The sequence below is a fragment of the Vitis riparia genome, chromosome 5, assembly GCF_004353265.1.
Source record: "Vitis riparia cultivar Riparia Gloire de Montpellier isolate 1030 chromosome 5, EGFV_Vit.rip_1.0, whole genome shotgun sequence".
In the NCBI taxonomy this organism is placed as follows: Eukaryota; Viridiplantae; Streptophyta; class Magnoliopsida; order Vitales; family Vitaceae; genus Vitis; species Vitis riparia.
In genome coordinates, this window is record NC_048435.1 from 10,640,936 (window position 1) to 10,785,114 (window position 144,179).

The following is a 144,179-nucleotide window of genomic DNA, read 5'->3' on the forward strand; positions in this document are numbered from 1 at the left end:
GTTCTCCAAATAACAACTTGGGTTTGAGCTGAATTAATTGAAAGAGAAATCAATTATTGTTGAATGGTGGGGATTATAATTTAAAAGAAGACCTCTCAGAAACACAAGCATGCTTACCCAAAGTTTTATTTAATTCCAATGGTGAAGATCTCATTCTGAAGGCTAACACTCAGCTTACAAGTGAGCCACATATGTCGCATGACAATCAGAGCACAGGGTTTTCAAATTCCAGTGCATTCTTTCTGGTTCGGGATAGATCATGGGCAAGGAAGAGGCAATCATTTTATGGACGCTCTGCCTGTTTTGCTTGGCCTAGATCCTTCTATTTCCGCATTGCCGAGGGGCTTCCTCACACACCCATCCGAATGATTTTCCAATTGCCAATCTTTAAGCACAGTAGTTTCAAAGCCTTGCATGCATTCACCAAGAGGTTCCGGGTCTCCATATCCATGGCCAAGAGCTCGATGTGCAGGCCCTGTCAGTGGTGAAGTTCTGATGATTATGAGTCAAGTAACCCTTGCTTAGAATCAGTCACATGGAAGTCATACTCTTATGACTGCACATCAGCAAACAAGCATGATCACAACTGATTGAAGGGAGAATCAATCAAAATTTTTGTCTTAACGGATGCTCAGTTTTTGAGGAAAGGCTAAAGGTGTCAAAAGATGAACTATTGATTTCTGGAAGAAATGATCATTCCGGTGATGATAGTGAATCTCCTGATAGCCAGATGGATGTGCAATATGCAGAAATAGATGGCAGGAGAAATTAATGGCTTTTGACAATTCCATGAGGGTCTTTCTTTGATACAATGGAATTAACCTGGCTATGCATAGTGAAGAAGAGAGGCTCAACTGATTCAAATAGACTTATAACAAATAGACTAATTAGAGTATTATTTTTTAAAGCTTTATCACACAGCTTTCTATATAACAAAAAATGAAGTATTTTGAAAACTTGCTACAAAGTCTCCATCCTCATAATTCAATTTGGAAGGTTTATTGAATTAAACTCTCCCTAAAGCGTTTCGAGTGTGCCCACAATTTCTGACGATCAGGAAGATTTTCTTTGATCACTGGAACCTGCTTAAAATTCTGAATCCATGCATGCAATCGAGGGAACGTGGTGGAATTCAGCAGTTTTGTGCCTACGGCTTCTTCTATGCCCTCAAACCAGTAAGCCAGCCAACCAAATGCTATGTCCACCAGTCCTATAGCTTCCCCTCCGAAAAACTTCTTATCCCCAAGGCTTTGCTCTTCTATGATTTTCAGTATTTCCACTGTTTCTTTTATGGCCTTCTCTTGCTCTTCCCCAGCAGCGGATTTAATTAATTGAAAAAAAGTGGCATTCTAGAAGCAATTAAGCAACAAGTACATTTAGAATGAACTGTTGAAAAACAAGAGTAAGGTGATCTCAAATATCAATAAAAATTGAAGTTTTTAAATTAATTAAAAAGAGGGAAAAAAAAAAATTTAATCGGAGATTTCAATTTAATTCATCTTTTCCCTCCAAATTCCTTACTGCAAAACCTATTTTGTCTGATAGAGTTAAAGAATACTTAAAAAGTATCATGGCTTATTTTGTCTGATCACTTAAATAAAATTCTACATATAGCGTAGGAATTTATTAGTGAGTACTTTCACAAATGACTGAAAACAAGAAATGGGTTATGAAAGCTAGATGGAGAGCTTTCAAATATTTCAGGTTTGTAAAAGATTCGGAAATTAAATCATAGGAATTGAGAATAAAAGCAAGATTAGTGAGTTAAACCTACCTTTGATTCTCCAAAATTGATCCAAAACCGAGCCATGGCTCTCTCATAAGCATCTGTCGGCAGCAGTGGATTCTCCGGCCATGTTTCTTCAATGTATTCGAGGATTACAAGGGACTCGGCTACTGCTTTGTCACCATGAAGAAGCACCGGAACCTTCTTGTGAACTGGATTGTGGTGTAACAACAACTGGCTCTTGTTACGAAGGTCTTCCTTAATATACTCATAATTTATGCCCTTGAGTTTTAGGGTCCATATCACCCTGTAAGCAAAAGAGCTTGCCCAAAACCCTAATAGCTTCACTCCTGCCATTGTTTTCTAGTATGCCAGCTCAATTTGCTTGAGGATGAGTTTCAAATCTTTAAACTTGGAGGAAGATGTGATCCTTTCTCTTCAACCAAGGATTTTCAGCCTGTGTAAGGAGGATTATTCATTTAATTAGATTTGTAATAATATTTATGTGTGAAGGGATATTTTCAAATTAAGAAATCTTCACAATGCCCTTAGCTAAGACTATATTAATTGTTATTATTTTCTATTAATATGAAAAAGAAAAAAGATATATTGACTAGTGACTCTTAAAGGTCAATGAGTTAGGTAGATTTTTATTTCTACCACTAATATAACATTGCAGGTAGGTCCATTCATGGTTATAAATATCCAATTAGAAGAAGCTCTACCTTTTTCATGGAAACGACAAAAAGGAAGATTGAAAAATCAAAGAAGTAACGTCAAGTGTTTATAAAGCATCATTCATGCATTTTACTTGGACAAGATGTCAATTGCCTGAGTTAGTAAATAGGAGATAAGATCTAGGATGAAGACCCCAAATAAGAAAGAAAAGCTGTGAGAAAATTTATGTAACAAACACATCATGTCCATTATTTCGAATTCTAAATTTTATTCCTGATTATGTGAAGCACGTTTAGCAATGAAATAACTCCCTTATAACCATCAATACATACATACATATATATATATATATATATATATATATATATATATTGATGGTTCGGGTGGTACATTAGGTTAGAGTACTCACCAGCTCACATCACCCAAGTCAATGAAATCCAATACCTCAATCTTAGTTCAACTAAATATACCTTCATGACTCGCTTAAGTACGAGTAGCATATTGTTATAAACTTTAATGTATATTCCTTTATTATCTCCTAAAGGTTAGGATTAGATAATTCTTTTAATCTCCTCTCATTTATTTCCTTTGTATATATGTAACTACTCTTCAAATGAATAAGATGGGTCATTATTCCATACTTTATTATATGTCATTAGAGCTCTTTCTACTCTTATTGAGTTTCTCAATTTGCCATGGCTAACGTTCCTATCACTAATACTTCAAACTCATCTAATTTAGATTTGTTAGCTTTTGTACCCAATGTTTCAACTTCCATTTTTAGCTCCTCAACTAGTTTCATTTCCATCAATGTCAATGCCAAACTTCTTTAAAATTAACTTTTCATAATTATTCTTCGTGGCATGTCTAGTTTTATGCAATTCTCTTTTGCTATAACATTTTTTGGATATGTAGATGACTCTCTATTGTGTCTAACTATTTTTTAGGCTTCTACTCATATTTTTAGGCTATGCTAAGATCAACTCATTTTTCATGCCATTTTGCCTCTCTTTCAAAATCTATCATGCCACTCATTGCCTCAACCAAAACTTCATAAACCATGGTTAAAATTGACCAAACTTTATGCTGACTTTATCATCAACTCGTAGATCATGAAGAGTTTATGCAACAAGACTCTTTTAGCTCTGAATTTGTTCCTATGTCTACAAACCTAACTTGCTATCATAAACAATCTCATACTAGAAACTTCTATTCTCCTTTGTTTCGCCTTATTGAAAAACCTAATTCATATCCGTCTTATCTCACCAACCAACCATCAAAATGAAAGCAATCCAACCTAAATCCTAATATATGCCAATATTGTGAAAACTGAGCTTAGATTGCCAAGAATTGTTTGAAGCTCTTCCCTAATCAACATCTTTTCCATGCCACTACCAACTACAGTATCCCATACCTCATGAATACCTTACTTATCTTATTGATTCAGACACTTCGCACCATGTTATTATTGATTTAAGTAATTTGGCCTTGCATTTTGAAAGTGAGAGTTATGATGATATAGTCCTTAGTGATGGTAAAGATCTCGATGACACACACCGTTATGCTAATCTCTCCATTCTTTCTTCTACCAAAACCTTCCCTTTACAAATGATCTTTGTATCACATCAATGCAATTGTTTCCAAATTTTGTTGATCTCAAAATTCTACCATTGAAAATTTTTCCTTCATATTTTTAGGTTAAGTATCTTCAAACAATAGCACCACTATTGCAAGGGTTGGGATAAAGATGTTGTTTAAGAATGCCACGACTTACATATGCTCTTAGAAATTGCATTCATACTCTTGGCACACTCAAGGCACCTTCTTACGTTTGGCATTAATAACTAGGTCATCTGTAGAGGCTCTTTAGAAGATGACAAGACGAATTAAAACCTTAACCCCTAACAGGGGTATTTATAGGGCTTCTTATGAGCTAAAGTGATTTTAGCTCAAAATGGGCTTAGGTCCTAATTAATTAATTAACTCTAATGAGCTCTAATTAATTAACTAGCCCATACCAGAAAGACAATTCATAAGATCTAGTGCAACCTTACATTTTTACTAAAATACCCTTATGCACACTTATGAATCAAAACTCAAATCCCTTAAAATAAACATATACCTTTATAAAATAGAAGCTCAAACGGGGACCATTGAGACCCATAGAAAAATATTTGTTTGTTTATAATTTAATTCTAAAGTTGATTCAATACTCCACTAAAGAGAATCAATTGCACTCTAATATTATAATAGCATAGCTCGGGTTCGTGCCCTACCATCCATAGCATGTAGACTCCCTATGACTTGGTGTCTATAATCTAACAAGGTATTCCTATCATCTTTCAAGATTACCTCTCCAATCCTTGTGTTACAGATCCCACTTATTATGTGATCAATTAACATACTTTAACTCTAAGGAACATATGTTAAATTTCTACCGAAGGAAATGATATGACCATAGGCTTCTAGATCATATGTTCTTTGGATCACCTAAGAAGAGACACTATCTCAATTCAATGAGAAATTATGGTGTCTCTATTGAGAATATCTATTGCTACTAGGCTTCATTAATAGTAACCCAATTTGTAAGGATATATGGCCACTTTAAGATCTCACTCATAGGTCAATGTCTCCTATTGATTTTGGCACAGGCTCAACACCTTCTCAAAGTTGAATAATAACTTAGTGAATTGTGACAATTGATAGCCTTATATCATGATTCACTATAGGTCATGTCCAATGTGCATCACATACACTAGTGCACTCACTATGGGAAAATCATCCGAATGACCAAGATAAGTCATTCCTCCAATTACGAGGTAGTGCATTACAGTCTCAGATGAATTGCCTAAATTTATGAACCAACTGTGAATTACTCATCACTCTGCAAGGAATCCATAACTTGGATCTTCTATATAACTCGTAATGCGCCTAAGTCATGTGCAATGCAAGTAATGTGGGTATGTATGCTTAGATAACCAATTAATGTTCATGTAACCAAGAAACATAGATAAATAATTTTATAAATGAATCCAATTTGTTACATCATTTCATGTTTTCTAAGGCTTAATCCTAGCAATATATTCCTTACGAATTTGGTCACTATTGATGGAGGTTGGTTGTAAGAGATATCTTCAATAAAGGCACCATGATATCTCATGGTATTGAGACAATGGGTCTTCTTAAAACTAAAGTTGTAGTAATTTCTTAAGTGGAATTTGACATATATTCTTTGAGTTAAAGTATGTCAATTGATCACATAATAGGAAGATCTGTAACTCAAGAATTGAAAAGGTAATCTTGAGAGGTTGATAGTACATATCTCCTTAGATTACAAATACCAATTCACACATAGTCTACGTGTAGTGGATAGTAGGTTAAAGTCCCAAGCTTTATCTCATTATAATATCATTGGATACTAGAGTGTAGTTGACTCTCTTTAGTAGAGTGTTGAGTCATTTTAGAATTAGATTATGAGGGAACCAATATTTTCTTATGGGTCCCAATGGTCCCTGTTTGAGCTCTTGATTCATGGTGGCATGTTTGTTTGAGAGAATTATAGTTTTTTAATTCCTAAGTGTGCATAGGGCATTTTGATAAAAACATAAGGTTGCACTAGATCTTATAAATGATCTTTCTGGATTTGGCTAATTAATTAATTGAAGTCTAATTGAGTGAATTAATTAATTAGGAACACGATGGACTGGATTAAGTGACCTAAGCCTAATTTGGGGTAAAGTCACTTAAGCCCACATGGAACCCTATATAAATCCCCTTAAAGGTTTAGGATTTCATTTTTTGCATCCTCGTCTTTCAAACTTTGGAAAAAAAATACCATGCCTCCCTCTAGAGAAGTCCACGTTATCTTGTGCCCGAGATATGTGAAATGAGTGATTAGTAGAAAATCTTCGGGTCTACAAGATTTATGATGCCATCACGATTTATTTCATTGGATTAGATTTGATCTAAGAACATTTAGATGTAGGTATGACATCTAATCTCTAGATCTATGATCATTATAGTTTTGCTTCAATATTTTTCTACTCAGTTAGATCTAGAAAAGCCTAGGAATAGTTGCATGCACCCTACGAGATTCAAGGTCATGGAACAAAGTAATTTAGGGTTTCCATTAACTAGTATAAGAGCCTTAGGTTAGGTTTTTTCATGCTAGATCTATTCTAGGATGCACTAACTCTATTTTACAAGGTTATTTTATTTAACTCATAGCCCTAAGGATGAACGAATGTTTATTTAGACTTGTTATTGATGGGTTACATTGCAAAAATTTTACTTTCTTGTTCTTATAGATGGGTTATACAAGAGGTATAAGATTTTTATATGAATGTAAAAATCCAAGTTTTATTTTATTAGATGAGATGCAAAGTTTGGTTTGAATGAGTATAGGATCTTTTACTTTCTATTGTAAAAGTTTAATTTTTAGCTCATATATGTAACCCTTGAGAAGATTGGAAGCATTTTGAACCATTATAGTATCTTCTTGGTGGAGTTTCCAATAGAAAAGGGAAAGATTTTTTATAAAGAGGCAATTGAAGAGGAGATGAAATAGCTCTTGGATTTATAGCCATGATGACAACATTCAAGCACTTGGATATGCGCTCAAGTGGTCACTTCTAATGCTCAAGTGCTTGAGTGTTCACTTCTAGTGTTCATGTGCTGCAACTGGTAGAGATGAGCAATAGGGGTAGAATTGGCATTTTGGTGATTTTGTAATAAATTAGGGTTTAATTTTTTTCATTAACCCTAATTTTTTGTTGTAGGGTTATTTTGGTAATTTGGATAAATTTGATATTTTAATTCTAGATTTTATTACCAAATAATTCAATAGGATCCCTAAGGCCATGAGAAATAATTTATATTATTTTCTTTATTATTTTATGACATAAAATGGATATATTGGTATTCTTAATAAAGAAATAATTTTTCTTGTATTTTTTCAAAATAGGAAACTTATTTAAATTGGAATATGAAAAGTTAATAGATTTTATGGGAAAAAAAAATGTTAAGAGCATCTTTTCCTTTTTAAAATTTGATTCTTAGATATTTTAATTTATTTAAAATCTTCTCAAAATTTTGAGATCTTTAAGAAGAAATTTTTTGTTTTAGAAAAGAGGCCTCATTTTTTTAAATCTTTATAAATAATTTTTTCCATTATTTGCACAAGATTCCAATTTAGGATAATAAGTGTATATGTTTGGAAAATTTACGATAGTCAATTTATAATCAAGAAGGCTGCCAAAATAGTTTTTTTCTTAAATTATAGTAATAAATGAGAATAAAATATTTTAAAACTATATTCCAAAATCGAGTGTTTATTTAAATTGGAAATAACATATAGAAAAGGAGAATTTTTATTTGAAAATTTGAAGAGTTTATCTTAAAAAATAAGGTGCTCTCATAGAGAACTTTAATTTTTCAAAATCCTCTTCTCCTTTTACATTAAGGTTCCAATATTTAGGAAATAAACATTTTTAGGGGAATTTTAATGGAGAATATTTTATCTATGAAGGAATTACTATTTTTAATAAAAGTTCTTATTCCAAAAGATTAAGTGGAAAGGACCTTAACAAAGCCTACAACCTCCATTATCAAGCACATCTTGATTTGGGTTCATCACCACCTCAACAATGGGTTGTGCTCAAGGAATTAAGGGATATGAACTTTCCATATGGACAAGACTATATATATCTACAGTGGAAGCAACCCACCCAATACTGGGGTTCTTTACTTGGTGGCATTGATGTAAAAGATAATGGTTACACACTTAAAGGAATTACTATTTTTCACAAAAGTTATTATTCCAAAAGATTAAGTGGAGAGGACTTTAACAAAGCCTACAACCTCCGTTATCAAGCGCATTTTGATTGGGGTTCATCACCACCTCAATGATGGGTTGTGCCCAAGGAATCAAGGGATATGGACTTTCCATATGGACAAGACTATATATGTCTACAATGGGAGCAACGATCCCAACAGTGGGGTTCTTTACTTGGTGGCATTGATGTAAAAGATAATGGTTACACACTTAACTTGGATTTGAAGTGTTTGAATCACCCACCATGGTCCCACTTGCCTGGTTTAAGGGCTAAATAGATAAGGTATGTTGATATTGCCTTGAGGTTTATTAAGATGGAAAGATTAATTAGAGAGGGTCTCTAACTATTAATAAGATAATGAATTGCCCAATGTAGGCTTGATTGTTATGATACTAAGATACCTTGCCAAAGGATATGTAGTCCTAAGAGTTCTACATTTTTTCTAAATTTATTTATAATTGTTTTATGGTGAATACTCAATTTATTAATGCATGGTTTAATTTTCTATCACAAAAATCATGTCATATAGTCCAATCAACCTCATTATTACTACTAATAAGTTTATTGCACCAAACTATGTGGATTGGAAAAAAAAAATTGGATATAGTTCTTACATCAAAGAAGTCAAAATAGGTAACTCATGATTTTAGTCCCAGTACCCCTACATTCCACATAGGAAGAGAGAGATACATATCATAGTTGGCAAAATGCAAATCAAAAGGACAAGTGTATCATACTTGAATCTTTGGATAACATGCTGCGAAAGCAATATGTCTTTATTTCCATGACTTGTGATATTCTCTTTAGTCTACAAGAGATGTTTGATGATAAGGGTAGCTCAATTAGATAGGTTATTCTTAAGACTCTTTTGAATATCAGGATACCAGAAGGAACTTCCATTAGATATCATAATCTTAGGGACCTTGTTGGATTCCTTCAGGTAGTTCAAGTTCAACTATACTATGAATAAATTGGTGATGAGGTTACCCAAAATTATAAGGGAACTCAGATGACTGAGAGGATTCTCAAGGACTAAGAAGGTATTAATATGACAATCAAGGGTTTTTCAAGTTCTTCTAAAAAGAAGAAGAAGAAGAACAATTCAAAGAACATCAAACAAAAGCAAAAGTTTAAGAAAATGAGTAAAAGGAACAAGGGAAGGGCAAGTGTTTTCTTTTTGAAAAGAAAAGCCACTAGAAAAAAGAAAGCCTTGAACTCTTAAAGAAAAAGTTAGGTTTACATTATTCACTTTTAGTTGTATCATGTTTAGTGGTGGATCACTAAGTCTTAATGGATGGATCTAGGTTTATTGACCATATTTGTAATTATTTATAAGGGTTTTAGCGAAGCACAAGTCTGAATGATGTAGGGACATATACCTAACTCTAACTTCTGATATGGAGATAGTTGGAAGCGTTACCCTTATCTTATAAAACTCAAAAATTGTTTTTATGGTTCTAAGTTTAGAAAGAATTTGATTCTAGTTTCTAGTTACGTAAATCGAATTGTTCAATGTTTTTTAATAAACAAGTTATTATTAAAATGAATAATTCATTTATATGCTCAGAACTAGTGATTAATAATCTTTATCGTGTGACTGCATTATCATTATTGTTAAGTAATGAGAATAATCATATGTCACTTAAAAGAAAGGAACCTATCACTAATTAAAAGCACTTTTTGGCATTTAAACTTATGTTATACTAATCTAAATAGGATCCAAAGGCTACTTAAAGTCTAGAATATTGCACTCTTTCATCCCAAAGGATCTTTTAGTCTGCAAATCCTATATGGAAGGTAAAATAACTAAGAGGCCCTTTACTACTATAGGATACAAATTCAAAGAATGTTTGGAGTTAGTGTATATTGATATGTTTAGGCTTTTGAATGCAAATGCATGTTGAGGGTATGAGTACTCCATCACCTTTACAAATGATTACTCTATATATTTACCTAATGCATAGAAAATCCAATGCCTTAGATAAAATTCATTAGATTTAAGGTGGAATCGAAAAACTAGTTAGGTAAACATATCAAGGCACTTCAATCTAATTGAGGTGGTGAGTATACGTCACCCGGTTCAATTATTTCCTTAAGGAGCATGTGATTATATTTCAATTGAGTGTAACTAGAACTCTATAGTAGAATGGAGTAGCGGAAAGAAGAAATCGAACTTTGATGGACATAGTGAGATTTGTGATGAATTTCTCATCACTTCTTGTATTCTTGTGGGGATATGCCTTATTTTCCTGTGGGTACTAGCCCATTCAAGCTCTTGATTCATTGTGGCATGTTTGTTTAAGGGAATTATGAGTTTGTAATTCATAAGTGTGCATAATGACATTTTGGTAAAAACACAAGGTTATTTCGGATCTTACGAATGGTCTTTTTGGATTAGTCTAGTTAATTAATTGGAGCATAGTAGGACTAATTAATTAATTAGGATCCAAATGAGCTATATTAAGTGGCTTAAGCCCAATTTGGACTCAAGTCACTTAAGTCCACAAGGAAGCCTGGCGTCCTTAGACTCAATAGGGCTTTAGTTTTTGCATCATTGTCTTCTAGTTTCCAAAAAAGAAACTCCTAGCATCCCTTTAGAGAATCCACCCTTCTCTTGTGGTAGAGATCCATGAAAGTAGTGATTCAATGGAAGATCCATAGGTTTACGACATCTATGATACCATCACAGTTTATTTCATTGGATTAGATTTGTTCTAGGAACATCTAGATCATAGTATGATATCTAATCATATATCTATGATCATTATGGTTTTTTTTTACCATATTTCTTCATTGAGTTAGATTTAGAGAAGGCTAGGAATAGTCATGCACCCTACAAGATTCAGGGCTAGAGAATAGAGTAATTTAGGGTTCCTAACATCCTTTTATTTCAAGAATTTAATATATAGATATTCAGTACAAGAAATGTTAGGATAAAACCCTTAAGAACATGATATCATGTAACAAAAAAGGATTCATTAATATATTTATTTTATAATTTTAGTTTCCACTTTTCTATCCATGATTTTATTATTACTTATGGGAGTATTTAGGCTTGCATCACTTGGATTGTAGATGAATTGAGTGCATTAGAAGATTGGTAGAAGATTTAAGTCATGGATTCCTTACAAGTTGATGAGTTGTTCACAACCAATTCATGGACTTAGGCAATCAATTAGAGATAGTACTGTGCTACCTCTTAATTGAAGGTATGACTTATCTTGATCATCAACATAGGTTTCCCATGATGAGTGCAATAATATGTATGATTACACATTGGATAAAACCTATAACGAATCATGACATGGGATATCGTATGGTTATGACTTCACCAAGTTACAATGTTGCAAGGACTATCAACCTTGAGAGAATATTGAACTTGCGTTGAGCTCTACGATGACTTAAACTTATGAGTGAGACTCTAAGGTTGTCATATATTGTCTAAGAATTGAGTCCCTAATGTTTAAGGCGAGTGGTAATAGGTGTACTCAAGGTAGACATCGTGATATCTCATGGGATTGAGATAGTGTCCGTTGGGGTGATCCTAGGGACTTGTGATCATGAAATCTATGGTCACAACAATTCCTCAAGTGGGATTTAACATATGTCCTTTGTGTATTAGAACATGTTAATTGATCACAAAATATGAGGATTTGAAATTCAAGAATTATATAGATAATCTTGATATGTTGATAGCTACTATCTCATTAGATTATGCACACTAGTCCATAAGAAACCTATATGCAGTGGATTTAATAAATGTTATCTCAATGTAATATCATAGGGTATTTGAGTGAAATTAACTCTTTTAAGTGGAATATTGAGTTAACTTTATAATTGGATTCTAAAATAGTTAGTTTTTTCCAATGTTCTTAAAATTGAACCGGACTGACCAATTTGACTGATCAAACCATAGACGAAACCTGGTTTGGTTCGTTCCAACCTATCGCCCATAGTACATACTGAACCATGCTTAAACTGAATGGACTGATGGTTGGACCATTAAACTAGTGACCTGATCGTTTAGTTCTAGGTTGACCTTTTTTTTTCCTCGCTAAAGGGTGGTTAGGAGCCCAACCCACTCCATCCTACTTCAGCCTACCACATAAGGCTAGTGGGCCAAGGACCACATAAAGCTACAATACAGTACATGGGACAAAGAACTTAAAGGAATGCTCATCCTCCTTTACTTCCACAACTCCCAATGTGGGATGAGATATAAAATCCATACAATCTTCCACAACTTCTCATATGGGATGAGATAAAATATATAAACTATAATGCAAGTGGCAACTAACAACCAGATGATTTGAACCAGTTTGTAACTAATAATTGATATTTAAAAATTTTAAACTAAAAAACCAATAACATAATTATTTTAAAATTGTTTCGATAATTAAAAAAATATAAGTAAAATAATGTAATATAGGTAAAATAAATTATAAATAAAAGATTTTTCTTCTATTATAACACATATTTTATTTATTAAATTTAAAATATTAATATACAATATATATATATATATATATATATATATATATATATATATATATATATATGCTTTAAAATTTTAAAATTTATTTTTAATTTTAATAATAAATAAATTATATATTTATGACATCATCGTTCGATTGCAGTTTGACCATCGGTCCGACCATTGAATCATGAACTGGTAACTTTTTTGGTTTAATGACTGATCCAATTATGAAAACATTGGTTTTTTCTTATAAGCCTTAGTTGGCCTTGCTTGAACTCGTAATCTTTGTTAGAACAAAGATTTGAGGGAAATTGGGTTTAATTAATCATATGTGTGCATAAGAGCGTTTTGATAAAAATGCAAGGTTGCACAAAAACTTATAATTATTATTTCAAGTTTCCTAAATTAAGCTAATTAATTAATTGGAGTCCATCAGGGCTAATTAATTAATTAAGATCCAATGGTCTAGATTAAATGATTGAACCTCCGATGGGCCTAAGTTACTTAAGCCCACAAGAGTGACTATATAAACCTTCTTAGGGTTTAGGGTAAGCCAACAAAGAAATCCATCTACTCATTCTTTGCTCTTCTAAAGAAAACCTTATTCATTTTTTCTCTCTCAAGGTTGTGTAGCCACTTTAGACACATGACAAGGATCAAAGACAAGTCTATTGAGTGGAAGACACCTAGTTTTTTAGATCCCTACATTAACTTGAATTTCATCTAGGAAAATCCATGTTGAATTGTATGTCTTTTAGCACCTAAATTTAAGTGTAGACCCTTCCTTTTACCCCCTTAGCACATGCCTTATTAAGTGTTCTTTCAATATTTCACAGAAGTTCTCTAGTTGCCCATTGCTACTCATACAACTTTCATTTTTTAGCCACCTTGGAGACTCTGAATGAGGGATTTATCTAGCCCCTCATTGTGACCCTTGTCAACCCTGAGTTAGATCTAAGACTTTTTTTCTTCTTTTTAGGATAACTCATTTAGGTACACTTTCACTTAGACACATCCTAGGTCACCTAGCCACTTTTCTTATCACCCTAGGTCACTTAGGCACTTTTCTAATCATCCTAGGTCACTTAGGCCTTTTTTTAAATCACCTTGAGTCACTTAGACACTTTTTTTTTTATCACCTAGGCTCACTTAGGTTCATTTAGGCCCACCTTAGACCCATCTAGGCCCACTTGGGCTACTTAGGTTCAATCAAGCCTATTTAGGGCCATTAGATCCACATTAGGCCCATTAGGCACACTAGGCCCACTTAAGTTCACCTTGGACCCATCTAGGCCTAATTGGCCCACTTAGGTTTAATTAGGCCCATTTAGGCACATCTAGGCCCACTTGGGTTCTCATTTAGCCCATCTAAGCATACCTAAGCCCATTTAGGTCATTTAGGTCCATCTAGGATCACCTTAGCCCATTTAGGTAACTTAGGCCCATCTTGGTACACCTTAGGCCCATTTAGACACACCTAAACCCATTTAGGTCAATTAGGCCCACTTAGGCATGCCTTGACCCATTTAGGTCACTTAGGCCCATTTAGGCACCTCAACCTATTTAAGCACACCTAGGCCCATTTAGGAACACCTAATCCATTTAGGAATACCTTGGCCCATTTAGGAACAACTTGGCCTATTTAGGCACATCTGACCCGTTTAGGCACACCTTGACCCATTTAGGCATGCTTGGCCCATTTAGGTACACTTGACCCATTTAGGAATGCCTTGACCTATTCTAACCAAGGATGAAAGTATCGGTAATTACAGATATATCAATACTCCCGTTTATGGATATATCGGAGATATATTAGCGAATATTTTGACATAAAATATCAATGAACCCAAAATTGATCAGAAATTATAAAAATGTAAGAAAAAACTCTTAAAAATAAAATTAGAAGTATAATAGATATTTTAAAGTTGTTTTGTTCAAGAAATTGATATATGTATAATATAATTTATCATATTTGATAATAATATTATATGTGCTAATAAAAAAAAATATGAATTTCATAAGTATACACTTATTATTAAATTATATCAAATATTATTCGATAATAATATTGTGATATTTGATTATAATATGTCTAATTTAAAAATATATTTAATATTAAAATTATAATTCATTTAATTCAATTATATTAAATGATATAAAATAAATGATGATATATGTATAATTTATAATACTTAATTAATATATTAATGATATTAAAAACATTATAAAGAAAATTATCACGATAATTTTAATATTTTTAGTTTTCAAATAGATGAATTTTTTTTCATTTAATTATAATTAATTTGTTCTTCTAAACATTTTTAAAAAAATTATGTTTATATAATGAATTTGAGTTTATATATATTTGGTGCAACTTATATAACAAGGGACAAACTTGGCCTAATGGTTGGCTCAACGCACAGTAACCCTTTTGGCTGGGGTTAAAATTCAAGTTCTAGCTCACATTAGCTCATTTAGTCTCACTTAGATCACTTATGTTCACTTTAAGTACACTTAAGCTTAGTTCATCTAGTTCATTTTAAGAAGCTTTCTCTAGGTCACACTTTAGAATAATTATTTTAGAGGCATATTTAGTGCATTTTAGTTTAGGTACACTTTAGGATAGTTCTCTTAGATGTATATTTAGTTCACCTTAGTTTATATGCACTTTATGATAGTTCATTTTAGTTGCACATTAGTTCATGCCATTTAGGAACACTCGAAGTTAGTTCATCCATTTCTTATTTAGGTATATTATCTAGTTACATTTTTTTAGAATTCGTTTTATATACATTTTAAAAAGGAGCGTGATACCTTTTTTAAGGAATATGAGAACTTATATATATATATATATATATATATATATATATATATATAAAAGGAAGATATGAGAATTTTTGAAGATGGCATCCATTTTTATTTTTTTTAAAAAGAGAGTGAGAATTTTTTTTAAGGAAAATGAGATTCTTTAAAAAAAAAAAACAGATATGAAAATTATTTTGAAGATGACATCAATTTTTTTTTTTAAAGGAGAAGGAAAATAATTAAAAGGAATAGAAGATAAGCGTTTTTTTTTTTTTTTAAGATGGTACCAATTTTTTATTTTTTTATTTTTAAAGAAGAGGATATATATATATATATATATATATATATATATATATATATATATATATATATATATTTAAAAAAAAAGATAGAAGATATGATTTTTTTTTTTTTAAAAGGAGAAGGAGAATTTTTTTTTTAAAAAAAGGAATATGAGTACTTTGGAAGAGGATATCATAATTCTTTTATAGAGGATATTTGAGTTTAGAAAAGAAGGGCACATATAAGGATTCATGGACTAGAGGAGCCGGCCATATTGAGAAGAATAGAGATTCATGCATTTTAGAGAAGGCTACTCACCATCTTGGCTTAGGAAAAATGAGGTGGTTGCCATTGACTTGCCAAAACGGATTTCAAGCATGCATTTGAGGAAAAGATTTGGGGGGCATCATTAAGGAAGAGAAAGACCTAGACACGAATGGAGATTGATTTTTTATTTTTTATTTTTTGAGAAAGGAAGAGGGATTTTGGGAAAAAACATGATGCACAGTCGATGAAAGGAAGGGGATGTTTGGGAAGAGGAAGAGACCACCTTCTTTTGAGAGAAAAATGAGACATTTTGAGGGATTTAGAGGGGTTTTGAGGGAATTTTTTTTTTTATAGCAATTTGGAGAGGGTAAATAGCCTTTCGTGGGGGTTTTCAGACTTTATCTTCATATCATAATTTGAAGAAGAAGGTGAGTAAGTTTAGAAAATGTTAGGATTTATTTTTTCTGGTTGTTATGTATTATTCTAGGTTTTGTATATAGTTTTATGTTATTGAGTGCTTAGAAAATTGTTAGCACTTATTTTTCTAGTTGTTATGTATTATCCCTGATTTTGTATATTGTCTTATGTTATTTAAGTTTTGATTTCTATTGAATGCTTAGAAAGGTTTTAGGATTTAGTTTTTCTTTGGTTGTCATGTATTGTTTTTTGGATTTTGATTCCTGTATTTTAGCATGTTGTACTATTTATCTAATTTTATTAAAAATCAAAATTTGAAAAGTTTTGGTTTAATTTAATTTTCTGGATACTATTCATTTCATTAGAAGTTTATTAAAAATCAAATTTTGAAAAGTTTAGTTTGAGTTTTAATTTTCTGGATACTATTCATTTCATTAGAGTTTTATTAAAAATCAAATTTTGAAAAATTTTGGTTTAATTTAATTTTCTGGATACTATTTATTTCATTAAAATTTTATTAAAAATCAAAATTTGAAAAGTTTTGGTTTAATTTATTTTTCTCAATACTATTCATCTAATTAGAATTTTATTAAAAATCAAAATTTGATAAGTTTAGTTTGAGTTGTAATTTTCTGGTACTATTTATTTCATTAAAATTTTATTAAAAATCAAATGAAAGGTAGCATTTTGGATCCAAGTTCACCTTTTTCTTTTTTTTTTCTTTTTTTTTAAATACCTCTAAGAAAGAAATAAAAAATCCTTATTTTGTCTATATTGATTGAAATTTACTAATTCGCTTGGTTTCTTTTTGTTTGCCTTAAAATCATTTTTCAAAAGAATTTAAATCATCAAAAGGCTTTGAAAAAATTATCCATTCAAGGTTTAAGCAAAGAACATATTTTCTTTTAAAATCATGCAATTCATTTCATCTAAGTTGCATTCTTTACTTTTTGGTTTTTTTGAAACTTTGTTTTCATTCCCATAGGTTGAAACTTGTACTCCCAAGCTAATGAGAATACCAGGTTAAACTTATGAATATTCAATGGGGACTTGATAGAACCTTACACCAAAGATTTTTATAACTCATGTTTGCTATCAATTTCAACTCAGCCACTGACCCTTTAGAAAAAAAAAATTGTTCTTGATTGCTTGGAGTATTTTTATTTTATTTTAAAATTTTTTTTCCAAGAATAGTATGATGTTCCTTATTCTTTGTAGTTGATTTTGGAAGAATGTTTCAATCAACAAGCTTTTCTCAAAGTTGAGTTATGATATTTTCTTTCCACACATTATATTTTAGCTTGATACTATACACACAGTGCATGCTAGGATTTAGAATTTTACTATTTGCCATTGTTTTTTACTTTAACCTCCTTTATCTTATGGAAGCACTTTGTAAATTACTTTTGCTATTCAAGTACGTCTCCTCACCATTGATCTCTTAATTTAACAGTTGTGTATGATTCATGTGTGAACGTCCCTTGCTAACTCTACTTTATGTTTGTGATTAACAAAGCTTGCATGTTTGTTCAATATATTATTATAATTTAGGTTAACACCTTAGTCTTTCCTGGTGTCCTCAGTCAATCAACTAATTGTCATACTTTCCTCAATTTAGCAAGTAGAGACCTTTTTAGGGCCTAGAAGGGTGCTACCATATAAGGTACCTTCCCAATAGGTAAATAGATTCTTGAACCTAGACTTGGATTTGTCAAAGAGATGTTTTTCCAAAACTTAAGGAGTCGTTTTTTAAGGGTTATATTTTCTTATTTTATTTCCTTTTTTTTTCCAATAAACAAAAAACAAGTGACAACTCCAATTTTCATAAAAATAATAGTTTTTTACAAAAAAAAAAAAAAAAACGAGTGTTGTCGATGAGTAGGGACACACATGAGAAATGTAGGTCCACAATAAGACTTTTTTTCCCTTGAAAATTGTATTTACTTCATCTTATGCTTAGATTTTGTTGAAATTTGGCATTCAAAGTTAGGGTTTTAATTTAGGAAAGTATTTTAGGAATAAAAAATAAGAGATCATTTAGGATGATTCAGTTTCCTAATTTTAGGAGAGAATCAAGCTAGATTGATATTTTCTTATTCAATCATTTGTGTATATATATGTGTATGGTGTGTACCTAAAAAATCAATAAAGGAATTCAGAAATTCTTCATGGTATCAGAGCCAGTTTTCTGAAACCCTAATCCCTTCTGGCCACCTCTTATTCAGGCCATCATTCATTCCAGCCAAATCTCTCTGGCCATCTCTCATTCCGGTCATCAGTCGCTATTCTCAGAGCCAAGGGAGAAAACGTTTTCCGGTCGGTCGAATCGTCGTTAGAAAACATTCATCGCCGGCGACTTTCCCGACGAAATTTTCCGGCGACAGTTTTTTTTTCACACCGCAAGGAGCACCTAGAGGAGATCTCCAACTTTTCCCAAAGCACCGGAGCCAGAAAACCATCCACGCGCCGCCCATGCGCGTTTTTCCGGTCGGTGACTACATCTCACGCACCGACGCGTGAGGGCGCGTGAGCCACTTTCTGGCGACGCGCTTCCTACTCTAGGCTCGCCTGACGCTGACCAGCCACCCTTCGTACCTGTTTCTGCCATCCGACCCCTGCACGTGCCTCTTTTGGGGTTCTTTTGCCTCCGCGGGCCCTTCGATCAGTTTTTCCGACGTCCTCCTGCTATTTTTTCTCAACTCCAATCCCTGCACGTGCCTTGGGAAGTGTTCTTCTACCTTTCCGGTCCATGACAAAATACGGAATGGCATCATCACAAGTATCCAGCGTCACGTCACCAAAATTAGGGGGCAGATCTGAAATTCCAAACCTTGGTGGCAGTGATTCTTCTCCTATTCTCATCACAGGTCACAAATTAAATGGCCATAACTATTTACAGTGGTCACAATCTGTGTTGCTGTTCATTTGCGGTAAAGGAAAGGATGAGTACCTCACTGGAGAAGCAGCCATGCCAGAAACTACAGAACCGGGTTTCAGGAAGTGGAAAATTGAAAACAGCATGATCATGTCATGGCTTATCAATTCCATGAACAATGACATAGGTGAAAATTTCTTGCTGTTTAGGACTGCAAAGGACATATGGGATGCAGCCAAAGAAACTTACTCAAGTTCTGAAAATACTTCAGAACTTTTTCAGGTTGAATCAGCCCTACATGACGTCCACCAAGGAGAGCAGACAGTTACTCAGTATTACAACACACTCACAAGGTATTGGCAGCACCTTGACTTATTCGAGACTCACTCATGGAAATGTTCTGATGATGCAGCAACATACAGGAAAATTGTGGAACAAAAGAGACTGTTCAAGTTTTTCCTAGGACTAAACAGGGAATTGGATGATGTTAGAGGTCGAATCATGGGCATTAAACCCCTACCAAGTCTCAGGGAGGCTTTTTTAGAGGTTAGGCGTGAAGAAAGTAGAAAGAAAGTGATGATGGGATCCAAAGAGCAACCTGCCCCAACATTGGATGCCTCTGCCCTTACTGCTCGGTCATTTAATAGTAGTGGTGGAGATCGTCAGAAATGGGATAGGCCTTGGTGTGATTATTGTAAGAAACCAGGCCATTATAAGGAGACTTGCTGGAAGCTTCATGGCAAACCGGCTGATTGGAAACCAAAGCCACGGTTTGACAGAGATGGCAGAGCACACGTGGCTGCCAACTCTGAGAGCACATCTGTTCCCAAGCCGAGTCCATTCAACAAAGAGCAGATGGAGATGCTACAAAAACTATTAAGCCAAGTTGGTAGTGGCAGTACTACCGGTGTAGCCTTCACTGCTAATCGAGGAGGAATGAAGCCGTGGATAGTGGACACAGGTGCTTCTGATCACATGACAGGAGATGCTGCCATTCTTCAAAATTACAAGCCAAGTAATAGTCATTCATCCATCCATATTGCTGATGGTTCAAAGTCAAAAATTGTCGGGACAGGTTCTATAAAACTTACTAAAGACTTATATCTTGACTCTGTCCTCCATGTTCCAAACTTGGATTGTAATCTTTTGTCCATTAGCAAATTGGCTCGTGATCTCCAATGTGTTACTAAATTTTATCCAAACTCGTGTGTTTTTCAGGACTTGAAATCGGGGAAGATGATTGGCAGTGCTGAACTGTGTTCCGAGCTCTACCTCCTCTCATGTGGCCAATTCTCAAACCAAGTCTCTCAAGCAAGTTGCGTACAGTCTCAGAGTATGTTAGAGTCTTTTAATTCTGTGTCAAATTCTAAGGTCAATAAAGATAGTGAGATTATAATGTTACACTATCGCCTTGGTCATCCTAGCTTTGTTTACCTTGCAAAATTGTTTCCCAAATTATTTATCAATAAAAATCCAACATCTTATCACTGTGAAATTTGTCAGTTTGCAAAGCATACTCGAACAGTATATCCTCAAATCCCATACAAACCTTCGACTGTTTTCTCTCTAGTACATAGTGATATGTGGGGTCCCTCCCGGATAAAAAATATTTCTGGCACTCGATGGTTTGTGACATTCGTTGATGATTATACACGGGTAACATGGGTTTTCCTTATGAAAGAAAAGTCAGAGGTCGGGCACATTTTTCAAACCTTCAATCTTATGGTTCAAAATCAATTCAATTCCAAAATTCAAGTCCTCAAGTCAGATAATGCAAAGGAATACTTTACTAGTAGTCTCAGTACTTATCTTCAAAATCACGGCATTATCCACATAAGTTATTGCGTTGACACCCCACAACAAAATGGGGTGGCTGAACGCAAGAATAGACATCTCTTGGAGGTTGCTCGATGCCTTATGTTTTCTTCTAATGTTCCAAACTATTTCTGGGGGGAAGCTATTCTCACAGCTACCTATTTGATTAACCGTATGCCATCCAGAGTGCTTACCTTTCAATCCCCACGTCAACTTTTCTTAAAACAATTTCCTCACACCTGTGCAGCCTCTTCTGATTTACCACTCAAAGTATTTGGTTGCATGGCATTCGTTCATGTGTATCCTCAAAATTGTAGCAAATTTGCTCCTCGAGCCAATAAGTGCATTTTCCTAGGGTATTCTCCAACCCAAAAAGGGTACAAATGCTATTCTCCAACCAACAAAAGATTTTACACCACCATGGATGTCTCTTTCTTTGAACATGTCTTCTTCTATCCCAAATCTCATGTTCAAGGGGAGAGCATGAATGAACATCAAGTTTGGGAGTCTCTTCTTGAGGGTGTACCTTCTTTTCACTCAGAGTCACCAAATCCTTTCCAATTCGCGCCCACTGAGTTGTCCACACCCATGCCGTCATCAGTCCAACCAGCCCAGCACACAAATGTTCCTTCTCCTGTGACCATCCAGTCTCCCATGCCTATTCAACCTATAGCCCCACAACTTGCTAATGAGAACTTACAAGTTTACATCAGGAGGAGGAAAAGATAGGAATTAAAGCACGGATCACAGTCAACATGTGGCCAATATATTGACTCCAATTCAAGTCTTCCTGAAGAGAACATAGGTGAGGATAAGGCTGGAGAGGTGTTAATTCCCAGCATTGATGATTCTACTCTGCCGATTGCATTGAGGAAGGGTGTTAGGAGATGTACAGATCATCCAATTGGGAATTATGTTACATATGAAGGGCTATCACCATCTTACAGAGCATTTGCTACTTCTCTTGATGATACTCAGGTTCCCAACACAATACAAGAGGCATTCAAAATTTCAGAATGGAAGAAGGCAGTACAAAATGAGATTGATGCACTTGAGAAGAATGGGACGTGGACTATCACAGATTTGCCAGTTGGGAAGAGGCCCGTGGGGTGCAGGTGGATTTTCACCATAAAATACAAAGCAGATGGATCAGTCGAGAGATTCAAGGCTCGTTTGGTAGCTAGAGGGTTTACACAATCCTATGGGATAGACTATCAGGAGACTTTTGCTCTTGTTGCAAAACTGAACACTATCAGGATTCTTCTCTCATTGGCTGTCAATCAAGATTGGTGCTTGCAACAACTGGACATAAAAAATGCGTTTCTAAATGGTGACCTAGAAGAGGAAGTCTACATGGAAATACCACCTGGTTTCGAAGGAAGTATGGCAAAGAATCAGGTTTGCAAACTCCAAAAATCCTTGTACGGCCTTAAACAATCTTCCCGAGTCTGGTTTGATAGATTCACAAAAGCAGTCCTGAAGCTGGGCTACAAACAAGGTCAGGCTGATCATACTCTATTTGTCAAGAAGTCTCATGCCGGGAAAATGGCCATATTGATAGTCTATGTTGATGATATTATTCTATCTGGGAATGATATGGAGGAATTACAGAATTTGAAGAAGTATCTGTCAGAAGAGTTTGAAGTTAAAGACCTTGGAAATTTGAAATATTTCCTTGGTATGGAAGTGGCTAGATCAAGGAAGGGAATTGTAGTCTCTCAAAGAAAATACATACTCGATCTTCTTAAGGAGATCGGTATGCTTGGATGCAAACCAATTGATACTCCTATGGATAGTCAGAAGAAACTTGGTATCGAGAAAGAAAGTACACCAGTAGACAGGGGGAGATATCAGCGGCTCGTCGGGCGCTTGATTTATCTCTCACACACTCGGCCAGATATTGGCTTTGCAGTGAGTGCTATAAGTCAATTCATGCACAGCCCCACTGAGGAACACATGGAAGCAGTCTACAGGATTCTTAGATATTTAAAAATGACACCAGGGAAAGGTCTATTCTTCAGAAAGACAGAGAACCGTGACACTGAAGTATACTCGGATGCGGATTGGGCAAGAAACATCATTGACAGGCGGCCCACTTCTGGATATTGTTCTTTTGTCTGGGGAAATCTTGTTACCTGGAGGAGTAAGAAGCAATCAATTGTAGCCAGAAGTAGTGCAGAAGCTGAGTACAGAGCTCTTGCACAGGGAATCTGTGAAGGGATTTGGATAAAAAGGGTTCTTAGTGAACTGGGACAAACGAGTTCATCTCCAATTCTGATGATGTGTGATAATCAGGCAGCTATAAGCATAGCAAAGAACCCCGTGCATCATGACAGGACCAAGCACGTTGAGATTGACAGACACTTCATCACAGAGAAGGTGACTAGTGAGACGGTTAAATTGAACTATGTTCCTACCAAGCACCAAACCGCGACATCCTCACCAAAGCTTTACCTAGGCCTAACTTCGAAGACTTAACTTGCAAGCTGGGATTATATGACATATATTCTCCAGCTTGAGGGGGAGTGTTGAAATTTGGCATTCAAAGTTAGGGTTTTAATTTAGGAAAGTATTTTAGGAATAAAAAAGGAGAGATCATTTAGGATGATTCAGTTTCCTAATTTTAGGAGAGAATCAAGCTAGATTGATATTTTCTTATTCAATCATTTGTGTATATATATGTGTATGGTGTGTACCTAAAAAATCAATAAAGGAATTCAGAAATTCTTCAGATTTTATAGCCATAAGGTCTTAGATGCATGCACCCATGATCCCATCCTAACAAGTGGTGTCAGAGCACTAGGATAGGATAGACCTACCTGTTGGGATTGAGCCTCTAAAAGCAAGACATGGTATGACAAAATTAGACTTAACCATCCCCTTGTTATCCCTTTGGTGTATTAACATTGATTTGAGCATTCAACTTATGTCTCTTACATTGTACATAACTTAGGTACATTAGGAGTTGCATAGAAGGTACAAGTCGTGGGTTCCTGGTAAGTGGATAAGTTGTTCACAGTTGGTTCATAGATTTAAGCAATTTAGTAGAGATTGTAGTGCACCACCTTCTAATCAAGGGGTGACTTATCTTGACCGTCGGAATGGGTTTCCCATGGTGAATGCACTAGTGTATGTGATGCACACTAGATAGGACCTACAATGAATCATGATACAAGGTTATCAAATGTCATGATTCACCAAACTACTATACTGCATGAACTCTCAACCTTGAGAGGATATTGAGCATGTGCTGAAATCAATAAGAGGCTATGACCTATGGGTGAGACCCGAAAGTGGTCATATATCCTTATGAATTGGGTCACCATTGATAGAGGTTGGTGGCAATAGGTATCTCAATAGAGACACCATAATATCTCATGGGATTGAGACAATGTATCCCCTTAGGTGATCTAAATGACATATGATCATGAAATTGATGACCATAGTAATCTCTTTAATGGAATTTGACATATGCTAGCTCCTTGGAGCTAGAGTATGTCAGTTGATCACATAATAAGTGAGATATGTAACTCAAGGATTTGAGAGATAATGTTGATAGGTGATAGGACTACTTTGTTAGATTATGGACACTAGTTCATGAAGAGTCTTCATGTAGTAGATAGTAGGTCACGGACCCAAGCTTCGTTTCATTGTTATTTACGTTGGGTACTAGAGTGCAGTTGATTCTATTTAGTGGAATGTTGAATCAACTTCAAAATTGGATTCTAAGGGATCTAGTACTCCTATAGGTCCCAGCGGTCCCTATTTTGAGCTCATATACCATGATGATATGGTTTATGAGGGTTAGATTGACTCTAGGTTCATTTTTGTGTATAAAGGCATTTTGATAATTATGTCAAGTTGCATAGGAGATAGTGAACAAGGTTTTTGGTTTAGGTTAATTGATTAATTAGATGGCTCTATGTGGTTAATTAATCAATTAAGACCCGTTTTGGCCTAGATAAAGTGGCCCAAGCCTTGATGGACTTAAGTCACTTAAGCCCAATGGGCAACACTATAAATACCTCTTTATAGGTTAGGATTTCCTAATGACTTGTGGTGAGAGTTATCTTCCACCCCTAGGAAGAGAGAACCATAACCTCCTTCCTTCTAAAGCCCATACTTTGGAATGCCAAGATCGTGGTTCAAGTCATCAAGCAGGAGATCTTGGGTGTACAAAACCTCCTTGGATGAAGGGCTACAACACTTGGACGTGCATAGGCCATGTGCACGAGAAGTGCATGGGACACACACAGACTGTATGCATGAGAATCGCATGGGACTCGCACATGGGGAGCAACATGAGGAAAGAGACTCTTTGGTTTTTTAGACATGTTTTTCACCTCAACAATTTGATCTAGGAACATCTAAATCTAGGTATGAGCATTTTTTTCTCTAGATCTTTATCGTAATATGGTTTTTATAGTCATATGTTTCTACTACAATAGATTTAGAGAAGCCTAGGATAGTTTACATGCATCCTACAAAATTTAGGGTATGGAAAAAGAGTAATTCAGGGTTCCCAACACTACAAAGTTTGTTTATAGGAGTGTTGATTTATCCCATGGACCATAAGGGTGAATACATGGACATTTATTTTTAATATGAATGAATTGATGCATGTTGATTTTTTTTTTCTCTCTCTTGGGTTGTAAACTTTATAAGGAGAATAGAATTTTAGATTTCTCTATTAAATCTTTTTCTTTTAATGGATGGGTTGTAAGCTCCATTTTGAGAGCATAATAGTTGGTATTCTTTGTAAAAATTTTAACTTTGGTCCATTTATAGTAACCCAAAAGAAATTATCAAAGCTTGTGATTCATTTAGGGGGATTCATATAGAAAAAACCAGTCAAGAAAGGCGAGTTTTTCGGGGACAAAAATGAAAAGAAATTGAGAATCAAGCTCTCAGCATAGTAGTCCAAGTGGTAACACTCAAGCGCTACAAGCCACAGCTTAAGCACTTCAGTGCTCCTTAAGGTGGCTCGAGCACTCGTATTATGGTAGCTACAATTTCTCCAACATGGGTTTTTTTTAAGGTTTTTCTATAATTTTAGGTTTTTTTTTTTTTTTTGTTTTTGTAACTTCATTTTGGTTGCATGGGTATTTAGGTAAATTTTTGAATAAATTAAATTTTAAATATTTTGCTACCAAAATTTGTGACAAGATCCCTATGGTGGGGGAAAATTATTTTAATTTTCCTTTTTATATTATTAAGCTATATATATATATATATATGGCATGTTGTGCATGAAAATTGGATTTTTAGTAATTTTGATAGAAATAAATTTCCTAGTAAATTAGATTTCAAAAGGATATTTTTATTAAATTGGAAAAGTGGTGACTAAAGAAAGAACTTTTTATGAAAAAAAAATTTAAATTAAAGAGAGCAAATTTTCATTTTATAAAATTATTTTGAAGGATTTAAAATTTATTGACTTAAATTTATTTTATGAGAATTCCTGAAAAATATAAGTTTTCTTTCTAGATAAGGTGCTCTCTATATTTTAAATTTTTTCACTTTTAGAAATTTTCTTATTTTGAGAATTTTCAATTAGAATAATAAATAATTTTGGAAAATTTCAAAATAGGCAATAATAAGATATTACTAAAAAGTTTTGGAAATTTAGTAATTTAATGGGAAATAAATTTCTATGAAAATATTAATTTCAAGATAAGACATTTATTAAATTGGAGTCGTGTATGAGAAGAGAGAATTTTATATAAAGTGATTTTAAAATTTGAGAGCAATTTTGCTATCAAATTAATTTAGGATAAAATTATCTTATGAAATTTTTATAATTTTCAAAGTTCTCTTATCTCCTTATGTTTCTAATTAGGAAATTGATAATTTTGAAATTTTTTATAGAAGATAATTATTTATCAAGGGAATTACCAAAGAATTTAAAAGCTCCAATTAACTCAAAAGATAAAGTGGGCAAGGCCTTAGCAAAGCCCACAACCTTCATTATCAAGTCCATCTTCATTTTGTGTCATTGTCACCCCAACGGTGAGTTGGCTAAGAAATCAAAGGAGATGGACTTTCCAATTGGCAAGACTAGATATGTTAGTAGAGCAACCACCTCAACAATGGTTTTTTTTTTTTTTTTTTTTTTTTTTTACTTAGTAACATTAATATTAAAGACAATATTCATATACTTAACTTAGAAGTTAAGTGATTGAGTCATCCAATGTGGTCCCACTTGCATAATTAAGGGTTAAATAAAAGGATATGTTAATCTTGCCTTAGAGTTTTAAGATAGGAAGATTAATATGAGAAGGTCTCTACCTAGTAATAAGATCATGCCCAACCTAAGGTGGGATTGATACTTATGATTCTATGATACCAAGAAAAGGCTATGTAGTCATAAGAGCTCTACATTTTACTAAATTTATTATCATGCATTATGATTAATGCTCAATATTTAATGCATGTTGTTTATTTTTGTTACATTAATCATGTCTTTTAATCCAATTACTCCCATTCTCACAACAAACAAATTAATTAAACATAATTATGTGGATTAGAAGAGAAACTTGGATATAGTGCTTACATCAAAGGATTTGAATGGGTACTCAAGAATTTGCTCTAAATAATCCTAATAAGTAGCCCTCAAAAGAACATGGAGAGGCATAGAATAGATGGCATAAGGTGGGCTGAGAATGCCAATTGTCTTATACTTAGGTCTTTGGATAATTTGTTGCAAAAACAACACATGTCTCATGCAACGAGTTATGCTATTCTCTTTAGCTATGAAGAGATGTTTGGTAATAAGAAAAGTTATGATAGACAAGCTACCCTAAGGACTATCATGAACACCAAAATGATAAAGTGATTTCCCATAAGAGATTATATGCTACGTATAATTACACTCTTATAGAATGGAGATTTTTGGATCTAGCATTGTCGAGGAAACCAAGGTTAATATGATCTTAGAGACCTTATTAGATTCCCTTAGGTAGTTCAAACTCAACTATTTTATGAATAAGATGTAGATGAACTTGTCGGAATCTATGAGGGAACTCTAATTGACTAAGGAAATTCTGAAGGATTAAAAGGGTATTCATATGGCAATCAATCAAAGGTTTTTCAGGTTCTTCTACCAAGAAGAAGAAGAACAAGAGTAGAAGTACCAAATAGAAGGGAAAGTTCAAGGCTAGGGAAAAGAAGAGCAAAGGAAAGTGCACATGATTTGTTTGTGGAAAAAAATATCCATTGAAAAAAGGAGGGTCCTAAATAATAGAAGAAAAAACAAGGTACACATCATATTCTCAATTGAATCATGTTAAGTGAATTTCACCAATTTTTGGTAAGATTTTGAGGCTAATGACTATATTTGTAATTCTTTATAAGGGTTTCACATAAGGAAAAGGTTGAATGATGGGAACATATATCTGACTCTAGCTTCTAATGTAAGAATAGTTGTGCAAGTAGTGAAAGATGTTACCCTTCTTTTAAAGAAGAAATGTGTTTTATACTCAAAGATTGTCTTTATATTCCTAACTGTAGAAATAATTTAATTTCACTTTCTAGTTTAAATAAATGTGACTTTTTGGTTTCTTTTAATAAAGATGTTATTATTAGAAAGAATATTGTATTGTAAATATTGACACTTACATGAGAAGAAATAGTGCATCATCAACATTAGCACCATATTACAATTGAGATCATGTACAACAAAAAGTTCATTACAACTTAAAAAAAATCCTATAATTAAATTTGTTTTATTATTATTATTATTATTATTATTATTATTATTATTATTATTGATCATGAGAATGAACATGAGGACATTTTTAAGATGGCTAGATTTTAACATACAAGAAATTCTAGATGTGGATGAATCCATGATTTTACTTGGTTGGCTAATAAAACTTTACGGGTCCTCCACAAATTAAAAGAATTTAATTTTTATTTATGCCTTATTTTTCACGAATGCATTCCTAATTGTTTAGATAAGGGTTTAAATTTCATTACTTTTATTTGAATATTATGAACACACTAGTTAATTTATTGGTTGTTTCTAGAATAGCATAATTTACCTGATGAGCATAGAAAAGAAGTTATAATATATGTATTATGTGAATATCAATAGTCATATTTTGGTGGTTCACCTATGATCCCTTCTTTTCTCTACTTGTAAGTTGAGACTAATATATAAGAATAGCTCATCTAATGTGTTTCTAAATACTCACACTCAAATGTGAAATCAAGATGTTCTCCTTTTGAATTTGATTGCTTGTTCTTAATTTGACATTCTCTTTCCCTTTGAGATTAAAAAAACAAAAGAATAAATGGAGTAGCAAATTGAAAAGAGTGTCAATTCAACTAGATAAGAGTTTAATCAAAATTGGAAATTTCCTTGTAGCGTCTAACTAGCCTAAATGAATAAGGATGTATGGGTCGATCAATTGAGTTTTGGGCCTTTGAATAATCATATCAAATTTTCACTTTCAATTGCTTGAGATATTTCACTTGGATATCAATCAAGCTTGGGGTTAAGACATTAAATTATGTAATTTTCTATAATAAGCTAGTTTCACAAAATGTTTAATGCTTCAAAAGTAATAACTTATGAACTAAAGAATCACTCCCAACATCAGCTTTAGTTAACAAATGCAATGCCCTAATTTTATATTTTTGCTCATTTGAAATACATAGGAACAAATACCAACAAGCATCTTAAAGTATTCCAAAACAAAATACTTGAAATTGAATTGTTCTTTCCCACCTAATTTGATTGCTCGTAGCTTGGAGATTCTATATTTTAAGGCCAAGAATTATGGATGGTACAAAAGTGTGAGTTCAAATTGGCATGACTTTAATCAAAATTTAGTAATTGGTTTGAAGTATTTGACCTGCCTTGATTAATACGGATAACCATGGTTTAACCGATGGAGGTTGGGCATTTGACATAATGTATTTAGCAGCTTGGAATATCCCATCAAAACTTGATGTGCACTAACTTATCCAACAAAATGTTTGATCTTCAAAAAAAATTAACAATGCAATCAAGCTTATCCTACAAATGCGCGCCCTAAAATAGGTTCCAATAAAAATGGTTTTTGAATACCTCTTGAAATCACCGAGGAATATATAATAGAAAATAAGAAGAGAAAAGTAAGGTGGCTTACCAAAAAGTTGAGATAAATGTTTGGTCAACATCAACAATTCTCTTACTTGAAATTAGTGTCTTGTACAGCATATCCAATGAACAAATTTGCAAAGAAGCTCCAGCCACCTGTGCATATGGTCCATTTCATGGTCTTGGGCATCAACACCATTACCATCAATATTCTTCATTGCGCCATCACAGCTTCTCTGGGCATCAGTATTAGTATCTTCTACTGCTGATCTGGTGTCACAGCTTCTCTGGGAATGACTACTATTGGTATCTTGTACAGCTGATCTAAGACCACCCAAATCCCCATGAGAACTGCTGCCTTGTACCATTGTGAGACTGTTGTGTTCATAATCATGGGCATACAGAAAGTGGAAGCCACACCTCTCCACTTTCCCTGGTTTATTACTGGAGTGGCAATAAAATGAAGCTTTCAAGGTTCTCCATTCATTTGAGTGATATTTCTTCGGAATATTTGACTTAGAATAATATATCAACCACCCCTGATTTGATTCATCTTCATCATAGCAGCATTCACAAGATTGTTTAAACCGGATAACATCCAACAGAAAAGATGCACTGTCATGATCGAAATTCAATTTACAGTTGAAACTCCTATGTTTTGTGGTGTCAGTATCAAGTGGAACATGAAGAGAGCACAGAACAAAGCCCAAGAAGTCATCATTTTCATACCAACTCCAAGGAAGTTCCTTCGTTATTTGGAACCCGCTTTTCTGATGGCTTATCCACTCGGGAATCCCATTACTTTCAGGAATAAAAGTTTGGACAATGGCTCTAACTTCAACCCCCTGCACGAAAATTACCCTCTAAATTTTGTGTCTCCATGACAAGAAATGTTAAATGCTATAAGAAAATCATACCTGAATTTGGGATTTAAAACATTTGAATAAAGTAGACTTGATTGACTGGATAAATTTTCCAGGGATGTGCAGTGATGGGCATCTAGATACGTTAAACCTGATGGAAGTTCTGGAATATGTTTTAGGTTGTAAAGTTGACTGATCCCATCAGGTATGCGACTAAAGTGGTTCCCCATCAGATATAATGTTACTAGTGATGATAGGTAATAAATTTCACTAGGAATTTCCCTTAGATTGCAGGCTTGAAGCATTAATATCCTCAAGGAGCATAAACCGGACAAAGACGGCAATTGAAAATTCATTGAATCTAAATACCCAACAAAAAGATGCTCTAAAGATTGCAGTCTCCCCAAGTTGTCTGGCAATTTGTTGAAGTTTGGACAGCGACTGACAACGAGAGTTTTAAAAGATGTCAAATTACAAATACTCTCAGGAAGATTCACAAGATTTTTGCATTGTGACAGAAACAAAGATTGAAGCCCTCTTAGACGTTGAATTGATGATGGTATCTCTCTTATGGCGGTTCCATCTAAATAAAGCTTTCTCAAGCTCTCCATATCTTGCACGATTTCTGGAAAGCTCTCTAGTTGTGAACAGCCAGAGCAGGAGAGAGCTGCAAGGGATTTGAAACCGAAAATGCTACTGGGCAGACTCGTAAGATTTTTGCAATCCCGCAGACATAAACTATCAAGTTCCAAGGGATTCTCCATAATGGGTACTTCATTCATATCACTTCCCTTAAAACACCGCTTCCGTTGGCATGTCACATCCTGTTGGCATTCACTGCATATTCTAACATCTGCATCCTCTGTCTGTATCGTTAGTGGATGGCTTTGTTGAAGGTCTTGGGAGTATATAAGGCGGACTCCGCACTCCTTTACTTTCAAGGCTTTCTCAGAATTATTGTAAAAGTCCTGAAATGAAGTCCCAATGAGAGTCCATTGATCAGAGCGAAACCACTCCTGAATAGCCGCCTTGGAATAGCAAACCACCCACATTTGACCTGATACACTCTCATTGTCTTCGTCCTTGCCTTCTTTATAGCAAAAACAATTGGATTCAAACAGGGAAAGATCTATCATTCCAACTCCATCACCATGGACACTCAAAAGAACACTTCAGGCTACAAGAATGCGTATGTTCATATTCATTCTTACTAAAAGATCCAGCCACAGATTTATCATCTGTTTCATTCTCCCATGTATGAGCAGATTCATCCTCAGATTTATCGTCTGATTCACTCTCGGACCCATGTGCAGATTCCTTTCCGGGTATGTCCTCAGATTCATCATGAAGTGGAACATGAACACAGTATATAGCAAATCCCAAAACTCATTATTTTGGTACCAATTAGCTCTGTTGTCACCAAATATCCATCTCTACGATACATCATCCATTCTGGAATTCCATCACTTCTGGGAAGAACAATACAAATTCCCTTCCCATGGTAGGAAGAATCGCTAAAACTAGTGCATTCCCAATCCTGCACCAAAACACCATGTAAATATAGAGTCTGCATAAAACAAGTCTGTGACATGAAAATTATACCTTTGCCCAACTGAAGCAATTGACCAGAGAATGCAATGGCAAAAACGGGGCTCTTGATGAAGTGCAATTTGAACCATGGGCATCTAAAAGCCGTAGACTTGATGGAAGCTCTGGAATTTGTTCAAGATTGTTGCAGTGACTTAAGTTAAGGGCTTTCAGCCTTGAAAGCTGATTGATGGTAGCAGGTATGCAACTGAAATGGCCCCCTTCCAGAATTAGTTTCTGTAATGATGATAAATGGCAAATATCACTAGGAATTCCTCCTTCCATTATGTTGCAGTTTCCTAGGTCCAATACTTCCAATGATGATAAGTGGCAAATATGAATAGGGATTTTGTGGAGCTTTGAACAGTCTTCAAGTAGGAGAGTTTGAAGACCATTTAGATGTGAAATTGATGATGGTAAGTCCATTATAGCTGTTCCACTCAAATCAAGCACCCTTAGCTTTCCCATATTGCCTTTGATTTTGGGAAATCTCTCTAGCTTTGAACAGCCATTGCAAGACAAAGTTTGAAGGTGTTTCAACTTGTAAATGCCTCTTGGAAGAAGCTCCAGGTTTACACACCCTGCCAGATTCAAGGGAAAAAGAAAAACCAAGTTAGTTTTAGTAATTATAATACTGCTGCACCAAACTTTTAAGTACCGTTGTACAACCTTCTAGAGTTAGAATCTCCAAGTTTGGCACACTTGAGAAGTCTGGGATTTTGATGAGATGAACAGAGTAACTGAGATCAATAACCTTCAACTTCTTATGAAGCTAGAACAAAATATTTTTTTTTCAATAGATAAGTTTACATAAACAATGAAAATTAATATAAAAAAAGTGTAACTAAATAATAATAATAATACCTTATTCCCTCTCCAAAGTTGCTTTATATTGTTGTTCCTTAGTAAGAGTTCAACAAGGTTCTTTGCATGAAAATTCATTGGCAAATACTCTAAAGGGTATCCATCCCAATAAAGATATGTTAACTCATAAGAAGAAAATTCAAAATCTCTTGGAAGATGGTCTTTAAGAAATAGCTTTCTATGAAGGCTACTGTAGACCGTCCATTTTGTCCTCCTAGCATATGTCTTATTAGGTATTTGTTCGATACTTTATAGCAATTCCTTGGTGACCCATTATTACTCGCATAGCCTATCTTTTCTAAGCCACATCAGGGACTTTGGTTGAGGGGTTCATTTAACCCTATTATGACTCTTGGCAGCCCTAATTTAGACTTAGGCTCACTTAGCCACCTTTGGCCCATTAGGCACCACCTTAGACACCTTAAACCCACTTAGGCACCTTAAGTCCACCCAGGCACCACCCTAGGCCCATTAGATACACCCAAGGTCCATTAGACATTCTTTGCATGGCTTGAGTTGCTCACATGATTGCATGGTTGCATAGATTGCATGACATTTTACTATTATTATTATTATTATCATTATTTACTTAATTATTTTGTTAATTTAATTTGTTTATTTATTTTATAATTTTCTAAAACACCTTTGGATTCATTCATTAAGTCTAATTTTCTTTATGTTTTTGTAGAAAAACTCGCCAAAGAAATCATCACTGGAGAGAAAAAGGAAGGTTGAAAACGTGTATTGGCAAGGATATTCAGGCGTGAGTCTTTCGGGAAATAGAGGATATTCAGTTGGAAAAAGAAAGAGGAATTTTCATGTGTGATTATGGAAAGGAAATATTCAGCAGGTTGAAGGATGGATTCAAGGTGGTTGGAAGAGGAGCGGACGTATGGAAGGAAATGAACTAAGAAGGAAAGCAAGTATGCACCCATGCATGTGTTGATTGTGCTTCTGATGGAAGGAAATGAATGAAGAAAGAAAATTACCAAAGCTGTTTTGGCATAGAAAAAGGAAAGGTTCAGTGTGTATTTGGACGGAATAAAGACTATGTTCAGGAAGGAGAGTCCTGATGATGCTGGACTGACGTGGATGATTGAGGCTCTCCGGGCTGGTGAGTTGTCTTCCCATGTTGGGAGAGTCCTGAAAGAGATGAGGTGAGATTAAAGATGGGAGAGAAGATCAGGTGGAGGTGTGGAAGAAAGGCATTGGAAAACTGTGGTTCATTGGATGAATACGAGAAGAAAACAACCGAGTGGGTTTGAAAAGCTTGGGTTTCTTTCAATTGATTGGAATGGGAGACACAAGCTGGTGGTCTTTTGGGGGGGCATTCTGTTTATGACCCGGAGCATTCTGGAGAGAGGAGCTAGAGGATCAAGAAAGACAACGGTTCTTCTCTTTCAGGATGGTTTTCAATCTTTGTTTCTTTTAACGTTGAAAAATGGCTTTGAGTGTGAGGCCACTTTACCTTCTTCTCAGAATGATGGCCTCTCGTTTCTATACATATCCTTCCTCTCCCATTCTCGTTTTGATCATTCCTCGTGGGTTCTGTTTGGTTTCTAAGAAGAAAGTGAAGGAATAGCACGCTGGTGAGGAAGATTGATGCGCCAACCGCAGAACAAAGGGAGATCTCGACCACGGGAGGAAAATGAGGGTGGCATGTCAGAATTCTCCAGGAATACGCCCCCATCAGAATTTTGGAAGAACAAACATGCACCATCAGTTTTCTTCAAGGATGGCCGACATGCTGGGGTGGGATCAGACTCTGTTATGGATGCCATTCAACAAAGAAACCAGCCACAAGAGGTCTCTTTCACACACTCAGTACGCTGTCAAAGAACGGGAAGGCTACCAATCGGTCCTAGAGAGGATTGAGGACTGATCATATTGTTCTTTGAGTGGAGAATGAACATTCAGCATGGGTTTGGAAAAAAACAGTATTGTAACTCAGACGTTTATGAAGGTTTGTGGAAAGAGGGAGTACATGAAGGTTGTGGTAAGTATGCTTGGAATTCGGGAAACATTTATATTGGAAATTGGAAAAGGGGTTGCCACTTTGAAGATCCACAACACGCACTCCACTTGGAAAAGCGATCCACAAGGGAGACCTTCACGGGCTGCATCCTTGGATTTGCACATGCACTATAGGAGAGAGGGCGTGACCATCCAAAATGAGGAAAAGAGATTTTTATTAATCTCCATGGGCGCACTATGAGTTTGATGAAAAGAAAAGTGGCAGAATTCAATTTTTTTTTTTTTTTGGAACACAATCGTACAGTGGGGATTCTCCAAGGCTGCCACTTTAGGGTGAAATTTTTTTTTTGAAAGAAAAGTGGCAACTGTTGAGAAAAAGTTGTTTGCTAGCTTTTGTCCTAGTCTTTTGGGAACTTCTTGTGTTCAATAAGTTAGTTTATTATTTTCCTAGTCTGTAAGTGTTAGTTTTGGCACGATATGTAGTGCCTATTTTCTTGCTTTTATTTGTTATATATAAGCCTATATAAAGGCAGTTCCTTTTGGTTGAATAAGATAGACGATCAATATTTAGTCAGTTCTCCTTTTACTTGTTTCAGTAGAAACATTATTATTTCTTTTCTTTATCTATAACAGTGGTATCAGAGCATGGTAGGGAGGGAGTGAGAAAAGTAAAGTTGAGAGTGCCAAACAAAACAAAAAGAAGTGTGTGAGATAGAGTCGTACAGCAGCAGCTTCATTTTTATTTCACCTAGCCTTTTTTTTTTTTTTTTTTTTTTTTTTGCAGCAGTAGAAGAGAACAATGGCCTCTGAAACTTTTGTGCAGCCAGCCATTCCACGTTTTGATGGTCATTATGATCATTGGAACATGTTAATGGAGAACTTTCTAAGATCTAAGAAGTATTGGCATGTCGTCTCTAAAGGAATTACGGAACCAACAGATAATGCGACAATGACACAAGCACAAAGAACGGAGCTAGACGGGCAGCGATTGAAAGATCTCAAGGCAAAGAATTATCTTTTCCAAGCAATTGATCGCTCAATCTTGGAAACCATTCTTTGCAAAGACACTTCGAAACATATTTGGGATTCCATGAAGAAGAAGTACCAAGGTTCTGCAAGGGCAAAGCGGCAGCAGCTTCAAGCACTTCGCACGGAGTTCGAAACACTTCGAATGAGATCGGGATAATCAGTTACAGATTATTTCTCTCGAACAATGGCAATCGTGAACAAGATGTGGATCCATGGGGACAAGACAGAGGACGTGACCATAGTAGAGAAGATTCTTCGATCCATGACACCAACATTTAATTTTGTTGTTTGCTCAATAGAAGAATCTCATGATATTGATGAACTTTCAATTGATGAATTACAAAGTTCTTTGTTGGTTCATGAGCGTAAATTTAACTAGCAGGAGAAAGAGGACCAAGCTTTGAAGGCCTCAACAGAAAATCACTTGGCGACAAGAGGAGATAGAGGACGAGGTAGAAGTCGAGGCAGAGGCAGAGGAAACTATGATCGTGGAAATCAACACCAACACCAACGTCAAGACAACCGATTTCAAGGAAGAGGACAAGGTGGCAACTACTCAACTACATATAAATCAAGGTCAACAGATAAGTCCAATGTGGAGTGCTATAGATGTCATAGGTATGGTCACTACAAGTCTAAATGCCGAACTAATATGAATAAACAAGGTGAAGAAAGAACTAACTTTGCAGAAAAGGAAGAAGAGGTGTCTCTTTTAATGGCGTGTCATGCGAATCAAGGCACCCATCCGAACTTGTGGTATATAGATACTGGCTGTAGTAATCATATGTGTGGGGACAAGTCAGCGTTCTCGGACTTGGATGAAACATTTCACAACTCTGTAACTTTTGGTGACAACTCCAAAGTCTCTGTCATGGGCAAATGAAGTGTACGAATTCACTCCAAAGAAAATTTTGATCAGATTATTTCTAATGTCTTTTTTGTTCCAGATTTAAAAACCAACTTGCTTAGTGTTGGTCAACTTCAAGAGAAGGGATACGAGATTTTTATTAAAGATGGAGTTTGTCGCATCCAAGATGAGAAATTAGGCTTAATTACTCAAGTCAACATGACTACAAATCGAATGTTCCCGCTATATCTAGACAACACTACTCAGAATTGTTTCTCTGCGAAATTGATGGATAAGGGATGGTTGTGGCATTTTCGCTACAGACATCTGAATTTTGGTGGTCTAAAGAGGCTACAACAGAAGAACATGGTGATTGGACTTCCACCAATTCATACTCCTTCTCAAATTTGTGAAGAATGTGTTGTTGGTAAACAACATCGATATCAATTTCCTAAAGGAAAATCATGGAGAGCGAATAAGGTGTTGGAGCTAGTTCACTCTGATATATGTGGACCCATTAATACAACATCCAATGGTGGTAAACGTTACTTTATAACGTTCATTGATGATTATAGTCGGAAAACTTGGGTTTATTTTTTACAGGAGAAATCTGAAGCTTTTTCAACTTTCAAAAGCTTTAAGATGCTGGTCGAAAAAGAAGCAGGCAAACCTATTAAGATTTTTGGCAGTGATTGTGGTAGAGAATACACCTCACAAGAATTTGTAAATTTTTGTGAGAACCATGGTATTCAAAAGCAACTTACAGTAGCATATTCACCACAGCAAAATGGTGTTTCAGAAAGGAAGAACCGTACAATTCTAAACATGGTGCGGACTATTCTGTCAAAGGGTTATATCCCAAGAAGTTTTTGGCTTGAAGCAGTCATCTGGAGCATTCACATTTTGAACAGAAGTCCCACTCTAGTTGTTCAAAACGTGACACCTGAAGAAGCATGGAATGGACGCAAACCAAGTGTCAACTACTTCAAAATCTTTGGTTGCATAGCATATGCTCATATTCCAGATCAAAAAAGAAAAAAAAACTTGATGACAAGGGAGAAAAATGCATTTTTCTTGGTGTTAGTGAGATGTCAAAAGCATACAAATTGTACAATCCTATCACCAAGAAAATTGTCATAAGTCGTGACATAATTTTTTATGAAGGAAGTTTCTGGAAATGGGATGACAACACTACCAAACAGCAAATACAAACTGATTTTGATGGTGAAAATGAAGAAGAAAGACAACAACCCTTACAACAACGAATTCCAGCAGTTGAAATTCCACCAAATGAAGCTCCAACTACTGCTGAAACTTCACCAACAACACCAGAATTTGATGAACAGGTTGAAGCAGTAGTTGGTTCAAGTTCTCATCGTGTTCGAAAGCGGCCAGCATGGATGTCAGATTATGAGGTAACTGGAATTGATCAATCTGAAGACCCACTCACTCATTTTGCTCTATTTTCATATTGTGACCCTACAACTTTCGAAAGTGCTGTCAAAGAATCAAAATGGCGGAAGGCCATGGATGCTGAAATTGCAGCCATCGAAAGAAATGATACTTGGGAGTTATCTGAACTTCCAAAAGGACACAAAACAATCGGTGTAAAGTGGGTTTACAAGACAAAGTTGAAAGAGAATGGTGAAGTTGACAAGTACAAGGCGCGCTTGGTGGCTAAAGGATACAAGCAAGAGTTTGGAGTGGACTATAAAGAAGTTTTTGCTCCAGTTGCAAGGCATGATACAATCAGATTGGTGATCGCGTTGGCAACACAGAATTCATGGCCTATCTTCCAGTTAAATGTCATATCGGCATTTTTGCATGGAAACTTGGAGGAACAGGTATTTGTTGATCAACCTCCTGGTTATATTAAGGTTAAAAATGAGCATAAAGTGTATAGATTAAAGAAAGCTCTTTATGGATTAAAACAAGCCCCACGGGCTTGGTATAGTTGCATTGAGGCTTATTTTTTGAAAGAAGGTTTTCAAAAATGTCCATATGAGCATACATTTTTTGTCAAAGTTAGTAATGGAGGGAAAATGCTCATTGTTTACTTATACGTAGATGATCTTATATTTACTGGCAATGATAGTGTCATGTTTGAGAGGTTTAAGAAGTCTATGATGGTTGAATTTGAAATGTCTGATCTTGGTATGATGCATTATTTTCTTGGCATCGAAGTGGTGTAGTCTGATACTAGAATTTTTATTTCTCAAAAGAAATATGTGCGAGAAATTTTGAATAGGTTTCAGATGAAGGATTGTAATCCTGTTAGTACACTAACTCAGTTTGGCTTGAAGCTTAACAAAGATCACGGAGGAAAAAAGGTGGACAGCATAATCTATAAGCAAATTGTGGGTAGTTTGATGTATTTAACTGCAACAAGACTAGACATAATGCACTCAGTGAGTCTAATTAGCAGATATATGGAGAATCCAACAGAGTTGCATTTTTTAGCTGCCAAGAGAATCTGTCGTTACTTGCAAGGAACTAAAGATTTTGGGTTGTTTTACAAGAAGGGTAAAAGGTCAGACTTGATTGGGTTTACTGACAGCGATTATGCAGGAAATCAAGATAATAGGAGGAGCACTTCGGGTTATGTTTTTATGCTGGGCACAGGGGCTGTTTCATGGTCATCTAAGAAGCAACTGATTGTCACTTTGTCCACCACTGAAGCTGAATTTGTTGCAGCAACAGCTTGTGCTTATCAAGCTATCTGGCTGAAGAAAATTCTTGAAGAGCTCCATCTCAAGCAAGTGGGAGCTACTACAATTTTTTGTGACAACAGCTCAACCATCAAACTCTCCAAAAATCCCGTGCTACATGGAAGAAGCAAGCATATTGACGTGAAGTATTATTTTTTAAGAGAACTCAGCAATGATGGAGTTATTGATCTTGTCTACTGCAGAAGTGAAAACCAAGTTGTTGATATTTTTACTAAACCCCTTAAATTGGCTGCCTTCTTGAAGCTGAGGAAGTTACTTGGAGTTTCCACTCTAGAAGATTCAATTTGAGGGAGAATTCTGCGTATTTTAAACTGTATGATTGAACACATCAGTTTAAGGGAGAGTTTGTTGAGAAAAAGTTGTTTGCTAGCTTTTGTCCTAGTCTTTTGGGAACTTGTTGTGTTCAACAAGTTAGTTTATTATTTTCCTAGTATGTAGGTGTTAGTTTTGGCACGATATGTAGTGCCTATTTTCTTGCTTTTATTTGTTATATATAAGCCTATATAAAGGCAGTTCCTTTTAGTTGAATAAGATAAACGATCAATATTTAGTCAGTTCTCCTTTTACTTGTTTCAGCAGAAACATTATTATTTCTTTTCTTTATCTGTAACAGCAACAGGCTGCTACTTTAGGGTGAGTTTTTTTTTGAAAGGAAAGTGGCAGCATGCTGCTAGGGTGAATTTTTTTTGAAAGGAAAGTGGCAGTAGGTTGCACTTTTAGATGGTGAGATTTTTTGAAGGAAAAGTGGAAGCAGGTTGCATTTTAAGGGGTCCACGCCTCAATTTCCATAAAGATCTTCATGGTATCTTCAAGAGAACCATGAACGCCACTGATCCCCAAAGCGAGTAGGCTGCATCTTCCAATGGTAAGTGAGTTTCCTTGTTCTTGAGTTTTTGATTTCTTTTTTATCCATTAGTTTATTAGTTTTTTTTAGATTGAAAATTAGAGCTTTGTTTGCTAATTTTTTACTCTATTAAGTTTTCGAGTCTCTAAAGTTTTAGTCGATTAATTTATTTGGTTTTATGTCATCATCATCTTGTTTTTATTTAATTTTAGTTCATGGGTTCGTCCTAATTAATTCGTGTGATGCCTTAAAATTTTAATGGATTAATTTATTTGATTCAATGTCATTATCATCATGTTATTTTATTCTTTTTTTATTTTCATCTTAGTTGATTCATGTGATGCTTTAGGTTTTTAGGTGATTAATTCATTTGGTTCTATATCATTATCACTATGTTTATTAATTTCAGTTTTTTTTTTTTATTGATCATATTCGGTTTATGAGTCTTTAGAATTTTAATTATTTAATTTATCTGACCCCTTGTCATTATATCCATGTTTTAAGTGTGTTAAGCTCTAGTTCCTGATTGATCCTTACTTAGTTCAGATGTTTTAGAATTGTAAGTTCTTATGGTACTATATTTAACATTACCTTAATCATAGGTTTGTGTGTTCGACTAATCTGATTTAATTATTGATTATATCCTCAATTTATGCGCTTGACTAATCTTTGTTAGTTCTTGATTGATATCTGGTTTACTTTATTTGATCTAAGGCCATTTAGTTATTTTCTTTGACATTTGTTCGTTTATATTTAATTCATGGAGGCCAACGGAAAATTGTGAAGATTGGCCTCCATTCACACCATTTCAGTTTGCTTGGTTGCCAAAAATTTTACTTTATGATTTTGTTTCCATTTGTTTTGCTTGGTATATTGTTTCTCATACGTTTTATTGTTCTTAAATTAATTTCTCTTATTTTAAAATATAACACTTTTCTCGAAAGATCCCTTTAAAAATCTATTTTTAAAAAATTCATCTAAAGTTCTTAGAATCAAAATCTCGTCTTCTTAAATAACATGCAACCATGTTTTGATCGGTTCGCATCTTTCTTAAATTTCAAATAAAATTACAGTTTTGAGTAAGACATGAATCCAAGCTTGTGGTCCCAAACAAATGGGATAATTCCAGGCTAGATTTGTATATATCAATCGGGGAATTGGTGAAACCTCTACATAAGGAAATTTTTCAAAACTCATCTTTGTTGCCCCCTTTGCTATTTGATGAACTCATGTCTATTTATTTTTTTAGGAATTATATAGAAGATATAAGTGATAATCAATGGTTTCGTATACTGTGATAATTTTTTTTTCTATGCTAATTAGATAACAAGCATGCTAGGACTTCTTATTTTATTGTTTGTTATCTAACCTCTCATGTCTTGTGGAAGCACGTTACAAGTTATCTATGCTATCCAGGTACGTCTCCTGTCACCTACCTTCTAAATTTTGTAAATATGATTGTCATTATGAATTATACCTATGTTTGAGAATGCTTGGGATGTCTTGATATTTGCTACATTGTTTGATCATTCATGATAAAACGCATGTTGAGTGATATATTATCTAAACTAACCATTGATGTTTTATGATAGCACTTAAGAAGTGGTCCAGGTACGCATCCTAACTCTCCTTTATGAGCGTGATTGGTTTTTCTTGTTTGGCATGCTAGTTTTGAGATCACCTACCTAGGTACCCTCAATTAATCAGTTGATTGCCACATTTCCTTCAACATAGTTAGTAGAGACCTTTGTAGGGCTTAGAGGGGTGCTACCTCTTAGAGGTACCTTCCCAATAAGTAACCTGATCCCCAGCCCTAGACTCGAGTTTTTCAAAGACATGCTTTTCCAAAAACTATGGAGTCATAGGGTTTTATTTCTTGTTTTATTTTCCCTTTAAAATAAAATAAAATAAGTGGCGACTCCGACTTTTCCAAAAACAAAATTTTCACCAAATAAAAGCGAGTCTTGCCGATCGAGTGGGGGCGCACGTGAGAAATGCGAGTCCACAGCTACGGATTTTAAGCAATCTAAGTCTATTCATCTCTTTGAAAGATTCTCTATTCAAATGTGATGGATTAAATTTACATCTATCTAGGAATAGTCCTTCAATTGCTTGTGTCCCCTGAAAAATATAAGACTGTAAGTGAAGCACAAGATGTAGGAAACTTAAATGAGTCATATATATGGTAATTAATTTCTTAAAAAATAATAATAGTATTGAAGCTTGCATACACACACATTAAACTAAGTTCAAGCATTTGACTCTTACCGTATTTCTTGTTAGCACATGATAGGCATCAGAATCCCACAATCTACTCCTTCTTCCAAGGTTTTCAAGACATTCTTGACGAATAATTTCCCAACCCATCTATTGTATTAAATCATGCATATCTAGCATGTTTTTTGAAATGGTTAAGAGGCATCTATCATCTAGAGTTGTTATTTCATACTCTGCATAAGGACCCAATATTCTTGACACATAATCTTTGTCATTCCCTTTGAAAAAATATGCAACATCCAAAAATATTCCCTTGTCTACATCATCAAGTCCATCAAAACTTATTCTAAGTACATTGTGAATTTCCATGTGGGGTATTGTTTTTAGCTTACACAATGCACTTTCCCATTCACTTGTTGTCTTTCCAAAAAGAGACCCATCTAAAACTTTAGGTGCTAATGGAAGGCTATTAGCATAATCTATGATATTGTATGAGAGGTTTTTATAAACTTCTTTGGGAAGATTTTGTTGAAAGGCCCACAAACTAAAGAGTTCAATAGCTTCTTTCTTATTTAATTTTGAAACCTCGTATGATATATCTGCTCCATATTGAGCAAGCACTTGTTTGTCTCTAGATGTAATGATGATTGTACTTTTTGCCTTAAACCAATCCTTCTCTTCAGCCAGATATTCTAGTTGCTTCAACTTGTCTACATCATAAAACATAACAAGAACTCTATTAGAGCTGAGACACCTCTTTATCATACTAATTCCTTCATCAATATTGTTTACTTTAAAATTTTTCCCCTTTAGGATACCATGAAGAAGTTCTTGTTGTAATTGAAGTATATCACCTTTGGATCTCTCTTTGATATTTTTTAAGAAAGCTACTACCATCATATTGATATGAGATCTCATTATAAATAGCCTTAGCGATAGTAGTCTTACCAGCCCCACCAATTCCACATATCCCAACCACGCTAACCTTATTCAAGTTAGTGTTCATCAATGATTTCAATTTTTCCAAATGAACACTACTCCCAACTATGTTCTTTCCCACACTTAAAGGTTGATGGTTTAATCTTCTAATGATTGTATTAACAATTTCCTTGACAACCTCAGTCTCATACCTACCAATTATATAAATTAAGTACAATGATGAGTTAGAATGAGTTGCAAAATATAATAAATGTACAATAAATTTAGTTGTGTATGGTAGTGTCCAATATTACTGAATTAGTAGCAATGGAATGCAAAAGAAAAGGGCCCTTAAGCCAATTTACTTACATAGTTAAGCTTCAAAATTTGCAACTATCAAACTACTAATGTGCCAAGTTGCAAATTTTCAATACTTTTACTATTGGACCTAGGAATGGCAACGGGGCGGGTTCGGGACGGGTCGCCCCCATCCCAACCCCGACCCGTTTAGCAAAACCAATTCCCATCCCCGTCCCATTTCAAAAAATAAATGGGGCGGGGGCGGGGCGGGGCGGGTATGGGAATTTCCCATACCCGTCCCGCCCATTTCCCATACCCACCCCGCCTTGCCTCGTTTAGCTTTTTTTCTTTTTTTAAAAAAAAATTACTTTAAAAAATTTTAATTACATTAAAATAAATATATTTTATAAATAATAAAATTATTATATTTTTTATAACTTATTTTATTAAAAAATTTATTATTATCTATATATTAAAAATAGTAAAATTAAATTTTAAATTAAATTAAATTAAATTTTAAAATTAATTTTATATGTAAACAAGGCGGGGCGGAGCGAGATGGGGCAATACCCGAACCCGCCCCGGGTTTAAAAAAAAAATCTCATACCCGTCCCAAACCCGTTTAATAAATTTTAACCCCGTCCCATTAGGGGCGGGGCGGGGCGGGTACCTGAAAAAACCCGCCCCATTGCCATCCCTAATTGGACCATTGTTTAGGACTCCTCTCTGAACAACCTAATGACTTCTTTCAACTTTTATTTCACAAACAAGTTGCTTATGATTCCTCAATCTCACTTGTCTTTAGGTTTTATTAACTTATCAATACTTAAAATGTTGCAAGGACTTCATTTTTAGTCTGCCAATTAATTTTGCATTTCCATAGAGGAATGAGGAAACAAGTGAATGTAGAAAATTTCATGATTTGCTTGTGGATTATGAACTTAAATATGATAGAAGAAGATTCAAAGTACACTTTATAGAAAATTAAAAGTTAAATTTTGATACTTGTACTTTCGGACCAACACAGGGAAAAATTGAAGTTAGAATTTGTTAACATTTTCATATTCATGAGGAACTCAAGCTTCATTATGAGAATAAACTTACAAGTAAAATCATTCCAAAAGAGCATGATAGGAATGTTAAAGGGCAGAGTTTAATTCTTAATATAATATACATAAATAAATATTGTATATATAAGTCAAACATAACAATATAATATTAACAAAGTTAGGTTGGTGGCGTGCTACTCTCACTCTATACCTGAGGTCATGGGTTTAAATCATTTATTTTTGAACCATCGGCCAGCCGTAGCACTTAAAGTTTAAATCTTTTCTTAAAGGTAAAAGGTGGAATACCACATGACATCGAACCTCATAGATCATTTGGCAGGTAGCGAAGTTTGAATGCGCATGGTGGGCTGGGCCGACGTGGGCCGAGATATTTCCGATACCTTCCATCATTATGAATAAAATATGCACGCAAAAACCTCCCATATAAAATTTTAGAGAAAAGATTTCCTTGCATTTCCAACCATTTAATTATTTTTAAATACACCTTTGAGAAAAGGGGTTTGCCCTGACAACCCAGGCAGGAATTCCTTCTTGTAGGTGTGCTTGCCGCTTGCTGCTTGCCGCTTATCTCAACCCGAACAACCCCAGAGCACAGTTAGACCAACCAGCACTAACACATTTGACATTCATTCCAAAGCCTCCTTATTTGCTCTCAAATCATTCCAAAGATGATGTTATATAAGGAATTTCTTAAAAATGTGCTTGCCAAATTTCTTAAAAAATTTTATTTTTTGTTTTTCTCCTTTCAACATTCAACAATCAATTAATCTTCTCTCTTAGTGATTGTCGTGAACTTTGATGACAAAAGCATTCTAAGAAATTTGCTTGAAGGCACACTACCATCCAAAGTTTAATAAACCAAGGAAAATTGCATGAAAATATTTCATATCATTTTTTGAAATTTAGATCTTGGTAAGAAATTGTTTTGAAGGTAAGCTACTACCAAAGTTTAATAAGCCAAGGAACTTTCTCACTATTTCTCATATTCGGGTAACATGAAAAAAATAATAGTTGTTTTTTTCACTTTTCTTTTGTTTTTCTCCTTTTTGGCATTCATTGGTGACTAGTTAAATACAAATAGTATAATTTTTAGAAGCATTTCTTTTAATTTTTTTTCCAAAATAATATTTGGAGGAACCTTGATTATGCCCTTTTATTACATATATATATATATATATATATATATATATATATATATATATATATATATATATATATATATATATTAAGAAAAAGAAATCTTTTATGCATGTTCTCCGTATTATGATAATTTAACTAAATTTTAGCTATAACTTTGAGCCGCTCAAAGTACACAAAATCAATTTAACGATAAGAGATCGATGGATATGAATAAAAAAATGACTAAAACTATACAATAGTTTTCCTTTTTATATATTTACATTCCAATTTGGTAGCTTTTTTGCACTTTCATGAAAACTTTTATGAATCTTTGTGTGAAATTTGCTTGTATATATATAATCACTTAATAATAGTTGGCTTCATATGGAAAAGCAAATATTGCGTCCCTACTTAATGTGATATTTCATCTTTCAATTTTATTTTCATCCCTTGAATTTAATACTATGCTATTTATAATACTTTCTCTTTTTTCTTAAACCATTTTTTTTTTATTTGAATTTAGTAACAATGGTTTCACTTGACATTTATTCCAAAGTCTCCTTATTTGTTCTCAAATTATTCAAAAAATGATATCATATAATGAATTTATGAAATATATGCTCATAAAAGTTATGTCAAATGATAATATTTTTTAAGAAAAAAATATTATCTCCTTTTCTTTAATATTTATCCTTTTGTCATTACTACAAAGTAAGTGCAATTATGCTTCATTTGATGATTAATGGAGAAAAAAGTTACTTTTTTATATTAAATATTTATCCTTTAATTATTTTTGCAAAGTTAAATTAGAGTTTTCATGAATGCCTTTTCTACTACAATTATGAAATTCAAAATTTATCTGCTCAATACATTGAAATCCCTCAAAGAAATTGAGAAAGCAATCATTTAACCAACTCCTTGAAGAACTTACCATAAATAACGGTAGTGCAAAACATAAGTGTCACGATTGAAGTTCAAAATAATATCTATATGTGGACCCGCATTTTTCACGTGCGTCCCCACTCGATCGGCGAGACTCGCTTTTTATTTGTGAAAAATTAATTTTTGGAAAAAGTTTGAGTCGCCACTTATTTTATTTTTATTTTAAAGGGAAAATAAAACAAGAAAGAAAAACCCTAAAATGTGACTCCATAATTTTTGGAAAAAGCATGTCTTTGAAAAAAACCCGAGTCTAAGTCCGGGGATCAGGTTACCTATTGGGAAGGTACCTTTAAAAGGTAGCACCCCTCTAAGCCCTATAAAGGTCTCTACTGACTAAGTTGAGGGAAACATAGCGATTAAATGGTTAATCATGGATACCTAAGTAGGCTAGGTGATTTCGGATATTGCATGCCTAACAAGAAAACCAACCATAAGAGGGAGTCAAAGTGCGTACCTGAACGGCTTCTCAAGCGCTATCATAAAACATAAGATATTAGTTTGGGAATCTATCACACAACATGTGTCTTATCCGAGCAAATCAAGTATGTATTTAAACACCCAAGAATCACATCATGCATGGATATGGTCACTAATCACATACGTGTCCATAGAATTCTCGAAAAAAAGATGAGAAGAAGCGTACCTGGATAGCAAGCTAAAGCGCCTTTATGGGAAACAAGGTTAGCCCAATAACAAATATGAAACAACTTCATGTATATCATCAAGAGGAATAAAAAAAAAATCAATCAGATATCAAACAAACAATATGGAAGAGGGTATCAAGAATGTCGGGCCCCCACCAAAGCCCTAATTAATTTCGCATGAGTTGATTCCATAAATTCCATTGTTTGGAATCATGAATTTTATTCATGCTTGGGAAAATCAAGAAAAGCAGTTGAAGATCAAATAAAATAGTAAAAACGCGTGCCGGAAGGAAAATGGCAGCAAAAGATCATTGAAATCTAAATTTTATGCCTAGAAAAATCCCTAAGGATGGAATTTGAAGAAAACTGAAATTGTGAAAAAGATTTTGAAATCCAAATTTAAAATGTATAAGATCACAAAAAGAAGAAGAAGAATCATTGGGAGTATGATGTGTGGTAAGGTGGCCAAGAGAGAGTAGAGCCTGGGAATTATGGATAGAAGAAGTCAATTCACCATGAAGGTGTTCAGTTGTCAAATGCTTCAATCAAAAAGGCAACTTGATTTGTAAACTCAACTGGATTTTCCCAACAGTGGTTAGATACTGAACAGAAGGTCCCTAATTCCCAATTTTCTGCACTGACAGGCTTTTTGTATTCCAAATTAAATTCTCACTGCCAAGGTTTCATCACTTCTCTTTCTCAAGTTTCACATTTTCTTTCTTAGCAAGACCAGCAAACTCATCATATATAATAGGTTTACTAATAGACCTTTTGGTTGCAGATATCATCCAAATTATCCTCCTTTAGTTCACTAACCTGAGGACTTCTCTGCCCATGGTTCACAAGAACTTCCACCCCCACTTCCATAAACTCAGATTTATTTGACATACTTAATCATCACCATGTCGATATTCTTGGCGTTGTACATCCTGTGGAACATAAGATTCAATGATTACGGGAACCAATACTACAGAGCTCTCATTTTCAACAAGAAAGATTTTGAAGGTCACTCTGTTCTCATGTGTTTTGATAAAGGCTGCAAGTCTTCTGAGGTTTCAACAACTAAAGGAGCCTTTGAAGTTAATCTAGTTATCTTCACAGCATCATGGGATTTGCAGGATCTATCTATAGGAGTTGGCGAGCAAGGATCAGAACCTTGGTATGCAGGTAACAGGGGATGAACGCTGATGGCATGCACTCTGTAAAACTGTCAAAGAAAAGCCAATACTATAGCCTCCAGTTTATTTGAGATGCTTTAAAACCATGGTTCCAGTTTATATCTAGAGTCACTGACTTGGATGTGTTTGTATCAACTTGGGTGGCTTTTGATTCCAAAAGCTCTAACAACAGCATGATTCTCAAATATCCTGATGACAATGTCCAAAATTGAATCAAGAAGTTCTTTAGCAGCAGTCTGTGTTGTTCCTGTTGGAGCTATCGCAGGAGAAATTAAGCTAACTTGCCAACAAGATTCTAGCCAGTGAAATCCCATTCTGACATTTCTGTTTCAGTGACTTATAACTTCCTTATTGTCCCTTCAAATAACATAAACCAGTAGTTGCATTGAACGGATTATCATTCAGAACGAGGATCTGAATACTTGTAAGGCCAGCAGAGAAACCAGTGGGAATGGTGGGCACCAAGGTGGCATCTGTATGGGTGAAGCCTGGAGACGTGACTAACTCCTGCTGGTGTTGAATCCTTGAGTTTGAAAGTCATTCCGCAATCTGAAATTCTACTTCATTTTCAATGTTTTTATCTTCTTTGGATATAACTTCCCCTCAAAGAATGAACATTACTCAGAAATCATTTTTTATGCTTCTTTGAACCGTATTCTTCTCTTTTCGGGCGCATTGGAAATCTGTATTCTGGTTGCTACAATAATTCACCAAAATTACTGATTCATACCTAATTGGTGTCTCAGCTGATTCGTGTCCAGCTGGTGCTCCTTGATGGCAGGTGTAATCAACAAAATTTTTAACCTATAACACCACGAACTAGGGTAGCAAATACAAAGCTACTATAGCATAGTGGCTCTAGGATCGTTCCACTGGGAAGGATACTCAAGAAAAAAAATGATACCAATTCAAAGTGAATTGGTGCTGTTTCATTTCAAGATTAGCTAAAGAAATAAAACACAAACTTTGGTAGAAAAAGGTTTGGACTTAGATCAACAACACAACAAGTGAGGAAAATAACTTAAGAAGAAAAAGCATTCCTTGGAGATTCAGGTATACAGGGGAGGTTCCTCATGCAAAAGCATAGCTCCGGTCAGTTGGTTCATTTCCTCACATTAGAGAGTTAACTTAAAGTCAATTCTCTAACAGGTGCTGCACAAAAGCATCCCTCAATTGGATTTCAGCTTTAATTCTCTCACTGATGCAACTTGCAATGGTTCAAGTCTCTCACTTAGCCTTTACCATTCAAGGTGATCTTTAACCTTGGATTACCCGTCAAAAGCTCGCAAGAGATAACTAATGGATGTCTCCTAAGAGTCCAAAAGCTTACCAAGTGTTGGCTATTCTAGGAAATCCTACCTTCAAGTCACCTACCAGAGGCTCGCAAGGGGTAAACTAGTGCATCTCCACGGTTAGAGATCACTTGCCTTACCAAGTGTTGGCCCAGGTGACTCCAAGGTGTTTTAAGTTAACTAAAAACATTAGAAACCATTCACGGGACACACTTACTCTTCATTCATAGCTGAAACCACAAAGCTTCTGATTGAAGCACTTGGAACCTTTCCCGGCAACCTTAACTCCAAGGAACTAAAAAGCTTAGCTACTCATTCTCTGGGGAAAGCTCCTCAGAGAGTGCATAACTTGGTAAAAATATTAAAATACAAAGTGAGAAGGTAAGGTAGAAAAGAGCTAAAGCTCTCTGTATTTTTTTTTCTTTTGAAACTTACAAAAGGTTCAACAACCAGAACACCCTCAGAACAGGCTCCTCGGGCTCTCTTTAAACCAAAAAAATACAATTATAGCTATTACATGATATTTTTCCAAATTCCTAACTTAAAAGCTAAGGAAATCTATCATTGGTGACCTACAAGGAGAATTTAGGCATTTAGGCAACAAAAATCTAATGAAAAATATCTCCAAGTGTTAGTTACAAATATCGGGAAGCACTAAAGACCACTTCGCAGGTGACAAGTGAGGTCTGTGAAATTTCGCAGGTGCACAAGAAGGGCTGCGAAATTTCTTCATAGCAACCAGCTGCTTCAACACCTTCACAAAGTTGACTTCCATCTTGTGGTGCTTGGCTTCCATCGCGGCGTGAAGCTTCAGGGGAACTCCATAGCACTGTGCAAAAAGGCTGCGAAATCACTTTGCAACAAAAATGGTGATTCCGCAGCACTTTTCTGAAGCCTTCCTTTCTTCAGCTTGGAGCAGTTATCTTCCAAAGGCTGTAACTTCCTCATTTCAGCTCCAAATTGCACACGGTTTGAAGCATTGGATTGTTGACTTCCTAAGCTTTCAAATGACATATTGTATGCATAATTTGGACTCCAGGAAGTGCTCCAAAAGTGGCTGCAGTGACTGTCATCAAGAGTGCTCCATGGCTGATTTCTCTTTGCTTCCCCTTTTCATTTCACTTTGCTTATGGCAAAAGAGCTTCAAGGCTTTGATTCTTCATTCCTCTAAGCTTCCCATTGCTTACCAAGGATTCCATATATCTCTCCCCAACCTCCTAATGCTTTGGTGATCAAAATACTAACAAAAACACCAAAACTTACACATTTTGATTAGAATTGATTGAAAGGGGCCTTAACATGCTAATTGGGTTAAAAGGCACTAACTACTACTCAAAAGTGTTGAAAAGGATTAATTAGAAGCTATCAAATAGCACTTTTTGAGTAGTAATCAATTACTCATGAGCATGTTGAGCAAGATTCACAGAGGCGGCCTTATTGAGAGGGTCCTTGTGTTTCAGCTTCAGAAAACAACTCAGCCATAGAAAATAACACTTGGGAAGATGATCGGCATTATGTAGCCCTCGACATTGCTTAGCCTTCCACAAAGACTAGGTTGTGTTGCATTAAAGCTATTCTGGACACATCTTCCATTGTGGTAAGAATGGCACCTATCGAAGAATCAAAACTAAGAGGTCTTTGTGCAATTCGGAAATTCAGCTTCTTTATTTGTAGCAAAACCAGAGGAAATAAAGTCTGGATCAAATTCTGTTTTTTCTGAATATGAGCCTAATCATTTGGGTCAACATTACCTTTGATGTTGTTTGGTTTATAGGACTTTTAGGGATAGCGCTATCAGATGACGAATTATCAACTCAACCGCACACCGTATTCAGAATGCCCGTGAACAGTGGCACGTTTCTACAAATAATCGGATGCTTCATTATTTTCTACTGATGAATATAGCTGGAAATGGGACAGTTTCTTATTCTGAGTAACACTTCCAGAAATAGTTCAGGCTCCTGTAATTATCTGCTTCTTCACCTCTTCAAACAACCGCAGAGTTGATTCTTTTATTTTGCCTTCATTTAATATAAAATCCAATGTATCATGTTCTGAAGAAAATATCCACTGCCATAGGTCATTGAATAAGTGTTTTCAGCTTTGTATAAACCTGTAGGCTTTCATCTTCACCTCCAGATCAGCTTCTTTGGTGATCTTTGTACCGTGGAACTTCAGGGATATACCAGATTATATTAGCAGCGACATTGTCAAATCCAGAAATGGGGGTACTTGTTGGCAAAGGTGGCACTGTGGGTAATCCTCATTCATTAAGAAAATTAAAAAAAAAAGGATGGAATGAGTTCTGGTAAGAATAGAATACAGCTGTAGGATAGCATGCATTGTTTATGAGGGAAGTCGGTTCTTGGTATCAAAACAAGCAATCTCAATAGGTCACTTCTGCTCATGCATATCTATATTTTCATCATCTGCTGAATCTTCATTCCTACTGTGATCTTTAGAGTGGCTGGACTAGTGTCATCTAACACAATGGTTTTGGGACATTAGAAACAGCTCCGCTGGCATAGGATTGAGCAACGTCATCTTAAGCATGATTTCTGGTAGTCTCCACCAGGTTATTTGGCTCCCCTGCTATGGTTCTTCTGATGCTCATGGGCAGTAACAATATGTTGGTGTGCTACTCGGTTCAATTCTCTCAAAAGAACAACAGCAGCAGCCGTTGCCTTTTTAGAACTATTTTTAGTGAAAACCGACATTGCATCGTCAATGGATGCTTGTGTTTCAATCATCTCATCATTATCAGTAGTTCTCCTTTCTAAGAAAGCTGATACACGCTTCTCATGAAGATTTTGCATTTGCTCTTCAACTCCCTCAATAAAAGGAAAAGCTTTATGCTGCAAAACGTCACATGTAACAGAAACAAAGTCACGAAGCCTTTGCACAAAGATGAACTTCCCACCAGCAGCAGTAAGAGACTCCTATAGAGCAGTGATATCTGACAGTGAGGAAGATAAATTTCCATCAGTCTATGTTGACATGGTTCCGCCATGGGATCCCTCAAGTCTCCTTATATTTTGTCCGAACACATGTATAAAGTCATATTTGTGCGATATCTGCATTGCAGCTGGAAAATCATCAGTAAAATCCGGGGAAAAGAAAAGATCAGCCTGTTTCTCTGCAAATCCCAGTTCCCTCGAGTTGGATCCAAGTTCAATGACATGTAGCTTTGAGACAATCCATCCAGCATTAAAGGATATTGTGGCAAAACCAATAAGTGCACAGGATTGATCATTCCCTGGAACTTTACATGTGGCGAATGATGCAGCCTGAGTTTCAAGAGCTTGACTACGATGTTGTTCAATAGAGAAAAACTGCATATTCCTTTTTGATAAGCTGTGGTTTCTCAAGTGAACCCAGAGCAATTCCAATCAAATCCAACCACTTTTCATACGAATCATATCGACAGTTAATTATCTGATTGTTTACCAAATTAATAGTTTCTCTCAAACATTTTTACAGGTTCTGAATCACCTTCGATTGATCAATGATATATTGAGGTCTACGTGACTATGCTCAGCATCTTCAGGGTAATCCACTTCCAGAAAACAATCTGTTCAGGCATTTGGTGTGATTTCATTTTGGCTTTGAATGATCGAGGACCTTGGTTCTCAGCATCTCACCTCGAGCGAAGTTCACCCGTTTGTTCCCGCGTTGACGTAATAAAATATAAATGACAGTAGCACTTTCTGAGCAACTCAACAGGTCTTGCGTTTTGTAGCTGAATCCTGAATTTCTCAGTCTTGAAGGATGCTTTCGAGGTGCCCATAGAGAACTTCATTCTTTCAAAAGGATATGAATTGGAGTTGGGAGTGAGTCGAATTTTCTTTTGAAAGATCCAACAACGTGCTTATTGTCTGAAGTTCTAGGCAACATGACCTTAACCACATCATTCTCATCAATACTTGCAGTTTCTATATCAGAATTTTCATCTGATGAAGCAAATGGAAGAAGGACACCTTAAACTTCAGCTTGCAGGTGTTGCACCAAAAGAGTTTCCTGCAGCAAAACTAAATGTAGCGCCACAATCAGGTACTTCATATTAGATTTCTTCATTACGTACTCTATTGTGTGATAGAGAGTCTCGAGAAGCCTCACTCCTCTCCTTGCAGCAAGTTTCCCGTCTTGAAACATACAACGTCTAATCATTATAAATCATCTGATCCCTTTTGTTATAGAATGTGAAGCCTCTGAGTTGAATGAATATCTCATAAACTCACCCGACCTTTGCTTTAAGTTGAATAAATTCGATGCCCTTTTTTTATTGCCTACATTGTGCATCACGAAATCATTGTATTCTATGCAATAGGGTCCTTGTGGGGCATTTTATCGAATGGCTTAAAAGCAAAATCTCCCACCTTGGCACATGTACTGACCATTGCCGTTTGACACACCAAATCTGGCTCACAAATTGATGAAGACACCCAATGGCAAGCAACCAAACCACCCAATCCTGTGTTTATGTAAATCAGGCCACTTTGAACATGTGGCTCATGCTCAAATCCATATTTCGCAATGGCACCATGTGTAGATGAACCAATCCCATGCGCTAATAGCTGAGCAGAGGTGCGAACCAAGAACATGAAAGTGTAGTTATCAGAGGCCAGATAGCCGACAGAAAGAAGAATTCTACTATAGATGTGAGAGCTCCGATCAAAGAGTCGAAGATGAAGGAAGTTAGGTTCTGAGAGTTGTGACAGAGGCCTCATTGGGACTTCAATCCTTGATTGTTCTGTGAACTGAAACTATCACACGAAAAATGCAAAGTTGGATGAACTGCTCCTCACTAATTCTCGCTCAATCACCCTCCTCTGTTTTCTGCTCAAATCTGACCCCTGATTTGCTCAAAGATAATAAACAAAAGACCCCGCAATTATGTGGTAAACAAGTGCAAAACTCCTCTACCACATACGAATCTTTAAAATCACATTAACAAGTCAATCACAGTTCAGGATTCAGCAATAACATCAGTAGAGAATTGGATTGTTTGAAGGGATTGTCAGGCTTGCCAAACAAAATGTCTTTTGAAACATCTTTGCATCGGAAGAATTGGCACCATTAAACTATGGCAGTGGCTTGAGCGAAGCTTCAGTCTTTAATTTCTTAGCAAATTATCAGCAGGTTCCAGAATTTTCCAATATCCGGAATACACTAGGATTGCTACACACCTCATCCCTCATCCCTCATATCGACACTTCCGTCATTCCCCAATGCGCACCCAAATACAAAGGCGAGGATTCGAACACCGTGTGGGGAAAGGAATATAGAACAAATAAAATAATAATAATAATAATAATAAACGAAGTAAAACTCGGAGAAGGAAAGAGCAGAGGGTATTGATCAGTAAACGTAAATAGCCCCCACTTCAAGTGTTAATCCATGGGTTGATAATAGTGGGAATAGAGCAGAATAGGATTTAAACAAAAAAAACGAACATGATCACATTCAGACATGGAGTCATATACTTTCGAAGACATCTATATATCCAAAATCAAAACAAGGCAAACAAGCAGGCAACGAATCTCAACAAAACAAATTGTGGCCCTTTTCGTCCACACCAATCAACAATACATTGAATATTCGGAAACGAACACGAGGAAAAATCGAACATAGGTAAAAATTCCAAGAGTAACGAAGAGCATACCTCGACAGCCTTGATTCTAATTGCTCTATTTCCGCTTCTTTTGTGTCTCTTCTTCAAAAATCCTCTGAAATCCTTTGTTGTTTGTTCACTCCTTTCTCCTTTTCTCCCCAATCCTCCAATGCGTGCCCCCTAGTCCCCTCTTTGCTCCCTCATATATATCACCCCTCAAGACCTAAATTTGTTTTCCAAAAAAAGGAAAATTCTCCCCTTTCCTTTCTTCTTCTCTTCTTTTTTTAAATCTCTCAATCAAAAGCAATCTTCCCAATTTCAAATTCCCCTCCAAAACCTTCCAAGGAGAGTCCCACCTTCCTTAAACTCCAATGGTAAGTTTTCTTGCAAAAACATGAAATTCTTGAAGTTAAATAAATTGAATGAATAGATAAGCAAGTAAATAAATTAGGAAACGGTAAAAAATAAATAAATAAATAAACAAAAATAAATAATAAATAAATAAATAAGTTAAGGAAAATAATATAAAGAGGAAGATAACCAATAAAAAGTGAATGATAATCATAAAACTAAAACTAAAAATAAAATAAAATAAAAATAAACCAATAAACAAAAGTCGAGCCCAAAAGCCATGTAACCATGCAAGTCATACAAGTCACACTAAAAATGTCCAAATGGGCCAAATGTGCCTAAACGGGCCTATGATGAGACTAAGTGGGCCTAGGGTGGTGCCTAATGGGCCAAGTGTATCTAAAAGCTATCCCAAAAAAACAAGAAAAACCTAAGTCTAAGTTAGGGCTGCCAAGGGTCACAATAAGGGATCAAATAATCCCTCAACCAAAGTATCCAAGGTGACTCAGAAAAAAGGTAAGTGGTGAGTAGTACTGGGCCACCAAGGAACTACTGTGGAGCACTGAAAACGAACTTAAAGACATGTGCTAAAGGGACAAAATTGAGGGTCTACACTATAACTTAAAGATTTCTTTGAACATTAAAGTTTAGTGCTAGCTATATTATAATAGCAACTAAAAAAGGCACTTTTGGCTCCTTTTTCCCATTTATTCTTTTGGAAGTATGAAAGGAAAATTATTCAAAAAAAAAATTAAATTACATAAAATAATAAAAAAAATTTACAAAATTAATGCTTATAAAAATTATATGAAAATAATCATTATTTAAAAAAAAATCTCACCCCATTTTCTTTAATATTTGACTACAAATATAATATAGTTAAAAAGAGTATACTATTATACAAATCATGTAACTTCTAAAGTATCTCTATATAGGCCTTGTTTGAAATCATAGAATAAAGCATGGGAATGAGTTAATGTGTTTGGATTGTTTTTGGAATAAGAATAGGAATAAAAAATCATTGTTATGGAAACCAAATTCCATTATCACTGGGATTTTGATTCCTTTATCTTATCTTACATGGGATTAGGATTCACCGTATCCTCATTCTATTTCCATTCCTATTTTCATGTACCAAACGAAACCTTATACAATGTTTGGTATGTGGGAATTGAGATGAGAATAAACATTTTGCTTTCATTCTTATTTGATCTTGAATAAAAATAAATTTGGTAATTCTAATTCTTGTATTTTGATACACTTATAAATGGAATGTTGAAATGATCGATCATTTCTTTTCATTTTAATGTTTGATAACAATAGGCATGAAATTAATTTTCTCATTAGAAGAACAAAAACCTTAGAATACAATGAAAAGTTTAACAAAGTTGAAAGGAGGAAATCAATAAAGAAATGATATTTTTAACTTTCTTAAGTTTTGTGCACTTCTTTTTATATTAAATTCAATTTTTAAATTTGTAATTAATTAACCAAATCCAAAACAACATAATTAGCGTCAATTTATGTTTCCAACTTGTATGTGTTAATATAAGACTTAGTGGTAGTAAAGTAGTTTTGAACCAATAACCTATAGAGCAAATTTGTCTACTTAAAATAGTACATTGACAATCTCATCCTTTGAAAATTTTGGAACAATACAAAATATTGCAATACAACCCTCTAAAACTCTAAAATTAAGATCCTTAAGTCACTTGACCTAATCCTTACCAAAGATCACTCACTATAAATAACACCTTCTTATCTTTCTTTTTTTGCATGAATATGTCACCTCATAACACCTTCTCCTCTTGAATTTGATTGCTTGTTCTTAATTTGACATTCTCTTTCCCTTTTAGATTTGAAAAAAAAAAACAAAAAAACAAAAAAAGGGTGTAAATTCAACTTGATAAGAGTTAATCAAAATTGGAAATTTGCTTGTAATATCTAACTCGCCTTAATGAATAAGGATGTATGGGTTGATCAATTGAGCTTTAGGCCCTTGAATAATCATCTCAACTTTCACTTTCAATTGCTTGAGATATTTCATTTGGATATCAATCAAACCCAAGGTTGAGACATTAAATTGTACGTATGTTAGTTTTTATGATAAACTAGTTTCACAAAATGGTTGATGCTTCAAAAGTCATAACTTAGTTAACAAATGCAATGTCATAATTTTATATTTTTGCTCATTTGATGTATGTGGGAACAAAAACTAACATGGATCTTAAAGTATTCCAAAACAAAATACTTGAAATTGAAATATTCTTTCCCACCTAATTTGATTGCTCATTCTAGGTTGGAGATTCTATCTCTTTACACCAAGAATTATGCATAGTGCAAGAGTGTGAGTTTAAATTGCCATCACTTTAATCAAAATCTAAGACTGGGTTGAAGTATTTGACTTGCCTTGATTAATAAGGACATCAGGCCATGGCTTAACTGATGGAGGTTGGTGTGTACTAACTTATCCAACAAAATGTTTAATCTGCAAAAAAATTAACAACAACCAAGCTTGTCCTAGAAATGCCCTAAAACGAGTCCCAATAAAAATGGGTTTTGAGAAAAAAAAAAAACAAAACAAAAAATTCAGTAGAAGGAATTTCAGCCCCTTGGAATCAGCAAGGCATATAAAATAGAAACTAAGAAAAGTAGGGTGGCTTAATTACCAAAAATTTGAGGTAAATGTTTGGTCAACATCAACAAAGAAGCTCCAGCCATCTGTGCATATGGTCCATTTCATGGTCTTGAGCATCAACACCATTACCATCAATATTCAAGGTGGTGTGATTACTACTCAAAACATGTTATTTTGTAGCTTGTAATTAGCTCTTTTAAACACCCTTGAGTAGTAATTATTACCTTTTAACTCAATTGGCATGTTAAGGACCCTTGCAATCGTTTCTAATCAAATTGTGTTAAGTTTTGGTGTTTTTGATAGCTTTTTGTTCACCAAAGCAATTTAAGAATGAGGGAGAGTTGTATATAGTTCATGGCAAAGCTTTTGGAAGCTCAAATTCATGAAGAAACCAAGCTTTGGAGCCTCATAGTCCTTTGCCAAATTCGTTCAAAGTATGCAAGGAAAGAACAAATGGAGAGAGGAAAACAGAGTAAGGAAAACAGAGGACAGTAGCTGCAGTCTTCCTTCGCACTTTTGGATCACTTCCCGAAGTTCATTTTCTACATGCTATATATCATTTCAAAGCTCAGGAAGTCAAGAATCCAAAACTTCAAACCGTGTACGATTTGGAGCTGAAATGAGGAAGATACGGCCTTCGGAAGACAACTGCATCAAGCTGAGGGACAATTTCGCACCTTGCGAAATTGGAACTCCAACGTGCGAAATTTAAAGTGGATGGCCGCTGTGTAGTCGCGGTGAAGCCCAGCATTCGAAGTTAATTCAAGCTGGAGAAACCATCCAAATTTTTCTTGGAAACCAAGGCCACCTCCATACCAACCACAAACCCAAACCCAAGCACCTCAGCAAACCTCTTCAGTGGAGCAAGCCATTGTGAACCTAAGTAAAGTCATGGGAGACTTTGTGGGTGAACAAAAGGCAATCAACTCCCAATTGCACCAAAAGATTGAAAATATTGAGAGTTCTCAAATTAAGAGAATGGATGGGATGCAAAATGATCTATCTCAGAAGATAGACAATATTTAATACTCCATCTCTAGGCTTACCAACCTCAACACAGTGAATGAGAAAGGAAAGTTTCCCTCTCAACCAAGCCAAAATCCAAAGGGTGTTCATGAAGTTGAAACCCAAGATGGGGAGTCTTCAAATGTGAGGGAGGTCAAAGCTGTGATCACTTTGAGGAGTAGGAAGAAGGTTGATCAACCCTTGCCTAACGTGAGGCAAGATGAAGGACTCTTGTCAAAGAGACCCTTGGTTAAAGAGAGCAATAACCAAGAATATAAGAGTGGGAAGAAAAATGCTTCTAAATCAAGCATTGAAGAAGAGCCAAGGATAGTGATCAAAGAGGATATGATGAAGAAACATATGCCTCCCCCTTTTCCTCAAGCTTTACATGGAAAGAAGGGAATCAAGAATTCATCAGAAATTCTTGAAGTTTTGAGACAAGTGAAGGTGAATATACCCTTACTTGATATGATCAAGCAAGTCCCCACATATGCAAAAATTTTAAAGGACTTGTGCACGGTCAAGAGAGGGTTAAATGTGACAAAGAAGGCATTCCTCACTAAGCAAGTAAGTGTCATCATTCAGTGTAAGTCTCCAGTTAAGTACAAAGATCCGGGATGTCCCACCATTTCAGTCAACATTGGAGGGACACATGTGGAGAAGGCTTTACTAGACTTGGGGGCAAGTGTGAATTTGCTCCCATACTCTGTGTATAAGCAACTGGGACTTGGAGGATTGAAGCCCACAACCATAACTCTCTCCTTAGCTGATAGGTCAGTCAAAATCCCAAGGGGGGTGATAGAGGATGTTCTAGTTCAAGTGGACAAATTCTACTATCCTGTGGATTTTGTGGTGCTTGATACTGATTCCACTGTTAAGGAAGAAAATTATGTGCCAATCATCCTTGGAAGGCCTTTCCTAGCTACCTCTAATGCCATCATTAATTGTAGGAATGGGGTGATGCAGCTCACATTTGGAAACATGACCTTGGAATTAAACATATTCCACCTATGCAAGAGACATCTTCACCCAGAAGAGGATGAAGGATTTGAGCAGGTGTGCTTGATCAACACTTTGGTTGAAGAGCATTGTGACAAGAATTTAGAAGAGAGCTTGAACGAAAACCTTGGAGTGCTTGAAGATGGGTTACCTGAACCCTCTGATGTGCTAGCCATCATGTCTCCTTGGAGGAGACGGGAAGAGATCTTGCCACTGTTCAATAAGGAGGACTCACAAGGAGCAGCCATGGAAGACCCTCCAAAGCTTGTTTTGAAGTCACTTCCTGTTGATTTGAAGTATGCATATTTGGAGGAAGATGATAAATGTCCAGTGGTGGTTTCTTCAACTCTCACAAGTGATCAAGAGGATAGTCTTTTGGGAGTCCTCAGAAAATGCAAAAAAGTCATTGGATGGATAATTTCTTATCTGAAAGGGATTAGCCCTTTGGTATGCACCCATCATATCTACATGGAGGAAGATGCAAAACCAGTGAGTCAGCCCCAGAGAAGGTTGAATCCTCACATGCAAGAGGTGGTAAGGGGTGAAGTTCTGAAGCTACTTCAAGCAGGGATCATATATCCCATTTCAGATAGCTTGTGGGTGAGCCCAACCCAAGTAGTCCCAAAGAAACCTGGAATTATTGTGATCCAGAATGAGAAAGGGGAGGAAGTCTCTACACGTCTTACCTCAGAATGGAGGGTGTGTATAGACTACAGGAGGTTGAATTCAGTGACTAGGAAGGACCATTTCCCATTGCCTTTCATGGACCAAGTCCTTGAGAGAGTCTCAGGGCATCCTTTCTACTGTTTTTTGGATGGTTACTCAGGGTACTTCCAAATAGAGATTGATTGGAAGATCAAGAAAAGACAACCTTCACATGCCCTTTGGTACTTTTGCCTATAGGAGGATGCCTTTGGTCTATGTAATGCACCTGCAACTTTCCAAAGATGTATGCTAAGCATCTTCAGTGATATGGTGGAGCGCATCATGGAAGTCTTCATGGATGACATCACTGTATATGGAGATTCTTATGAGGAGTGTTTGGTTGCATTTAGAAGATGTTCTCCAAAGATGTATTGAGAAAGACCTAGTGCTAAATTGGGAGAGTGTCATTTTATGGTACAACAAGGAATTTTCTTAGGACATATAATCTCCAGAATGACATTGAGGTAGATAAGGCAAAGGTGGAGCTAATTGTTAAGTTGCCACCTCCCACAAATGTTAAAGGAATTAGGCAATTTCTAGGACATGTCGGGTTCTATAGGAGGTTCATTAAGGATTTCTCAAAAATCTTAAAACCTCTTTGTGAACTCTTGGTAAAGGATGCCAAGTTCGTATGGGATGAGAAATGTCAGAAGAGTTTTGAGGAACTGAAGCAATTTCTCACAACTGCACCAATAGTGAGAGCCCCAAATTGGAAATTACCTTTTGAGGTAATGTGTGATGCAAGTGATCTTGCTATGAGGGCTATTTTGGGGCAAAGAGAATATGGAAAGCCCTATGTGATTTATTATGCAAGCAAAACTTTGAATGAGGCTCAAAGGAACTACACAACTACTGAGAAGGAGTTGTTGGCAGTAGTTTTTGCCTTGGATAAGTTTCGTGCCTATTTGGTAGGGTCCGTTATAGTGGTGTTCACTGACCATTCTGCTTTGAAGTACTTGCTAACCAAGCAAGATGTCAAGGCAAGATTGATAAGATGGATCATTTTGCTTCAAGAATTCAATCTCCAAATCCCGGATAAAAAGGGAGTTGAAAATGTGGTAGCTGACCACTTGTCAAGACTTGTGATAGCACATGACTCACATGGTCTACCTATCAATGATGACTTCCCTGAGGAGTCTCTCATGTCAATAGAGATAGCTCCATGGTATTCTCACATTGCAAATTACTTGGTTACTAGAGAAGTTCCAAGTGAGTGGAGTGCCCAAGACAAGAGGCATTTCTTTGCTAAGATCTATGCCTATTATTGGGAGGAGCCTTTTCTCTTCAAATATTGTGCGGATCAAATCATAAGGAAATGTGTTCCTGAACAAGAGCAATCAGGAATTTTATCCCATTGTCATGATAGTACATGTGGAGGTCATTTTGCTTCCCAGAAAACAGCCATGAGAGTGGTCCAATCAGGTTTTTGGTGGCCCTCTCTTTTCAAGGATGCCCACTCTATGTGCAAGGGATGTGATCGGTGTCAAAGGCTAGGGAAGCTAACACGTCGGAATATGATGCCCTTTAACCCCATCTTGATAGTGGATGTCTTTGATGTTTGGGGGATAGACTTCATGAGACCATTTCCAATGTCATTTGGACACTCCTACATTTTGGTGGGAGTGGATTATGTCTCTAAGTGGGTAGAAGCAATCCCATGTAGGAGCAATGATCATAAGGTGGTTCTCAAATTTCTCAAGGAGAACATCTTTTCAAGATTTGGAGTGCCTAAGGCCATTATCAGTGATGGAGGAACCCACTTTTGCAACAAGCCTTTTTGAGACTCTTCTAGCCAAATATGGGGTTAAGCACAAGGTAGCTACACCTTATCACCCTCAAACAAGTGGCCAAGTTGAGTTAGCCAACCGGGAAATCAAGAATATATTGATGAAGGTGGTGAATGTGAATAGGAAGGATTGGTCTATTAAGCTCCTGGATTCATTATGGGCTTATAGGACCACTTATAAGACCATTCTCGGAATGTCTCCTTATCGCCTTGTTTATGGCAAAGCATGCCATCTCCCAGTAGAGATTGAATATAAAGCATGGTGGGCAATCAAGAAGCTCAACATGGATTTGACAAGAGCCGGGTTAAAGAGATGTTTGGATTTGAATGAATTGGATGAAATGAGGAATGATGCTTACCTCAATTCAAAAATTGCAAAAGCGAGGTTAAAGAAATGACATGATCAGTTGGTAAATCAGAAGAATTTTACCAAAGGACAAAGAGTCTTGCTTTATGACTCTAAACTTCATCTTTTTCCAGGAAAATTGAAATCCAGGTGGACGGGTTCTTTCATAATTCGTGAAGTGCATCCCAATGGAGTGGTGGAAGTATTCAATCCCAAAGGCAATCAAACCTTCAAAGTCAATGGTCATCGTCTCAAGCCATTCATAGAGCCTTACAATGCAGACAAGGAGGAGATCAACCTCCTTGAACCACAGCAACTTTGAGGGAAAGCAGGGTTTCATGGACTATATAAGTCCATGAATTTTTATAGTTTTATAGTTGTATTATTATTTTTATTTTTATTTCTATTTCTTTTGATTTTAATTCTTGCTCAAACTTGGTTTATTTTGTCTTAATTCAAGTCAATTTTGATGTTAAATTTCAGAAAAAAAAAATTAAGAAAAATGTGGAGAAGCCTTGAAAAGCAAGACAGAGGAGCAAAGCAAAGGGAACAAAGCACTGCATTTCAAGGTGCGAAAATTTCGCACGTTGGAATCCAACATGCGAAAATACATTCCAAGGTGCGAATTTCCAAAAGTAAGATTTTGCACACCACTATTCAAGGTGCGAAAATTTTCGCACCATGCGAAACACCCTCCTGGCACACGAGTGGCATTTCGCACACCTCAAGGCAATTTTCACACCGTGAGAATCAAGGTGCGAAAATTTCGCACACCTCAATCCAAGGTGCGAAATTCATTCCAACATGCGAAAATCACAGTCCAAGGTGCGAATTCTCTAAACGTCAGTTTCGCACACCATTATTCAAGGTGCGAAAATTTTCGCACCGTGCGAAACACCCTCCTGGCACACAAGTGGCATTTCGCACACCTCAAGCCAATTTTCGCACCGTGCGAAACAAGATGCGAAATTGAGTGCGAAACTCCATTTAAGGTGTGAAATTCTCAGCTCCAGGTGCGAAAATTTCGCACGATAAAGTTCAAGGTGCGAAAATTTCGCACGATGAAATTTTAAGCTGCAAAAACTCCTAATTGACTTTTAAACTCATTTTTTACCCCTGGGACTTTGCCTAACTTTCAAAAATGACTTTTCGATTGCCATGGAATTTTTTTTTAAACATCAAACCAACCCAAGCCCCCATTTCTATTTAAATCCTTGAAGTAGAGAAGCCAAAGAGATGCGCGCGCCATCTCCACCTCTCTGGAATCTGATCAGTCCACTTCCAAGCATTTCGGCCATGGCAAAGACTAGGGGAGGCCTTTCCGCATCCCCATCCTCGTCGATGCCTCAACCAGCACAGTCCGCCGAAGGAGGCGCCACTTCGCCACCTGCTCAGGACTCCACCGTTTCCCCATCTGAGGGTGGAACGCCTTCTCAACGCCGGTATCCCACCAGGAGGCCGCCCACTGACCTTGTGCCGCCCACCACCAAAGCCAAGAGGCCTGCTTCTCGGTCACCCGCGAAGAGGGCCAAGTTCTCGGGTCCTGGAGAGCCATCCCAGACACCTCAGGCAGAGCCGCCTACAGAGGACTCTCAGATTCCTGTGGGGATTTCTCTCGAGACCGTCATCAGGCGTCCTATGATCGTAGGGCCGCCTATAGAGGGCAACCTGGATTGCAGAGATCGATCATTCCACTCAGAGACCTGGTTCGACATCGAGGCTCTCAGATAGCAGCCAGAGCTCAGGGATTCATTCAGTTTGCTACAGAGGTATCACATGGAGCATCTCCTCACCCCTAGGCAATTCTATTATCCCAGAGTAGTTCTAGACTTTTATCAGTCTATGACTACTCGAGGCGTCCGGAATCCTACTCTCATCTATTTTACCATAGATGGATGCCAGGGTATTATTGGAGCTCGCCACATTGCTGAGGCCCTCCGTATACCTTATGAGTCTGTGACTCAGGCAGACTTCAGGGAATGGTCCTCATTCTCTCAGAGGGACATGGTTCGTATCTTGTCCAGGGGGACTTCCACAGCCATAGTGTTGACTAGGAGAGAGCTTCCATCTGGGATGCTCCTTATTGATGTGCTCCTGCGTGCCAACATCTTCCCACTTCAGCATAAAGTTCAGAGAAGAGGAGCTATACTTGAGGCGTTATTTAGGATTTCTGAGGAATATTACTTCGACCCTCATCATTTGATTATGACTTCTCTTCTTCACTTTGAAGAGAAAGTCCATCAGAAGAAGCTTCAGAGGGCAGATGTCATTCCATTATTATTTCCAAGGCTTCTTTGTCAAATTTTAGAGCACCTGGGATATCCTGGAAAGACCCGCCTTGAGAGGCGCCCCATTGCCGAGAGGACTTCTCTCTCGACAAATGGCATCACTTGGCAGCCTACTTTGCACCTCAAAGAGCCCCAGTTGTGCCTACACCTCAGGGAGCCCCAGCTGTGCCTCCACTTCAAGGAGCCCCAGATGTGCCCCCACCTCCAGAGCTACCCTAAGATGAGCAGCTACCTCAGGCCCAGCAGGATGAGATTCTCACTGACACTACACCTCCTGCCCCTGCAGCACACACCTCAGTGCAGATGCCTGAGGCTACACTTCCTGCTTCTCCTATCACTCAACTAGCTCCACCAGTCGTGCCAACTACCTCAACACCTCCTCCTTCATCTGAACCCACTATCACCGTTTCTCTTACGAAATTCAGAGGCTTAGTGCACTCATTGCAGACACTGAGCACCGCTCAGGATTCTCTTATCCAGCAAATGGCCACTATTCGTGCACACTAGGATCAGATCATTGCTACTCAGACCCAGCATACCACGATCCTTCATCAGATCCAACAGCATCTGAGTATGCAGACACTTCCTGGGCATGATAGGTCTGGACCATCCGAGCCTCCAATGCCAGATGAGGAGATCATACTAGCTGAGCAGCCCATACCAGATGAGGAGATCATAGCAGAGCCATCACATGATCCCACTACTATCTAATCTTTTTATGTTTTTTTTTTTTTTACTTACTTTTTATATTAGACTTGTGAATCCCATCTTTTTGATGTATTATATACTGGGATTGGATGTATTACTTGAACATCATGCATATTGTATTTCTTTTCCAAGTAATACATATATATATCATTTTTTATTATATTCTCTTTTCTCATTACTCTTTTGTCTTTGAAACATGTGGTTTCTCCTATACGACACAGACTCTGTATCACTCAGGAGGTACCACTTCCTCCCTTTATTTTTTTTTAATTGCTCTTGGAACATTGAGGACAATGTTCAGCTCAGTTGGGGGGAGAGTTGAGGAAAGAAGTTTTGTTATTAATACTAAGTTATTTTGGTAATTTAGTTGCTTTTTGCTTAATTTTTAAATTTTTTTTTATTTTTTTTTATTATTATTATTTTTTTTAATACTCTCCATGGTTAGTAAAGAAAAATTTTCAAAATGAAATGGGAGAAATTAAATTTTTGTCTTTTTACTTGAAACTTAGAGTTTGTATTATGTTTATTAAAGTTGATGACTTATTGAACTCCTATTGATTTCAACCTTATTTCTTCCACTTTAAGCTTATCACACATCATGCACACTAGGTTCCGATTATAAGATGGAAAACTATTTTCCCCCTTGACTTAGGAAAATTTAGATTTGGTACCTTTGACCTCATTTTAATAGTGTTGAGACACCTTATAAAAGGCCAATGAGCCTTTGGAAAAAGAAAGAAAAAGAAAAATGTTTTACTTGCCTTGAAACCCGAGCAAGGTCTGAGGGGTATATGGTGAAAATCTTTAAAACCTGGTGCCCTAAGCCTTCAATGGTTGGGTGTCACCAACCTCAATGCTCGTTACATGGGTGAATAGGTGGAGTTTAACATATTGTAGGTGCTTGGGTATTAAAAATTCATTCTCAAAAGTCTGGGGTGAAATCCGAGGAGTTAGTGGTTGAAAAATCTTTAAAGCTTGATGCCCTAAACCTTGATTGGTTGGGAGTCATCGATGGACCCCCGTTACATGGACAATTTAGAAAAGAATGCCTTTAAGCTTTGCACTCCTACAAGAAAAAAATTGTAAAAGAAAAGAGGTGCGTTCTTAGCCTATTGGAGGTTGATTAGTTTGCTAAGCTTTGAAAAGAACTAGGTTGAGGGGAGAGATTAGTTTGACATACTATATCCGGAAACTAATAAATAACACATAGATTTTTGTGGAAGAGTAAGGATTGGGCCTTTGGAAGTGAAAATTATTTTGAAGCTTAAATTTGCATAATGCATACTCTTTATGAATTGTGACTAGGCAAATTATTTGATAGCTCCTATTGAAGTTTGAGTTTTATTTCTTTCATGTTCCATGTGAGAGTTTGATCAGTCATGCCACTTAAACATTTTTTGGAGTGATCAGCATGATTTTGTAAATTTATTACTTTTATTTTTATTTTTTCTCTCCTTCATTGCTAAGGGAATAGCAATATGTCGGTTGAGGGGAGTGATTACTACTCAAAACATGTTATTTGGTAGCTTGTAATTAGCTCTTTTAAACACCCTTGAGTAGTAATTATTACCTTTTAACTCAATTGGCATGTTAAGGACCCTTGCAATCGTTTCTAATCAAATTGTGTTAAGTTTTGGTGTTTTTGATAGTTTTTTGCTCACCAAAGCAATTTAAGAATGAGGGAGAGCTGTATATAGTTCATGGCAAAGCTTTTGGAAGCTCAAATTCATGAAGAAACCAAGCTTTGGAGCCTCATAGTCCTTTGTCAAAGTCGTTCAAAGTATGCAAGGAAAGAACAAATGGAGAGAGGAAAACAGAGTAAGGAAAACAGAGGACAGCAGCTACAGTCTTCCTTCGCACTTTTGGAGTACTTCCCGAAGTCCATTTTCTACATGCTACATACCATTTCAAAGCTCAGGAAGTCAAGAATCCAACGCTTCAAACCGTGTACGATTTGGAGCTGAAATGAGGAAGATATGGCCTTCGGAAGACAACTGCATCAAGTTGAGGGACAATTTCGCACCTTGCGAAATTGGAACTCCAACGTGCGAAACTTAAAGTGGATGGCAGATGTGTAGTTGCGGTGAAGCCCAGCATTCGAAGTTGATTTTGAAACTTGTGAACTTGGATCTCAACGTGCGAAAGTGGATTCTGAGTTGCGAAATCAACTTGCGAAATTTTCGCAAATCACCATGCAACGTGCGAAATTGGGATATTTGTGCTGACTCTTTTTCTTCTGATATTTTTGTGTCTAAATTTCCATTTTCTCCTTGTATTCAGCCACTCATGTAATTCCTTAGCTAGGAAGTATCCAAGGAAGGGTAAATTACCTTCCTATATAAACTCTCTTGTAAACACTAAAAAGGTGACTCTCGGGGAGCTTTTTCCAGGAGACCAACTTATGTATATTTTACACTTAGTGAAATACAGAGATCTCTTTTGCTTTCTTTTTCTCTCTACTATTTTCTTTTTCTTGGAAGCCAAACAACCTCTGAGGATGTTTTCCCAGAGGATGAGAGGCTAAACTTTTGGTTTCTTGGAGTGAAGGAAGCTAGGTGAAAAGTCCAGATGCAAAGGTGGAAAACTCTCGTGCATTAAATACAGGTAGTTGGAGTTCATAAATGGCTTTTAAATCTAAAGTTTTGCTTTAAATCCCTTAGAATCACTTTGAATGGCCAATACATGGTAAGCTTTAGGTCTCTGTGGATACTTATTGCTAGATCCACATCAGACCATTAGTTATCATGTACGAGCCATTGGAAAGTGGCTCAAGGTGAAGACCCTTAGTGTCTAAAGTCATTAATGGAACTTGACTACCACTTCTATTGACTTTTTATGGATTAAATCTTCATTGTTAAACCTATACCGGTTCGGGAAACAACCATCCTTTATATTGTTGTCCCCAATGCGAGAAGAAAAATCCGGAATTTCCTACTTTGCATCTTGAACTTGATCCTAACAACCTCTAGCTCCGGGAGACTTTCTTTCTTTCATTTCTACCTAGTTCTATATTAGTTTAGTTCTAAACACCACTTTCAAAACAAATGTTATTTTTTTTTAAATTTTAAGTTTATGACAAAGGAAATCATCATACTCAATTTCTAATCTAGAGTCTATCACTGGTAGAGTGAAAACCCATCCCTGAGTTCGACCCTAGAGCTGCTATACTATAGTAGCTTTGCTACGCCAGTATAAGGTCATAGGATTTATGAATATTTTTTATTAAAATACTCAACTGGCACGAATCATGGTGCCATCACAGCTTCTCTCCACATCAGTATTAGTATCTTCTACTGCTGAACTGGTGTCACAGCTTACTTCTACGTTGTACAATTGTTAGATTGTCCTGTTCATAATCGTGGGCATATAGAAAGTGGAAGCCACACCTCGCCACTTTCACTGGTTTAACACCTAAGTAGACATTAAATGAAACGTTCAAGGTTCTCCATTCATTTGAGTGATATCTCTCAGGAATACGTGACTTGGGATAATATATCAAGCACCCTTGACTTGATGCATCTTCATCATAGCAGAATTCACAAAATCGATGAGACTGATGGGAAAAATAGGCACTGTCATCACCGAAATTCAATATAAAGTTGAAACACCTATGTGTTTTGGTCTCAATCTCAAGTGGAACATAAAGAGAGCACAGAACAACGCCCAAGAAGTCATCATTTTCATAACAACTCCAAGGAAGTTTCATTGTTATTTTGAACCCGCTTTTCTGATGGCTTATCCACTCCGGAATCCCATTACTTTCAGCAATAAAAGCTCTGATAAACCTTCTAAATTCACGCCCCTGCACAAAAATTACCCTCTGAATTTTGTGTCTCAATGAAAAGAAAGGTTAAATGATATATGAAAACCATACCTGAATTTGGGATTTAAAACATTTGAATAAAGAAGACCAGAGAAGATTTGATTGACTGGATAAATTTTCCAGGGATGTGCATTGATGGGCATCTAGACGCCTTAAACCTGATGGAAGTTCTGGAATATGTTGAAGCATCTTGCAGTGACTCAAGTAAAGATGTTCTAGGTTATAAAGTTGACCGATCCCATCAGGTATGCAACTAAAGTGGTTCCCCCCCAGATATAATGATACCAGTGATGATAGGTAATAAATTTCACTGGGAAATTCCCTTAGATTGCAGCCTTGAAGCTTTAATGTCCTCAAGGAGCATAAACCGGACAAAGACGGCAATGGAAAATTCATTGAATCTAAATGCCCAACAACAAGACGAAGTAGAGATTGTAGTCTCCCCAAGTTGTCTGGCAATTTCTTGAAGTTTGGACAGCTTTTGACAATGAGAATTTGAAAAGATGTCAAATTACAAATACTCTCGGGAAGATTCACGAGGTTTTTGCAGTTTTACAGAAGCAAACATTGAAGCCCTCTTAAACGTTGAATTGATGATGGTATCTCTTTTATGGCGGTTCCATCTAAATAAAGATTTCTCAAGCTCTCCATATCTTGCAGGATTTCTGGAAAGCTCTCTAGTGGTGAACAGCCAGAGCAACAGAGAGTTGCAAGGGATTTGAAATTACAAATGCCACTGGGCAGACTCGTAAGATTTTTGCAATCCCGCAGACATAACCACCCACGTTTGATCTGATACACTCTCATTATCTTCATCCTTGTCTTCTTTATAGCAAAAACAATTCGATCGAAAGAAGGGACGATCTACAATTTTTAATCCAAATCCATCACCACTGATATGCAGATCACACTGCAGACGACAAGAATGTGTATGTTTATATTCATTCTTACGAGAAGATTCAGCCACAGATTTATCGTCTGTTTCATTCTCCCATGTATGAGCAGATTCATCCTCAGATTTATTAGCTGATTCATTCTTGGACCCGTGTGCAGATTCCTTTTCAGGTATGTCCTCAGATTCGTAAGCAAATGGAACACAAACACAACATAGAGCAAATCCCAAGAACTCATTATTTTGGTGCCAATTCTGAGGGAGCTCTGTTTCTGTAAAATATCTTTTTGTCCGATCCATGATCCATTCTGGAATTCCATCAGTTCTGGGAAGAACAATGCAAGTTCCCTTGCCATGGTAGGAAGAATCACTAAAACTAGTGCGTTTCGAATCCTGCACCAAAGCACCATGTAAATATAGAGTCTGCATATATAACTAGTGTGTGACATGAAAATCATACCTGTGCCCAACTGAAGCAATTGACCAGAGAATGCAATGGCAAAAACGGGGCTCTCGATGAAGTGCGATTTGAACCGTGTGCATCTAAAAGCCGTAGACGTGATGGAAGCTCTGGAATATGTTCAAGATTGTTGCAGTGACTAAGGTTAAGGACTTCCAGCCTGGAAAGCTGATTGATGGTAGTAGGTATGCTACTAAAATGACCCCGTTCCAGATTTAGTTTCTGTAATGATGATAAATGGCAAATATCACTAGGAATTCCTCCTTCCATTATGTTGCAGTGACCTAGGTCCAATTCTTTCAATGATGATAAGTGGCAAATATGATTAGGGACTTGGTGGAGCTTTAAACACTCTTGAAGTAGGAGAGTTTGAAGACCATTTAGATGTGTAATTGATGATGGTAAGTCCATTATAGCTGTTCCACTCAAATCAAGCATCCTTAGCTCTCTCATATTGCCTTTGATTTCTGGAAATCTCTCTAGCTTTGAACAGCCATTGCAAGACAAAGTTAGAAGGTGTTTCCACTTGTAAATGCCTCTTGGAAGAAGCTCCAGGTTTACACATCCTGCAAGATTCAAGGGAAAAATAAAAAAAATAAAAAACAAGTTAGTTTTAGTAATTATAATGCTGCTGCACCAATCTTTTAAGTACCATGCATTGTACAACCTAGTTTGGCACACTTAAGAAGTCTGGGATTCTGATGAGATGGACAGAGTTACTGAGATCAATAACCCTCAACTTGTCATGAAGCTGTAACAAAATAATTTTTTTCAATAGATAAATTTATATAAATGTTAAAAATTAATATAAAATTAAACTGTAACTAAATAATAATAACAATACCTTATTCCCTCTCCAAAGTTGCTTTATATTGCTGTTCCTTAGTAAGAGTCCAACAAGGTTCTTTGCATGAAAATTCAATGGCAAAGATTCTAAAGGGTATCCATCCCAATGCAGATATGTTAACTCATAAGAAGAGAATTCAAAGTCCCTTGGAAGGTGGTCTTCAAGAAATAGCTTTCTACGAGGATTATGGATTTTGAGCAATCTAAGTCTATTCATCTCTTTGAAAGATTCTGTAGTAAGCTGTGATGGATTAAATTTACATATATCTAGAAATAGTCCTTCAATTGCTCTTGTCCCCTGAAAAATATAAGACGAGTAGGCATAACAAAAGATGCATTAGACTTAATTGAGTTATATACACGGCTAATTTATGAAAAAATAATAATAGTATTGAAGCTTGCATACACACGTATATAAATAAGTTCATGCCTTTGACTCTTACCTTATTTCTTATTAGCACGTGATAGGCATTAGAATCCCACAATCTACTCCTTCTTCCAGGGTCTTCAGGACATTCTTGACGAATAACCTCCCAACCCATTTGTGGCTTAATTACCAAAAAGTTGAGGTAAATGTTTGGTCAACATCAACAAAGAAGCTCCAGCCATCTGTGCATATGGTCCATTTCATGGTCTTGGGCATCAACACCATTACCATCAATATTCAGGGTGGTGCCATCACAGCTTCTCTCCACATCAGTATTAGTATCTTCTACTGCTGAACTGGTGTCACAGCTTACTTCTACGTTGTACAATTGTGAGATTGTTCTGTTCATAATCGTGGGCATATAGAAAGTGGAAGCCACACCTCGCCACTTTCGCGGGTTTAACACCATAGTAGACATTAAATGAAGCGTTCAAGGTTCTCCATTCATTTGAGTGATATCTCTTGGGAATACGTGACTTAGGATAATATATCAAGCACCCTTGACTTGATGCATCTTCATCATAGCCGAATTCACAAAATTGAAGAGACTGATAGGAAAAATAGGCACTGTCATCATCGAAATTCAATTTACAGTTGAAACACCTATGTTTTGCGGTCTCACTATCAAGTGGAACGTGAAGAGAGCACAGAACAAAGCCCAAGAAGTCATCATTTTCATACCAACTCCAAGGAAGTTTCATTGTTATTTTGAACCCGCTTTTCTGATGGCTAATCCACTCCGGAATCCCATAATTTTCAGCAATAAAAGTTCTGAGAGTTTTTCTAAATTCACGCCCCTGCACAAAAATTACCCTCTGAATTTTGTGTCTCAATGAAAACAAAGGTTAAATGATATATGAAAACCATACCTGAATTTGGGATTTAAAACATTTGAATAAAGAAGACCAGAGTAGATTTGATCGACTGGATAAATTTTCCAGGGATGTGCAGTGATGGGCATCTAGACAAAATAAACCTGATGGAAGTTCTGGAATATGTTGAAGCATCTTGCAGTGACTCAAGTCAAGATGTCTTAGGTTGTAAAGTTGACTGATCCCATCAGGTATGCGACTAAAGTGGTTCCCCCCCAGATATAATGTTACCAGTGATGATAGGTAATAGATTTCACTGGGAAATTCCCTTAGATTGCAGCCTTCAAGCTTTAACGTCCTCAAGGAGCATAAACCGGACAAAGACGGCAATTGAAAATTCATTGAATCTAAAGGCCCAACACTAAGGTGAAGTAAAGATTGCAGTCTCCCCAAGTTGTCTGGCAATTTGTTGAAGTTTGGACAGCGACTGACAACGAGAGTTTTAAAAGATGTCAAATTACAAATACTCTCAGGAAGATTCACAAGGTTTTTGCAGTTTCTCAGAAGCAAATGTTGAAGCCCTCTTAGACGTTGAATTGATGATGGTATCTCTTTTATGGCTGTTCCATTTAAATAAAGCTTTCTCAAGCTCTCCATATCTTGCAGGATTTCTGGAAAGCTCTCTAGTTGTGAACAGCCAGAGCAGGAGAGAGTTGCAAGGGATTTGAAACCGAAAATGCTACTGGGCAGACTCGTAAGATTTCTGCAATTCTGCAGACATAAACTATCAAGTTCCGAGGGATTCTCGATAATGGGTACTTCATTCATATCACTGCCCTTAAAACAGCACTTCCGCCGCCGAAGTGTCCCATCCCGTTGGCATGCCCCGCATATTCTAATATCTGCATCCTCATGGCTTTGTTGAAGGTCTTGGGAGTATATAAAGCGGACTCCACACTCCTTTACTTTCAAGACTTTCTCAGAATTAATGTAAAAGTCGAAAAAGGTAGACCAAATGCAAGTCCATTGATCAGAGCAAAACCTTTCCGGAATGGCTGCCTTGGGATAGCAAATCACCCACGTCTGACCTGATACACTCTCATTATCTTCGTCCTTGTCTTCTTTATAGCAAAAACAATTGGATTGAAAGAAGGAACGATCTACCAATTTAACTCCATCACCAGCCACATCCAAACGACAGTTCAGACGACAAGGATGTGTATGTTTATGTTCATTCTTACGAAAAGATTCAGCCACAGATTTATCGTCTGTTTCATTCTCCCATGTATGAGCAGATTCATCCTCAGATTTATTAGCTGATTCATTCTTGGACCCGTATGCAGATTCCTTTTCAGGTATGTCCTCAGATTCGTAAGCAAATGGAACATAAACACAACATAGAGCAAATCCCAAAAACTCATTATTTTGGTGCCAATTCTGAGGGAGCTCTGTATCTGTAAAATATCTTTTTGTCCGATCCATAATCCATTCTGGAATTCCATCAGTTCTGGGAAGAACAATGCAAGTTCCCTTGCCATGGTAGGAAGAATCACTAAAACTAGTGCGTTTCGAATCCTGCACCAAAGCACCATGTAAATATAGAGTCTGCATATAACTAGTGTGTGACATGAAAATCATACCTGTGCCCAACTGAAGCAATTGACCAGAGAATGCAATGGCAAAAACGGGGCTCTTGATGAAGTGCGATTTGAACCGTGTGCATCTAAAAGCCGTAGACGTGATGGAAGCTCTGGAATTTGTTCAAGATTGTTGCAGTGACTAAGGTTAAGGACTTCCAGCCTGGAAAGCTGATTGATGGTAGTAGGTATGCTACTAAAATGACCCCGTTCCAGATTTAGTTTCTGTAATGATGATAAATGGCAAATATCACTAGGAATTCCTCCTTCCATTATGTTGCAGTGACCTAGGTCCAATTCTTTCAATGATGATAAGTGGCAAATATGATTAGGGACTTGGTGGAGCTTTAAACACTCTTGAAGTAGGAGAGTTTGAAGACCATTTAGATGTGTAATTGATGATGGTAAGTCCATTATAGCTGTTCCACTCAAATCAAGCACCCTTAGCTCTCTCATATCGCCTTTGATTTCTGGAAATCTCTCTAGCTTTGAACAGCCATTGCAAGACAAAGTTTGAAGGTGTTTCCACTTGTAAATGCCTCTTGGAAGAAGCTCCAGGTTTACACACCCTGCCAGATTCAAGGGAAAAAGAAAAACCAAGTTAGTTTTAGTAATTATAATACTGCTGCACCAAACTTTTAAGTACCGTTGTACAACCTTCTAGAGTTAGAATCTCCAAGTTTGGCACACTTGAGAAGTCTGGGATTCTTATGAGATGGACAGAGTGACAGAGATCAATAACCCTCAACTTGTCATGAAGCTGTAACAAAATAATTTTTTTCAATAGATAAATTTACACGTTAAAAATTAATATAAAATTAAACTGTAACTAAATAATAATAACAATACCTTATTGCCCCTCCAAACTTGCTTTATATTGCTGTCCCTTAATGAGAGTTCAACAAGGTTCTTTGCATGAAAATTCATTGGCAAAGATTCTAAAGGGTATCCATCCCAATGCAGATATGCTAACTCATAGGAATAGAATTCAAAGTCCCTTGGAAGGTGGTCTTTAAGAAATAGCATTCTACGAGGGTTATGGATTTTGAGCAGTGTAAGTCTATTCATCTCTTTGAAAGATTCTGTAGTAAGCTCTGATGGATTAAATTTACATCTATCTAAGAATAGTCCTTCAATTGCTCGTGTCCCCTGAAAAATATAAGATGAGTAGGTGAAACAAAAGATGCATTAGGCTTAATTGAGTTATACACACGGCTAATTTCTGGAAAAAATAATAATAGTAATGAAGCTTGCATACACACGTATAAACAAGTTCATGCATTTGACTCTTACCTTATTTCCTGTTAGCACATGATAGGCATTAGAATCGCATAATCTACTCCTTCTTCCAGGGTCTTCCGGACACTCTTGACGAATAATCTCCCAACCCATTTGTTGTATTAAATCATGCATATCTAGCATGTTTTTTGAAACAGTTATGAGACATCTATCATCTAGAGTTGTTATTGCGTGCTTTGCATGAGGGCCCAATATTCTTGAAACAAAATCTCTATCATCTCCTTTGAAAAAGCATGCAACATCCAAAAATATCCCCTTGTCTATATCATCGAGTCCATCAAAACTTATTCTAAGTACATTGTGAATTTCCATGTGGGGCATTATTTTTAGCTTACATAGTGCACTTTCCCAATTACTTATTTTCTTTCCAAAAAGAGAAGCACCTAAAACTTTAAGTGCTAACGGAAGGCCATTAGCATAATCTATGATATTGTATGAGAGGTTTTTATAAACTTCTTGGGGACGATTTTGTTTAAAGGCCCACAAACTAAAGAGCTCAATAGCTTCTTCCTTGTTTAATTTTGAAACCTCATATCGTATATCCGCTCCATATTGAGCAAGCACATGTTTGTCTCTAGATGTAATGATGATTGTACTTTTTGCCTGAAACCAATCCTTCTCTTCAGCCAAATATTCTAGTTGTTTCAACTCATCCACATCATCAAAAATAACAAGAACTCTATTGGAGCTTAGACACCTCTTTATCATACTAATTCCTTCATCAACATTGTTTATTTTAAAATTTTTTCCCCTTAGGATACCATGAAGAAGTTCTTGCTGTAACTGAAGTATATCACCTTTGGATCTCTCTTTGATATTTATAAGAAAGCTACTACCATCATATTGATGTGAGATCTCATTATAAATAGCCTTGGCGATAGTAGTCTTGCCAACCCCACCAATTCCATATATCCCTACGACACTAACCATATTTAACTTAGTGTTCATCAACGATTTCAATTTTTCCAAATGAACACCAATTCCAACTATGTTCTTTCCCACACTTAAAGGTTGATGGTTTAATCTTCTAATGATTGTATCAACAATTTCCTTGACAACCTCGGTCTCATACCTGCCAATCATATAAATTAAGTACAATGATGAGTTAGAATGAGTTGCAAAATATAATAAATTTAAAATAAATTTAGTCTTGTATGGCCGTGTCCAATATTACTGAATTAGTAGCAATGGAATGAAAAAGAAAGGGGTCAAGCCAATTTACTTACATATTTAAGCTTTAAAATTTGTAAGTATCAAACTACTAAAAATGTGCCAAGTTGCAAAATTTCAATACTCTTACTGTTAGAGCATTGTGTAGGACTCCTCTATGAACAAGCTAAAGCCTTCTTTCAACTTTTATTTCACAAACAACTTGCTTATGATTCCTCAATTTCACTTGTCTTTAAGTTTTATTAACTTACCAATACTTACCAATGTTGCAAAGACTCTGTTTTTAGCCTGCCAATTAATTTTGCATTTCCATAGAGGAATCAGGAAACAAGTGAATGTGGAGATTTCATGATTTGCTTGTTGGTTGGGAACTTAAATATGATTTGCTTTAGAGAAAATTATAAAAGGGTTAAATTTTTATACTTGTATTTTTGGACCAACACAAGGGAAAAATGAAAGTCAGATTTTGTTGACAATTTCATACTTACTGGTCATTCACATGGCATCCAGATAGATTAGCTGCTTTTCTCAAGGCAATCCTCCACTTTTGTATCATCTCCTTCTTTTCTTGATTTGCATCTCTTTCATGGTAGGCAAGTGCGTCTCCGAAACTCCCCCTTTGGTTTCGTACATCAGATGGATCCACATGGTAGAAAATTGGTAGAACCACTGATTCCTTTTGGCTCTTGCGTTCAATGATCTTTACGAGTTCATTTAAACACCATCTGGAGTAAGCATAATTTTTTGAGAAAATAATAATAAAAAACCTCGATTCTTCTATAGCTCTCAAGAGATCAGATGCAATATCTCCTCCTTTCTCAAGTTCTTCATCATCTCTGAAAGTTTGAATTCCAGATGCAGTCAATGTGGTATATAGATGATCAGTGAAATTTTTGCGAGTATCGCCACCTCTAAAACTCAAGAACACATCATAATTACGAGAAATAGAAGTAGTCGAAGAAGAGGCTCTATGGGTGCTGGAAGAAGCCATTTTTGGATGGCTTGAACCAAAACTACAAGGGAGTTTGGAGGGTCCTTGGATGCTCAATGACTATTGGCTTCTGACCTCTTCACCATGAACAAAAATCCAAGCTGGGAGGGAGGTTCAGCTGAAAAGCTTCATCTGCAGTCGTAAAAGAAAAGAAAGACATATATAAAGGCCTCTTTGAGAAATTTCTTTGTATATAGATTCTAAGAGAAACACATATTTTACCTTTTGGTTGGGGAAGATCCTTTCTCCATTCCCTTTGTGTTGGAGACTGCATTTAGGGATGCAGAGAAGATGGTGGGGAAGGTGTTGAAGAAGAGGCGGTGGGTAGCAGAGGTCTCGTTGACTGGGTGGATGGAATCGAGGTAAGGAATTCTAATATTTTGAAATGAAATTTCATGGAAGGTGTTGTTTTCAGTTTTTGTTTCCACAGTATTTGTGCGCGGCACCTATGATGATGAGAACTCCCTAATTAAGACTAAGTAATATTGCTTTCCTTTTTAATTAATCAATTATACTTAATTTTTTTCCGTCAACTTAAGTATTTTTATAATATTATTTGTTATAGATATTGATGGGAAAATTCTATCATCTTTCTAAGAGATTTATTAGATTCTTGTTGGAAATCCACGTCAAAGTAGGCTGCTAACTAAAAGTTAATAGAGGTCTGTGACTTTCACATTAAAAAATAGTTGGATTGATGTAGAAAAGGCAAACCTTCCCTCCACACCCAAATGTAATATTTCATTATTTTTTATAATTTTATTTTTCTCTCTAGTTCCTATATTTTTACAACTTCATCCTTCTTTAGTTTAGTTACTTTTCTTTGTAATATTTATTTTGATATTTTTACAACTTAAATTTATGGAATGTCTTTCTTTAATAATGTTTATAAAAAATATTAAGTTTTTATAGATATATCAATATATAGGTTTTACATATATATTGGATATATAAAGAAATATTCGGTGGATATTCTAATACAAAATATCGATGAAATGGAAATTGATCAAAAATCATAAAAACATTTAAAATAATTCAATAAAAATGAATATTAGAAATAATAATAAACATTTTGATATTGTTTTGTTAAAAAAAGATCATTTATAACATTCAAAAATAATATTTAAAATTTAAAAAAAATATTATAAATATATCTAAGGATGTATTTAATGACATAAAAAATTATGATAAAAGTATTAGTACTTTTATTTTAAAATATGGACAATTTTATTTATAAATTTATATATGGTTATTTTATATTTATTTATTATACCAAACATATGATAATTAAAATTTATTCATTTATATATATATACAAAAAAACATATATTAATTTATGCATATGTAACATAATTTATAATATATCTATATATATATATAAAAGAGAATCTTAATATAATATACATAAATAAACATTATATATGTAAGTCATGCATTACATTATTATAATATTAACAAAGTTAGGTCGGTGGCGTGGTGCGCTCACGCAATGCCTGAGGTCATGGGTTCTCAAACCCATCCTTCCACTAACGATTTAAATCTCTTTTTTAAAGGTAAGGGGTGGAATCCCACATCGACCAGCCACAGCACTCAAAGTTTAAATCTTTTTTCTAACGGTAAGAGGTGGTATCCCACATCGGCCAGCCACAGCACTTAAAAAACCTGCTCATAGACCCTTCAGCCGACGTAGACGCAATATTTTCCAAAAAGGCTGATGTCTCTCCGAGCCGAGATATCCACCTGCTGTATCGTGTCGGATGTTACGGACAGAAGAAATAGTTCCAGCTACTTTCATCTTGATCATATCTTCATAATTGATTATTCATTTGATGTTTTACTTCTAATATACCAGACATTTTAGTTTGGTGTTTCGCTTAGGCTTTGATTATGGAACTATTTCTTATAATTATTGACAGGAAATTTCCAATGGTCTTCCAAATAGGCTATTTACAAAAGATTGAAAAACCTCAATGTCCTTTCACATTTGAAGATAGTGAAATTCATATAAAAACAATCAATACTACAAAAATTTGTATGAAGATAATGCTATTTACAAAAGGTTAATAGACCTTGATGTCCTTTAATATTGAAAGATAGTGAAATTCTATATAAAATATTAATAATAATAACCCATGCTACAAAAGTTTGTATGAAGTCAGAGACCATTTACAAAAGGTCAATAGACCTCAATGTGCTTTCACATTGAAAGATAATGAAATTCACATAAAAATAATAATAATAATAGTAACTAATGCTATAAAAATTTGTATGAAGACAAACTATTTACAAAAGCTCAATAGATCTCAATGTCCTTTTATATTGAGAGATAGTGAAATTTATATAAAAATATAGCCAATGCTACAAAAGTTTGTATAAAGGCAAACTATTTATAAAAAGTTAATAGACTTTAATGTCCTTTTATATTGAAAGATAGTGAAATTCATATATACATATATATAATAATAATAATAATAATAACCAACACTACAAAAGTTTGTACGAAGGCAAACCATTTACAAAACCTTAATAGACCTCAATGTCCTTTCACATTGAAAGATAGTGAAATTCACATTAAAAAAAAAAAAAAAAACCAAGCATATATATAGTAATGTGATATTTCATCTTAATTCCTCTTTTATTTTCATCTCTTGGTAATGAATAATATATTCTTCATTTCTACAACTCTTTCTTTTTTCTTAACTTTTTTTTTTTTTTTTGTACTTAGTAACAATGGGTTCATTTGACATTCATTCAAGATCCTCCTTGTTTGTTATCAAATGATTCAAAAAAATGATATCATATAAGGAATTTCTTAAATAGATGCTTGTAAAAATTATATAAAATTTATAAAAAAAATTAAAAATCAAAGAAATATCACTCCTTTTTTTTAATTTTTATCCTTTAATCATTGGTGCAAAATGATAAAAGTGCAATTATGCTTTATTTCGTACTAATAAGAATTTCAAAATCTCTTCACTTCAAGATATTGAAGTTTAGGTAAGAAAATAGATGGACAAAAAAATGACATAAAACTTTTTTTTTTCCATTTGGAAGGTGTTTGTAGTTAAAGTAAATATATATATATATATATATATATATATATATATATATATATATATCAAGTGGCATAACAAAAAACATAGGATTTCCAAAAAGAACTTAAAATGCATTCATCATGCATGTAGATTGTCTACCGTATTTCTTCAAATAATATTATTATGGATTTGTTTGCACTATATTTATTAACATAAAATGGAAAGCAAAATTGCAATGTTATGAAAATTGTATAACCGTGCTATTATAAGATTATGAATTGTGCAATAATTATTTCCAAGGGGTGGAGGGTGTGCTGTCCCTTTCTATCATTTTTCTATGGTCGCTTACTTCAAGAAAAAGAAAATTAAAAGGATGGGGGCACCTGTTTTACTTTAGAGTGACTGGTTGATGTGAATTGGCTTACTATAGGACGGGATCCATAATTTTATATGTATTTTGTCTTTCGTTTTTCGCAAAATAGAAAGTCCAATTCATGAACACACCTAAGTTAAATTAGGTGTTATCTTCAAAGTGGATAGCAGGAAAAACGGTCACATGGGGCTATTAAATCCCTTTTTCGCAATTGGAGGAGATGGTAAAAGTTTCCAATATCTCAATATAGTAGAAACCCAAGCCTCACCCATTCAACACAAGATTTTTTCTTTGTTTTAGAGAGAGAGAATACCCTTAAAAGTAATATGAAGGTCGTAGCTGGTGTATGGCTGTTGCAATCTTGGGCAAATTTATGAAAAAATAATAATAGTATTGAAGCTTGCATACATACGTATATAAACAAGTTCATGCTTTTGACTCTTACCGTATTTCTTATTAGCATGAGATAGGTATTAGAATCCCACAATCTACTCCTTCTTCCAGGGTCTTCAGGACAATCTTGACGAATAACCTCCCAACCCATTTGTTGTATTAAATCATGCATATCTAGCATGTTTTTTGAAATAGTTATGAGACATCTGTCAGCTAGAGTTGTTATTGCATGCTCTGCATGAGGGCCCAATATTCTTGAAACAAAATCTTTGTGATCTCCTTTGAAAAAGCATGTAACATCCAAAAACATCCCCTTGTCTATATCATCGAGTCCATCAAAACTTATTCTAAGTACACTGTGAATTTCCATATGGGGTATTACTTTTAGCTTACACAGTGCACTTTCCCATTCACTTATTTTCTTTCCAAAAAGAGAAGCACCTAAAACTTTAAGTGCTAACAGAAGGCCATTAGCATAATCTATGATATTGTATGAGAGGTTTTTATAAACTTCTTTGGGACGATTTTGTTTAAAGGCCCACAAACTAAAGAGCTTAATAGCTTCTTCCTTGTTTAATTTTGAAACCTCATATGGTATATCCGCTCCATATTGAGCAAGCACTTGTTTGTCTCTAGATGTAATGATGATTGTACTTTTGGCCCAAAACCAATCCTTCTCTTCAGCCAAATATTCTAGTTGTTTCAACTCATCCATATCATCAAAAACAACAAGAACTCTCCTAGAGCTTAGACACCTCTTTATCATACTAATTCCTTCATCAACATTGTTTATTTTAAAAAATTTTCCCCTTAGGATACCATGAAGAAGTTCCTATTGTAACTGAAGTATATCACCATTGGATCTCTCTTTGATATTTCTAAGAAAGCTATTACCATCATATTGATGTGAGATCTCATTATAAATAGCCTTGGCAATAGTAGTCTTGCCGACCCCACCAATTCCAAATATCCCTATGATGCTAACCTTATTTAACTTGGTGTTCATCAACAATTTCAATTTTTCCAAATGACCACTAATTCCAACCACGTTTTTTCCCACACTTAAAGGTTGAAGGTCTAATCTTCTAATGATTGTATTAACAATTTCCTTGATAACCTCAGTCTCATACCTGCCAATCATATAAATTAAGTACAATGATGAGTTAGAATGAGTTGCAAAATATAATAAATTTAGTCGTATGGCGGTGTCCAATATTATTGAATTAGTAGCAATGGAATGCAAAAGAAAGGAGTCAAGCCAATTTACTTACATATTTAAGCTTCAAAATTTGCAAGTGTCAAACTACTAATGTGACAAGTTGCAAATTTTCAATACTCATATTGTTAGAGCATTGTGTAGAACTACTCTATGAACAAGCTAATGCCTTCTTTCAACTTTTATTTCACAAACAAGTTGCTTATGATTCCTCAATGTCACTTGTCTTTAGGTTTTATTAACTCGCCAATACTTACCAATGTTGCAAGGACTCCATTTTTAGCTTGCCAATTAATGTTGCATTTCCAAAGAGGAATCAGGAAACGGGTGAATGTGGAAAATTTCATGATTTGCTTGTTGATTGGGAACTTCAATATGATTTGCTTTAGAGAAAATTAAAAAAGGGTTAAATTTTGATAATTGTATTTTTGGACCAACACAAGGGAAAAATGAAAGTTAGATTTTGTTAACAATTTCATATTCAAGAGAGCTTCATCATGAGAATAAACTTACAAGTAAAATCATTCTAAAAGAGCATGATAGGAATGTTAAAGGGCAGAGTTTAAAGTAAATTAATCCAAATGAAGTCAAAAGGTCAAAGGGACAAAATGGTTACTCCCTTTGACATAATGAAAATCCATCATGAAGATTACAGAACAAGCTTGGCATCGATATTGTTGGAATGAGTGAGCATTTAGTGCATGGGAATTAAGACTTTTTGAAGAATATATACGCAAAAAAACAAGCAAAAATGTAAATTAAAACTCAGGAAATAGAGGGAGATGCATGGGGATCTTTGTAGTAAGTGAGCATGGAATTCATAGGCATTATGCAATTACCAGTGCCACATAGCAAAATAAGATATTGATTAAAAGGGATTTAAAAACTAATATTTAATTGCACATAAAATCTCTAAAGAAATATTCAATTTAAAGAAACATCAAATAACTTCAATGTATTGAAAATTACATATATAATCTCCTTTTGATATATATATTTTTTTAACTCTTGAAGTACCTTTTATCCAAAAAGTGTTTGATCGATTTGAGATGGAGATTGAATAATTGTTGACAGGCATTTTTATCCCTAAAGAAGTCATATTTAATATTTTTTTAAAATGAAAATCGTTCTTCCAAATTTGCATTTTCAATATCCCATTTAAACAGATAAACGAGAGGTGAAGAGAAGCATGCTTACTGGTCATCCACATGGCATCCAGATAGATTAGCTGCTTTTCTCAAGGCAATCCTCCACTTTTGTATCATCTCCTTCTTTTCTTGATTTGCATCTCTTTCATGGTAGGCAAGTGCGTCTCCGAAACTTCCCCTTTGGTTTTGTACATCAGATGGATCCACATGGTAGAAAATTGGTAGAAGTACCACTGATTCCTTTTGGCTCTTGCGTTCAATGATCTTTACGAGTTCATTTAAACACTATCTGGAGTAAGCATAATTTTTTGAGAAAATAATAATAAAAAACCTCGATTCTTCTATAGCTCTCAAGAGATCGGATGCAATATCTCCTCCTTTCTCAAGTTCTTCATCATCTCTGAAAGTTTGAATTCCAGATGCAGTCAATGTGGTATATAGATGATCAGTGAAATTTCTGCGAGTATGGCCACCTCTAAAACTCAAGAACACATCATAATTACGAGAAATAGAAGTAGTCGAAGAAGAGGCTCTATAGGTGCTGGAAGAAGACATTTTTGGATGGCTTGAACCAAAATTACAAGGGAGTTTGGAGGGTCCTTGGATGCTCAATGACTATTGGCTCCAGACCTCTTCACCATGAACAAAAATCCAAGCTGGGAGGGAGGTTCAGCTGAAAAGTTTCATCTGCAGTCGTAAAAGAAAAGAAAAACGTATATAAAGCCCTCTTTGAGAAATTTCTTTGTATATAAATTCTAAGGGAACTCGTACATATTTTACCTTTTGGTTGGGGAAGATCCTTTCTCCATTCCCTTTGTGTTGGAGACTGCAGTTAAGGGATGTAGAGAAGCTCGTGGGGAAGATAGTGTGCAGGATAGGCAGGGGTTGAGGAAGAGGTGGTGGGTAGCAGAGGTCTCGTTGCCTAGTGGATGGAATCGAGGTAAGGAATCCTATTTTTTATTTTTATTTTTTTTACCACTTACCCTTTAGATTAAATCTCTTCATCCGACAGCCGAAATAGAATTTTCAATAATATGAATATATATATATATATATATATATATATATATATATATATATATATATAAAGAATCTTAATGTAATGTACATAAATAAATATTACATATATAAGTTATACATATCGTTATAATGTTAACAAAGTTGGCTTGGTGGTGTGGTGCTCACTCCATGCCTGAGGTCATGAGTTCTCAAACCCATCCTTCCACAATGATTTAAGTCCTTTTTTAAAGGTAAGAGGTGGGATCCCACATCGGTCAGCACAGCACTTAAAAACCTGCTCATAGACCCTTTGGCAAGTAGCAGTGTTCGACGGCGTCACGTAAAATTTTTCTTTACTTTACAAAATTTAAAAGTAAAGTGATGATAATTTTTAAAATATAATTAATGAAATAAATGATGATACATTTAATATTAAAATTTTAATTTATTTAATTTAAATACATTCAATAATATAAAATAAATATTAATGTATATATGATTTTTTACATATTTATATTTTTTATATTTAATTATTATATAAATGATATAAAAAAGACTTGTTTAAAAAATTACAATAATGGTTTTTATACTTTTCTTAATTAATTAAAAAATTAAAATAAAATAATTAGAATTAGTTTGTTTATTGTGAATGCATATTAACACCTCATCTCATTCTTATTTATTTTCTTTATATTTATTATTTTTTACTTCACGATGTTTAAAACTTATGATTTTAATTTAAATTAATGAAAATAATACAATTTTAAATAAATTTATGATTTTAAAATAAGTTTTTTTATTTAAAAACAAATATTAAATTTTTTTAAATTTTAAATTAAAATTATGATTTTAATTTAAATTTCTAATTTGAAACTAATTTTCTGATTTTCAAATAAATTTTTAAATTTAAATAATATAAATTATTATTTTATTTTTATAATTATTTTAAATTTTAATAATTTATAAATTACATATTTATGACATCACTGGTTCGACCACGGTCCAACCAGTGAATCATGAACTGATAACTTTTTTAATTGAATGATCGGTCTAATTCTAAAAACATTGTATATTATATATGATAATTTAATTAAATTTTAGTTACAACTTTGAGCTAAAAGCTCACAAAATCCATTTAATAATGTTTTTTTTTTCAAAATATTTATATGGCTAGAGATGCCAAATATAGCAAGAGATCAATGGATATGAATACAAAAATGACTAAAAGTATACAATAGTTTTCCTTTCTATGTATTTACTTTCTAATTTGGTAGCTCTTTTGCACTCTCATAAAAACTTTTATAAATCTTTGTGTCAAAATTGTATGAAGATAATCCATATACATGTGTGTAATTATATATCCCTTAATGATAGTTGGTTTCAAATGGAAAAAGTAAACATTGCCTCCTAACTTTATTCCTTATGCAATTATCTTCATCATCTCTGAAAGTTTGAATTCCATATGCAGTCAATGTGGTAAATAGATGATCAGTGAAATTTCTGCGAGTATCGCCGCCACCTCAAAAACTCAACACATCATAATTACGAGAATTAGAAGTAGAAGAAGAAGAGGCTCTATGGATGCTGGAAGAAGCCATTTTTGGATGACTTGAACCAAAATTACAAGGGAGTTTGGAATCCAAGAAAATCAGAGAGAGGCTCCCACATCGATCAGCACAGCACTTAAAAACCTGGTCATAGACCCTTTGGCAGGTAGCAGTGTTTGACTGCGTGTGGTTGGCTGGGCCATAGCTCACGTAAAATTTTTCGAAAGGGCAATTTATCTCTTTGCGGAGACATCCACCTACTGCACCCTGGTTGCAAACTTGCAACCCATGGTTTAGTTTGAAATATCCGTACATATGTATTTGGATTTGATCGATATATCGGTTATTAGGGAATATAAATTATTTAAAATTCATAAAAATATTTAAAAACGAGAATATACGGTGTTCATAATTTATTATTTATGTTATTAAATTAATTTTAATTTATAAAATATTATAACTTCTTTATTTTTTATTTTAGTACTTTTTAAATAAATTTATACTTTTAATATTTAAATTTTTAAAAAATAAATATAAAAAATTTAAAAGTAAAATGATAATAATTTTTTAAAATAAAATTAATGAAATAAATGATGATACATTTAATATTAAAATTATAATTTATTTAATTTAAATACATTCAATAATGTAAAATAAATATTGATGCATATATGATTTTTTATATATTTATATTTTTTATATTTAATTATCATATAAATGATATAAAAAAAAAGACTTATTTTAAAAATTATAATAATGACTTTTATACTTTTTCTTAATTAATTAAAAAAATTTAAATAAAATAATTAGAATTAATTTATTTATTGTGAATGCATATTAACAAACATTAATTTGACCTGGACTTACATCCAAGCCTTTTGCTTGGGTTCGAATCCCTTTGGCATCTTTTGGTGTGGAATACTTTCATCTATGTATGATATTCTTCTATATAAGATTTTCTTGAAACGATTTTAATTTCTTGTTTTCCTTACTTTTCCAACTATTTAATTCGTTTTAAATACACCTTTGAGTCACTTCAAGGCAGTAATAATCCACCTCATGATTTTTACTTTTTGGTTTTATAATGTGTATGGCCCAGAGATGGCAAGCATGATAATGAGAAATCTCAGAGTTAAAATTAAACCATGTTTTTTTTGGTAATTGATTATTTACTTTGCCTTTCATTTTCATGTTTTACTTCTAATATATCTGACATTTTAGTTTGCTATGACCATCAAAAGGTTGGTAGGAAATTTGATTATGTAGTTAATTCTTATAATTATTGGTAGGAAATTTTCTATGACCATCAAGAAATTCAAATGTTGTCACATAAACGGATATAAAAGTAGGCTATTTCCAAAAGGTCAATAGACCTCAATGTCCTTTCACATTGAAAGATAATGAAATTTACAGCAAAAAAAACAATCAAGTCTTCCATATGAAGTTTTATTTTCACTTTTTTTTCTTCTCTATTTTTATTTTTTTTCCCTTGGGCATTATCTATCTATCTATATCATATATACACCCATTTCTACAACTTTTTCTTTTTGCCTAACTTTCTTTATTTTTTATTTATTTATTTGGATTTAGTAATATGGGTCCATTTGACATTCATTTCAAAACCTCCTTTTTTTTGTTCTCAAATTATTCAAATGTGAGAAAACAAAGGTTATGCTTAGTTTAAGAAAAACACCCAAAGGGGGGAAGGGGCGTGTATTGAGTTTTTAAAATCTTTTCAATCACAACAAATTCAAACACAATATAAGCAAAATAAAGAGATAGAGTTTAGAGAATTCAAACTCGAGTTTATAGTGGTTTGACACTTCCTTGCCTACGTCCACTCTCTTCAATCTCCTAACCGAGTGAGGGTTCCACTAACTTGAAGCTTCAACCAAGCTTCCAATCTTCTTACACTTGGATTCCAGCTCCAATGAGCTCTTACACAATCTCTTCAAGATTCAAACCTCTTGAAGGCTTTAACACTCAGATTTTTACAAGAAATAATCACTCAACCTAGCTTAAGGATAGCTCAAATACAAGACAAAGTTAGGATGACACACACGAGTGCACAAAGGATATGCAAGTGATGATTTAATGCACTATGAAAGAAATGAGAGTTTTTTGATCAAGAACAGGTAGGTAGGCTATTGAATGCAAATGTTCTCTTGTCAATAAATGAAGTGGAGCTCTCAATTTATAGGTTTCTAAACTCGATAGTCAAAAACAGCAAAAGGCAACCTCGTCCGGTCAAGCTAAGGGTCGACCGGTTCACTAGCCGTTGGAGTATTTAATGCATGATAGGTTACCGTTGCCTCGACTGGACCTCGACTGGGAAGAGAATCCCCTCGACCGGGAAGAGAAGACTACTGGGAGAGAGAGAAACTTTTTGGCCTCCCTCGATTGGACGAGCACAACCGGTCGACCGGTTACTCAACCGGTTGAGCCTTTTTGGCCCCGAAAACCCATTTTTTTAATTCCTTTCTTTTCTAACACTTAAGCAAGGTCTTTAGGTAAATTATTAAGCCAATTATAAAATATTTTGCCTAAGGTACATTAGTTAAAAACTCGGGTTTTAATGAAATCAAAGTTTTAAAGAATAAACTGAGTTTTCTAAGATGCATGAAACGTGTGAAAATCCTAAGTGCACTCATGCATTCATCTTATATTAGTTTCCTATGATCATAAGTCTTCCAAGCATCTCAATCTTGTATCCATTTGGTCATTTGATGAATTTTTGAGTTTATACCTGAGATTCTTAACCATTAAATCAATTAATCACTTAACCATGATTTATTATCATCAAAACCTGATTAGGAGAACCCTTGGGCTAACAAAATGATTTGCATATAATTAATCAAATTATATGACATTCATAAGGAATTTCTTAAATAGATGCTTGTAAAAATTATATCAATTTATAATACTTTTATTCTATAAAAAAAATATCAACTCCTTTTATTTATCCTTTAATCATTATTGCAAATGATAAAATTGAAATAAGTGCATTTATGCTTTATTTGATACTAATAAGAATTTCAAAATATCTTCACCTCAAGATATTAAAGTGTAGGTAAGAAAATAGATGGATAAAAAGTGTGACATAAAACTTTTCTTCTTTTTCCTTTTCCCATTTCAAAGGTGTTTGTAGTTGAAGTAAAAAAATATCAAGTGGCATAACAAAAATATGGGATTCGCAAAAAGAGTCAAATTAAAGATCTTTGATGACTATCTTTTGCATTTTGTTTTTTGCTTTTATCCTTTCAACATTCAATAACCACTCATCTTTTAGTAGTTGTCTTGAACTTTGATGACAACTGCGCAAAGGAAAATTGCATGAAAATATTTCATATCATTTTTATTATTTCTCATGTTTAGGTAACATGAAAAAAGTAATATATATATATATATATTTTTTTTTTTTTCAATTTTCTTTTGGATTTCTTTAACCTTTTTTTTTTTTCCAAAATAATATTTGAGGAACCTTGATTACACCCTTTTATTATATTTTCTTCAGAAAAAAAAAAATATCTTTTATACATGTTGTTCATATTATCATGGTTTTAAAAACCGGACCGGGTCAGTTGGACCACTGACCAGTCATGGTTCTAGTCCAATCCGGTCAATTGGGTTGAAAAGCAGTTGGACCAGAATTAGGCTGATTAAACCGATGATCTAACCGACGAATCAAATGAATCAGATGATTCTCTCTAAATTGTCCGATTCAACCTTTTTTTTTCCACTGTCGTTGTCCCCCGCCAATAGGACCCCCACCCCTGTGACCCCATTGGAACCTCCCCCTACCCAGCGTTGGAAAAGCCCCCCCCTCCCCTTCTCGTCGTCCCCCATTGGCAAGACCCCCACCCTCTTACAAAGCCACCCGTGCTGGAAAAGCTCCTTCCCTTTTTTCCCATCCATTTCCTCCCTTCTTCCTAACATTTTTTTTACGTCATCTCATTATTATTTATTTTCTTTTATATTTATTATTTTTTTACTTCATGATGTTTAAAACTTATGATTTTAATTTAAATTAATGAAAACATTACAATTTTAAATAAATTAAGATTTTAAAATAAGTTTTTTTATTTAAAAATGAATATTAAATTTTTAAATTTTAAATTAAAATTATGATTTTAATTTAAATTTCTAATTTGAAACTAATTTTTTCATTTTCAAATAAAATGTTAATTTTTAAATAATATATAATTATTTTTTATTTTTATAATTATTTTAAATTTTAATAATTTATCAATTATTATTTATGACGTCATTGGTTCGACCGCAGTCCGATCAGTGAACCATGAATTGGTAACTTTTTCGGTTCAGTGACCGATCCAGTTCTAAAAACATTGCATATTATATATGATAATTTAATTAAATTTTAGTTACAACTTTGAGCTGCTTGAAGCCCACAAAATCCATTTAATAATGTTTTTTTTTTTCAAAATATTTATATAGCTAGAGATGCAATATAACAATAAGAGATCAATGTGATATTTCATCTTCCAAATCTTTTTCATCCCTTGGCATTTAATACTATGCTATTTATAATACTCTTTTTTTCTTCATTGTTGTTATTTGAATTTCCAAATCCTCCTTATTTGTTCTTAAATTATTCAAAAGATGATATTGAATTTATGAAATAGATGCTTGTAAAATTTATGTCAAATGATAATAATTTTGAAGAAAAAATATTATCTCCTTTTCTTTAATATTTATCCTTTTGTTGTTACTACAAAGTAAGTGCAATTATGCTTCATTTGATGATTAATGAAGAAAAAAGTTACCTTTTTCTTTATTAAATATTTATCCTTTAATTATTTTTGCAAAGTTAAATTAGAGTTTCATGAAGAACTTATCATAAATAACTATAATGGAAAAGAAAAGTGTCATGATTGAAATTCAAAATAATATTTGTAACTCAAAGATTTCTTTGAGCATTAAAGTTTAGTGGTATATTATATTAGCAACTAAAAAGACATTTTTTGCTCATTTTTCCCATTTATTCTTTTGAAAGTGTGGAAAGAAAATTACAAGTTGTATAATTAAAGGAAAGAAAAAACTTTAATCTTGATAAGTGAGAAGAAAGAACAAAATTTCTATAAGATTTTCATGAAATTTATGTGAAAAAAAGATAATGCATAAAAGTAAATAACATATGAAATTCTCTGCATACTTTAAATTTATACAATTGGATTGATTGACAATGTTGTCCTTGTCCTTCATCAAAGTACAACCTCCTTAGTACACTTATTGTAAGGATTCACACACCCACCTATGTAAATATTGTCCATTCTGAGTCTAGAAATAGTCTCATGGTTTTAAAACGTGTCTACAAAGCTAAAAAAACACTCATACATATATATAGGCCTAATAATTTTATCTCATATCCGATGCGTGATATCATAAACACTTTCATATAGACATAACATCCTTGTTGTATCTCATAGAATTGTGGAACCAAACAGACAAACATCATCTACGAGACAAAAAAACCTCCACACCGGGTCATAGCTTAGTTTTGATGCCATTTATAATGACTTGCATCCAACCATGTAGATGCATTTTAAAGTCGCGAGGGCCTCTTTGAACCCAGAGTGGATAATATTTATATGATTAAGAGTGAGTTGTTACATTTGTAGTTTAATTGATTTAATTTGTTTGACCTTTTTAATTTTTAAATTTTTTTGTTGCTTTGGTATTCCTCGTCACCACTTTGCTTTTGCATTTAAGGAGCATCATTTTTCAATATTTTTTCTCTTTTAATTAATTTTGTTATTATTGTTTGGCTTTTCACTCGCATGTTTATAAGAATAATACAAAGATATTCTTTTATGTATAATTGGTTTTATAAACTATGACTAAACTCAAGTAGTTATATATCAAATAGTAAGACTCTATTGCTTATCATCTAAATCAAAATTTGAAGTTATCCTATTAGAGACATTTCTATGTAAGAGGAATATCAAAGGAATATCAACAACTTTTTTTTTATTTAAAAAAAGGCATAAAAATTAGAAAATTGGATGGATGAAAGTTTTTTTTTTCCTTTAAAAGGTATTTGTAGTTAAGGTAAAAAAAAATATCAAGTGCTATAGCAAAAACATAGAATTTGCAAAAAGAACTTAAAATATATTCATTATGTAAATTGTCTACATATCTTCAAATAATAATATTATGGGTTTTTTTATTATACTTATTAACATAAATTTTAAATTGCACAAACACCAAAAGGAATTGAAAGCAAGAAAATTAAATGTAGAAAACATATTAAATTAATTACTCAATAACATATATTAGAATAATTTGAATAAGCAACCCATTTCTACAAGAGAAAATTATGAAGTTTTTAGGAATATTAAAAGTATATAATAACAACATATTAAAGATTCATTCCAAATTTGTCCCATGAAATCATTTCAATTCATGGGAAATTCTTAATCAATTTAGAATAATTTTATATGAAATTTTAATATTTTAAATTAAATAATGTTTTTCTATATCTTTGTAGCCAGCAATGACATGAAGTTAGTGGCACTTGGGGCTCTCTAAAATACTTCTTTCTTGTCTCTCTTTGAAAGGCTTGAATGATTTACCGTTGTGTTAATGAAAATTGATAGAAACTTATAAAAATATTAAGAAAAAAACTTCAAAATGTGACAAGATAAAAATACTTTGAAAAATATAATACATATAATATTTTTTGTGATAGTATATAGAATTTAAAAACATATTATTATTAAAATTATAATATATTTAGTTTGATTATATAAAAAAATATAAAATAAGTGATACTATATGTATAAATATTTTTATTTAAAAATATTGATAATTTTATTTTTTTATTTAATTATTATACAAAAGATACTAATATAATTAAAATTGATTTTTAATTTATAATATATTTATCTATATATTTGTATTATATATAGTTTAGACATGTAATATAACCAAAGTAGTAGCTTGGGTCTAATTAACGGTCGCACCATTCACCCGTAAGCATTGGGTCATGGGTTTGATTCAACAACCAATCTTGTTGCTTCTAGTGGTTATCTTAAGCTTTGATGACAATCTGCCAAAGCCTTATTAGAAATTTGCTTGAAGAAAAGCTACCATCTGAAGTTTAATGATCCAAAGTTCAATGAACCACGAAAATTTACATGAATTTCACATCATTTCTTAAAATTTAATCTTGCTAAAATTTGGTTTGAAGGCATGCTACTACCAAAGTTTAATAAACTAAGGAAAATGGAAGACATTTCACACTATTTCTCGAAATTTGGATCTTGGTAGAAAATTTCTATCAAGATAGGCCAAAAACAAAATTCAATAAACCAAGGAAATTAGCATGATGACATTTCACACTATTTAGTTACATGATTGTTGGGTATTACCTAAAATTCAAAAGACCAAAGAAAATTTCCTCTCTATAGTTGGCTTTATGTAGAAAAAGCAATCCTTGTCTCATTTTTTATATTGATATAATGTTTATTTGTTGTTGTCATGCATTCAATAATATATACTGCAACTACATACTACCATTTTTCTCATCTATCATTGGCTTAAGCTAAAAGAAGCAAATCTGGTCTCATTCTTAAACAATCGATAATATACACTACTAAAACTACTAATAGTATACTACTATTACTACTACTATACTATTTCTACTAGTAATAGTATACATTCTAATTCTTTATACTAATGTAATATTTACTACTACTACTAACTACACATTCTAATTCTTTATACTACTACTACTACTAAGTATACTACTATAATTACTATTAGTAGTATAATACTATTTCTACTACTCCTACTATTAGTATACTACTACTCCTACTATTAATATACTACTATTACTACTATTAGTAGTATATTACTATGCCTACTATTAGTACATATTCTAATTCTTAATAATAATGTAATATTTATTCTAATTCTTTATAGTAATGTAATATTTATTTATTTTTATCATGCATTCAATAATATATACTCAATAATATATACTACTTCATTACTACTACTACTACTACTTCATTTGACATTTATTTCAAAGCCTCCTCATGCATCCTCAAATTATTCCAAAAAAACATAAAATAATAAAAAATTTGTAAAATTAATGCTTATAAAAATTATATGAAAATAATCATTATTTTAAAAGAAATCTCACCCCATTTTCTTTAATATTTGATGACGAATATAATATAATTAAAAAGAGTACACTATTGTACAAATCATGTAACTTCTAAAGTATCTCTATTTAGGGCTTGTTTGAAACCATAGAATAAAGCATGGGAATGAGTTAATGTGTTTGGATTGTTTTTGGAATAAGAATAGGGATACAAATTCATTGTTATGGAAACCAAATTCCATTATCACTAGGATTTTGATTCCTTTATCTTATCTTACATGGGATTAGGATTCACCCTATCCTCATCCTATTTCCATTCCTATTTTCATGTACCAAACGAAACCTCAAACCATGTTTGGTATGTGGAAATTGAGATGAGAATAAACATTTTGTTTCTATTCTTATTTGATCTTGAATAAAAATAAATTCGGTAATTCCAATTCTTATATTTGGATGCACTTATAAATGGAATGTTGGAATGATCATTTGTTTTCATTTTAATGTTTGATAACAATAGGTATGAAATTAATTTTCTCATTAGAAGAACAAAAACCTTAGTTAGAATATAATGAAAAGTTTAATAAAGTTGAAAGGAGGAAATCAATAAAGAAATGATATTTTTAACTTTCTTAAGTTTTGTACACTTTTTTTTTATATTAAATATCATCTCATTTTCTTTAATATTTATCCTTTAATCATTGTTGCAAAATGATAAAATTGAAGTAAGTGCAATTATGCTTTACTTGATAATAATAAGAATTTCAAAATCTCTTCACCTCAAGATATTGAAGTCTAGGTAAGAAAATAGATGGATAAAAGTGTGACATAAAACTTTTCTTCTTTTTCCTTTTCCCATTTGAAAGGTATTTGTAGTTGATGTAAAAAAATATCAAGTGACATAACAAAAATATAGGATTTGCAAAAAGAGTCAAAGGTCTTTGATGACTATCTTTTGCATTTTGTTTTTTGCTTTCCTTCTTTCAACATTCAACAACCACTCTTCTCTTTTAGTAGTTGTCTTGAACTTTGATGATAATTGCGCAAAGCCTTCTAAGAAATTTGCTTGAAGGCATACTACCATCCAAAGTTCAATAAATTAAGGAAAATTGCTTGAAAATATTTTATATCATTTCTTGAAATTTAGATCTTAGTAAGAAATTGGTTTAAAGGTAAGATACTATCAAAGTTTAGAAAATAGAATGTCTTTCATACTATTTCTCATGTTTGGGTATCATGAAAAAAATAATAGTTTTTTTTTTTTTTTTTCATTTTGCTTTTGTCTTTCCTCTTTTGGCATTCATTGGTGACTAGTTATATATACATAGTATAATTTTTAAAAAGATTTCTTTTAATTTTTTTTTCCAAAATAATATTTGAGGAACCTTGATTATACCCTTTTATAACATTTTCTTGAGAAATTTTTTTTTTTTTACACATGTTCATGTTATATGTGATAATTTAATTAAATTTTAGTTACAACTTTGGGCCGCTCGAAGCCCACAAAATCCATTTAATAATTTTTTTTAAAAGAATATTTATATAGCTAGAGGTGCCTAATATAACAACAAGAGATCAATGGATATGAATACAAAAATGACAAAGTATACAATAGTTTTCCTTTCTATGTATTTACTTTCTAATTTGGTAGCTCTTTTACACTCTCCTAAAAACTTTTATAAATCTTTGTGTCAAATTTGTATGAAGATAATCCATACACATGTGTGTATTATATATCACTTAATGATAACTGGTTTCAGATGGAAAAAGCAAATATTATCTCCATTATCATCGTAATGTGATATTTCATCTTCCAATTTTATTTTCATCCCTTGGCATTTAATAATTATTTATAATACTTTCTCTTCTTTCTTAAAACATTGTTGCTATTTGAATTTTCAAGTCCTCCTTATTTGTTATCAAATTATTCAAAATATGATATTTGATTTATGAAATAGATGCTTGTAAAATTTATGTCAAATGATAATATTTTTTAAGAAAAAAAATATATAATTTCCTTTTCTTTAATATTTATCCTTTTGTCATTACTACAAAGTAAGTACAATTATCTTCATCATCTTTGAAAGTTTGAATTCCACATGCAGTCAATATGGTAAATAGATGATGTGAAATTTCTGCGAGTATCGCTGCCACCTCGAAAACTCTATAGGAAGAGTGTAAATAATTTGTATTTTTAATTTTGAAAATTAATTTTAATTTATTTTATTTTATTCTATGAGTTATATTTTTGGGAAGTGTCCTATTGAGAATTATTTTTTATATTTTATTTTATTCTATTAGTGTTATATTTTTGGGAAGAGTCCTATTGGGATTGTGCAAGTGGAGTTACATTCCTTTTATAAGTAGAATCACCTTTCACTTTGTGTCATCTTCTAATTATAAGTAGATTCCTTTTGAGACTGTGTTAGTGGCCTATAAATGCAGGTCATCCCTATCTCATATTAATCCCAATTTTTTCCAGAGAATTTTTTAGAGAGTTTTTTAGGGAATATTTTCATACATCTATTTAAAGGAATTTATTCAAAACCCGAGCTGTACACATCTCACTTTCAGAGTGCACCCAAGGCGAGATCTGGCTATTGAATCCTGGAGGTAGACCACTGGTACCCTAGTGCACGAAGTTCGTCTTCGAGGAGGGTGGATCTATTTCAAGGACAGTGTTTGTTACACCTCAATCGATAAGTTTTTTTTATTAATTTTGTTCTTTGTTTGTGTGTTTTGGGTTAGTCATTTGTTTCCATACTCTTAAAATCCAACAAACTCAACACATCATAATTACGAGAATTAGAAGTAGTAGAAGAAGAGGCTCTATGAATGCTAGAAAAAACCATTTTTGCATGACTTGAAGCAAAATTACAAGGGAGTTTGGAATCCAAGAAAATCAGAGAGAGGGTCATTGGATGCTCAATGAATATTGGCTTCAAACCTTTTCACACCATGAACAAAAATCCAAGACGGAAAGCTTCATCTACAGTTGTAAAAGAAAAAAAAAAAAAAAGACATCTATAAAGCCTCATTGACAAATTTCTTTGTATATAAATTCTAAGATAAACGCACACATATTTTACCTTTTGTTTGGGGAAGATTCTTACTCCATTCCCTTTGTGTTGGAGACTGCAGTTAAGGGATGTAGAGAAGATGGTGGGGAAGATGGTATGGAGGATAGGCAGGGGTTGAAGAAGGGGCTGTGGGTAGCAGAGGTCTCTTTGAGTAGTGAATGGAATCGAGGTAAGGAATTCTAATATTTTGAAATGAAGTTTCATTGAAGGTGTTGTTTTTAGTTTTTGTTTCCTTAATATTTGTGTGGCAGCCGAAGAACATAATTATGATGGTGAGAAATCCCTAATTAAGACTAAAAAGTAATGTTTTTCTTTTTAATTAATCATATACTTAATTTTTGTTCTTCAATTTCATATTCTAATTGTAATTTGTTTTATTTATTTATTTTTGTCTTGTATTTTGATAATATTATTTTTTATAGATATTGATGGGAAAATTCTATCATCTTTCTAAGAAATTTATTAGATTCTGGTAGGAAATCATCAAAGCAGGCTTTTAACTAAAAGTCAATAGAGCTCTATGACCTTTCACTTAAAAAATAGTTGGATTCATGAAGAAAAGGCAAACCTTCCCTCAACACCCAATGTAATATTTTATTATTTTTTCTAATTTTATTTATTTTTCTCTCCAGTTCCAATATTTGTACAACTTCATTCTTCTTTAATTCCTTTTCTTTGTAATATTTATTTTGATATTTTTACAACTTAAATTTATGGAATGTCTTTATTTAATAATTTTTTTCTTTTAATTTTTATGAAAAATATCATTTTTTATAGATATATCAATAAATTGGTTTTACGGATATATTAGGATATATATGGAAATATCGATGGATATTCTAATATAAAATATCGATAAAACAGAAATGAATCAAAACTCAGAGAAATATTTAGAATAATTCTAAGAACTGAATATTAAAAATAATAATAAACATTTTGACGTTCTTTTGTTAAAGAAATTGATATATGTATGATATAATCTATAATATTCTCTAATAATATTTAGAATTTAAAAGTAAATTTTATATAAATATATATAATTAATTTGGATGTATTTAATGATATAAAAGAAATTATGATAAAATTATTAGTACTTTTTTAAAATATCGATAATTTTATTTATATATATATAAAAAAAATATATTAATTTATTCATATGTAATATAATTTATAATATATATTATATTTATAATATGAATATATATAAAAGAGAATCTTAATATAATATACATAAATAAATATTGTATATATAAGTCATACATGATAAGGCTTGCACGTGGAGCTCTTGGCCATGGATATGGAGAGTCGGAACCTCTTAGTGTGTGCATGCAAGGTTTTGAACCTATTGTGCTTAAAGATTGGCAATTGGAAAACCATTCAAATGGATGTGCAATATACAGAAATAGATGGCTTTTGACATTTCCATGAGGGTCCTTCTTTGATACAATGGAGTTAACTTGGCTATGCATAGTGAAGAAGATATGCTCAATTGATTCACCTTTCTTCAGATATGACCCCTTCAATGATGCTCACTATCACGACATAGAGGGCAGTGGTATGATTTGTGCATCTGTGGACTTTTTCCTTATATAATTTGCAAACATGAGGCTTTCAACTTCTCAAGTTCATCAATTCCTCCCATGAAAGAGAACCCAGTTGTGAACTCATTACAACTGGAGAAACCATCCTCATTCTCTCTTGACAGTGAAACTTCTTAACCGCACCACTTAACCCAGCCTTAGCTCATTTCCTTCCACTTTCCATATGCATGAATTTCTTATGGCGTGGCCACCTTCCTGGGCTTAAGAAGAGGAGCAAAAACTTCATTTTTAAACCAGCCTGATATGAGTTGCCTATTCTTTCACCATGTGGTGCATTACTAGTCTTTCAACCATATCCACGCATAGCCACCTTTGGCATGCAATCCCAAAGGCCACCTGTTTTCATCCTCTTAATTCTTCATCCTTGCTTTCAAACATCGATTTTCAAAAGTCCGATTTTCAAATAATTTTAATTTCACAACTTTTCATTCTTCCTTAGAGATTTAAATCACCAAAAATCCAATTTTAATAAACATTCGTTGCCATTCCCCCTTCCGGCAAGTATCTTTCACAAATTTCCTTGTTTTTTTAATAGTTTTATGATTTTCTTGATTTTTAATAAACATGAATGAATTTTTATAATTCCAAAGTAATGGAATTTATGGAATTAATTTATGCTAAATTAAATCAGGCATTGGTGGGGCCTAAATATGAGACATTCGCCATTCGATTATTGATTCTAATTGCTATATTTGATTGAATATTGACTAATTTTTGCCTTGATCTGTGATATGCATGCAATTATTTTGTACTTGTCCACTAACCCTATTTCCATGATAGCATATTATTGATTCGTTGCTTTGGTACGCATCCTATCTTCTCTCATTTGTTTGGTCACTTTCCATTGCTACTTTGGCCATAATACATCTTTGATCATTGTTTGATATCCACGATTAATCAACCAATTATCACACTTGTCTTAGCTTATTTAATAGAGACCTCTTTTTAAGGACTTAGAAGGATGCTAAGTACCTTCCCGATAGGTAACTTGATTTTTCATAGACCTGTTTTTCCTTTTTAGGAGTCACACTTAAGGTTTTTCTTTCTTATTTTTTCCCTTTAAAAATAAAACAAAAATAAGTGGCAACTTCAAAAACAAATTTTCAAGTGGGGAATGCATGTGAGAAATGTGAGATCTACAAAATGGCGACTCCACTAGGGGTCACTAGAGGATTAAGCTTGAACTTAGGTTGAGACAAATGTGACGTTTGATTGGTTGATTAGTGGGTACCCTTCTTTCTTTGTGCTTTTGTATGCTTGAGTGTTGATAGCTCATTGAGAGATTTGATATGATTATTGTAGACCCTCTATTTTGTCTTCCTCGCACATGTCATTTATAGCATTTCCCTGGTGCCCCATTAATACTCGTGTAGCCTATCTTTTTTAAGCCACCTAGGAGACTTTGGTTGAGGGATTATCTGACCCCTTATTGTGACCTTGGCAGCCCTAACTTAGACTTAGGTTTTTTCTTGCTTTTTTTAGGATAGCTTTTAGGCACCCTAAGCCCATTTAGATACACTTGGCCCATTAGGCATCATCTTAGGCCTACTTAGACACCCTAAGCCCATTTAGATACACATGGCCCATCGGGCACCACCTTAGGCCCACTTAGGCACCCTAGGCTCGTGTAGATACACATAGCCCATTAGGCATCATCTTAACCTATTTAGGCACTCCATGGCCTATTTAGGCACACCCTGACCCACCTAGGCTTAACCGAGCTTACCTAAGTCACCTTTTAGATAATTTTTGCATGGTTGCATGACTTGTATGGCTTGCATGTGCTTGATTTTGTTTTTGTTTTTATTTTTTTTGTCTTTTCCCCTATTTATTAGTTTTATTTATTTATTTATTTATTTATTTTTTTATAAAATTGCATGAGTTTAATAATCATATTCATTTAGTTTTTATTTATCTATTTATTAATTTATTTTGATAGAGAATTGCTTGAGTTGATAATTCATTTTAGTCATGCATGTGATCTATATTTTTAATTTCATTTAAAATTACATATTTTGGATTTTTAATTCTTAGTTACATGTTTTTATTTTATTTTATTATTTTAACCCTTAGTTTCCTTTTATTTGTATTTTTATTTTTTTATTATTATTTGTTTTGCATGGGATCATTCTTGCTCTATATCGGGGGAGGAGGATATTCATACCATTTTTGGGCTCAAAAGATTAAATCTGGGCTGATATTGAAGAGAGGGGTATTTTCCTTATGAAAGAAAAAATAAACTTCCATAATCGGTTATGGCAAGTGGAAAGAAATGGCTTCAACATGTACATAGACAAGGTGTGGGGTTGTGTTCAAGGTAATAGAGGGGGCACGCTTTGAAGAGAACAGTCGCACCCGTGAAGAAAAAAAAAAAGAAAAGCACGTATAGGGAAAAGGAAAGGAGAAGGCCATTAGAGAAAGAAAAATCTTGATAGATGGCTGGTAAGGGAAGAGAGAGGAATTCAGAAAAGGAAATAAAAGTCAACTCACATGCAAAAAAAGGAAGAGAGAAGCGTGATGAAGGAAGGGGAGAGATTTTTTTTTCTGATCACCGAATTGAGGAAGGGAATGGGCTGCTGTTCCTTCCATTACCGTGGCTGGAGAGAGGAGTTGAATGGGGGATTGAGAAGAGATTAAGAAAATGAAAAAGGAAAGAAAGAAAGGGTGGGGTGAAAGAAAAAAATGATATAGGAGGCTGCCGTTGAGGAGGAGAAGGTGCAGTCGGGAGAGGAAGAAGAGGAATTTTCCAGAGTAAGATTATTATTTTTTTGGAGCGTGAGAAGGTGCAGTCGCACCATTGAGAAAGAAAGTGGAGGCAACCGCACCATGCATTGAGGGAGCCGCACCATGCACTGAGATTTGATGCCTCTCCGAGGGTACCCACATGACTGCTAGTTGAAGAAGAGCACACCACAACCGCACCATGCACTGAGATTTCATGCCTCTCCAAAGGTACCCACACGGCTGCAAGTTGAAGAGGAACTCACCATAGCCGCACCATGCATTGAGAACCAGCCGCACCACTCCTTTGAAGGAAGATTCAACACACATCTCCACGTAAAGGAGATACATTCACACGGCTGCCACTTGGAGAAATAAACAGTCCGCGTACCCACAGAGCCTCCACGGGAAGCACCCTTCAGCACCAAATACGGCAGCCGGTGGTCATTTGCTCACTCTTCACCGCACCAGTCGCACATCCAGATTGCTCCAATAGCATCACAGTCGCCTAGTACCAAGCACAACAGCTGGTGTCCATTTACTCGCTCTTCACTGGACCAGCTGCACACATCCAGATTGCTCCAATAGCATCACAGCCGGCTAGGTAACTACTTATTCACATGGGTTTTCTTGGGAAAATTTAAACTTCAGTTTCATTTCAATTTAGGGTCATTATGTTGGGTTGAGTGGTTTGACTTATTTTATTAGTTTCAGCATATATTTGTTTTAGTGTGGCAGCATGAATCTCATTTTTATTTAATTTTGGTCTATCACATAAAGATTAGAATTTTGTTTAAGTTTAGTTTTGGTTTATCATATTAAATTCATAAAATACAATTTTATATAGTTTTAGCTTTGAGAAAAAAAAAAAATTGATTCGATCTCTATTAAATTTAATTTTGATTCATTGCATCAGATTGAAAACATTTGAGTTTTATTTATTTATTTATTTGCTACTCTTTTATTTACTTGTTATTCATTCATTTATTGGTTGATAAAATCGATTTCATGTTAGAAAGTTCATTTTTTTTTAGTTTACTTTGATTTAGTTTGATTCATCTATTTAGTTCAAATACATTTATAGTTTTAGTTCGTTGATAAAATTGATTCTATGTTTGAAAGTTTGCGTTTTTAGGTTGCTTTAATTTAATTTGATTCATTATAGTTAGTTTAGATATTTTTTATAGTTTAGTTCATTAATAGAATTGTTCCCATGTTTGAAAGTTTCAGTTTTTTTTTAGTTTGCTTTGATTTAATAATTTATATTCATTATTTTAGGTGTTTTCATAGTTTTAGTTTATTAATAAGATTGATCCCATGTTTGGAAGTTCATATTTTTAGTATTCTTTGATTTAATGTGATTCATTTTAATTAGTTTAGATACTTTTATAGTTTTAGTTCATTAATAAAATTGATTCTATATTAAAAGTTCATGTCTTTAGTTTACTTTTGATTTAGTTTAATTCATCTATTTAGTTCAAATACATTTATAGTTTTAATTCATTGATAAAATTGATTTTATGTTTGAAAGTTTGCGTTTTTAGGTTACTTTAATTTAATTTGATTCATTATAGTTAGTTTAGATATTTTTTATAGTTTAGTTCATTAATAGAATTGTTCCCATGTTTGAAAGTTTCATTTTTTTTTTTTTAGTTTGCTTTGATTTAATAATTTATATTCATTATTTTAGGTGTTTTCATAGTTTTAGTTTATTAATAAGATTGATCCCATGTTTGGAAGTTCATATTTTTAGTATTCTTTGATTTAATGTGATTCATTTTAATTAGTTTAGATACTTTTATAGTTTTAGTTCATTAATAAAATTGATTCTATATTAAAAGTTCATGTCTTTAGTTTACTTTTGATTTAGTTTAATTCATCTATTTAGTTCAAATACATTTATAGTTTTAGTTCATTGATAAAATTGATTTTATGTTTGAAAGTTTGCGTTTTTAGGTTACTTTAATTTAATTTGATTCATTATAGTTAGTTTAGATATTTTTTATAGTTTAGTTCATTAATAAAATTGATCCCATGTTTGAAAGTTTCAGTTTTTTTTAATTTGCTTTGATTTAATAATTTATATTCATTATTTTAGGTGTTTTTATAGTTTTAGTTTATTAATAAAATTGATTTCATGTTTGGAAGTTCATATTTTTAGTATTCTTTATTTAATTTGGTTCCTTTTAATTAGTTTATGTGTTTTTATAGTTTTATTTATTTATTGATAAAGTTGATTCTTCATTTAAAAGTTCATGTTTTTAGTGTACTTTGATTTAATTTAATTCATCTATTTAGTTTAGACACTTTTATAATTTTTTGGTTCATCAATAAAATTAATTCTATGCTTGAAAGTACATATCTTTAGTTTGTTTTGATTTAGTTTGGCTCATTTTAATTAGCTTAAGCACTTTTATAATTGTAGTTCATTAGTAAAATTAATTCTATGTTTGAAAGTTCACGTTTTTAGTTTAATTTAGTCACACTCGTTTTAATTAGTTTAGGTACTTTTATAATTTTAGTTCCTTACCTGAATTGATCCATTTTTAGTTTTTGTTTCAAAATCATTAATGTTAGATCCTGACCACCCTTATATGAATTTATATGCTTTTAAAATCCTAGCGGTTAGTTCATGAATCGATACCTTGTTAGTTTGTCTAATCTAGAATGCCTTGCCCATTGCTTTAATGATCCTTCATTTAATTTGATTTTCTTTCTAAGGCTATCGGAAAATAGTGAAGGTTGGCCTCCATTCCCACCACTTCAATTTTATCGGTTGTCAAAAATTCTACTTTGTGATTTTGTTCTTTTTTTTCTTTTGCTTGGTATTTTGATTCATACATTTTATTGTTTTCAAATTAACTTCTTTTATCTTTAAGACATAACAATATTCTCAAAATCTCATTTCCTTAAAAAAAAAACCATTTCAAAAATTCATTTAGAGTTCTTAGAATCAAAATCTCATTCCCTTTAAAAATTCATTTCAAAAATTCCTTTAGGATTCTTAAAATCAAAATCTCATTTTCTTAAAATTTGCAACCATATTTCGATCGGTTAGCATCCTTCTCAATTTTTCAACAAAAATTTTAGTTTTAAACAAAACACGAATCAAAGCTTGTGGTCCCAAATAAATGGGATAATTCTAGGCTAAATTCGTGTATATCAATTGGGGAATTGGTGAAACCCCTACATAAGAAAATCTTTTCAAAAATTATTTTTGTTGCCACATTTGACACTTGTTGAAATCATGTCTATCTATTTTTTTAGGCATTATATACAAGATGTATGTGATAATTGATGATTCTGTATACTTTGATCACTTTTGCTATGCTAATTAGATAACGAGCATGCTAGGATTTCTATATTTTATTATTTATTATCTAACCCCTTACAACTTGAAGAAGTACGTTACAAATTATCTGTGCTATCCAGGTATGTCCTCTATCACCTACTTTCTGAATTCTGTGAATATGCTTGTCATTGTGAGCTAATGCTTATGTCTAATAATGCTTGAGTGTTCTGCTATACATGTTTCATTGTTTGATTATTTCTAATAAAACACATGTTGGGTGATACATTGTTTAAATTAACTATCGATGTTTTATGATAGCGCTTGAGAAGCGGTCCAGGTACGCATCCTAACCTTCCTTTCTTATGATTTGATCTTGTTTGGCATGCTATTTTTTGGAACCACCTAGCCTACTTAGGTATCCATAATTAACCGATTAATTGCCACATTCCCCTTAACTTAGTTAGTAGAGACCCTTATAGGGCTTAGAGGGGTGCTACCTTTTAAAGGTACCTTCCCAATAAGTAACCTGATCCCCGGACTTAGACTCGGGTTTTTCAAAGACAAGCTTTTCCAAAAATTACGGAGTCACTTTTTTTTAGGGGTTTTTCTTTCTTGTTTTATTTTCCCTTTAAAATAAAAATAAAATAAGTGGCGACTCCGACTTTTCTAAAAATTAATTTTTCACAAATAAAAAGCGAGTCTCGCCGATCGAGTGGGGGCACACGTGAAAAATGCGGGTCCACAATTATCTTTGATGCATGTTTGTCTATTGTGTTCATTTGAAGCATTGACAACTGATTATATTGATTGATCCTTTTGCTTGTCCTCACATATTGTCTTTCCTTGCTGTATGATTACTCTGCTCACCATGACTTGTATATTCTTATTGTTGCTTATCTCATTCATCATGGCATCTTGATTTTTTTTCTGCTATGTACTATCTAGATCACCTTTGAGCATGCTATTCATTTTTATTGGATACCAATCTCATCTATCACGTTTCTTGCTTCGCTTGCTCATAGATTTGGATTATATATACCTGTTTTGCATGACTACTTGGTGCATGATTGCTCTTCTTCTATGTGATGCATGTGTTGCTTGTTTGTGTGAGGCACACACTTATCCCCTTATCTCCAATTCCCTAGCCTTGGTCGAACTTGTTTCCCTTGATCTCGTATTTCATATGAGACTTGTTGCCTTATTTGCTCTTCGACCGAGCTAGTGATTTGGAGTAAGGTCTAGTGATGGGCTATATCTATGTTTGAGAGCATTTTGGAGGTGACCGACACATTGATGCTAATTAGAGTCCGACATTTGAAGAATTGTATAACCCGGAGCTAGAGTTCAGGATATTTGTGTAGCTAGTGTGTTTTCTTCTTAGTTGGATAGGATTTTTCGGATGCACCCAAACCATTCATTGTGCACTTTAGATCATCGCTAAGTGCTGAGAGATGCAAGAACCTTCATAATTAGGAAACCCCCTGGGGTGGGAGGTAATGCATGTGTGGAGGTGATGATCACCTTGCATGGAAGCACCCAATTTTTTCGAAGGCATGCAGAGGGTTGCATACTGCCAGATTGTACGATTGCTTCTACTAGGGACCCTTTAAAGCCTATCTTTCTCTTTTTAGAGCCACCTTGACCTTATAAGATGAGCTTAGATCATTTTATTAGGATTCCTTTCTCACACATGGGTGCATTTGAGATCCTTCAAGGCACATTTTAGTCATCACCTAGACCTAGTGCTCTTTCATTTGGTTTCTAGTTGAGGGTGCTTAGAGATCAGTATGAGTTTGAGTATCAATTGGATTACCCTTTGCCTTGTTGCATTAGATTCTTTTTCCCATTTGATGAGTTTAGCTTGCTTTCTTCCTAAGGCTTCCGTATCTCTTTCTTGGCTTGGCACATCCTTTCACTTTGCTATCACTTGCTTAATGCTTTGGGATATGTTTATTGATCATGATCACCTTTTTACACCGTACACCTATCATGGGCCCAGTATCCCATTCTTTGTTCGATGCTTGATTCAATTTTCAACTCGATGCTCATATTTTCATTATGGAAAGGTGAAATGCACATTTTCACATTCACATTTTTTTTTAGGGATTCTCCCTAATCACCTAATTGTTTTTCTCCATGGAGTTTGGATTGAAAGTTGAGTTAAGGATACACAGTTATAGATGGAGTATCAATATCATGATAGTGTGTTTCTCACATTTTTTATTTATTTATTTTTTATCTTGGATTATTGATATGAATTCTTTGGTCACATTTGTAGCCATCTCACAATGGACACCTTTCTGACTCCAAAGTTCTCATCATACATCCAAATTTTAGATTTCCATCACCAAACCATGTATACCAGGCATGTGTCATACTTTTGACCATGAGACATCTTTCAATTATATATCATGATCGCTTAGACCTAACCCATCATAGAGGATTTTGAGCCTATGGACCTAGGACCAGAAGGCCTAAGGAGTTCAAGACTATGACCCATCCCACTTTCTGATAAGAGCAGTACCATATCCACATCTGTACCTTGACCTTTTGGACTTCATGGCCTATCCATGATGAGTTTTGTATAGTATTCTTCCTTTGATACCATTACATGACCCTTCCTTCCCCACATATCCTAACCTAGTACATTTCTTCGTTGATTCAACCAAGTATGGTTTGAGATGATTGGACCTATGGTGGGCTTTGCATTATGATGGGGGAGTTGTGGTGAGAGATCAATTTGATCGCTTTATAAGTTTGTTGACCATTCTGCGGTTGAGATGAGTAGAGAGATTGTTACAAAGCATCTAGATCTTAGCCATTGCACATGAGTTCAGAGAGTTAGGATGACTAGAAATGATGATTTTATGATATGATGACGAGTGGTTTGTGATGAGAGATGGGTTAGTTGCTTGATGGGATTGTTGACTATCCTATGTTATAGATGGACAAAAAGGTTGCATAAAGCATTTGGAGTCAATTTTCACATGATTACAGAGAGGTTGACATGGTTGTGTTGGATGGATACTGATATTTTGTGTTGATCATGTGAGATCTTGAGAGCAAGATGTTTGAGGTTTTGGTCAAAGGATGGGTGGCCATCGTTTCATGAGCTTATTTACTTGATCACCCTTACATATGGAGTTACCCGTTGCTAGCCCTTCGAGCCTCACACATATATTATAATTTTTTTTTGTCTCATCACCTCATTTACCTTTTGCGACAAGTTAAGGGCCCTATAGTGCTTCCATGCTTTGATTAGATATCTCATGGGTTCTAGACTTAACAAACATATTCAGTCCTCATCTCTCACTCTTCATTGTGATATTTTCCACTTTGACATCATCTCATCACTTTTTCCGATATCACACATCATCGCTTATGATGTACATCCTCTTTCTTTTCCCTTATCATTGCTTATTTTGACATTCTCTTTGCTTCTCCCAGAGTGTTGGTTTTCCACACATCACTGCATGGAGGACGGTCACATCATTCCCTTAGTTCACTTCATAGGCAGTGGTTTAGAGATCTTAGTTTGAGAGGTTGTCTTGTTAGTGAGGATTCATGTTACATCAGTATGTGGGGAGAGTTTGATCATTTGTGGTATGTATTTTCATTGAAGATTGTCCATTATTGATTAAAGTGTGCACAAAAAAAAAAAAAAAGTGCATTGTTCATTGTACCATTCTCCATTGAGCACATGTATGGACTGTCGGTTTGCTTCATTGGGTTTATATGTCAATGAGAGTTCGTATGTGAGCTCTCAGAGATTTTCCTTTTACTCGATCCTATCTTGGCATGTATTTCTGGGTGAGAGTATGAGTCTCCTATTTGATTTTTGTGAGAGAGTCGAGCAACCTTTCTTTAGGATCCCTGGATCTTTGCCCTATTCATCACGACATCCATTCTTTTATGTGACTTGTCTCCATGCTTTGATGTAGATTGACTAGTACTCATATTTTTTCTCTTTTCTTTTTGATTGATTTCATTTTGTTACTCCTTTCGACTTTGCTATATTTGCTCATTCTTTATTTTCTCATCCCGCTCGATATTGGATTTGGATTTAGCATTCACATGCTTTTGTTCATCTTGAGGATATTGATGTTCATTCCTTTATCATCATCATTCATGTGAGAGTCTCTAGGTTCATCACTCATGAGGTTTTCTATGCATTGCATCTTATGCACAAGGGGTATGGGGATTATATCATTAGGATTATTTGAGCCTAGTTTCCTCTCGTTTATTTTACCCTATTACCTTAGCCTACATTATGTCTCATGTCTTAAGACCACCCTGAGGTTATGACTTCACACATTGTGTTTGACTACTCACACATGGATGATTCTTGAGTTTGGTTGGAGATTTTTGCTTGAAACATGATGGATGAGGAGCTACGATATGATTTACACTAAGGCATACCCTTCTTATCAGTGGTGGATATTTGGGATGATGTGATCTACACTAGGGCATACCCCACTCATCGATGATAAAGTTTTTGAGATGATGCCTCACATTAAGGCATAGCTAGTAAGCATCTTCACTTGGATTATGACGGATTATGAGTTATGACATGACCCTACACTAGGGCAAAACCATTTCAGAGAGAATTTTCATTAGAGATATACTCATTCTACTTGATATTCTACATTGGAACACACTTCTCTCATCGATGGTTGATTTTTAAGATGACGGTTTATTTTGAGATAGTTGCTTAAGAGATTATGCATGGTAGACATAACCACCTTATTTCTTTCTTGTGGAGCATAGGGTGATTAGGGTCTATTGAGATTATATTGGTGTATTCATTTTCAGCATTCAAGGATGAGATTAACCTTGTTTTGACGATATATACTGAGACATAGCCCTCTCATTGGCGATGAAGTTTGATTTTTCTTAGAGCATAGCCACTTCAAATAGTTTATACCAAGGCCGACTACTTCATTCATTCTCATGGAGTATGTGGATCAGGAGCCCATGGATCATGTTAAGATGTTTTCATTTTCAATAGTGGGAGTTAAGATTGAGTGATTTGTTGATAGACACTATGGCATGGTCTCTCTCAGTAGTTGTTGATTTGGATACACTACTTTATACTAGGGCATAGCCATGATAGAAAGTATTTTTCATTAGAGCATAACCACCCTATTGGATCCTTTACACTAGGACATATCCATCTTTTGGAGCGAGATTAGATTGATTCTTTATGTTGGAGCATCTAGCGAGTGAAATGGAGATATTTGAATTGTTCCATGTTATCCTCATTGCATATTAGGGCATAGCCATATCAGAGGACATCATTTTATATTGGGGCATAGCCACTTTGTTGATCTTCGACATTGAGATTTGACTTTCTGTTTATGATTACTACTTTTGATGGATTATGGAGCTATTAACACCTTGGGTTTTTTTTTCTTAGCATACTTGGATGAACTTAGATACCTACCTACCTTTCATTTTATACTTAGATATTTCACCCTTGATACTTTCATGTTTTACTATCTTACTAGAGCCTGATCATTACCTTTTTTTGGCCCACACATTTCACTATGACACATGACCTCACACCTTACTCTCTAGATTAGAGAAGGATGTAGACCAACCCTCTACTTCTCTAGTTGAGCTCTCATACATATTTTGGACTTTAGGTTCAATATCTTCCATGATGGTAGGGCTTGACAGATTATCGATTTATTAGTGATGATGTTTTCATTTCCGACAGTTGACATGTTGAGTTTTGATCTACTTGCACTTTACATGTTAAGTATTAGCCATCATTATTTTTGTCCACCAACTAGTTTCATTTTGTTGGTGTGGTATCATCATGCATAACCCTTTTTGGCATTCACATTTGAGGTTAGACATCTTCATTGCATGATTGATGAGTATATTTTAGAATATAGTAGTTTTATGGCATTCATATCTTAGTTTGTTCATTGTCACATGCTAGGGCATACCCCCCTTCTTTGAGATCATCAAACTTTTCACAAGCTTCATTGCCTTTTGATCTAGTTGTTGACCTTGCAAATTGCATACTAGGGCATACCCCCTTCTTTGAGATCATTGGACCTTTCACAGGCTTCATTACCTTTTGACCTAGTTGTTGACCCTATGACCTGCATACTGGGGCATACCCATTTCTTTGAGATTATCAAACCTTTAGTAGATTGCATTGCCTTTTGACCTAGTTGTCAATCCTTATGAGTTGTCATACTGAGGCATATCCCCTTCTGTCGAGTTTGCTTGCATCGTTATCTCAATTATGCTTTGTTTTTAAGCCACCTGATTAGATCATTATCATATCAGTTTTGTTTTGTTTTGGTGTAGACCACACCTATACCGATCAACCATCTTCTTGTCAGTCTATGTCAGTTTAAGTTAGGACCACACCTATATTGATCAGTCATTTCTATGTCAGCTTGAGTTGAGACTACACCTATATCGATCGGTCATTGTCTTATCAATTTTAGTTTGAGTTTACACTTATATCGATCGACCATCTTCTTATTGATTTGAGTTTAGTTGGAGTTTTCGAGACTGCACCTACATCAATCAGTCATTATCTTGTCAGTTTGAGTTTTCAGGACCACACCTATATCGATCAATCATTGTCTTGTCAATTTGAGTTTGAGTTTTTGGGTTGCATCTATATTGATTAACCATTTTCTTATCAATTTGAGTTCAGTTTGAGTTTTTGAGACTGCACCTATATTGATCGCTCATTATCTTGGCAGTTTGAGTTTTCAGGACAACACTTATATCAATTAGTCATTGCTATGTCAGTTTGAGTTTTTGGGACTGTACTTTTATCGATCTGTCATTTCTATGTCAGTTTGAGTTGGGACTGTACCCATATCAATTGATCATTTTCTTGTCAGTTTGAGTTTCATTTTTGGGGTTGTACCTATACCGATCGACCATTTTCCAGTCAGTTTGAGTTTTGGGGACATCACCTATATCAATTGGTCATTTCTATGTCAGTTGAGTTTGAATTGGGATCACACTTGTATCGATTGGTCAATTTCATGTTAGTTTAGGTTTGAGTCTTGTTCGGCTCTAAGCCTCACCTATCCTTTCAAGTTTCTTCGGCTTCAAATCACACCTTAGTTTTGAGTCTGTTCATCCTTGAGTCACACCTTCTTCTTCCTCGAGTCCTTTTTTTGTGTGTCGATCACTCCTTATCTTGGTCATCCTTGTGTTGTTCATTGTATCACGATCTGGTGCTATTCATTGCATATACACTCCTCACATTATCCATATCTTTATACTGAGTTTGTTCCCTCTTACCTGACCTCAATCTTGAGGTTATTGTGTTTTGTTAGGACCTTTCTGTTCTTCGGTACAATTCACTTTGTTCCATTCATCTCTCATGTATTTGTGATCCATTCATTACACTTATGATCTATATGAAGATGAGCATATTTATAGATTCCTAATTTTGGATATTGGGAGACTTTTTTTTTAAACACTTTTTTTACCACTTTCTGAAGGCTTCCGAAAGCCAACCGGAGAGGGTGAGCTGTCAAGAGAGTGAGTGGGAGTAGTGGTGGTTTTCTGGGAGCAGCAGTTTGGTTAGGACAGGAGGGTATTCTATACTATGGTGACACGTAGCAGAGGTCCAGGAGGTTGCTTTTTGGTAGCTGTTTTTAGAGAGGCTTGGAGGAGCAGCGAGAGTGAGCTGGGTTTTTTGGGAAAGAGAGTGAAGGCTGTTTTGGGGAGGGGGAGGAGTAGAGAAGAAAACGAGCAGAGTGTAGAGGAGTATTCGGGGGGACTGTCTCAGGTAGCAGAGACCGTTGGTTTGAGATTGAGAGAGATGGTGAGCTGAGCTTAGACAGAGAGAGCTGAGCAAACGCTGTGAAACAGAGGAAAAACTGAGAAGAAAGGTAGGGAGCTGGGTGAAATACGTTTGAGGAGAGGAATACTGAGTAAGAGGGAGTTGGAGCAAAGGAGAAGAAGCTGAGAGAGGTCTTGCTAATTCATGGGAAGGAAAGTAGAGCTTGAAGCCAAGCAACTCTTTGCTTGAGGAAAGCTTTCCGGGTATGCCTACTCTGAGCTTCTTGTCTTTCATTTTCACGCTATTTTTCTCTCATTTTCTGCTGTTTTTCTGGACTTTATCTTATTGATTGGTGTAGACGTGACGAGTTATTTGATTGTTTTTGGCTGAATTTGATCCTTTGTATACATGCTCTGTTTTGGGTTTTCTATGCTTTCCCCGTACAAGAATAATGCATGGATTTATTTCTGAACTTGATATCTGAGAATCATGGCTCTTGTTCCCCAATAATTCAACTTGTTATAATCCCATGGATGCCACCTGAAATGAGGCTCTATACGTTTCATGTTTTGCTTGATTTCTTATTTGCTCTTCCCTCAGTTTTTACTCTGGCTCCTATCCTTGCTTTTATTCCTCTGTTTCTGGTAAGTCGGGGTGCTGGGCATCTAAGCTTGGGTTGTCCATCTTGATTGGGATTTTTTCTGGGAGAGCCCCATGAGGGCAAATTCTATACAAATGGGTATTTCTGGATACCTGTGGGCCATGTGGTCCACATTGAAATGCCTAAGGATGCAATGGAGGGATACAGATGAGGATCAGTACATCTCTACTTGATGCTCTGGACAAGGATAAGGCAATCATGTAGAATGGGGTACTGCTGTCTATGAATCTTTCCCTGTGGGCATGGGTGGAATTCCTCATGCACTAGGGTTACAGTGCTTGCAAGTTTGTGATAGCAAGGTGGATAAGGGTGTTTGCAGTTATGCAGGGAAGTTGGATGAGGGTCTATCATGCATTCATTCTTGTTAGAGAACTCTTGAAAGATGGGAAGTGGAAAAATGGAAAGTTTCATGGGGAGTGGATTTATGTGTCTTGGAAGATTATGATAGATAGGTATTTCAGAAATGGATGTATCATGGAGGCATTAACAGTTTTTGGTTTATTGGTGAAAACACAGTCAATGGTGAAAAGGATGATAGTGATTATTGAAAATCTGGGGTTCTTACCCCTAGGAACCCCAGAGAAGACAAAGACCCTACTTCTGCAGAGCTTGACCACAATTTTCTTGACACCAACCTTAATCCAGCAGTTTAGAAGCGGGTTCTCCAAATAACAACTTGGGTTTGAGCTGAATTAATTGAAATAGAAATCAATTATTGTTGAATGGTGGGGATTATAATTTTAAAGAAGACCTCTCAGAAACACAAGCATGCTTACCCAAAGTTTTATTTAATTCCAATGGTGAAGATCTCATTCTGAAGGCTAACACTCAGCTTACAAGTGAGCCACATATGTCGCATGACAATCAGAGCACAGGGTTTTCAAATTCCAGTGCATTCTTTCGGGTTCGGGATTGATCATGGGCTTTCAGAAATTACAAGGAAAAGGCAATCATTTTATGGACGCTCTGCCTGTTTTGCTAGGCCTAGATCCCTCTATTTCCGCATTGCCGAGGGGTCTTCCTCACACACCCATCCGAATGTTTTTCCAATTGCCAATCTTTAAGCACAGTAGGTTCAAAACCTTGCCTGCATTCACCAAGAGGTTCCGGGTCTCCATATCCATGGCCAGGAGCTCCATGTGCAGGCCCTGTCAGTGGTGAAGTTCTGATGATTATGAGTCAAGTAACCCTTGCTTAGAATCAGTCACATGGAAGTCATACTCTTATGACTGCACATCAACAAACAAGCATGATCACAACTGATTGAAGGGAGAATCAATCGAAATTTTTGTCTTAACAGATGCTCAGTTTTTGAGGAAAGGCCAAAGGTGTCAAAAGATGAACTATTGATTTCTGGAAGAAAGGATCATTCTGGTGGTGATAGTGAATCCCCTGATAGCCAGATGGATGTGCAATATGCAGAAATAGATGGCAGGAGAAATTAATGGCTTTTGACAATTCCATGAGGTCTTTCTTTGATACAATGGATTAATTAACCTGGCCATGCATAGTGAAGAAGACAGGCTCAACTGATTCAAATAGACTTATAACAAATAGACTAATTAGAGTATTATTTTTTAAAGCTTTAGCACACAGCTTTCTATATAACAATAAGGAAGTATTTTGAAAACTTGCTACAAAGTCTCCATCCTCATAATTCAATTTGGAAGGTTTATTGAATTAAACTCTCCCTAAAGCGTTTTGAGTGTGCCCACAATTTCTGACGATCAGGAAGATTTTCTTTGATCACTGGAACCTGCTTAAAATTCTGAATCCATGCATGCAATCGAGGGAACGTGGTGGAATTCAGCAGTTTTGTGCCTACGGCTTCTTCTATGCCCTCAAACCAGTAAGCCAGCCAACCAAATGCTATGTCCACCAGTCCTATAGCTTCCCCTCCGAAAAACTTCTTATCCCCAAGGCTTTGCTCTTCTATGATTTTCAGTATTTCCACTGTTTCTTTTATGGCCTTCTCTTGCTCTTCCTCAGCAGCGGATTTAAAGAATTGAAAAAAAGTGGCATTCTAGAAGCAATTAAGCAACAAGTATATTTAGAATGAACTGTTGAAAAACAAGAGTAAGGTGATCTCAAATATCAATAAACATTGAAGTTATTAAATTAATTAAAAAGAGGAAAAAAAAAAAAGATTTAAAAAGCCTACAAATTCTTTTCATTTTAATCATAGGTATTAATCTGGAGATTTCAATTTAATTCATCTTTCCCCTCCAAATTCCTTACTGCAAAACCTAGACAGGGTGAGAGAAATTTGATAGAGTTAAAGAATGCTTAAAAAGTATCATGGCTTATTTTGTCTGATTACTTAAATAAAATTCTATTATTAGCGAATACTTTCACAAATGACTGAAAACAAGAAATGGGTTATGAAAGCTAGATGGAGAGCTTTCAAATATTTCAGGTTTGTAAAAGATTCGGAAATTAAATCATAGGAATTGATAATAAAAGCAAGATTAGTGAGTTAAACCTACCTTTGATTCTCCAAAATTGATCCAAAACCGAGCCATGGCTCTCTCATAAGCATCTGTCGGCAGCAGCGGATTCTCCGGCCATGTTTCTTCAATGTATTCGAGGATTACAAGGGACTCAGCTACTGCTTTGTCACCATGAAGAAGCACCGGAACCTTCTTGTGAACTGGATTGTGGCGTAACAACAACTGGCTCTTGTTACGAAGGTCTTCCTCAATATACTCATAATTTATGCCCTTGAGTTTTAGGGTCCATATCACCCTGTAAGCAAAAGAGCTTGCCCAAAACCCTAATAGCTTCACTCCTGCCATTGTTTTCTAGTATGCCAGCTCAATTTGCTTGAGGATGAGTTTCAAATCTTTAAACTTGGAGGAAGATGTGATCCTTTGTCTTCAACCAAGGATTTTCAGCCTGTGTAAGGAGGATTATTCATTTAATTAGATCTGTAATAATATTTATGTATGAAGGGGTATTTTGAAATTAAGAAATCTTCACAATGCCCTTAGCTAAGACTATATTAATTGTTATTATTTTCTATTAATATGAAAAAGAAAAAAGGTGTATTGACTAGTGACTCTTAAAGGTCAATGAGTTAGGTAGATTTTTATTTCTGCCATTAATAACATTGCAGGTAGGTCCATTCCTGGTTATAAATATCCAATTAGAAGAAACTCTACCTTTTTCATGGAAACGACAAAAAGGAAGATTGAAAAATCAAAGAAGTAAAGTCAAGTGTTTATAAAGCATCAATCATTTCACTTGGACAAGATGTTAATTGCCTGAGTCGGTCAATAGAAGATAAGATCTAGGATGAAGACCCCAAATAAGAAAGAAAAGGTGTGAGAGAAAATTTATGTAACAATTATTTCGAATTCTAAAGCAAGTTTAGCAATGAAATAACTCCCTTATAACCATCAATATATATATATATATATATATATATATATATATATATATATATATCAATTGGGTGGTACATTATACACTACAAGAAAACTTATTTTTCCTGACAAAAATTTAGGGGTGAATTATAATTTTGTCGCTAAAAAGAACTTTTACCGATGAAATTTTAGATATCGTTGCTAATGTCAAATTTCTGAAAACTTTTTGTAACGAATTTGAATTTTTCGTCTCCAAAAGACATGGCGGGAAAATTTGGCGGCTTTTTTTGGCGCAAACGCTACTGTGATGAAAAAAAGACTATTTGCCAACGAAAATATTTGTTACTAAATACAATTTTTTTGTGACGAAAATAATTTCTTTACTAAAAGTTACAAATTTTTATTCATATTTGCTTACAAAATGGTTTCATCAGTAAATATATTATTTTATGACAAAATGAGTAATTTTGTCACTGAATAGTGTTGCTAAATTGTAATAATAATAAGTCATATTGACAAATAGATAAAAGGTTTATGCTATAAAATAATATAATACGTATTTTTTGAGACTTGATATTTAAATTATAATATTTTATTTATATATATAATAATAATACTAATTAAAGATTCATAAAATTAAATACTAGAATATAGATTTATAGAAATTTAAATGTTTTTTTATGTAATAATAGTATTGTTATGAAATAATAAAAAGATAAATTATTTAAGCAATTAATTTTTATAGTGTAATATATATGTTATATTTTTTTTTATATAGATAATAACAAATAATCCAAGATATAATATAAATTTATTTAAATTTCAATATTATTATATGATGTTAACCAAACATAAATAATTTTAAATCTTTTTTATTATACAATGTAAAAGTTATTTTTGCAAGTTTAATATAGTAGTATTGAACTTAAATTAGCTATGAATAAGTAATGATCCTCTAATTTGTTCTCATTCAAAATCATGTCGTCTGAAGTAAATGTATACTAATATTTAACTACCTAGTTTAAATTAATAGATTTTTATAATTATTACTTGGTTTTTAAATAGTTTTTCATAATTGAAATTATCAAATAAATTACCTAATGTCTATAAAGACATTATATTTGCATAGAATTTCAAATAATACTTGTGTGTATAAAAAATATCATATATTATCAATACATATATGATTGCAATTAAATATTATATGATATGATATATGGCATTATATGCCCAACTACTATAATATTAATAACAAAATAAAAAATGTGTCATATATATATATATATATATACACATATTATAATGGGTATATGAAGAAATTAATATATGAATGATATAAATTGTAATATTTTATAATAATCAACAATATTTGAAAGCATATTTAATGTTAAAATGATAATTTATTTACTTTATAATATGTGAATAATTGTTATATTTTTATTTCATTCATGATTTTTGTGCTTTCAATAATAAATTAAATGGAAAATAAAATTAAACATTTAAAATTAATAGATTTATTAAAACTTTATCTTAATATTTTAATATTTAAAATGTATATAAAATTTAGGTGTAAACATAATTATATATAATGTAGGCACTTTAATACACTACAAGAAAAAAGCCTTTCGTTGACAGTTTTTCACCATCAAAGTAGGGTATATATGTTAAGGTATGTTACTATTTATATATGTCATCTATGCCAGTGTCAAGAAAAGTTTAAAGCTATCTTGACATTTACATGTCACCTTGACATTTACATATGTCACCTTGACATTTACATATGTCACCTTGACATTTACATATGTCAAGGTTATTTCTATTTCTACCAATGATCGAATCTTTGTTAGTATGACATATGTCAATGTTTCTTTCATTTTTGTCAAGGTTGGATTCAACATATGTCAAGATTTTTTGATCTTATGTCAATGTTAACTTGCTCTTCTGTTAAGGTTGCTGCAACAAATGTCAAGGATAATATGTCAAGGTTTCTAGCTATTGCAATGTCAATGTTGGGCATTGGCCATCTGTCAAGGTTGCCTATGACAAATTTAATATTATTTTACTATAATTTTTAGTTTTAATAGAAAATAAACTTGTTACCATATGAAACTTATTTCCAAATTAAATTTGATACATATTTAATTATGATAATAATAACTAAGTCCTAAAACAATGTAAATAAATTATTACTCAAGGGAAAAAATTATTATAGATACATTTGAATACTAACAACACAATGGAATAAATCTTTTTCTACTTACTCTCTATTTTCTATATAGAAAAAAAAATTACAAATATTCAATTAAGATAATATACAAACTTAAATTGAAAAGTACAATACTATCTTCGTAAGAGGTGGTCACTAATTCTTCATCATCTTCTTCTTTTTTGCTATATTTCTTGAATACCTAGTAGGATAGACACACATTAATAGAAAAGTAAGAAACAAGTATCAAAATACCAATTTTCAAATTATAAGGTACTTTCAATTGCAAGAATACATCAAACATATATACAATTTGTAGATACCATATCTCTAGCATTAATCTTCAAGCACTGCCCTCTAGAAAGACCCTAAAATTGCCAATACCTCTATCTCAAACCTATGATAGAAAAAATAAACGATGTTAAGAAAATGAAAAGCTCAAATTGAGAAATTAAATATCTAACTACAATCAAATATTTTTAAGATTGCTCAATAACCTATCTATAATATATGTTGCGTTAGAAACAAAACAAAAATGCAAACATTAACCTTCAACAATCATATCGAAAACCTTTTCTTCAAATGTGAATACCACATTGAATGACCCATCAGCAGCATTATCTTGCTAGCGTTGAGGTGTGGTTTTGATTGATGAATTCCTTTTAAGCATTGGCAGGATGCCATTATGCTTGTAGATGTGTTGTCATTAAGGTTTCATTTTGCTTTAAGGTTCCAACCAAATCAAATAATCATCAGCAAGAATTTAAAAATAATAATAATAAAAAATAAAAAATAGTATTGATTTCTATACAAGAATTAAGAGCTTCCTTTAGTTTCTAGTTTGTCCTAGTCTCCAATATGAACATTAACAATAAACCCCAATACAACCAAAGGGGTTTAAGGTTCTATTCAGGAACTTTACACAAATTTCAATATAAAACAAATACTCAAATGCTTTGTTCGATCAGCAAGAAAACATGCTAAATTTTGAGTTTTAGATTCATAGCCTAACAGAATGATTTGTTTTAGATTTCACATCACTTTCAATTAAGCTTAACACAATTATCTAATCTAATTGCAAGTTTTCAATTTCCCCCTTTGGTGGAGACCAAAAAAGAAAACCAAAAGAAACCATTCAAAACAATTTTTCCCCCATCTTCTCGACTATCAAACAGAGGATAAGGTAAATTTACATCGTCCACAACCTTTAACATGGTCCACATTAGGTAGTCTTTCACAAAAATGAAAAAATTAACCAAACAAAAATACAAACAGAGCAATGCATCAAACATCTATAAAATTCCTCATTTGGATAGTGAGAAAATGTAAGCAAATATTTTTTTTAAAAAAATATCATAGTCATGATCCAAAATATCTTTCAACCGCCTTTAAAGAACCACCACACAACCCATTTGGTTAAATAAATAAATAAATAAATAATTCTTTTTCTTTCCCTCGCTAATGTTTTTTTCTTAAGAAACAAACAGGACAAACCTAGAAATGGAAGAAAGATGATACAGGTCAGGGTCTTTGTAGTAGAGATCATCGAACATGTACCAACAATTGAGATGAAACCAACAAACTATAGCATCAAATTGGAACCAAATGGCTCAATACCTACAATAAATGAAATCGAATGAGTTCAGTAGTCAGCGTAAGCATGATCAAGTAGTAAAATGTTACATCTAACATCAATGCAGCCCCCACAAAATTCATGTTACAACACTCTTAATATTGATTCCAATGCTCTCCAAGATGTAATTTAATAGTCATATCAGTAGATTCAGATCAACTATTGGTGCTCGTGTTTGGTTCCTTGAAAATACGGGAAAAGATAAGAATAAGTTTTGAATCCAAGATTTCTCATCATTTGGGACTTGAGAAAGCAATTATTTCCACTCAACTACGCCTGATTGACTATTTGATTCTGCTGAGGTGGGTTTTTTTTTTCCATTTTTTTCAAAATTGAGACAGTGTAAAACTTGTGATTCAAAATTTTCTTTTCTTATTTTTTTTCCTCTGTTTTCTCCACTATCCGTGAAAAAGTAACAACAGAAAATTCTGTATTCCTTGTTGTAATACCTTTAACAAATTCTAAAATAGAGAAATAACACCCAAAAATCTAAACTTTCATGTGATTATATTAAAAAATGTTAGACAAAAACAAAATCGAAAAGCCCAATAGCTTCAGTAGTAGATAAAGTATAACACCAGAAGGAATGAACAACATATTTGCAAAAAGAAGATAGATTAGAAGAGACAAACCGTGAAACTTAAAACCCATTTAGATTAAAGCAAAACACAAATTGATAATCCGATCCAAAAAATGAAAAAAAAAAAACGCAGAGACACCATAGAGAGATTAAACCAAAAACCCAACCCAATTCGTCACTGCAACAAAGTCAAAGCACAAGAAACCAAAACCCCAATTGGGATTGAACTGATCAGACACCCAAATGGTCACAGACATCAAAAACCCAGAAAATCTACTTGAAAAAAAGGGGTTAAAATTGAAGCATGTGTCCTAAAAAAAAGACGAGAGAGAGAAAGAAAGAAAGAAATAACAACAAGAACATGAGCCTTTCCTTACCTATAATTCTCAAAGATGGAAAAAGAAAGTCCACAGAGCTTGACGTACGCCCCCGTCCCGTAGAATGACATGTCAAATCCTTACTTCTTGAGGAGGGAGTAAGCCTTCATGCTTCGGTTCTGGTTCGACGAACACACCATGGCAGACTGGAACACACCATGGCATACCGAAACACACCATGGTGAAGATGGGAAGGTGAGAGAAAGAGAAAAACAACGTCGATCGGTAGCGTCACTGCCGGTGACGACTGATAGTCGCAATATTGTTGAGATGGGTGAGGCGCATGGGTATGGAGAGAGAACGGGGAAAGAAAAATGAGGGAAGAAAGAAGAAAAAAAGAGAGAAAATGGAGAGTGGTGGTGGCAGAAAAGTAGGAGAGAAAAATATGATCTCTTAGGGTTCTTTGAAATGAATGGTAGATATGAGATTAGAAAATAAATGGTCTAGATTTCACCAACATTAATCTTATCACACCAAAATTTAAATTCTTTTTCTATGAATCAACTTTATGAGAATCAATATATGGAATATATTTATAACTTTTATAATGTCAATTTACCATAATTAATTTTCTTCTTTCCTAATGTCTAAATTTGTATGAGTTAACTTAAAAAATAAAATTTTGAAACTTGATATTGTGCCGAACAATTGATAAATCAAAATTTCAAATATCTTAATTTTCAAGCTTACACAAATTTAGTAATTATTTTTAAATCAAATACAAGTTAATTACTAATTTAAAAATAATGAAAAATAGTTTATGAAAACAAGATTATATTAATACAGACTAAAAAAAAATCATTAACATCAATGAATAAAAAAATAGTTTATTAGTATTGATTTTATTTATATCCAGTTATAAAAAAACCATAATGTAGCAAATTTTATTTCACTAAAATTAGTGAGTAAAAAATTATTTATAAAAATTTATTTCAGTGCTATTGATATAGACTAAAAAATTATTTAATCAATTTGATAAAAAAAAATGAAAATTGATATTAACATTACTAAAAAAATTTATTAAATAAACATTGACTTCCTTAATCAAAATTTATTGTTGTCACTTCAATTTATAATACTTAGTAAGTAAATTAGATATACACATATCAAACAAATTATTATCATTATTGCTTTTATTTAAGTACCTTGAATACATTTACTTATAAATTATCTGTCAAGATTCTATTATATAAGTCATAAAAGAATTCAAAAAATTTTATTTATGTCATTATTGGTTTAAACAAGTTGTATATGTCATAGTTGTTCATTTAAATAGGTAATATTGACACATATCACCTTAAGTCAAGATAATATATGTCAACAATGACCATTTTTCTTGTATATAACTCAAATAAATGACTATCCTAGTGGTGTATAGTTAACTTCGTAAGCTTGGAAAGTCTAAACACTTTATTGATCTCATTATAAATTTTTATTTTTAATTGTTAAATATTAATTTATCATAAATGATTACTTATTAAAAATAAAATCATAAATTATATCACAAAATAGTAAATGTTGTATACTAACTTGTAAAGAAGTTTTTATATTTGTATACAATTTTTTAATAAAACATGTAAAACAAATATAGTTATCAAAATAATTGTAACATATCATAAAATAGTATATCATTTATATTTATAGTGTTTTATTGCATTTGATATTTTTGTTTGAAATATAAGAGAAAGAAAATGAAAAAAGATAAAGATGACTTGTTGACACGAATTGTTGCACTTAGGCTTATTCACTTTGAAAGTAAATTTATACTAATATTTAATTACCTGGATTAACCTAATAAAAATATATATTTTTAATTATTTTTTAGTTTTTAAATAATTGTTAATATTAGAAATTTTCAAATAATAACCTAATTTTTGTCAAGATATTCTATTGACGTAAATTCCAAATATGGTTTTTGTTTATAAAGATATCATATATCATTAATGAATATATGATTGTAAGTTAAATATCATATGATACAATACATTGTACCATATGCATAACTACTATATTATTATTTTAGAAAATAAAAAATGCATTATATATTAGTAATATATTATATACATAAAAAAAATTGTAAGGTATCTAACCGCTTCTTAATTAACAATTGATTAGTTTAATTTTTAAATAATTTTATGATGTATTAATGATCTTTAGCTTAACTACTAAAATAAGATAATAAAGTATGCCACAAAAGTAGCAATTATTATAGCTACTAATTTGTTAAGGATTGTTTTACACTTTTATATGTTTTTTAATAAAATATTTAATCTATGATTTTTATTCCTTACTTTAAATTTCAATTTTTACTTTACTCTAATTTCTAATATATAAATTCTGATTTAAAAATTTTTAATTTTAAATTTCTAAATTTTAAATAATACAAAACTCATAAATCTTACATTTTATTTTTAGTCAAATTTGTAATTTATAAATTCTAATTTTTTTTTATTTTCTAAATTTTAAATAATAAATAGTCCCAATAATAGGCAAATAATAAAGTTTCAATTTTATTTTTAATCTAATTTTTAATTTATATTTTTAATTTTAAAAATTTTAAATTCTAAATTTTAAATAATATAAAACATAAAACATCATGAAATGCATTAAATGTGTCGAGTTGTAGCAGCATGCTACTGAGATTTGGTTGTAGAGACGGCACAATGGATGGTGTGGAGTATTGGTTGGGAAATGAAATGAAAAGAAAGTGAAATAAAAAAGAAAAAAACAAATCTCCCAAGCATCCACGTAGCACTGGGACTTTGAAAAGTGAGAAGACTTTCTCACCAACTCTCCATCATTTGCCTGCAACTTTGAAAATGAAAAAGAGCATCACTTCCCACCACATCTCTAACATCTACCATAACCTCCTGAACCTTCCACCATTTTCACCATCTCATCTACCTTCTTAAAAAATCGTTTCCCACTTACAACCCATATCCACCATTCTCCACCAAAGTTTACCGAGCCGGCAAAGCTTCTTATCTGCCATTTTCATAGGTCTGTTATACTACAAAAATCTACCACCGGTATGTTCCCTTATAATTTTTATTGGTTTTTTTATTTGTTTACATGTTTGTTAATACTTGACTATTCTCTTTATTTCACTTAAAATGTTGAAATAATTTGTGTTTAAATTTAATAAGTATTTATTTTTCTTTCTCTCCAATGGACTTAATTTCTTAACAAAATTTTCTAATAATTTGGTTTGAGTTGAGCTAAAAATAATTTGAAATTGAAAATGTAAACTAATGTAAAAATAGTTTTAGTTAAAATTCAGGTTTTTAGAGTAGAATAAAATTTTTGACTAGTGGAAACAAGCAAATTATATAGAAAAATCTAGATGTGAGAGAATATAAATTAGGTTATTAAAAATTAGTTTATAGAAAATTAGTTAAAATAATGCTAGTTTATGGTAGTTTAAAAAAATGAAATAATTTTGTGAGTTAATCCAAACATTAATTAATAAATAAATAGTCATCATTTGAATTAATTTATTTAGTTTCACTTTATTAGTAAAATAATAAAAAATAATAAAGTAGTTATTAGGGAAGGGTAATTTTTGCATGGATTAAGTAATTTCAATGAAAAAAAGAATATTAAAGAAATGAAATAATTTTTGTGAGTTAATCCAAACATTATATTAATAAATAAAAGTCATCATTTTAATTAATTTATTTAATTTCACTTTATTAGTAAAATAATACGAAATAATAAAGTAGTTATTAGGGAGGAGTAATTTTTGCATGGATTAAGTAATTTCAATCAAAAGAATAATATTTAAAATAAAATTGTTATTTGTTTAAAGTTAATTTAATTAAGGAAAATACATTTTGATAAGAAAATAGAATTTTAAGCTAATAAATAAAATCTGATTTGTTACCTTTGACCTATCCATTTCAATATATTAGATATTATATAATGGATTAATATTATATATCATCTATATGTTCTATCAATTAAATTTATAAATGACATGTTTATATAATTTTATTTATTTGTGCTTTACCACATTGTTGCCTAGATTTGCTTCAAGGATTAGGTAAAAATGTAGTGCTTTCATTTACATTTTTATTATCACAAAATGAATTATTTAGAGTTTCAACAACTTATGTTAAAATGGTACATTACATAATTCCCTTTATAATTTGTAATTAAAAAAATCATTTTTAATTATTTTATTTATTATGTATTATATCTTGGAATGTTAATTATACCATTATTTTTATCTTGTAATTATAATTTTTTTTTTTCATATTAAGACAATATAAGTTAGAAGAACTAAACTTGATAAAATAAGTTTAGGCAAAACAACAAACATCTTTTTATTAATAATGAAACTACATGCATGAAACCTTGGATATCTCATTCAAGTATTAGTGTAGGACAAGTGTATCTTATCATATACTTAAAGACAAATAAGTTGTAAAATTATGAAAATGACTCTCTTTGAGCCAAATTCAAGTTGACAACTTATATGTCTAGCATATGATTAGTGATTTGTCTTCAAATAATGCTTGAATTGTCCGTTTGGACAGTTTAGGAATGCATAATATTTATTCAATCATTGATTGGTGCTTTGTCCATATTGAAAGATTATGACAGTTATTCCTATTGTTCTCTGGGTGCATATTTGGACAAGGTGACATATTGTTAGTTGCTTAATTAAGCTAACTAATAGTTTGTTTGTGCCTTGGCCAAGTCGTGTACTTGGAGAACTATGGGGAAATGCTGCCGATTTTTTCTCAAAATGGATCTAAGCAACTTGGTGATTGACTCTTAGATATTATGCAATCCTAAATGGGATAGGAACCACCACCTAATTTATGTAGGAAGTACAACTCATGCATTAGATTTTGACATTTACATGTATATAACAAAATATGTAAGGTGAGTTAGAGTTTTATGTTGGTTAAGCCCAAGTTTCCATCTTATTCAAAACAAGCCAATGAGTTGGGTAATTGAATTTTAGTGCAATATTGGGGAAAATGACATTTCATGGAATTCAATATTGGGCATATGAAATAATATGAGAAAAACAATGTAAGATTGAGAAATAGAAATCAATATTTTATTTTTATTGAATAGGAGATTCATTTTTAATTTACAGGATAATAAGAATGGATAGGGATTGGATGTGGTTGCCAAATAGGTTATCTAGAGATTATGTTGAAGGGGTCAAGTCATTCATTCAAGTTGCAAAAGAACACTTGCGATGGATAACAAGACACGTTGTCCATGTCGAGATTGTCAAAATGCACGATTCAATGATTTGTTGACAATTGAACGTCATTTGATTAGGTTTGGGTTTTCTAGAAGTTATCAAAAATGGATTTTTCATGGGAAGAACATGAATCTCAACCTAATGAGAAAAATGATATTGGTGTTGATACAGAAATTGTTGACGCTACTGATGCTGATATCCTTAATGAAGTTGTGGATGCATTAAATGATGCATGTGGAAACATAGACAATGATATTAACTTAGAGGAATCCACTACTCATGGAAAATTTGATTACTTACTTGGTGAAGCTAATAAAGAATTGTATCCGGGTTGTAAAAAGTTTTCTGCTTTGACATTCCTTGTGAAGTTAATGCATATTAAAGTCCTCAATCGTTGGAGTGACAAGTCTTTTGACATGTTACTCCAAGTTTTAGTTGATGCTTTTCCAAAAAGATCAAACATTCCAAAGACATACTATGATGCTAAGAAGATGTTAAGAGATTTGGGCTTAGGATATGATTCAATCCATGCATGCAAGTATGATTGTGCATTATTTTGGAAGGAGAATGAGACTCTTGATAAATGTCCAGTGTGTGATGAGCCACGATATAAGTTCTGTAATGGAAAAGGTAAAAAAATTCCTCAAAAAGTATTGCGTCATTTTCCACTAAAATTAGGGCTACAAAGGTTATTCATGTCAAGGCATACAACATCAGATATGAGGTGGCATAAAGAAAAATGAATTAGTGAGGAGGGAGTCCTAAGGCATCCAGCAGATTCTGAAGCTTGGAAGGATATGGACACCTAATTCCCTTGGTTTTCGCAAGAACCTCGAAATGTTCGATTAGGGCTTGCAACAGATGGTTTCAATCCATTTGGGAGCATGAGTAATAGTTATAGCATGTGGCCAATTATTCTTGTGTCATACAATATGGAACCATGGAGATGTATGAAAGAGATGCTTTTCATGTTATCATTACTAATTCCAGGCCCACAAGCCCCAGGGAGAGATATTGATGTATACCTACGTCCTTTGATAGAAGAATTAAAAGAGTTATGGCATGAAGGTGTTCAAACATTTGACGTGTCAACAGGGGAAAACTTTCGCATGCATGTATGTGTTTTATGGACAATAAATGACTTTCCTGCTTATGGGAACTTGGCTGGGTGGAGCACAAAAGGATATAAAGCATGTCCAGTTTGTAATGAAGACACATCGTCACTAGGTATTAGAAGTAAAATATGTTACATGGGCCATCGGCGTTTTTTACCTCTTGATCATGGATGACGAAGGAGTAGACAACACGATGGTAAGCCAAAGTTTCGACCACCCCCAAGAATGTTCTCTAGTGATGAAATATTGCAACAATTGTGTTGTCTTAAACATCGAAAGCCTGGTAAGCATCCAAACAACGTTGATAGAAAGCAAAAGCGGGTGCCTGAAGAATTAAATTGGACAAAAAAGAGTATTTTCTTTGAGTTGGAGTACTGGTCAAAGTTGAAGTTGAGACATAATATTGATGTTATGCATGTTGAAAAGAATGTATGTGATAGTGTTGTGGGAACTTTGTTAAATATTGTAGGAAAAACAAAAAATACAAACAAAGCTCGCTTAGATTTGACTGATATGAATATAAGGAAAGAATTGCATTTGCAAATACAAGGGAACAAATTGGTAAAACCCCATGCATGCTACACATTGACTGTAGAGGAAAGGAAAGAGTTCTTTAAGTTTCTAAAGTCTGTTAAATTTCCAGATGGTTATGCTGCAAATTTATCTAGAAATGTTAGCATCAATGATGGGAAGATCTCAGGGTTAAAGAGTCATGATTGTCATGTTTTGCTGCAAAAATTACTCCCTATCGCTATTCGTCCATATTTTAAGAAAGATTTGTGTACAACACTGGTTGAGTTGTGTAGTTTTTTCCAAAAGTTATGTGCAAAGACCTTGTACGTGAATGATTTGGAAAAATTAGAAGAAGGGATTGTCTTAATATTGTGTAAGCTTGAGAGGATATTCCCACCGGCTTTCTTTGATGTCATGGTTCACTTGATGGTACATTTACCATGTGAGGCCAAACTTGCCGGACCAGTTAGCTATCGATGGATGTATCCATTTGAGAGGTACATTTTTACCTTTTTTTTGTTTATTAATATTCTCATCTAACTATGTTACACAATACATGTGTTAAGGCTTATTTATTTACACTATTTCTATTTAGGAACTTAGGAACATTGAAAAGATATGTGAGAAATAAAGCTCGACCAGAAGGTTCAATTGTAGAGGCATACAACGTGAATGAAGCTTTAATGTTTTGTTCAATGTATCTTACTGGAATTGAAACACGTTTTAATCGAAGTGAAAGGAATGAAGATTGATTTGAACATCGAGTACAAGGATGTCTTTCCATATTTTCACAGCAGGCTCGACCATTAGGCAGTCGACAACATCTCTAATTTTCGAAGAAAGAGTTAACTAAAGCACATTGGTATATCATGAATAATTGCCCAGAGTTGAGACCATACTTAGAGTAAGTTTTAGAATCAACATTAAAGATATTTCTTTAGTACCTCGTTACTTAATATCTATTTAATGATGTAGTGAACATACAAAAGAATTGGAGAGGACAAGTTCACATAACTTAGAGAAACGACAAGAACAAGAGTTTCCTAAGTGGCTTGCAGATCGTGTAAGTTTTATTTGTGTAATTTGCTTGCTACAATATAGTTGTAATGAACTAATATAATTTTAATAAGATTTGATATTAAACTATAAATAATTATCTATATCTATATTGTAGATGAAAGCTTTACGTGTTAAACAATCACCAGAAGCAACTGATGAACTATACTCATTAGTATGTGGACCAGATAATTGAGTCCACACAAAAGATCGTGATGATCAGCGTATCACCCAAAATAGTGGGATATGTGTTTCTGGGGAGCATGATGGTGAGGAGATTGATTTCTATGGTGTTTTATCAAATGTGGTTGTTTTGAACTATGTCTTGGGGTATAAGGTTATTCTTTTCAAGTGCACATGGTTCGACACAAACCAAAAGAAGAAGAGAATAAAACATGACTATAATTTTACCACAATCCAAGTTACCTCCACCTGGTATGACAATGATCCTTTTATACTTGCTACACAAGCACAACAAGTTTTCTACCTAGATGACTACAAAAATGGTCATAATTGGAAAGTAGTACAAAAAGTGAATCATAGACACATGTGGGATGTACCAGAAAGGGATACTAATATAGAAATCGATGAAGAAGTGTGTGGGGGAAGTGATGAAGATGCTTACCAAGATAATGAATCTCATGAGCTTAACTGGTTTGTAGAGCAAGATGATGGATTTGAATTTCAACGATCTGACCGCTTAAACATTGATCCAGAAGTTGTTAATGATAATGTTTTGATTTTAGAGAACATGAATGACAATGATGATAACTTCATATGTGATGACATTGAGGAAGAAGATGAAATACTAGATGATTATGCTAATGAGAATGAAATGTGGCTTTCAAGTGATATTGAAAGTGAAAGTGATTAAAGAGACTGGTAAGCTACATTTTATTTACTTTATTATATGTTAAATAACATAATGTAATCTAGATCTAGTTCTTTAAATTTATGTTATGTGTTGTGATATTCCTTTTGTATTATTATTTATTTGTCTTTATTGTTATTTTATTATAGATGGCTCCTGGACAAAAGCAGTCACCTTCTGAGTTAACTCAACCACCCACAACAACACTCATGACTCCTTTTTATGTTGATGTTCCAATGCACACATCCAATGAGGGCACTAGTAGTTGTAAGAAACTTTTTACATTTATATATTTTACTTATTATAATTTTGTAAGATAGTTTATTATTATTTTTTATTTTAAATTGTAATGAGATGTAATTTATTTTTAGTCTTTTTATTAACTCTTATTAATTGTTAAAGTTTAATCAATAATTTCATGGTAGCACCTAATAAAAAAAATGTAAGAGGCAAAACTAGAGGTGTCATTCTTGACAAACTTATTGAAGCTAATGGGGGCAAACCTCTTCCGATCACAATCAAGCCATCAGATGGGAAGCAAACAGGAAAATATTGTGAGAAATTGTCAAATGAGATTGGGTTAACAGTGAGACAACATGCACCTATTAGAGTGGAAAAATGGAAGCAAATGCCTCGAGCTGAGATCAATACAATGCTTGATCGAATCAAAGTAATGTTGCTTGAAATATATATATTTTTTTAGCTTGTAATTATAACTAATTGTTGGTTATCTCTAAACTTACTTTATCTCATATTAGTTCTTCCCTTGTTTGACTATGAAGGAAAAGTTTGCCCTAGATTTGACATAAGAGCATGTGAAGAAAAGTTTAGAAAAACAATTATCTGACCGGTTTAGAAATTGGAGATGCGATTTGCACAAGCACTTCAAAAAGTTCCCAACTGTGGTGGAGGCTAAGCGAAATCCTCATGAATCTGTGTCAAATCAGGAAGATTGGGACTATCTTTGTGATAGATTTTCAAGTGAAGAATTTAAGGTAAAGTTTTCAATGAATAATCATTCAAACCTATTTCTTATTGAATATTCTACTAACTATATTTATATTATTTTCAATAATAACTATTATTACAGCGTCGTTCAGCAATCAATTCAGTAAATAGATCAAAGATGCATTTTCATCATCGAGGAGGCTCTCGTTCATTTATCCAACATGGTCTACAAGTGGTAAAATATAAAACTAAGGTTCTTTAGTTATTCATATAACTTATAATTCTTAATATTAATGCATAATACTTGACAGTCAACAGAGAATGGAGAGATGGTTGGCCAAATTGAACTATTCAAACTAGTTCATTGGAAAAGTCAAGATGGATGGATAAATCAAGAGGCTAGAGATTATTATGTAAGATTATTTTGATAGCTTTCTATGTTTAAATCATGTTTGGGATTATGAATCTTTGTGGAAGTGTCATCGTGATAGTTTATTTACCATGTGATGATAAATAAGGCACTTCCTTGGTAGTTTTCATAAATCTTTAAATTTTGATTTGGTTATTGATTGCTTGGGTGTTCAATGTTGTTAAATTGATTACTAGTAGGGAAAATTTGGCAAAGTCTAAAAATTAGGGGAGACTATGCCAAAATTTCTATTGAAATTTTATCTTACCAACTTATTATTATAACTTTTCTTACTCAAAATTACATTTAAGATTATTAGTACTTGTAAAGTATTATTATATCAACTTGTATACTAGATTCTTATTTCAATTTTTATATTATTTAATGTGTGATTACAAGCTAATTAGGTTCTTCTTAGGTAGAATCCTTGAAGTAAACTTTTGTTTGGGCATTAACTAATCATAAATCTTTATTGTTAAATATTTTATTATGTGGTTGGTAAAAATTTGTGGAAATAGTAAAGAATTAAAGAGGGATTAGTATATTATTAACTTGAATATATAATAGGTCAAATTTTGGAAAAGAACTAAGAAATATAAGAGAATATGCCAAAATTTAAATAGGATTTTTAAATTGTTAACTTCTTGTTATAATTTTCTTTGCTTAAAATTAAGTTGAGATTCTAAGTACTTTTCAATTTTTACCATTTTATTATGTATATAAGAATCTTGTTTACGTGATAACAAGTTTAGATACTTTTTTTAGCCATTTCTTTGCTTAAAATGAAGTTTAGGATTATATGTACTTGTGGGGTGTTACAATATTTGTATAAAAAATATCATATCCTTATTTGAAATCTAATATTAAGGGATTGTTCCAAAATTTAATTAGGATTTTTAACTTATTAACTTCTTGTTGTAATTTTCTTTACTTATAATTAAGTTGAGATTCTAACTACTTTTCAATTTTTATCATTTTAGTATGTATATATGAATCTTGTTTATGTGATAACAAGTTTAGATACTTTTTTAGGAATTTTTTTGCTTAAAATGAAGTTTAGGATTATATGTGCTTGTGGGGTGTTATAATATTTGTATAAAAATATCGTATCCTTATTTGAAATCTAATATTAAGAGACTATTCCAAAATTTAATTAGGATTTTTAAATGTCAACTTCTTGTTATAATTTTATTTACTTATAATTAAGTCGAGATTCTAACTAATTTTCAATTTTTATCATTTTAGTATGTATATAAGAATCTTGTTTATGTGATAACAAGTTTAGATACTTTTTTAGGCATTTCTTTGCTTAAAATTAAGTTTAGGATTATGTGTGCTTGTAGAGTGTTACAATGTTTGTATAAAAATACCATATTCTTATTTGAAATCTAATATTAAGGGACTATGCCAAAATTTAAATAGGACTTTTAACTTTATAACTACTTGTTATAATTTTCTTTACTTATAATTAAGTTGAGATTCTAACTAATTTTCAATTTTTACCATTTTAGTATGTATATAGGAATCTTGTTTATGTGATAACAAGTTTAGATAATTTTTTAGGCATTTCTTTGCTTAAAATTAAGTTTAGGATTATGTGTGTTTGTGGGGTGTTACAATGTTTGTATAAAAATACCATATTCTTGTTTGAAATATAATATTAAGGGACTATGCTGAAATTTAAATAGGATTTTTAACTTACTAACTTCTTGTTATAATTTTCTTTACTTAAAATTAAGTTAAGATTCTAACTACTTTTGAATTTTCACCATTTTAGTATGTATATATTATTCTTGTTTATGTGATAACGTGTTTATAAACACTTTTTTAGGCATTTCTTTGCTTAAAATTAAGTTTAGGATTATGTGTGCTTATGGGATGTTACAATGTTTGTATAAAAATACTTTATTCTTGTTTGAAATCTACTATTATTTGCCATATAATAACAAATTAAGGCACTTGGATGTTTTGTTGTGCTAAAAATCAATTTGATTATTAACTAATTTGAAATTCCAATGCTTATATTTATTATATATAGTAGGTATAATTTAAAAAATATCTACTAAATATGGGAGATCATGCCCAAATTTAATGGAAATTTTAATTTACTAACTTATTAATTATGTTTTGGTTCTTTTTTTTTGTTTTATTTTTTATTTTGCATATATAGGAGAAGATGTTGGAGCTCCAATGCCAGCCTATTGCAGAAGGAGCTGTGGCTATGACTGAGGCAGAAATTTGTGAGAGAGTTTTGGGACAAAAATCAGGATATGTCAAGGGCCTTGGTTTTGGCCCTAAACCAATCTCATTTTCTAAATCCAGACCATCATCTTCTGAGCGTGAAATTGAGTTGGAGCATAGACTTGTTGAGACTCAACTACTTGTGGAGACTCAACAACAACAACTTGAGACTCAACAAGATCGAATTGACCAATTGGAGGCCTTGGTACAAAAACAAAACCAACAACATCATCAACAATTTGAAGAAATATTGCATCATCTACGATCAAGCCAATTTATGATGTGCATATGATGGACGTTCATTTCTTTTTTTTGCCTATGCTAATATAGTTGTTTTGTGATAGACACTTTGTTAAACTAATACTTTATTTTGTTATGTAGTTATATTAGCATAGATATTATACTACTATGATCACATGTTATGGTTACATATATTAATTACCAATGAAGTTATGTGATATATATATTTTGATTTTTGTAAGCAGGTTTCAGAATTAACTTTTCTATTATAATTAATGTTTTAAATACCAAATACCATACATTTGTAATATGAAAAATAAAAAATATAAATACATTTCCTGACAAAAAAAAAAAATTATTACTAAAGATATTTCCTAATGAAATATTTTTGTTGCTGAAGATTGTTGTATCATCCACAACTAATTTATAATTTACTGGCATACGTTTTAGGGACGAAATCATTTTTTAAATAAAAGGATTTAGCAACGAAATGAATTTGTCAGTATTAATGATAAATATTTTAGTTGAAAAAATCCTTTAGCAATGAAATATCTATTTCATCAAGAAAAACTTTTAGTGACAAAATGGAACTTTCGTTGGGATTGCAAAGCCTAGGGAGACGAAATTAAATTGTTACAAAAAATATTTGGCAGCAAAATAAATTCGTCAGCACTAAGTATTGACGACTTTGAGGACAAAAATTTATATTTTTTAGTGGCAACAATTCTTACTTTTGTTAATGAAAAATTTCGTTGGGGAAAATATTTAGTAACAAAATTTTTATTTCATCAGGGAAAATATTGGGCGACGAAATAGGATTTTTGTCGGGATACTTTTAGCGACGGGTCTAGGGCGACGAATGTGACATGAAACATTTTTCGTTGGGAAATATTTTTGCAGACGAAATTTAGACTTTTAGTGACAAAATATTTTATCACTGAAAGTCAATTTTCTTGTAAATTAGGTCAGAGTACTCACCAGCTCACATCACCCAAGTCAATGAAATCCAATACCTCAATCTTAGTTCAACTAAATATACCTTCATGATTGGCTTAAGTATGGGTAGCATATTGTTATGAACTTTAATGTATATTGCTTTATTATCTCCTAAAGGTTAGGATTAGATAATTCTTTTAATCTCCTCTCATTTATTTCCTTTGTATATATGTAACTACTCTTCAAATGAATAAGATGAGCCATTATTCCATACTTTATTATATGACATTAGAGCTCTTTCTACTCTTATTGAGTTTCTCAATTTGCCATGGCTAACGTTTCTATCACTAATACTTCAAACTCATCTAATTTAGATTTGTTAGCTTTTGTACCCAATGTTTCAACTTCCATTATTAGCTCCTCAACTAGTTTCATTTCCATCAATGTCAATGCCAAACTTCTTTAAAATTAACTTTTCATAATTATTCTTCATGGCATGTCTAGTTTTATGCAATTCTCTTCTGCTATAACATTTTTTGGATATGTAGATGACTCTCTATTGTGTCTAACTATTTTTTAGGCTTCTACTCATATTTTTAGGCTATGCCAAGATCAACTCATTTTTCATGCCATTTTTGCCTCTCTTTCAAAATCTATCATGCCACTCATTGCCTCAACCAAAACTTCATAAAGCATGGTTAAAATTGACCAAACTTTATGCTGACTTTATCATCAATTCATAGATCATGAAGAGTTTATGCAACAAGACTCTTTTAGCTCTGAATTTGTTCCTATGTCTACAAACCTAACTTGCTATCATAAACAATCTCATACTAAAAACTTCTATTCTCCTTTGTTTCGCCTTATTGAAAAACCTAATTCATATCCGTCTTATCTCACCAATCAACCATCAAAATGAAAACAATCCAACCTAAATCCTAATGTATGCCAATATTGTGAAAACTGAGCTTAGATTGCTAAGAATTGTTTGAAGCTCTTCCCTAATCAACATCTTTTCCAGGCCACTACCAACTACAGTATCCCATACCTCATGAATACCTTACTTATCTTATTGATTCAGGCACTTCGCACCATGTTATTATTGATTTAAGTAATTTGGCCTTGCATTTTGAAAGTGAGAGTTATGATGATATAATCCTTAGTGATGGTAAAGATCTTGATGACACACACCGTTATGCTAATCTCTCCATTCTTTCTTCTACCAAAACCTTCCCTTTACAAATGATCTTTGTATCACATCAATGCAATTGTTTCCAAATTTTGTTGATCTCAAAATTCTACCATTGAAAATTTTTCCTTCATATTTTTAGGTTAAGTATCTTCAAACAATAGCACCACTATTGCAAGGGTTGGGATAAAGATGTTGTTTAAGAATGCCACAACTTACATATGCTCTTAGAAATTGCATTCATGCTCTTGGCACACTCAAGGCACCTTCTTACGTTTGGCATTAATAACTAGGTCATCTGTAAAGGCTCTTTAGAAGATGACAAGAAGAATTGAAACCTTAACCACTAACAGGGGTATTTATAGGGCTTCTTATGAGCTGAAGTGATTTTAGCTCAAAACGGGCTTAGGTCCTAATTAATTAATTAACTCTAATGAGCTCTAATTAATTAATTAGCCCATACCAGAAAGACAATTCATAAGATCTAGTGCAACCTTACATTTTTACTAAAACGCCCTTATGCACACTTATGAATCAAAACTCAAATCCCTTAAAATAAAAGTATACCTTTATAAAATAGAAGCTCAAACGGGGACCATTGAGACCCATAGAAAAATATTAGTTCCTTTATAATTTAATTCTAAAGTTGATTCAATACTCCACTAAAGAGAATCAATTGCACTCTAATATTATAATAGCATAGCTCGGGTTCGTGCCCTACCATCCATAGCATGCAGACTCCCTATGACTTGGTGTCTATAATCTAACAAGGTATTCCTATCATCTTTCAAGATTACCTCTCCAATCCTTGTGTTCCAGATCCCACTTATTATGTGATCAATTAACATACTTTAACTCCAAGGAACATATGTTAAATTTCTACCGAAGGAAATGATATGACCATAGGCTTCTAGATCACATGTTCTTTGGATCACCTAAAAAGAGACACTGTCTCAATTCAATGAGAAATTGTGGTGCCTCTATTGAGAATATCTATTGCTACTAGGTTTCATCAATAGTTACCTAATTCGTAAGGATATATGGCCACTTTAAGATCTCACCCATAGGTCAACTTCTCCTATTGATTTTGGCACAGGCTCAACACCTTCTCAAAGTTGAATAATAACTTAGTGAATCATGACAACTGATAGCCTTATGTCATGATTCACTATAGGTCATGTCCAAGGTGCATCACATACACTAGTGCACTCACTATGGGAAAATCATCCGAATGACCAAGATAAGTCATTCCTCCAATTACGAGATAGTGCATTATAGTCTCAGATGAATTGCCAACTGTGAATTACTCATCACTCTGCAAGGAATCCATGACTTGGATCTTCTATACAACTCATAATGCGCCTAAGTCATGTGCAATGCAACTAAGTCATGTGCAATGCAAGTAATGTGGGTATGTATGCTTAGATAACTGATTACTACCAAAAAGTGTTATTTTGTAGACCTAATTATAATGGTTTTAAGCACCTTTGAGTAGTAATCATATTCATTTAACCCAATTAATTCATTAAGGTCCTTAGTAATTGGTTTTAACCATTTTGTGGCAAGTTTACATGTTTTTATCAGCTTATGAATCAATTCAAGCATACCAAATGATGGACGAGCTACTTGGACAAGTTAAAGCAAGGATTTTGGAAGTTTACAGGCTTGAATTTCAAGTGGAAACACGAGCACAAACAAGAACAATGGAGAAGAGGAAAACAGAGGACAGCAGCTGCAATCTTCTTTCGCACTTTTGGGGAACTTCCTGAAGTCCATTTTCTACATACTATATACCATTTCAAAGCTTAGGAAGTCAAGAATCCAACGCTTCAAACCGTGTATAATTTGGAGCTGAAATGAGGAAGATATGGCCTTCGGAAGACAACTGCATCAAACCTTGCGAAAATTTCTCAAGGTGAATTTCTCCTTGCGAAAATTTCGCAAGGTGAATTTCTCCTTGTGAAAATTTCGCAAGGTGAATTTCTCCTTGCGAAATTTCGCAAGGGGATTTTCCTCATGGTGCGAAATTTTGCCATTTCGCAACATTGTGAAATTTCGCAAGGAGAAATTCACCTTGCGAAAATGCCAAATTTCCTTTGTTTCTCCACGCACGCACCATCGACTTCCCATATATTTTTAGCTTGATATTTTCTCGTGTAAATTCCTTTTGTAACCTTGTATTCAGCCGACATAAGGCTTTATCTTGTAATTTTGCTATATATAGAGGTGCACAACGTCTCTAGGAGGAGATATATGGTTGGGAGATCGATCCTCTGTACATTAACTTAGAAATATAAAGCTCTTTTTTTTTCTCTCTTCTCTGGTTCTTCCCCATTTCTATTTTCTTAGTAGCCAAACAGCCTCTGAGGACTTTTCCTCAGAGGATGATTGGCTAAACCTTTTAAGTTTCTCAAAGTATGGATGTTATGTGATGGCTTGGATGCAATCCCATGGAAATTTCTCGCACCTGGAAGGTAAGGTAGTCGTTTTTCATTAATAGTTCATTAGTGCAAAGTTTGGTTTTTATTTCCTTTGGACAACTTCCAACAGCCAATATTTGATAAGCTTTTGGATTTCTATCCATTAGTTATCTCCTACGAGCTATTGGAAGGTGAGGCTTTCAATTCCAAGTTTTGCATTAATCCGTTAGAACCAATTTCAATGGTCATTGAAAGGTGAGTTTATCACCTGGAATGACTTTGAGTTGCCAATATTTGGTAAGCTTTTGGCTTTAGACCATTAGTTATCTCTTACGAGCCATTCAAAGGAAGTCTAAGGTGAATAAACATTGATGAAATTCACTACCATCTGTTTTGCCATTTTAAAGGATTAAAACTTGATTTGCTAAATCCATACCGGTTCGGGAAGCAAGCATCACCATAGTTGCAACCCCAACGCGAGGAGCCTATCCTGAGATTTCCAATTTGCATAAGAGCCAGAGCATAGCTATCCTATCTTTGAGAAACTTGTTTTTACACCCTTTGATTTTAGTCTTTAATGTTAGCTTAAGTTAGTTTAAATCTCTCTAAAACATTTTCATCTTCTTTTAAAGCTAACATCCATAAGAAAATCACCTATTTTCCTAATTTGAATATCACTTGTGTTTGCGAAAACCCTTCCCAGTGAACGATCCTAAAACCACTATGTTATAGTAGCTTGGCTACTTTAGTAATAGTATTTAAGGTATAAATTTTGTTGATACGCCTTTAAAGCTAAGCTACCATAAGTCGCATCAATAACCAATTAATGCTCATGTAACCAAGAAACATAGATAAATAATTTTATAAATGAATCTCAATTTGTTATGTCATTTCATGTTTTCTAAGGCTTAATCCTAGCAATATATTCCTTACGAATTTGGTCACTATTGATGGAGGTTGGTTGTAATAGATATCTTCAATAAAGGCACCATGATATCTCATGGTATTGAGACAATGGGTCTTCTTAAAACTAAAGTTGTAGTAATTTCTTAAGTGGAATTTGACATATATTCTTTGAGTTAAAGTATGTCAATTGATCACATAATAGGAAGATCTGTAACTCAAGAATTGAAAAGGTAATCTTGAGAGGTTGATAGCACATATCTCCTTAGATTACAAATACCAATTCACACATAGTCTACGTGTAGTGGATAATAGGTTAAAGTCCCAAGCTTTATCTCATTATAATATCATTGGATACTGAGTGTAGTTGACTCTCTTTAGTAGAGTGTTGAGTCATTTCAGAATTAGATTATGAAGGAACCAATATTTTCTTATGGGTCCCAATGGTCCTTGTTTGAGCTCTTGATTCATGTTTGTTTGAGAGAATTATAGGTTTTTAATTCCTAAGTGTGCATAGGGGCCTTTTGATAAAAACATAAGGTTGCACTAGATCTTATAAATGATCTTTCTGGATTTATCTAATTAATTAATTGAAGTCTAATTGAGTGAATTAATTAATTAGGACCACAATGGACTGGATTAAGTGACCTAAGCCTAATTTGAGGTAAAGTCACTTAAGCCCACATGGAACCCTATATAAATCCCCTTAAAGGTTTAGGATTTCATTTTTTGCATCCTCGTCTTTCGAACTTTGGAAAAAAAATACCTTGCCTCCCTCTAGAGAAGTCCACGTTATCTTGTACCCGAGATATGTGAAATGAGTGATAAAGTAGAAAATCTTCGGGTCTACAAGATCAATGATGCCATCACGATTTATTTCATTGGATTAGATTTGATCTAAGAACATTTAGATGTAGATATGACATCTAATCTCTAGATCTATGATCATTATGGTTTTGCTTCAATATTTTTCTACTGAGTTAGATTTAGAAAAGCTTAGGAATAGTTGCCTGCACCCTACGAGATTCAAGGTCATGGAACAAAGTAATTTAGGGTTTCCATTAACAAGTATAAGAGCCTTAGGTTAGGTTTTTTCATGCTAGATCTATTCTAGGATGCACTAACTCTATTTTACAAGGTTATTTTATTTAACTCATAGCCCTAAGGATGAACGAATGTTTATTTAGACTTGTTATTGATGGGTTACATTGCAAAATTTTTATTTTCTTGTTCTTATAGATGGGTTATACAAGAGGTATAAGATTTTTATTTGATTGTAAAAATCCAAGTTTTATTTTATTAGATGAGATGCAAAGTTTGGTTTGAATGAGTATAGGATCTTTTACTTTCTATTGTAAAAGTTTAATTTTTAGCTCATCTATGTAACCCTTGAGAAGATTGGAAGCATTTTGAACCATTATAGTATCTTCTTGGTGGAGTTTCCAATAGAAAAGGGAAAGATTTTTTATAAAGAGGCAATTGAAGAGGAGATGAAATAGCTCTTGGATTTATAGCCATGATGACAACATTCAAGCACTTAGATATGCGCTCAGGTGGTCACTTCTAATGATCAAGTGCTTGAGTGTTCACTTCTAGTGTTCATGTGTTGCAACTGGTAGAGATGAGCAATAGGGGTAGAATTGGCATTTTGGTGATTTTGTAATAAATTAGGGTTTAATTTTTTTCATTAACCCTAATTTTTTGTTGTAGGGTTATTTTGGTAATTTGGATAAATTTGATATTTTAATTCTAGATTTTATTACCAAATAATTCAATAGGATCCCTAAGGCCATGAGAAATAATTTATATTATTTTCTTTATTATTTTATGACATAAAATGGATATATTGGTATTCTTAATAAAGAAATAATTTTTCTTGTATTTTTTCAAAATAGGAAACTTATTTAAATTGGAATATGAAAAGTTAATAGATTTTATGGGAAAAAAAATGTTAAGAGTATCTTTTCCTTTTTAAAATTTGATTCTTAGATATTTTAATTTATTTAAAATCTTATCAAAATTTTGAGATCTTTAAGAAGAAATTTTTCGTTTTAGAAAAGAGCCCTCATTTTTTTAAATCTTTATAAATAATTTTTTCCATTATTTGCACAAGATTCCAATTTAGGATAATAAGTGTATATTTTTGGAAAATTTACGATAGACAATTTATAATAAAGAAGGCTGCCAAAATAGTTTTTTTCTTAAATTATAGTAATAAATGAGAATAAAATATTTTAAAACTATATTCCAAAATCGAGTGTTTATTTAAATTGGATATAACATATAGAAAAGGAGAATTTTTATTTGAAAATTTGAAGAGTTTATCTTAAAAAATAAGGTGCTCTCATAGAGAACTTTAATTTTTCAAAATCCTCTTCTCCTTTTACATTAAGGTTCCAATATTTAGGAAATAAACATTTTTAGGGGAATTGTAATGGAGAATATTTTATCTATGAAGGAATTACTATTTTTAATAAAAGTTCTTATTCCAAAAGATTAAGTGGAAAGGACCTTAACAA

The 144,179-nt window shown here is 33.6% G+C and overlaps 4 protein-coding genes and 4 pseudogenes across 4 annotated transcripts; 1 reads left to right on the forward strand and 7 right to left on the reverse strand.

The window, feature by feature from the left end:
- Positions 1 to 869: 869 nt before the first annotated feature.
- Positions 870 to 2,183, reverse strand: LOC117914174 (glutathione transferase GST 23-like). Its single transcript, XM_034829402.1, has 2 exons — positions 1,775 to 2,183; positions 870 to 1,349 (listed from the first exon to the last, which is right to left on the reverse strand). The coding sequence occupies exons 1-2, from the start codon at positions 2,081 to 2,083 to the stop codon at positions 999 to 1,001; spliced, it is 660 nt and encodes a 219-aa protein (XP_034685293.1). The 5' UTR covers positions 2,084 to 2,183; the 3' UTR covers positions 870 to 998.
- A 28,084-nt stretch (positions 2,184 to 30,267) lies between these two features.
- On the reverse strand, positions 30,268 to 49,044 carry LOC117915151 (annotated as a pseudogene).
- A 5,950-nt stretch (positions 49,045 to 54,994) lies between these two features.
- LOC117915152 (putative pentatricopeptide repeat-containing protein At5g40405) lies at positions 54,995 to 55,405 on the reverse strand. The gene has a single exon (XM_034830728.1). It carries the CDS (start codon positions 55,403 to 55,405, stop codon positions 54,995 to 54,997), a length of 411 nt encoding a protein of 136 aa, XP_034686619.1.
- Positions 55,406 to 59,069: 3,664 nt separating this feature from the next.
- On the reverse strand, positions 59,070 to 79,855 carry LOC117915442 (annotated as a pseudogene).
- On the forward strand, positions 65,416 to 65,850 carry LOC117915153. The gene has a single exon (XM_034830729.1). It carries the CDS (start codon positions 65,416 to 65,418, stop codon positions 65,848 to 65,850), a length of 435 nt encoding a protein of 144 aa, XP_034686620.1.
- On the reverse strand, positions 70,321 to 73,779 carry LOC117915443 (annotated as a pseudogene).
- Positions 79,691 to 86,533, reverse strand: LOC117915154 (annotated as a pseudogene).
- A 30,409-nt stretch (positions 86,534 to 116,942) lies between these two features.
- LOC117914695 (glutathione transferase GST 23-like) lies at positions 116,943 to 118,304 on the reverse strand. The gene is made up of 2 exons (XM_034830139.1): positions 117,921 to 118,304; positions 116,943 to 117,457 (listed from the first exon to the last, which is right to left on the reverse strand). The coding sequence occupies exons 1-2, from the start codon at positions 118,227 to 118,229 to the stop codon at positions 117,107 to 117,109; spliced, it is 660 nt and encodes a 219-aa protein (XP_034686030.1). The 5' UTR covers positions 118,230 to 118,304; the 3' UTR covers positions 116,943 to 117,106.
- Positions 118,305 to 144,179: the final 25,875 nt, after the last annotated feature.

Coding starts and splice junctions, on each gene's coding strand:
- LOC117914695 (XM_034830139.1), bottom strand. CDS start 118,229: ATGGCAGGAGTGAAGCTATTAGGGTTTTGGGCAAGCTCTTTTGCTTAC. Junction 117,458..117,920: donor TCAATTTTGGAGAATCAAAG/GTAGGTTTAACT, acceptor AATTGCTTCTAG/AATGCCACTTTTTTTCAATT.
- LOC117915153 (XM_034830729.1), top strand. CDS start 65,416: ATGGCAAAGACTAGGGGAGGCCTTTCCGCATCCCCATCCTCGTCGATG.
- LOC117915152 (XM_034830728.1), bottom strand. CDS start 55,405: ATGAGGCCTCTGTCACAACTCTCAGAACCTAACTTCCTTCATCTTCGA.
- LOC117914174 (XM_034829402.1), bottom strand. CDS start 2,083: ATGGCAGGAGTGAAGCTATTAGGGTTTTGGGCAAGCTCTTTTGCTTAC. Junction 1,350..1,774: donor TCAATTTTGGAGAATCAAAG/GTAGGTTTAACT, acceptor AATTGCTTCTAG/AATGCCACTTTTTTTCAATT.